This window comes from Oculina patagonica, chromosome 5 (assembly GCF_052425735.1).
Source record: "Oculina patagonica isolate OP01 chromosome 5, crgOcupat, whole genome shotgun sequence".
NCBI lineage: Eukaryota > Metazoa > Cnidaria > Anthozoa > Scleractinia > Oculinidae > Oculina > Oculina patagonica.
In genome coordinates, this window is record NC_135762.1 from 12049289 (window position 1) to 12193037 (window position 143749).

The window sequence follows — 143749 nt, forward strand, 5'->3', positions numbered from 1 at the left end:
GTGCTAATAGTTCAAAGATGAGCTCCGTGACTCCCCCCTTTTATTATTGAATCAGGCATGACAAGCACGTTAAGACAGAACTTTTTTCAAAGTTGAAAAATTCCGTCACCTAGTATGTGTCACATCAGTAGATGGCTGGAGTCAGCTTAGCACAGTTGAACCTTGCTTTCTTGATCTTCATCTTCTTGAACTCCCAACTCTCTCAAACGCACCCACCCCGAAGAATTAAATAACAAGTAGCAATTGTGTTTTTTGCTGCCATCAGTCCTAGCTGACAACAATCAACAAAATAAATTAATGTTGAAAAAAAGAAACAAGGAAATTAAACAAAATCCACCAATCACCATCCACTGATGTAACTTTTGAACCCACAGAAGTGAGCTTTTGTACCGCTAAGGTGATTGACAGCAGCAAAAAATGCCACCATTTATAAGGCAGAGTTTGTGTTAACAAACAGCACATTAAAAACAAAATTTTATTTTCATTGTTTTGTGGAACATAAAAAACTATAGCTCTGTTTTGCAAAATGCCAGGACTTCTAGAGAACCCTTGCTCCAACCAAGTAATATAAAGTATATAAAATTATATGTCTGTTCAACTGCATAATGAGGCTTCTTGCAATCTCGGCTTTATTTAATAAATGATTTCTCACTGATAATATGATGGAATAAAAAATCGACCTGTACCCATTCCCAAGGGGGGGGGGGGTACTAGGGATTTCAAGTGACGGGGATGATCGACGGATTTTTGGGGGTTTGAAATTTCTTGGGGTTGGCTTGATTTAAGTGGGGATTTTTTTGTAGTGCCTTGGCTGCATAGTTCTGCGAATAAAGTACAACCAAACATGTTTCTAGTGTCTTCTTTGTGTTTTATCACCCCCCTTTCTGGAAATTTAAGGGTCAGAAATTCCGCATGGGATTTTTTGGGGGTTAATTTTTGGTCCAGGGATTTTTTTGGGTTTTGTTGGAAGCCTTAGGGAGTTTTTGGGTCTTGATTTTGCCTCCATTCAATCATCCCTGTCACTTGAAATCCCATCAAATCCCCCCCCCCCCCCACTTAGCCACAAAAACAATTCTTTAAGTTGATTGTATGAAGACACCCTGTTAGGGAGGGGAGGTATGCATGGCCCCTCTCCAAAATCTGAACCCTTTCAGACAAAATTTTTCAATGCATTGTCATTTTAGCAGCCTAGATATTTCTGTTTCAATGCAGTGTCACTTGTGACAATTTACCCAAGCAGAGCCTCTACATGTGTGTAATATACTGCTAGTTAGTAGCAGATAAACTAAAAATCCAAAGACAATTTTTTTTTTCTTTTTCAACTTCTAGCACAGTGTTAACTTGGCTGATCAGTAGCATAACAGCCCAAATCAAAGTCTTTATTTGGAACAGTTCTTTTGCTCTGGCCTCTTAAAATTTTAAATTTATCATGTTTTACATTTTCAACTGTCTTGCGATATCCCGAAATTTGGTTTTGCATTAATACCTGGTAAAAAAAACACTGCTTGTATCACTAATAAATTACTATTACTAAGAGCCCTTCCAAAAACCTGTGATTTTGCTCAAAGTAACAATAATATTGCAAACGCCTGGTACCAGTACTTATGGCTGCTTATCATAAACTAAAAAATCTTTTAGTATCCTTAGTCTAGAAATAGTGAAATGTTCACCTGGAAAAAATTTGACATCATCTGAGCAAGGTGACCATTTGTTCTTATCAATATCAAAACACTGCAGCCTAACTCGCTCCGTATCATTTTCCCTAAACTTTCCAAACACATATATTTTCTCTTTAAAACTTACAGCACTGGCAAAACCTTGCAGAGCAACCGTACTTGTGATAGCACTCCATAGGTTGGTAGCTGGGTCGTACATTTCACATGCCTTTGAAGCTGGTGCTTCATTACTAAGGCCTCCGAACACATACACTTTCTGATTGACAGCTGCCCCACCAGCTCCTTCACGCTTTTCTAGAGTTGACGAAATCCTGCTCCAAGCTTGTTCTTTTGGATCAAATCTTTCCACAACATCCACAGGTTCACTCTCTGATTTACCGCCAATAGTGTACAGGTGATTTTCATTAGCCACTGCACATACACTTGATCTGGGGGTACCTAGCGAGGGCATTACTTGCCACAAGTTTGTATCAGGATTGTATCTCTGCACAGTACTCAGTGGAATGCCGTCTTCCTGATCCAATCCACCAATGACATAAACAAAACCCTGGAATGTTACAACAGTACAAAACATGGTTGTTTCTTGGATGGACACCTGAGTGAGAGGAGACCAAGTGTTTACTGATGGATCATAACATTCGGCACAGTAACCAACTCCCCAGCTCCCTCTAAAAGAAAACAACTTCCCATCATAAGAGCAGATTTGACAAGAATCAGCCCTGCTTTGGACACACATGTCAGCCAATTCACACCATGCATTCTTAGAAGGTACATAACAAAATGTATCAATGCCATGTCCACAAGCAACAATGGTATCCTCGTGACTTTTCAGGCAATCTCTCGGTGACTGGGCAAAATAGCAGTCATCTGATCCACTGAATACCATTTTCATCGCGTCTACAGCAGAATTAGAGCACTCTAAATTGTCCTTTACAAAAGGATTTGATAACATAACATTTATAAGGTAGGCGCGTGGCACATAAATGCAGCGGATGTGACAAAACAAGTCGTAAAAGCTTTGTTTCTGACTCTCATTTCTATCAATCCACTTCATTATAGCTTCGAAAACTTCTTCTTCTCCTTGTACAATAATTTCATTGCTTGAAATCCACTCTTGCATTTGTGCAATGCTCAAATTCAGAAAGTCTTCAGTTTCAGCTACTGCAACAAAGTATGCCAGAATGAAAGCCCGTGCTTTTTTCTGTAGTTCTTCACACCGATACTTCACGGCAAAATAATATGCTGCGATGCAGTTGTACAAAGACAGTGTCTGTAGAATAACTTTACTGCACAAAGATTTCAGACTTGGAATAAGAAAATAGTCGGCCACAGCCAGCAAATCAAATTCATTGTGTTCATTGATATCAACATGTCCTGTGTACAGATACTCCAACACTTCTTCCATCACAGCTTTGCTCGTCTCTTCCAATCGGATAACTCCTTCTTTCTTTTCTTTCATGTCACTGTTAAGAGCGTTGTAAAAGAATGGACTTGCTGCACATAACACGATTCTGTGAGCTTTCAAACGAGCTTGATCGTCACCGGAGCCAACTTCTAGAATCACATCACAGAACTGTTCGTTCCTTCGCTGAATATCGAGGCGTTTCATCATTTCCACGCAAAACTGTTGCTCTTCAGCCTCGGTGATAGGTTGTGACAATAAATCCAACGACATGATGACCATCTACAGAGAAGGAACCCAAAGAATGACCCTAAGAAAGACCTTTAGAAGAAAATACAGTAGAAAATACTGAATTTGTGAGGGTTACGCGCATGTCACATGTGTGTTCCGCTGACAAAAATTCACTACCATTGACGGCGGAATGGTGGAATGACGGAACGGCACGGCGGAATGGCGGAATTCTAATTCTAAAACGCGGAATTGTAAAACATTAAAAAAAGAGACAACGACCACAACAAAAACAAACAAGTCAACTCCCAGTTGGCTTGATAGCTCAGTTGGTTAGAGCGCCGCACTAGTATCGCAGAGGTCACGGGTTCGATTCCCGTTCAAGCCTGAATTTTTTCAGGATTGCTTTTCTCGACTGCTTAAGTTGAGTACAATACTGCGATGATCCTTCTTTTGCTTAAAATGTATATCCGCAGTACAAATATATATGAATTTCAAATATAAAAAATTTCAAATATAAAGAATGTCGCTGAGAATGATTCAGGTACTTTTACTTGTGGATATTCGTTGCCGTGAAAAAAAAAAAAAAAAACAACTTGTTTACAGCGGCTGCTAGCCGTAGAAAACCAGTTAACAGTAAATGTATCCCATAAACATAGGGTTCTTCTTAATCCTTCGAGAAAGTCGATCTCGAGCCGGAATCATTTTCGAGGTAGGATACTCGAGTGATCGAGTGAGGATTTCGTTAAAATACAGAGTTCTCGTCCCGCTCGAGACAATGAAACGTATAAAGCGAAGTACGTTAACGAAGTCGTTAGAGAAAAAACGAAAGGGCCTGAAATTTATCGAGTTCGTACTGAGAAATTAAAAAAGGAAACCCACAACAAGGGGTTTCCAGATGGTAACCCATCCAAGTACTTACCCCGCCCAACAGCTTTATTATACAACGCCGTCTGATTAAGGTAGCAGTTATAATTTTACTTTTGTTTTGTTTGTTTTTTCGTTGTTGTTGCCTCTTTTTTAATGTTTCACAATTCCGCGTTTTAGAATATTCCGTCATTCCGCGTTTTAGGATACGTCAAGACATACACCGTCGGGATCGGCCTCAACTGTCCGTCTAGCCTGTTCCAGGCGTTCGGTTAGTTGGGAAGCGCGAAAAACGGCGAGCGAAAAAAAATAAGGGGAGGGGGGGGGGGGGAGGGGCGGGGAGGAGAGCGAGCGAAGGAACGCCTGTGAGCATTCATAACAAAAGGTCTTTCCGCCCACTTCTAGACCTCCGACAGGGCCCGGGTAACATGAGCGCAGACATTTGAAGCTTGTGGTTTTCCGTTGTCAGTTGCAATCAGATTTCTGACAGATTTCCCGAGAAATATGATTTCTCAAGTTCTTTCACGTTGAGAAATGCATTTTATCGTCTGCGTTTAAATGTCTGTGCACTCGGAGTCTTCTGCAAGCGAATTCGCCGAATTGTAATTCCGCCCTTCAACGTACTGCAGGTTTTGTCAAAAAAATGTGAAGTGCCAGGGAAACAAGGTATCGAGAGTTTCTTTATTTAATTCGGTTTCAAACAAAGATTAAGTTGGGTTTTCTGGAGCCGAGAGTTTGGTGTTGGCCGACCTCGCAAGTTCTTTTGGACATGAACTGAATCCCGACTCACGTTTTCCTGAAATTTGCTGTTTAACCTGCGCAAGAACACTTGCAAGAACTCATGCCAGCGTTCAAAAATTATTCTCGGGGATTGTCGAAAGAGTAACGTCTTCAATAAAAGCGGCAAGTGAATGCAAGCTCGCCGACGGGAGAAACTCCCTCCGCGAAGCGTTCACACACTTCTCAATATGAATCTACAGATACATCAACCACACAAAGTAGATCGCGGCGCTGCTTGGCTCTGGGTGAAAGCTATTTTGGACCAGATTGATTCAGCAATGAATATTGACGTGGAGCAAACTGTTATCAAGGTGAGTTTTACCGCTACTGTTTACAAATATTCTCGAGGCCGTTTGAATTCGCCCGGAATTTTCTCGTTGCTGTTTTACGCTTTTCAGTTACTGCCGAATGTTTTAGCTTATGTTGTTTTGATTGTCTGCTGGCTGAAGCCAGTTTGAATTCCTGGCTGAGAGTTTCGAGGAATAAATAGCAATATGTCAATAATACAAGCATTTACAAATTTATCTTTTTGACGGACCGCGTTCGACTTTTTTAAAACTAGAAAGTGCTTTATCACATATATATTTATTTTAGCGAAGCTTAGGTTATTGTATTTACTGAAGAGCAATTATCGTTGAAACTGTGTCATTTTGATTAAGCGTCGACATAACACGCGGAAACAGTTAAAATATCAGACTCTTTCCAAAACCGGTTGGAAGTATACCGAAAAACTTCTCCTTCATAGACCAAATTCCTTAAACAGTCTTCCTGTTCTTTGCGAAGACTTTCAACCAGAAAATCCTTCAGTGCGTTGTTTACTGCTGAGTTGAACTCTGCGTGACCGTCACTCGCCGCAGCCATATCTCATTTCACGTCAAGATGAAGGACGCTTGAGTGTTGACAAAAGGTGTCAAAATTGACCAATCAGAGGGTATACCAGAATCTGGTATACCGGAACTAGCTTTTGTTAAAAATGCTCACACCCTCGCCTTAGTCCCCTCCCCATTTTTTCGCTCGCCGTTTCTTGCGCCCTTTCTCAACTAACCGAACGCCTGGAACAGGCTACTGTCCGTCTTAGAGAGATGTCCGCCTTACAGTGAGTCGAGGTAACGTGACACCAGAAATTTAAAGCTAAACGGCTATGCACAGCGAATACACGTCTGTTTCAAGTCGCTTACTTTAGCAAAACGTATAAAGTGGAACAAAAATAATATCAAAAATTCAACTCATTTGTTCATTACAAGCGGTAATACTGTAAGTAGAAAACTACCTCTTTGGTGCCCATACACTTACGCAGAGGAGTAATGCGCTAAAGCGGATTTGTTTTTGGTACGTTTAGTATTCTAAAGTCGCTGACCTTCTATGCTATATGTCGATACCAAGTTTTGAAGTATTATTCACTAAAAAAAATTTTTGTGCCTGTCCGTTGGCGGTTTCAAAGTGTCCGTTGTCCGTCTTATATGCAGCTACATGAACTGCGTTGCCTCTACATCCTATTTAAAAAGAAGAGTTTTGGTTTTTATGGTCGGCACTGACCATTTCAAAGACGCTTTTATGAAAGCTTCTTTTTTTAGGGGGGGGGGGAGGTAATTATTTATGGTTGGTCAGGTGGCGGAAGTCGATCATTCGATCATTCGAAGGAGATGATTATTTAATGGAACTGAAGGGTTAATAAATCAAGGGACAGCTATTACATCTTCTTTTCCACAAGTTTTCTCACCTTTACAACTAGCGACCTAGCAAATAATACCTACCTTAAGTGTGTACCATCATTCACTCCTCTTCAGCAAAGTGTACTGCATGTAAAAATGGTTACCGTACCGGGAGGAAGGGGTTATCCTACGGGCTAGGATTATTTTAGCCTGCGTCGCAGCCTGACGAGTCACAAAGTCACAAGAAGAATTATATTAGGAAACGACAATCTAAACCACAGGTTTTGAAAAATAAAGTTTTGCCTAGCCTGATTTCAGACGTCTTCCTCTGGTCGCTTACTCCCGAGAAGAGACGTCGTCTCTCTGAAATTTGGGCTACCGTATTTACTCGAATAAGCGCCGCCTCCGAATACGCGCCGCCCTCGAATAAGCGCCGCATTTGGGACAAAAAAGTAAATAAGCGCTGCCCCCGAATAAGCGCCGCAGTCCCGATGCGGCGCTTATTTGATGAATTCCGTTTACCTTTAAAAACACTACTAGTCCTACAAAGCAACTCAAAAACATACTTTGACATGTCTTTCCAGCCAAAGCGATGTTTTGCAGTTCAAAGTGATTGTTTTACCGCTTACCCATTAGTTTTTCTATCCACCATTCTTACAGTACGTAGTTCTATAAATGCTGTGAAGGCCGCGAACTTTGCCAAGGCACTTAACGCCACTTCTCTCTTCAGCAAGAGACGAATACTGACAACCAAAAGATGCTATTTTCAATTACTGTAAAATATAAGATTCTTTTCGGCGGGCAAATTTTAAATAGGCGCCGCCCTCAAAAAAGCGCCGCCCTCGAATAAGCGCCGCACTTGAGGCGCGAAAAATTAAATAAGCGCCGCGGCGCTTATTCCAGTAAATACGGTACGTTTTGCCCAGACCGAACTAGTTTCGGACCGATAAGCCTTTAATCCCCATTCCGTCGAAATAATCTTGGCATTGATGCAAATATATCGCCTAAGAAACCATTGGATACTTCATTCGAGGTGACTCCGATTCCAAGCCGACTATATTTAAACTGTTTCCAACAGCGAATCACTTCAACATTTTGTCAAAAGTTCACCACGACTTAGGTACTGGTAGAACTCATTTGAGCCTGCTCTGGTACAGATGATAAGTGATTATTTCCTCGAAGTTTTTATGTTGTGGCGATGTACCGCTGCACCTGTAATGCAGAATAGGTCGGGAGTTCGAGGTTGTGGATTCAAATCCTAGCCGGGGTACCGGTTTCCTTTCATTTTTCTTCTTTTAAATGCATGTGTTCATATCATTACGCTGTGAACATTATTTTGCCCTGTGCTACATTCGCAGCAAATGACTCATTTGTAATAACCACCGACCCAGTTTCGACAATTAAAATTAGACAGCAACTCACTTATGATCCGTGTTTGGCACCCCGGAGAAATTGTATGGCCTTTCTGTCGCATGTATATATAGGGTTACTTCCAATAAAATGTATAATATAATGCAAACAAACCCTGCAAAAGGGTAGCTTGGAGAACCATCCAGATAAAATATTCACAGAAATGCTCGCATTTATTGAATAATGTTTTAATCGCCCATCAAAATTTTTTAAAGGGCTTAGAACGTACAGACGGACACCGTCGGGACCGGCCCCAACTGTCCGTCTTAGAGAGGTGTCCGACTTATAGAGAGTCGGGGTAATATGACACCAGAAATTTTGAGACGATAAAGCTAAACGGCTATGCACAACGAATACACGTCTGTTTTTAGGCGCTTACGTTAGCAAAACCTATAAAGTGGAACAAAAATAATATCAAAAATTCGACTTGTTTGTTAATAACAAACGGTAATACTGTAACTAGAAAACTAAATCTTTGGTAAGCAGAGAAGTGATGCGTTTTAGTGGATTGTTTTTGGTAAGTTTGGTATTCTAAAGGCGCTGAACTACTATGCTATATGTCGATAACAAGTTTTGAAGTATTATTCACTAAAAAATAACTTTTTGTGCGTGTCCGCTGGCAGTTTCAAAGTGTCCGTTGTCCGTATTAGAGAGGTGTCCGTCTTACAGAGAGTTTTCTTACAGTAAAGTGACTGAAAAACGGCAGGGACCATCACCAGGTGTCCGTCTTATAGAGGTGTCCGTTAAGAGAGAGTTGACTGTATTTAAAAAAAACAACAGCTTGGTAACCAGGCAATTAAGAAACGTATTCCATGAATCAAGAGAGGCTTGGACTGGGCACCCATCAGGAATTGATTAATTAGTCCTAACCTTCATGTGTACAAAATCTTTGCATTGATTTGGAGTCATTTCACCCTTCAAGTCCTTCAAAACTGTCGCCAAAACTAATTTATGAAAAAAGCCTGGTTACCAACTCAATTAGCTAATCAGGATAGAGTTCTAATAATGCCTTTTGTTTTCTTAACCAATCAGAAAAAAGTCCAGATTCTGGACTTTTTACAGACGACTCGTCAAGTAATTGTATCAGGCGTTCATTTTTCCGTTGACCCCTCCGCCGCAAGAAAAATAACGCCTGGTTAAGTTTCCAGTTACGTCTATTCTGTCAACTCCTCTTGAGCACGTAGTAAGGTTACCAGTTGTTCAATGGCGCAGTTATTACTTTTCTGCACGGTGTACATCAAGACCTGATAAACATGTTGAGCTCATATGAAAAGCGCGAGGAGCAGAGGGCTGAGCACCGGCTCCTCCCCCTCCGCCCCCCCCCCTCCCCCCGAAGAAAAAAATGTAAAGGACGGACACGAAAGCCTTAAAAAAGCGCGGGGGGACAAAGGGCGTGATTCCTAATATATAGAGGCGGGTACGGAGAGACGAGAAAAAAATTCGCCACAAAGAGGATCACTTTTCAAAAGAAAAGGTACAGGTTCAGACCCCGTATCCACCCCCCCCCCCCCCCCCCTATAAATTTTCAGTGTTGTCCTTTGCGCGGAGGCCGAGGAGTGACAACTAAGCAATCTCCTAAAACACACAAACTACAAACTTAACATTTGGAACGAAATGTTTCATGGTTTCGCATAATCAAAAAGTTGTCAGCGCGGATTGCTTCACCAATGGCACGACAGAATTGAGTTGTTTTCTTTTTTAATCAAAGAAATCCATTTTGCGCACTACAGACAACAATAAAACAACAACTTATTAGCATATTTCCAATACACAAACTGAATTGCTAAGAAATAATTCTAGTGCAGATATATGGGGTAACACACCATATACAAATGTCCGTTCGATGCTATACCTATATATTCATGTTCTCTGCGTACGTTTTGACCTATCAGCCCACAATAAAGTTTACATGTCACCATTCACACGTGACCTGTGAACAGCCCCAGGCTTCCGCGCGCTTATAGATACTTTTCTACTCAAGCTAAAGTGAGAAACAAAATACCGTTCTCATCAAATAACGTATTCTTTCTACTAACTAAGATGTCTAATTACTTTGTGATCTCACCTTCCAACAAAGGAAAGTATTTAACAGTTCATCCCTAATAAGCCTAGAAAAACATTCAAGAAAAAAAAAGAGTTAAACACCGCTGGACATCTCCTCGTGGTAGATATCACATAACTTTAACACAACAAAACCAGAACTGAGGCTGACAAAAATTAATGCCTTGTCAGCATTCTTAATGAGATATAACAAAAACATGCAACTGTAACCGAACAGAAGTGAAGACCTGTTGTGCTTTGCGATTCCCATTTTGGGTGCAATGGCAGCCATAAAAGAGCGACGTCACATTTAATCAGTTTCAATCGTCAATTAGCATGCAAATATTACAGTCAGTCAGTCAGTCAGTCATTTCCATATTTTATACGACCATCCCGTTGGTTGGATTAACAAGGTATCGCTGCACTAAAGGGCAAGAAAGCTCAATTTGCTAAAATATATTTTTCATATGATTATCGTAGTGTTCAAGAAGTAGGGCTCGACTTGCTAACTCCTCCAAACAAATCCAACATTCAAAGTGGCCTTGCTTGAGTTCTTGCATGTTGGCTACTGCTGTAGCACCCTTACGGACTGATTGAGTGTTACACTTTGTACTGACATGAGGCTTGTCCCCTGAGTGGACTCTTTCATGTCTCCGTAAAGCTCCTGTTGTGCTAAAACTCTTGCCACACTGTTTGCATTCATGAGGCTTGTCCCCTGAGTGGACTCTTTCATGTGTCCGTAAATCTCCTGGTGTACTAAAACACTTGCCGCACTGTTTGCATACGTAAGGCTTCTCGCCACTGTGGAGTCTCTCATGAGTCCGCAAACTGCCTGCTTGGCTAAAACTCTTGCCACACTCTTTGCATTCATAAGGCTTGTCCCCTGAGTGGACTCTTTCATGTCTCCGTAAATCTCCTGTTGTGCTAAAACACTTGGCACACTGTTTGCATTCATGAGGCTTTTCCCCTGAGTGGACTCTTTCGTGTCTCCGTAAATCCCCTGCTGTGCTAAAACACTTGCCGCACTGTTTGCATACATAAGGCTTCTCGCCACTGTGGAGTCTCTCATGAGCCTGCAAATTGCTTAATTGGCTAAAACTCTTGCCACACTGCTTGCATTCAAAAGGCTTCTCACCACTGTGGAGTCGTTCATGAACCCGCAAATGGCCGTTTTGGCTAAAACACTTGCCACACTGTCTACATTGATGAGGCTTGTCCCCTGAGTGGACTCTTTCATGTCTCCGTAAAGCTCCTGTTGTGCTAAAACACTTGTCACACTGTCTACATTCATGAGGCTTGTCCCCTGAGTGGACTCTTTCATGTCTCCGTAGATCTCTTGTTGTGCTAAAACACTTGTCACACTGTTTGCATACATGAGGCTTGTCCCCTGAGTGGACTCTTTCATGTCTCCGTAAAGCTCCTGTAGTGCTAAAACACTTGTCACACTGTTTGCATTCACGAGGCTTGTCCCCTGAGTGGACTCTTTCATGTGCCCGTAAAGCTCCTGTTGTGCTAAAACACTTAACACACTGTTTGCATTCATAAAGCATCTTGCCATTGTGGAGTCTTTCATGAGTTCTCAAATTTGTTGCTAGGCTAAAACACTTGCCGCACTGTTTGCATTTGTAGGATGTATTACTTGTGTGCAGTCTTTCATGTGTCCTTAGCTTTTGCTGTTGCATCTTCATGTGTCCGTCTGAAAATAAACCGAAACGTGAAATCGTTTCAAAAAACAATTCATCAGCTTGCCACAAAGGCACTTTCGTCTTAATACGTGTACTACTTGGCTATGGGTATATAGTGTCCATATTGGGAGCAATGATTTGTTTTATTTTTCCCACTCACTAATGAAATGTTAATATTTTAGGTGCCTTAGTAAAACATTGTAGTAGGGTGATGCGTGTAAGGTACAATTCATATTCTATGAGCATGGGGGACTGGGAGTGGGTAAGGATGTTGGGATTTGAGAGTGGAGCATGCAAAAGATAAGGCTTCGAAGGGGAGGGGAACTTAAAAAATTGCCCCTTAGTGTTGTTGTTGCGGCATCTATATGTTCAGTGCAAAAATTTGGCCAGAATTCCTCAAAAAAGGTTCTGGCAATATAATTAACGCCCTTACTACTCACGAGCATTAACTCAACCCCACTACTATTCTTTGTACTAAAAAAGGGCAAAACTGGCTTATAACTGGCATTTGTAATTTGTTCAGTGTCAAAGACTCTATCCTGAGGGAGCTCCATTCGTGGGTTATTAACAAATTTCTTCGGGCTAACTATAATGTTAGCTACATTGGGACTACTATTTTTTCCATGCATGTGCACGAGCATCTGTATACTGACAAGAGCTCTCATGTCTACAAACATCTACATGCCTCAGAAGAATGTAAGAACTCATGTTATGCAGAGTCATTCACCATTTTGGACCGCGCTGCCGCCAAAATCAAGGAAGCTTTATAAATATATCAACTAGGAGAAACATGCTTTAAATCAACAACTTCATCATGTTTTTTTGTCCCTTTCTTTACGATTTTCTTTCTCTGCACATGCTCTTGTGGTGTCAATCAATCAGAATTCAAGTCACTCAATATTAAACCAACGATGCTACTTGCACATTTTGATGTTTGGTGTTTGGAATGAGTGAATCAAGGGAGGCAAAAAGGGCCTCCTCCTGGCCTCCGCCCTCTTCCTTTGCTTTTTTTTTAATTGCAACCAACCATCTTTTTGAGCAAACAAGCTCCAGAGGAGGAGTACCACAAAAGTGGCGAATTCGACGAAAACGACGCATTTGACGAAAATGACAAATTTGGCGAAATTTCGCCAAAGTCGAAGATTTGAGCGAACGAGCTCGAGAGGAGGGGTACCACGAAAGCGGTGAATTCGACGAAAACGACGAATTCAACGAAAATGATGAATTTGGCGAAATTTCGCCAAAGTCGCAGATTTGAGCGAACGAGCTGGAGAGGAGGGGTACCACGAAAGCGGCGAATTCGACGAAAACGACGAATTCGACGAAAATAACGAATTTGGCGAAATTTCGCCAGAGTCAAAGATTTGAGCGAACGAGCTGGAGAATAAGGGTAACACGAAAGCGGCGATTTTGACGAAAACGACGAATTCAACGAAAATGACGAATTTGGCGACATTTTGAGAGGAGGGGTACCACGAAAGCGGTGAATTCGACGAAAATGACGAATTCAACGAAAATGACGAATTTGGCGAAATTTCGTCAAAGTCGAGAATTGAGCGAACGAGCTCGAGAGGAGGGGTACAAAGAAAGCGGCGAATTTGACGAAAACGACGAAAACGACGAATTCGACGAAAATGACGAATTTGGCAAAATTTCGCCAAAGTCGAAGATTTGAGCGAACGAGCTCGAGAGGAGGGGTACCACGAGCACATGCTCTTGTGGTGTTAATCAATCAGAATTCAAGTCACTCAATATTAAACCAACGATGCTACCCGTACGAAACATAAGCCGTTTATGCAACGCTGTTTTAGCCACTCATGAGCGCTGCAACGAGCGCTGCATGTAGGTTGCGCGAACGCTGTTTTCGTAGCGCTTCAGCAGTTTCGAAAAATGACTGCGTGAGTGCTGCAGGAGCGACGGGCAGCGCTGCTCGAGAGCTGCTGATCATAGCCCAGAGGAGGGGTACCACAAAAGTGGCGAATTCAACGAAAACGACGAATTTGACGAAATTTCGCCAACGTCGAAGATTTGAGCGAACGAGCTCGAGAGGAGGGGTACCACGAGCACATGCTCTTGTGGTGTTAATCAATCAGAATTCAAGTCACTCAATATTAAACCAACGATGCTACCCGTACGAAACATAAGCCGTTTATGCAACGCTGTTTTAGCCACTCATGAGCGCTGCAACGAGCGCTGCATGTAGGTTGCGCGAACGCTGTTTTCGTAGCGCTTCAGCAGTTTCGAAAAATGACTGCGTGAGTGCTGCAGGAGCGACGGGCAGCGCTGCTCGAGAGCTGCTGATCATAGCCCACACGAAGCCATGGGGTCGATAAAGCAGCTGTAAAGCAGCGCTTTGCAGCGTTACTTTAGGCTGCAAATACGACCGACGCGCACGGCGCTTCCCTGATACACCCAGTGAGATACAAAATACATCACGCTAATATAAGCATGCAAAATTTGCTAGCGCTAGAAAGACTACAAAGTTTTCTAACTAAAAGAAACGTACACAACAATCTATCTTAGTAAATCAACAAATCAAAACTTTATTTTCATTATCTTGAAGTCCAGCAATCGCACAGTCTATGATCTAGAGTCATCGCAAACGAAATTATGAGCTGAAACCTACCGCGATTGACGTTCAAATTAATTTTTTATATGCTCATGAGTTTTAATTATGAAATCAGACATACAAGGTTAAGTATAAACTATAACATCCATGTGATTTGGCGAAACTTTGAAATTTAACTTGCTTATTATTGCAGTCAGTGGAGTTGAAGATAATTAAAATTGAGCAAGAAAATTTTACTGAGCTACGGAATTTTTAAAAAATATATCCAAATAAACAGGCAAATTCGTTTCTGTTTTTGTAAGTATGCAGGCTCACCTCATTTTCTTGTTCTTTTCTTCGGTAAATTGCCTTTCATATTAACCCAACGGTCTTGCAACCCTTTCATTTTCACAACAGATTGGAGAAAATCCTGAAATATCCGAGCCGACAAAACTGCAATCACACATGTTTCTTCTTTGAGCGATACTGGTTTGTTGCACAAAATCACTGCTTACGAAGAATTGGCTGTAGCGAAAATCAGTTTTCTGGGAAAATCAACGAATAATTTCCCAGATTGTGCATATATAAATAAGAAAGTTCTACAATCCGCCTGCTTCCAGAGCTTCGTTCCCGCTTCAATTCAACGGTTGAAATTGTAACACGAGCATGAAACACTGAAACAAAACATGTTGTTAAAACCAACCAATCAGCTTATAGTACATATCTCTGAGATCGCATTCCGGCAATTCCATCACGTATCGTATGGTTAGATACAGTAATTTTTGCACATGAAAAGATTGAAAATTTTCTCTTATGAGAGAGGATATAAGTACAAAATGGTCTAGGCAAAATACCATTGGGAAGGTATTTATTTGAAATGGCAACATACACTCGAAAATTTAGCAAAAAAGAATGGTAGATCAAGCTGTAACGTAAGTACATTCTCGAGTATCAATTGTAGTACATAGTTTTGTTCACGAACTCACTGGTCACCGTCAACATGCAGCTGAAAATGTTTTAGTTTTGTTCCACAGAGCACTCTAAAATAACGATATCTCGAGATGTAGACTCTAGTATTAATTTTATTCTTAATAAACTTATATTTCAATCGATAGGCCGGCCGTTTGCTTTTGTTGTTTTACCTGCACGCGTGACCTTCCAACCTCCAAGTACGCAAGACTAATTATAAGTGTTTAAAACGATATTTTCAGCAGTTTTAATGATTTCTTTCAATGTGTTGCTGCTGTAGCTTTTAAGCATAGCTGTGCAACGTTGCTTTATGAATGTTTTATCGCCGGAAGACAATGTTTACATCTGATACACATGCAGGTTTTACGCAGCGTCTTGCAGCACTGCTTTACCGCTGCTTTACCGCTGTTTTTAGTTTGTACAATTTTGCAGCGCTTCTGCAGTGCATGATATTCTGGGTTGGCAGCTTGAGCGACTCACAAGTATTGCTTTAACGACGCTTAAGCGCTGTGCAACCAAAAAAGTGAACTAACGCAGCGCTGCAGCAGCGTTACGTCGTTCGTACGGGTACTTGCACATTTTGATGTTTGGTGTTTGGAATGAGTGAATCAAGGGAGGCAAAAAGGGCCTCCTCCTGGCCTCCGCCCTCTTCCTTTGCTTTTTTTTTAATTGCAACCAACCATCTTTTTGAGCAAACAAGCTCCAGAGGAGGGGTACCACAAAAGTGGCGAATTCGACGAAAACGACGAATTTGACGAAAATGACAAATTTGGCGAAATTTCGCCAAAGTCGAAGATTTGAGCGAACGAGCTCGAGAGGAGGGGTACCACGAAAGCGGTGAATTCGACAAAAACGACGAATTCAACGAAAATGATGAATTTGGCGAAATTTCGCCAAAGTCGCAGATTTGAGCGAACGAGCTGGAGAGGAGGGGTACCACGAAAGCGGCGAATTCGACGAAAATGACGAATTTGGCGAAAATGACAAATTTGGCGAAATTTTGCCAAAGTCGAAGATTTGAGCGAACGAGCTTGAGAGGAGGGGTACCACGAAAGCGGTGAATTCGACGAAAATGACGAATTCAACGAAAATGACAAATTTGGCTAAATTTCGTCAAAGTCGAGAATTGAGCGAACGAGCTCGAGAGGAGAGGTACAAAGAAAGCGGCGAATTTGACAAAAACGACGAATTCGACGAAAATGACGAATTTGGCGAAATTTCGCCAAAGTCGAAGATTTGAGCGAACAAGCTCCAGAGGAGGGGTACCACAAAAGTGACGAATTCGACGAAAACGACGAATTTGACGAAAATGACAAATTTGGCGAAATTTCGCCAACATCGAAACATCGAGATTTGAGAAAATCGTGATATTTTGTATAAACCGCAATGACATGATTATTAGCCAACAAGTTTATAGCATGAGTTGGCATGCAGTAAAAAAATATAATAACGAAAAGGAAACTTACATGCCTAAGTGTTCTTATGGCTTTTGCCATTTCCATCTGCAGGTAACGTAGCATCTCGTAATGCTATCTTGTTACTAATATTCTTATAATTGGAGGAGTAGAATCATTGAAGCCATCACTGCGGTCAATTCACTGACTGATGTCTAAAATATTTGCCACAGGTTGTTGATGTGAAACTATTAAAAGTGAGTCCATCACACATAGGTTTTATCACACTCTTGACTGTTGTGAATTGAGTACATGTACTCAATCTATATACAGGTGGCTCTTCAAGCTTTCTTTGTCCAACTGCGAAGAAATTTGCTGGCATATTAATGCAGAATTGAGTCTTATTTTAAGATGAAGAAATTCTGAATTCACAACAGAGAAAGCAGTGAAAGCTCGAGAACACAAAAAATTACAATGTTTTTAGTCAACGCCGCCATCTTGGAGGCGAATACCTTACATGACATACCTACCCATGGCGTGGGGGAAACCGCTGTGTGAAACACATTGTAGTCTCAGATTGCTCAGACTACGATCTTTATAAACAGCGGATTTTTTCTAGAACACAAAATGCGTCATGTAAGCTTTCTAATTCCAAGATGGCGGCAAACCATCGATTTCTTGGCGATTTCTGGTAGTGAAATGGCCCTGGACTTTACTGGATTCCTTCGTTCTACACGCCTTATTTTGGAATTAAGGTTAAAAGCAGTAAAACAAAAGGAAAAGGGTGATTCTTTCGTACAGTCAACTGCAGCCTTGTTACAATTCCATCACAAACACAATCTGGAATTCCCTAGAGCTACATTATATCAATGACACTCAGCTCAGGACAGCAGGAAACGCTGCATGGATACAAAAGATTCCTTTTACTTTCTTCTCCATGTTTACCTGACCTATTTGAAGAACGAGGCATACATACATGTACTCTTTTTAGCTGTTTACTTTTTCAATGTGTCAACATGGCAAGCCTGTGCAACTGGCATTCCTGATTGCGATAGAGCTTCAGTACTATATCAATGTCTACTGAAGGAAAGATGCCTAAACCAAATGGGGTTAATTGTTTTCACTGGGACATAGATCTCATGAAGTTGGTAAGATTGCATAATTGAGTTGATTCTCATAAGTTTGCTGTTTGCAAATAGCATAACAGACCACAACAAAATTGTTGTGCAATGTTTTAACCTGTGTCATGTCTAGAGAACGAGGCATTCATGTATGTATGCACTTTTACAGTTGTTGAGTTAAATGACATAACTTTGCTGGCATGACGATAATTTCGTCAAATTTGTCATTTTTGCCAATTTCGTCAAATGCGTCAGCACTGCATGAGTTGAGTTAAATGACATAACTTTGCTGGCTTGATGAATTTGACGAAATTTCGTCAAATTCATCATTTTCGCCAATTTCGTCAAATTCGTCAAACTCATCAGCACTGCATGGGTTGTGTTAAATGACATAACTTTGCTGGCTTGACGAATTTGACAAAATTTCGTCATTTTCGCCAATTTCGTCAAATTCGTCAGCACTGCATGGGCTGAGTTAAATGACATAACTTTGCTGGCTTGATGAATTTGACGAAATTTCGTCAAATTCATCATTTTCGCCAATTTCGTCAAATTCGTCAAACTCGTCAGCACTGCATGGGTTGAGTTAAATGACATAACTTTGCTGGCTTGACGAATTTGACAAAATTTCGTCAAATTCATCATTTTCGCCAATTTCGTCAAATTCATCAGCACTGCATGGGTTGAGTTAAATGACACAACTTTGCTGGCCTGACAAATTTGATGAAATTTCGTCAAATTCATCATTTTCGCCAATTTCGTCAATTTCGTCAAATCCGTCAGCACTGTATGAGTTGAGTTAAGAGAATGTCTCCTTTAGATCCACAAACTTAATTTGGCTCAGTAAATAGAATTCGCTCAAAATCCCTCCAGTAATTTCTTATTATAAGTAAGTAACAAATATGGAATTAGACTGGAGAAAAATTGTTTTCTTTATGAAATCTGGATGAAAACCTTTTACACCTTCTGGTGGCCTCGATGGCCATTGGCCGGATCGTGAAATTTGGTAAAGTCCAACCATTCGCTCTAATACAAATATTGCAGCTACATCGCTTAAATACCGATATTTGTAAACAACAAGCCTTGGCCTTTTAAACTGGATGAACCGCATTGAACAACTTTGCTTATAAAGGAAGAGACGAGGATCTAAAGTTTGGCTATTTTGGATGTTAAAGGCCAGCTCAAATTTCCCTTAACTTTATGTAGTAAAATATCAAAAGTGGCTCGTACTCACAAGTTAAACTGCATATCAGCGGCAAGCTCCATCCTTCCGATCTGAGAATATGTAAAAATATTTGGCCGTTCTCTACTCCTTCGGTTGTTGACAAGGGGCGAAACAAGTGCTACTCGGCGGATTTCGCCATGTTGTCATCTTAACAATTCGAACCAACTTCAGTACCAAAAAGAGGAGAATTTTGTTCGATCACTAGTACATTTATCTCGCAGTGAACGAAGAAATCACCTTGCAATCCGCTTTTATCTGAACGGAAATTATCACGTCGAGATAGTCCATTTTACAGCAACTTTTACAGCAACATATCCATCTTCTACTGTCAGCCATCTTGGTTTTAACATCCGCTGACCAGTTTAGTCGGTCAGTATAAAACACGGACTGCGGACTACGGACTACGGACTGGGTATAAAACACGGACTACGGTATAAAATGCAGACTAAAAATGCAAAATGCTACCAAACGTGACCTGATGTTAAAAATAACTAGAAGCAAGGCTGAATAAACTGAGCATCAAAGTTGTCTGACCTTCTCGCCTAGCTCGATAAAGTTAGCCTTTTTTCCTACAGAAAGCCTGCTCGTAGATTACAGCAAAGTACTGTCAAAACACATTTAAATCCCTCCAATTGTGAGGAACTTAAAATTTGTGTTTGTTTCATTCGCTTTAGTCTTTGATTCTTGGATCGGAGTTGCAGTGGAGACTCGACTCAAAACTTAATATAATGTTGTCAATTTCATTACAGATAACTCGAACCTCCTGCTAAACTCGAACTTTCTCCGATCCTCCAGGTGTTTTTTCCCTAATAATTTAGTACCCTTGCTAACTCGAACTCCCGATATCTCAAACGTTTTTCGATCTGTTTTGAAGGTTCGAGTTTGTTATCGTTATTCAACTGCATATCTGGCCAGCCTCAAGCGGCAGGCACGTGGGAATTTGACAAACAACCCTAATTTGCATGACAATGAAAACCGGGTCAGACGTTTTTCCCCGTATGTTTCAGTCTCTTCTGCCAGTAGAATTTTTTAACTTCTTCAGTACTTGAAATTTCGTACCTCTTTTTTGGTATTACAGGAGTCCGAGGGGTGTTGAATAAGCGAATGGCGAAACGTTAAAACAAACCGTGTGTTAGTGTAGCGAAAACAAGCAAAATTCGGCAAAATTCGTACGTGTCTGCCACGTGAAGCCAGACGATAATCCTCTCAACATTCGAGTTTGGAACCGGAGTTTTGAATCGCAAAATCGAGCTGCCGTTTTCAGTCTGTGTCCGAGCCAAGTGGCTCATACAGCCGACGCTTATCCCGGTTTCCGTAGCATTAAGCGACTAGGAGTATTGCTACTCCCCCTGGATGGGATACTAGTCCACCGCAGGGTTACCCCCTAGCAGTAAATTCGCCGGTACCCATTTATACACCTGGGTGGAGAGAGGCACTTTGAGAGTATTGCATGCAGCCTCTTTTCGATTCTTGTTTCAAGTTTATCCGTGGCTCCACCCGATTTTTTTTATTTTCCTTGAAATTTAAAACTAAACGTTTTGAGCTCATTTGCATAAATTCATAAAAGTTGTTCTGCAATGTTCCCTTTCGTAAGCGGTCAACTAGATTTTTCAGGGGCTGTCCGTCGCTATTTTGTGCAGGCCTTTATCAAATATTTATTACCCATAAGGCAAATTGAAGAAGAAGTCACGCGAATTCCAGGTTCCCTATAACTAGCATCCCACGCAAACCTTTTTTACTGACAAAAGAAAAAATGCGGCGGTTTAAGGCTTGAAAAAATTAATTGTAATATCCTAGACATGGGTGGATCTAGTGGCGTTAGATTGGGTGGCTAGCCACCCCCTTGATCCAAAAATTAACAGAAAAACATGAAAAATATAAAGAGAGTGAAACTCGATAAGGTGTTTATAAGGTGAAGGGATATTTTGCTCAGTATCAGTACAAGTGTCCTAGGTTGAACGCCCGTCTATTGTGAGTTAAAGCAAAGCATTGTCCGTCGGTGGCATCTTCTCAATGAACGTTCTTAAGACAGAAAAGTTCAAGCTTAGTTTGGTTAAGGAACAAGGACGAACTCTCTTTGTCATAAACGATAATAACCAGCCGTTCAGTTTTTCAGAAGTGCTCACAGTCGGCATCAAAAGACTAAATCGCATGGGAGGCGTAATAGGGAAGTGTTTCTGTTTCCTCTTTAAATGCCTGTCAAGTCTGCCCTTTCCCCTAAATCTGGATGTGATGTTACAACCAGACAGACTTTCTAGGTACAGATGGAGAAATCGTAACTGGTTGTGTACTTATACCTGGTTGGTTCTCAGTTGGAAACTGGAGGAGACTGATGCCGGTAACAAGAAAAGAGCCGCTTTTTGAAGGCTGTCTAAGGCACCAACAGTGAACAGACCTTTCGCAGGCAAGGGATACAACTCCATCCTCGTCAAAGTGCTCGCACTCTTTAAGCTGTGTGACCCTGACATAGGAAATAGAAATTTCCAGCTGGTGTAAATGCTGGATGATCCGCTTGCATCTCGTCAATCTATGCATGTTCAGGTCAATGTAGACAGGCAGAGGCGGTTCACGCTCCTATGAGTGCCTTGTTTCTGTATTGGATTCCCTTGATTTTTTTCTTTGTGTTGTAGACAATAGGCTGATCAACGGTAAGGCATGCTTAGGACTCGTGCTTATCTTTCTATTTCAAACCGTCTCCATTGAAAATTAAAAACATTAAGGTTTTGAGGCTAGATGGTAACGACGCTTCTTGACTATTTTATGGAAACGATCCATAAATTTATATGCCTCGTTGCTGAAAATGTATTTTCTTATTATTGAAGCCGCCTTAGCTTGACCAAAACCTTATGCGACCTCTGTGTAATCTCGTTTCTTCAAGGCTTCTTTAAGCATGTTCCGCTTCCCTGGGCGGCCACAAACTACAAGCGCATAATTACCATAATAATCATTTTAGATTACTGCATCTAAAAATTGAAATTTTTGCGAAACCTTCAACAATGTCTTCAATTTATATTTATTTTTACAACATTTAAGCATAGAACTGCAAATTACTTACGGAGTAGAGGAATATTTGCTTCTGTCCAACTGTCATTGCATCAATTCAAAATGGCGTGGTAGCGGTGCTTGAGAGTTTGTTCGTGGTAAAAAACGTTTAGCAAATTTTGCAAATTGCAAGAAAAAATTCAGGTGGATCCACGGATACAATTATTTAACAGTCATTAAAGAATCATTCTGCAAATTTGGTGCTTTAATCAACCATGTAACGATTTCTCCAAAAATTTGCGCTAAGCGTTCTGACTATACGTTTTCGACAGTACAGTAAAAGGTAGCTTTTCACGTTGGTGATTTCCCTCAAGGTTTCTTCTCTTTTATTTTTTTTTTTTTTTTTAGTTATCTCACGTATTGACGCTTTAGATATCCGAAGTAGTTACTTGTCTAGACGCAGAGAAAAAATTCAAGTTGAAAGTGTGCAGATTGAGCATTGCGTCTTCTTTTGAAAACCAAGCACTTGTATATGTCGCAAATCCAATATGGCGGCGGAAAGCTCGCAAATAAATTCTCGGAATCTCACCGTATATTTCCAGGAAAACACCCAGTGGAACGGACGAATGTTTTGAAGGCGAACCAGTCAAATTTCAAGAACGATGAGAGCGTTCATTAAGGTAAGCCTCTTCTTTCACAGATACCGAGCAGAGCATTTTTGAGAGAATTCAGTGCCGTAGCAAGGGTAAAATAACTGGGTGGCATGCGAGCGGCGGAGGCGCGAGCCGCTAGGGGGGTGTGGGGGAATGCACCCCCCCCCCCCCCAGAAAATTTTGAAATCTAGAGGCTTGGAAATGCTATTTCCAGCGTTCTCCAAGAGCTATTTGTGATTTACGCAAATCGCGAATTATTTTCTTCCTACACTGTCTCAGCAAACCAATGCACATTGAAGAGAGTATAACACTTGCAACGTCAATTACAAAATAGAAAACCGAGTGTCTCTGTATCTTGAAACCAGCAAATGTTTCACTTTTCAGAGTCATCATAGTGAGTTCGTAGTTATTAAACTGTCCGAGTTGCCTTAGAAGCAAACGTAGACTTCATCGGCAGGTCGTTTTTTGAAAACTTCCCAAAGTTTAGTTCGTTTAGTTTATTTTTTAGCTGTTTAATATTGTTGTGCCTCACCCTACATACGTTAAAAAATGAAAAGAAGTACAAATGTTATTGTTTCAAACCTTTTGGGAGATAAAATTTTATTTTCAACATTTCATACGGGTCTGTTTTTACTTTTTGGGAAAAAAACTGGGGGGACGAACCCCCCCCCCCCCCTGGCCCCTCCCCTTGCTACGGCACTGGAATTGTATTTATCGTGAAAGAAATAATAAATTTTGATTTCGCTGTGAATCTTGACGAGCAGTTTGTGTGCTTTTCTTCGTGCCGCCTTCAACAACCGTCGATAAAAAGGTCGTTGTTTCTAGCCGTGGTTTGCATTTAAACGTATTTTATATGCTCAGTCTGCATTTTATACCGTAGTCCGTATTCTATACCCAGTCCGCAGTTTGAGTCCGCATTTGTGTTTATACCCAGTCCGTAGTCCGCAGTCCGCAGTCCGCAGTCCGTGGAAAAGTGGTGTTTTATACTGACCGACTAAACTGGTCAGCGGATGTTAAAACCAAGATGGCTGACAGTAGAAGATCGATATGTTGCTGTAAAAGTTGCTGTAAAATGGACTATCTCGACGTGATAATTTCCGTTCAGATAAAAGCGGATTGCTAGGTGATTTCTTCCTTCGCTGCGAGATAACTGTACTAGTGATCTAACAAAATTCTCCTCTTTTTGGTACTGAAGTTGGTTCGAATTGTTAAGATGACAACATGGCGAAATCCGCCGAGTAGCACTTGTTTCGCCCCTTGTCAACAACCGAAGGAGTAGAGAACGGCCAAATATTTTTACATATTCTCAGAGCGGAAGGATGGAGCTTGCCGCTGATATGCAGTTTAACTTGTGAGTACGAGCCACTTTTGATATTTTACTACATAAAGTTAAGGAAAATTTGAGCTGGCCTTTAACGTCCAAAATAGCCAAACTTTAGATCCTCGTCTCTTTCTTGATAATCAAAGTTTTTCAATGCGGTTCATCCAGTTTAAAAGGCCAAGGCTTGTTGTTTACAAATATCGGTATTTAAGCGATGTAGCTGCAATATTTGTATTAGAGCGAATGGTTGGACTTTACCAAATTTCACGATCCGGCCAATGGCCATCGAGGCCACCAGAAGGTGTAAAAGGTTTTCATCCAGATTTCATAAAGAAAACAATTTTTCTCCAGTCTAATTCCATATTTGTTACTTACTTATAATAAGAAATTACTGGAGGGATTTTGAGCGAATTCTATTTACTGAGCCAAATTAAGTTTGTGGATCTAAAGGAGACATTCTCTTAAATGACATAACTTTGCTGGCTTGACGAATTTGACGAAATTTCGTCACCTTTGTCATTTGACGAAATTTTGCCAAATTTGTCATTTTCGTCGTTGCGTGCATTTCTGGACATAAGTGAGAATGTAAGAACTCATGTTATGCAGAGTCATTCACCATTTTGAACCGCGCTGCCATCAAAATCAAGGAAGGTTTATAAATATATCAACTAGGAGAAACATGCTTTAAATCAACAACTTCATCATGTTTTTTTGTCCCTTTCTTTACGATTTTCTTTCTCTGCACATGCTCTTGTGGTGTCAATCAATCAGAATTCAAGTCACTCAATATTAAACCAACGATGCTTTTGCACATTTTGATGTTTGGTGTTTGGAATGAGTGAATCAAGGGAGGCAAAAAGGGCCTCCTCCTGGCCCCCGCCCTCTTCCTTTGCTTTTTTTTTTAATTGCAACCAACCATCTTTTAAGGTATAATTATTGTGGTTTTAGGGTTGTGCTGTGAGTATAGTTCAAACTTGCACTCTTTTCAATATTTTTTGTATCATTCTCCCTTAGTATCCAAAAAGAACTGTTGAATCCCAATAAAAAACTAGTTGCCATTTAAAGGGACTATGTCACGGCTGAGTTAAGTTTATTTTAATAATCTTTTGCCAAATACTTGCTATGAAACTTAATGTTTGCAAAGAAACTATTTCTATGGATCTTAATGATAAAACCATAACTTCATTGCAACCCAATGTGTCTCCGGGGCGTTATAATGTATTAAAGTATTAAATAAACGAGACTAACTTTAAAAACTGTTAGTCCACTTTTAGTTTAGTTAACTTTGAAAACTATATATATATATTTTTAGCGAGACTAACTTTGAAAACTGTTAAGTCCAACCATATTTTAAAAACCCAGTATTGTATTCCATTTTAATCTTCATCACTTTTGGCCATCTGTACTTGCTGTGTTATTAAAATGTTCCTTCACTGTTTTAAGAGGTTATTTTCATTTTTCACCGAATTTGATGGTCATTTCCTAGGACTAATCGGTTAACGCACTTGACTCGGAGTCGAACAGCCCAGGTTTGAGGCCTGGCCTGGGTGCTGCATTGTGTTCTTGGGCAAGACACTTTACTCTCACAGTGCCTCTCTCCACCCAGGTGTATAAATGGGTACCGGCGAATTTACTGCTGGGGGGTGACCCTGCAATGGACTAGCATCCCATCCAGGGGGGAGTAGCAATACTCCTAGTCGCTTAATGCTATGGAAACCGGGATAAGCTCCGGCTGTATGGGCCACTTGGCTTGGCAGCAGACTTTACCCTTTAAAATCTGTGACACAGTCCCTTATAACAATACCACATTATAGGAGATGATGGAATTACATCATGATTGCCATTTTAATCTCATCATCTTTATCCTATGTTCTCCTCTGGGAGCATAGGACCATTTTAATAGCAGATCACCATTTACAGTGAGTTTTCAAGCTCTTAATGTTAAACTGTAGAGAATGCAATTTTGTGTCCAAGTTTAAGCTGGAATAGTGCACCAAATTTTAATTTCGTTACATGATTATACAGCTGTATATAACCACAGGCAGACCACCCTAAGTTAAGTCTCTGTTAACATTCGAGATCAATAAACTATAGAAATTAAAACAAGTCTATGGCGGATATGAATAAATCACTGAACAGTACATATTATTTTAAACTCATCTCAATTCGAATACTTAAGTTAAGTTAAATGAAATGTTAGTTGACTTGTGTGTGGTGTCACTGAATCCCTTTCGACCATTGGCTTTACCTTAATGTTACTATTGTTAGCGACTTCTAATTTTAGCGATTTTTTCTAAGGACGATTTAGCGACTATTTAATTTAGGGATTTTCCGAAAATTGTAAATAAAGAAAAAATTGTGATATCGTGTAAACCAGTTGAACCTATACCTAAGATGGAAATAAATGTTTAGTAAAAGAAAAATCTCACTTGAAATTTAACGAGCATTTGCGTTGCCAGAGTGAACAAAGTTACAGCATCCATTCTTTAAAGCATTGTTTAAGTCAACTATGTTTAATTTTGCTTTCCTTTGGGGTGGGAGGGGGGTATTAAATTTGATCGAGACAAATTTTAGTGAGTACTAAATTTAGCCATTTTCGCCCAACTTGCCAAAATTAGTAGCCGCTAAAAATAGTAACCTTAATGTATATGTAGGAGGAGAGACAAGCCAGGCACCTTGACAGCTGGCGGCTGGGACCTTGTCCAATTCAAGCTCAAACTGACGCCAAACCATCAAAATTCTAGCTTCAAAAACACACTTAATATGTATTGTTCAGTGCTATATTTAAATGCACCAGTCATTTGAAATCCCCGACCCCCCCCCCCCCCCCCGGGCATGAGCGGGGCAAAAGCGGGGCTTTCACTTCAGATTCACTCCATTTTGGTCCCCCACTATGCGGGGGATGCGCCAGAAATCACGGTCTTCGCATCCCGGACCGGGGGAGTAAGCGTGGCACTCACTCCATGGTCAGCGGTTTGCATTTTTCGCGCCGCATGGTAATTTCGCATACATTATTTATGTCCACTCGCTCAAGATGAATAAATTACTGATACTGAGTGAAATACAACTAAAAACTGTCCGCAAGATTTAAGAAATTCCTTTTACGTTAAATGTTAGTTTGACAATAATATAGCGCATTAAAGACGCTGGAGACATTCATTTATGATAGTTTAAGTTGAGTTAGAATACAATGTACCGGTAATAGGAAGTTTCTAGTTTTAGAGATCCATTTAATAACAAAGAGCCAGCTGTTCAAACAACACAGAGCATATTGTAATATCATCCTGCATTTCCATGTAGAGTTGGAAATTTGAAATAGTTGTCTTCTTCCCTGTCCTTCGGGGAGCCTTTGCAAATGTATTCCTAGCTGCTCTGAAATCAATGTGTTCATTTCACGGCTACCAACGTTTTTATCATCCCTTACTGTCATCCCTTGTTGTGCTTGGCTATAACGAGTTTTCTACATGAATTACCATGTGTGTGGATCATATAAAAGGGCGGGGGAGTTCACCATTCACTTTTCTCCCGGGGGCCGGGGACTTCACTTGCTTTCACTTGCCAAAAAAGTGAATGCCCCGCTCATGCCCGAGGGGGGGGGAGGCGGGGGTTTCAAATGACTGGTGCATAACCCCCATAGAGATTTAACACTAGGTTATACCACAGGTCTGCCTGTGGTATAACCTAGTGGTAAATTTGGTCCTTGAATTAAATTCTTTCGAATTAAATTCGACGTTTGTGCAACGTATAAACAGGGCCTAAGAGTTTGCTGTATTAAACGTTTACCACCGTCCACGTTAATAATAGCCCCAACGGCCAACCAGATGGCGTCGAAAACTTTGCAAGGTTTCAAAAAACGTGATTATTTCACTTCAAATTCCAAATGAAGTAAATGTTTATATGATTGTGAATCGACGAAGCACGCGATCTGTTTCACTTTTCAACAGAACAGTCATTCAGTTGAACTCAAGCAAAACAACGAGGAAAAATGCATAGCGACATCTGTCGATTGAAAGCGATCGACTATTAATGTCTGGGTCCTGTATCTTACACAAAGGAATCCCCTAAGTCCAAAACTGCAATTTTAACGATTTCTTACCTTCACAAGGAGAATCCTTTGCTATTTACTCGATCAAAACCAACACTTCTGCAAGCTTACAACTCACAAGCTCTTTCTTTGTTCTTGTCGCGCGCGATCATATTGATAACGCTGACCAAAAAGCATCGCGGGACAAGAACGCAAGGAATTAATTATTTGGATTGGACTCGGGGACTTGCAGGAGTGCAGAAAAACGCCTGATCTGAGGTTAAACCGAACGCCCAACCAGTGATCAGAGAGGTTTTATTTTTTTTCTTAATACAGGACTTTTCATGATATCTCTGTGATACAGTGTTTTCTTAAACACAGATTAGTAGCTGAGGCTAACGGTTTGTTTGGGGCATATCGTCCACTAAAACCCAGTGGTACAGTCAGTAGATTTTTTGTAAAAGCGATTTTGAAGCGCGAGACTGGAATGACAACTAAGCAATCTCCTAAAACACACATGCTACAAACTTTACATTTGGAACGAAATGTTTCATGGTTTCGCATAATTAAACAGTTATCAGCGCGGATTTAACATACGCGGATTTCTTCACCAATGGCACGATAGTATTGAGTTAAATTTTATTTTTAAATTAAAAAAAATCCGTTTTGTGCAGTACAGACAACAAAAAAACAACAATTTATTAGCATATTTCTAGTACACAAATTTAATTGCTAAGAAATAATTCTAGTGTAAATATATCGGTTAACACACCGTATACATAATGTCCGTTTGATGTTATAACTAATATTCATGTTCTCTGCGTACGCTTTAACCTATCAGCTCACAATAAAGCCTACTTGTCACCATTCACACGTGATCTGTGAACAGCCCCAGGCTTCCGCGTGCTTCTAGATACTCTTCTACTCAAACCAAAGTGAGAAACAAAATACCGTTCTCATAAAATAAGATATTCTCTCTTTCAACAAAGATGTCATTACTTTGTGATCTCACCTTCCAACAAAGGAAATTATTAAACAGTTCATCCCTAATAAGACTAGAAAAACATTCAAGACAAAAATAAAGTTAAACACCGCTGGACATATTCTTTTTTTTATTGCATGCTATTACATACACTTACACTTACTGTTAAATACTCTTCCTTACTTACAGTTCCACATATTTACTTTACTTACACATAAGTACTATATTTACACACTCATTTACATATACTTGTACTAACGCTACTATTACATGGAAAAATTAAATACTTCCTTACACTTAGTTACAGGGAAAAAAGATAAGAAAGATAATCACCTATTTACTTCTTAAACATTTTGTTTCATTCTTACAGCATACGTTATTTTTATTTCATTAATTTAGTTGTGGAAAGTTAATTGAAGAAAAAAAGATTTCTTTTTTCTTTTTTCATATTATTTGTTTTGAGAGCGGTAAGAACAAACTAGATGGCGGCTAATATAAGACAAAAAAGATATTAGAAATTTCGCTGTTCTCTCCACATCCAGGCGTAAAGGGAGACGACTAAAATAGATAAATCGTCCAAAATAAAGAAGAGCTATTGTTCTTTTTCAGCGAGGAAAGCTCCCCATTTTTTTGTTAAATTTTGCTAAAAGCCCATGTTTAAGTGAAAAGCGTCTTTCTACTTCCAAGCAAGTGAAAAAGTTCTTGACAAAAAGTTCACGTTAGGGGCAGTGGTGCATTGATTTTGCCCAAAAAATGTGATATCTGCTTATTAAAAGGGCGTGGTGGAAGAGGAGATCGGAAGCGTCTTCCACAAATCCCAAGCATGACTGGAGGGTGAAACGTTTTGTCGAAAAACAGGAGAAGGTACCCAGTCAGTCTTTAACTTCGTTCCAAAAAAGTTTGACTTGAGGACATTCCCAAAAGAGATGTAGTAGGGTTTCCGTTGAACTTTCACAGAAAGAACACAGCTCGCTTGATATCAGCCCAATTTTGAAAAGATATCTGTTTGTGGAAATTCGTCGATGGAGTAGTTTAAACTGAAAAATTTGCAGTTCGGATTCGCGAGTGCATAGAAAAGGCAGATTTGGCAGCAATTTTGTAATCACAATTTAGCAGGGTAATTGGTCTCCAGTTTTTCAAATACTGTCGAGGTTTGTTTTTCTTTGGTAACAGAGTTATTAATCCTCTTCTCTGCGAGATTGAAAGATAACCTTTGGAAAATGATAGATTTAAGGCATCTATTAAAAAAGTTGACACGTCTTCCCAAAAGAGTTTATAAAATTCTGCCGGTAGGCTATCAGTCCCAGGAGATTTACCTGAATCCATTGTTTTTAGGCTTTCTAAGCACTCTTCTGCGGATAGCATACCTTCGCAGGACAGTTTTTGGTTGCAATTTAGCTTTATCTCATTGTGCTCTGGGAAAAAAGTATCTTCTATGGTGTTGCAGACATTTTGAACTATTCTTAAAGAATAGAGGGACTCATAAATTTTTTTGGCTTCGTCGAGTATTTCTGTGTCTTTAGATACTCTCACGTTGCCTTCGGTTTTAAGATTTCTTATAGTTTTACAGTTGAAGTGCCGCTTTTCCAAGCTATGAAAGTATTTGGTATTTCTTTCACCCTCATTATACCATTTTACTTTGGATCGCAATATGGCCCCTTCAGTTTGGTAGCGGATTATATCTTCCATATATTGTCTCTTTATTCTTAATTTTGCGTGAAGGGATTTTTTATCTGCTTCTGAGAGATTTTGCTGATCAATTTCTTTTTCGAGTGCTGAAATTTCCTTTTCTAAATTACATTCTTTTTGTCGTGAGCGTGCTTTTTTCGCCTTGGCATATTTAATAGTAGCGGCTCTAATTTCCATCTTAATTACATCCCACAATAGAATTTTGTCAACTTCATGGTGACCTTTATATTCCTTCTGTTCCTTTGAAACATCTCCTATGGTTTTCTTTATTTAAAATTCTATGTACTCGTTTTCTGATAGAAAATGCGTATTACTTTCCAGAAGCCTGGTCCTCTGGGGTTGGTAGCGGCACTGATTCTAACAGTAATCATACAGTGGTCAGTTCGGTACCCGGGAAGGATCTCAGCTTCAAAAACGCCGTTTGTACAGAGAGAATCACTTATCAAAAAATAATCCAAGCGGCATTGAATTTCAGGATTTGTCCTTTTCCATGTATAGCGCATAATGTCCGGATTATGGATTCGCGAGATATCTGCAAGCTCGAATTTTTCTTTAAGGGTTAACATTTCATCTCTTGATTTCCAGTGCGTTGTGGGAGCACCGCCTTTTTTATCTTTTTGAATGTCGCAAACTAGATTGGAGTCACCACCAAAAACTATTAAGTCACATTCGAAAGAAGACATTTTTTCACCGACAACCCTGAAGAAAGAAGGGACGTCGTTGTTTGGCGCGTAGATGTTCACAAGTGTTACTGTTCTTTCTTCGGTTTCTACATCAGCGATAATGAATCCACCCCCAGGGTCCGTTAAGCATTTCTGTATTTTGAATTGAAAGCTGTTATTGAATAAGATGCCAACACCTGCCTTAGAGCTGGAAAATTTCGTAAATATGGTTGAGTACCCCCATTCGGAGCGCCAATAAATTCCGGGTTTTTTTGTGCTGTGCACTTCCTATAAGAAGTAGATAGAGAATTGCTTCTTCTTCAACCATAAGAAGGTTTCTCTTCGCTTCTTATCGTTGGACAAACCCCTTACATTCAGGGAGCAAATTATCATATCGTCACCTCGCATTAACGTTTGCATTATATACCCAAAAAGGAATGTCAGTCCCTTCGCAGGAGGTGTCGAGAGAACAGCTATTCAATAAACCGATTTGGTGATTATCATAAAAGGTACAGTTATGTAAATTTGGACGCAACAAGGGGAAAGGAAAACATTGAATCATACACGAATATATACACACACAAAAGCTTAAAATAATGAAAATCGGTCTGGGAAGCAGCACTGAAAGTCGATCTTTCAATCACAACCTATATATGCCGATGCTAATATCACCCTAGCTCCTTATCAATGGTAGCAAAATATATAAAGTTAAATATTAAATAAAGTTGTTGCAAAAGGATATAATTATGAGTATGAATAAAGTTAATAAAGTTAACTCTTGGTTACTCCAAAGGCCGTCCTGGGGCGATATATTTGCCGTTGACAAATAGCTTATCCGGATGTGCTTTGCTGAAATAAGCCGTGTGGCCTCTCTGTCGAGCTTCTTTAAATTTCTGCATTTGCTCTTTCCTGAGATCGTACAGTTCCTTCGGGATGTCGTCAAAAACATGGAGGATCTCGCTATCTTTGAGGTGTTTTCGAACCTGTTCCATGACGAATTCTCGGTCGGAGTATCAGAGAAACCTCGTGATGATTGGGCGAGACTTTGGAGGGTTTGGCTTTCTTAAACGGTGCACTCTCTGAAACTCGATTTTTTTCGCGTGGGCGATCAATTTTAAGCTGGTCTTCGAGGAATTTATAAATAATTTCCTTTGTGTTCTCTGGTGCATCGTTTATGTTTGCATCGATGTTTTCTGGGATGCCAAAAAATTTGAGATTCTCCCGCCTCGAGTAGTTCTCCATGTACATCAGTTGTTTCTTCAACTCGTATACGTCGTTCTTAAGTTTTTTGTTCTCGCGTTGTAAATCGCTTATATCATCCTCGGCATATTCCATAACTTCCTGTAGCTCCTCAAAATTCTTTTTCAGCTTCTTCTGTTGGTTATTTACGGTGGCTCAACTGGATTTTCCAGGGGTAACACCGCTCAAGTTTGAGAATTGACTACGTCGCCATTAACAATGCTATCGAAAAACGATCACCACAGTTGTATTAGATAAAGATGAAATTTTTTTATGACCAGTGTTATATTGACATCGGAGTTGCCATAGCGACGAAATGACGTCATTACGTTTTTTACTTTCGCTCGTATTGCTCGGCACCAGGAGATTTTTTCGAAAATCGCTTAAAGGAGCTTGTACCACACATAGCTGCCTCGATGTTGGCAAAGTTTGAACAAATTCTATGAGAGCGTTTTCGAAATATTTTCGGATGAAGTTTTTCGGGCCTATAAATACAGTCAAAAACATACTAACGAGAAAAAGGGGTAATATCTAAAGAAAACGACGCGCCTGTGGATTGAAATTTCATCTTATAGTAGTTTGATTCCATTTAAAATCGTGTGTGAAACAGTGGTGGGGATTGCTTTGGTCGATTGCAAGAAAAAAGAATTTTAAGAGCCTGCGTCCAGGTGCTCTTGTTGCCATTTTTGTATATAATTTGGTCTCTGCCTACAAAAAAGACAATAAATTAAAAAACACTCGATGAATTTTTTTAAAAATTTGACAAACTTGAGGTTTGTCATCAATTGATATAGCTTGCAAGTTTCAAGCTCATTGAAAACATTTAAGGAAGTAAAATTGGGCCTCCAATGTACTGATTTTTTCTCGAAGATTTCCTGTTTACAAGCGAGTGTCCTCATTATTCACGGGTATTGTTTTCAATTGTCATATCTACGTGCACCACTCCAGCAAAAAAAAGTATTTGCATTAAACAGGACGCTCGATTGCTTTCCGAAAATTTTTCCGAAGCATGCTAATCTGCCTTGGGGTGAGAATAGCAATGACAATATATGCAGAATAATAGCTTTCGTTTTCTGGACAGAGGTCCTTGACATCAATAGCCGGACAAATGCTGTTACAATTTTTTAAGCAATATAAGCATGTTTCGGAAAATTGTTCGGAAAGCAGTCGAGCGTCCTATTTAATGCACATGAATTTTTTTGCTGAAGTCGTGCACGTGGATATGAAACTTGAAAACAATACCCGTGAATAATGAGGACACTCGCTTGTAAACACGAAATCTGCGAGAAAAAAACAGTACATTGGAGGCCCAATTTTACTGCCTTAAATGTTTTCAATGAGCTTGAAACTTGCAAGCTATATCAATTGATGACAAACCTCAAGGTTGTCAAATTTTTAAAAAAATTCATCGAGTGGTTTTAAATTTATTATCACTTTTGTAGGCATAGAACAAATTATAAACAAAAATGGCAGCAAGAGCACCTGAACGCACGCTTATCAAATTCTTTTTTCTCGCAATCGACCAAAGCAATCCCCACCACTGTTTCACATACGATTTTAAATGGAATCAAACTACTATAAGATGAAATTGCAATTCACAGGCGCGTCGTTTTCTTTAGATATTACCCCATTTTCTCGTTAGTATATTTTTGACTGTATTTATAGGCCCGAAAACTTCATCCGAAAATATTTCGAAAACGCTCTCATAGAATTTGTTCAAACTTTGCCAACATCGAGGCGGCCATGTGTGGTACAAGCTCCTATGAGCGATTTTCGAAAAAATCTCCTGATGCCGAGTAATACGAGCGAAAGTAAAAAACGCAATGACGTCATTTCGTCGCTATGGCAACTCTGATGTCAATATAACACTGGTCATAAAAAAAATTCATCTTTATCTAATACAACTGTGGTGATCGTTTTTCGATAGCATTGTTATTGGCGACGTAGTTAATTCTCAAACTTGAGCGGTGTTACCCCTTGAAAATCCAGTTGAGCCACCTTACGACTTTAACCTCTGAGTCCAATCTACTTATTGTCTCTTCGATATTCGCCATTCGCGTATGGACCTCATTGAGTTGAGCTTCAATGACATCAAGCTTTTCTAGCTTCTTCAAAATTGCCTCAATTTTAACGCCTAGGGCGTCCACCATGTTGATTGCTTCGAATACTTCGTCAGCCCCGGATTTCGATCTTTTTTCGTCCGGGGAGTTATTAGACTCTGGAGATGATGACGAAGAAGTTATTGGTCTGTCCTTTCGCTTTGGAGGCATCAAAATTCTTCATTTAAGGATTTAAAACATGACCAAAGAGAAGGAGCTCGACGAAACACGTTTACTCCGCCGCCATGTTCGTTCCAGACCCTGGACATATTCCTTGCTTGTCCACTCGTGGTTTATATCACATAACTTTAACACAACAAAACCAGAACTGTGGCTGACAAAAATTAATGCCTAGTCAGCATTCTTAATGAGATATAAAAAAAGGAACTGTAACCAAACAGAAGTGATGACCTGCTGTGCTTTGCGATTTCCATTTTGGGTGCCATGGCAACCATAATTTAATCAGTTTCAATCGTCAATTATCATGCAAATATTACAGTCAGTCAGTCAATCATTTCCGTATTTTATACAACCATCCCGTTGGTTGGATTAACAAGGTATCGCTGTACTAACGGGCAAAAAACCTCAATTTGCTAAAATATCTTTTTTCATATGATTATCGTAGTGTTCAAGAAGTAGTGCTCGACTTGCTAACTCCTCCAAACAAATCCAACATTCAAAGTGGCCTTGCTCGAGTTCTTGCATGTTGGCTACTGCTGTAGCACCCTTACAGACTGATTGAGTGTTACAGTTTGTACTGACATCATCAAACGTAATAGACTCATTGGAACAATGTGCATAATTGAAAGTCATCTCTCTTGTGTGGGAGTTTTCATGTCTTTTTAAATGTTCCTTTTGGCTAAAACTCTTACCACACTGTTTGCAATCAAAAGGCCTCACCCCTGTTTGCAATCTTTGATGTCTTTGCATATTTCCTAGTCGACTGAAACACTTGCCACACTGTTTGCATACGTAAGGCTTTTTGCCTGTGTGAAGTCTTTCATGAGTCCTCAAATTTCCTACTGTGCTAAAACTCTTACCACACTGTTTGCATTCATAAGGTTTGTCCCCTGAGTGGACTCTTTCATGTCTCCGTAAATCTGCTGTTGTGCTAAAACACTTGGCACACTGTTTGCATTCATAAGGCTTTTCCCCTGAGTGGACTCTTTCATGTCTCCGTAAAGCTCCTGTTGTGCTTAAACACTTGCCACACTGTTTGCAATTATGAGGCTTTTCCCCTGAGTGGACTCTTTCATGTCTCCGTAAAGCTCCTGTTGTGCTTAAACACTTGCCGCACTGTTTGCACACATAAGGCTTCTCGCCACTGTGGAGTCTCTCATGAGTCCGCAAATTGCTTGCTTGGCTAAAACACTTGCCACACTGTTTGCATTCAAAAGGCTTCTCACCAGTATGAACCCTTTCATGAATTCTCAAATTTGTCAGGCTAAAACACTTGCCGCACTGTTTGCATTTGTAAGATGTATTCATTGTGTGCAGTCTTTCATGTGTCCTTAGCTTTTGCTTTTGCATCTTCGAATTCATGTGTCCGTCTGGAAATAAAAAAAAAAAACATGAAATCGTTCCAAAACAATTCATCTGCTTGCCACAAAGGCACTTACTTCTTAATACGTACATACTACTTGGCTATGGGTATCATACCCATATGGCCACAACATACTGTAGTAGTGCCAATATTGAGAGTGATGATCTGGTTTATTTCCCACTCACTAATGAGGTGTTAATATTTCAGGTGTCTTAGTAAAACATTGTAGTAGGGTCATATGTGTAAGGTACAATTCATATTTTATGAGCATGGGGGTGGGGTGGGGGCTGGGAAAGGATGTTGGGATTTGAGGGTGAAGCATGCAAAAGATATGGCTTCGAAAGGGGGGGGGGGGGGCTCAGGGCTTGAGACTAACGGTAGCCAACTAACCAAAGGCTAGTAATAATATTTAGATTTTGGCTAAAAGGTTTTTAGCCGTTTTGGCTGGTAAAATACTTGGAAAAGTCAACAGTTTTTGATAGAAATCAATATATCTGAATAGTGAAAAATTAATTTTGGCTAGAACAATCTGACATATCACTAGCCAATAAACCAGCGAGTTAAAAAGTAAGTCTCGAGCCCTGGAACTTAAAAAAACTGTCCCTAAATGCTGTAGTTGCAGTGTCTATATAACAGCACAAAAATGAATCAAAAAGAAATGAGTGAATAAAGGGAGGCAAAGGGGGCACCTCCTGGCCCCCGCCCTCTTTCCTTGTTTTTTTTTTAATTGCAACCAACCATCATTATTGTAGAGTCAGGGCTGTGTTGTGAGTATGGGTCAAACTTCCACTCTTGCCATTTTTTTTTTCTGCCCAACCATCCTAATTTTTTTTTGGATCAGCCTCTGTTCATGTACCACTCTTCACAAGTAAAAAGAATTTGAATTTTAGTTAACAACAGTATCATTCTCCCTTAGTTTTCAAAAAGAATTTTTAAATCCCAATTAAAAGCTAGTTGCCATTTAAACAATACCACATTACACCGGAGATGATGGAATTACATCATGTTTGTTATTTTAATAGCAAACCACCATCTACAGTGAGTTAATAAGCTCTTAAAGTTAAACTGTAGGTTATGCAATTTTGTGTCCAAGTTTTAAGCTAGAATAGTGCACCAAATTTTAATTTGGTTACATGATTATACAGCTGTATAACCACAGGCAGACCACCCTAAGTGTTACATCTCTGTTGACATACAAGATCGCCCAACTATAGAAATTAAAATAAATCTATGGCAGTATGAATAAATCACTGAACTATACATATTTAAACTCATCTCGATCCAAATGCTTCAGTTAAGTTAAATGAAATGACAGTGGACTCGTGTGTGGCGTTTTATCTGCCTTTCCATGCCTTTTAAAGCGTTATTTCACTGAATCTATGGCAGTTATGAATAAATCACTGAACAATACATATTTAAACTCATCTTAATCCGAATACTTCAGTTATTAATAAGTTAAATGAAAATGTTAGTCGACTCATGTGTGGCGTTTTATCTGCCTTTTAAAAGCGTTATTTCACTGAATCGCTTTCAACCATTGGCTTCTTCTTGCCTTGAAAACACACTAAATGTGTATTGTTCAGTGCCTTATTCATAACCGCCATGGAGATTTAATTGTGAACACTTAGGGTGGTCTCCCTGTGGTATAACCAAGTGACAAAACATACCGTATTTACATGTTTTCTTGGTCAGACAAAACAAAATTGTGGTCGGACGTCACCAAAAACAAAAAGGTTGCATTTTTTCATTGTTGCTGTAAAATGATTTACAATCAAAAAATTGTCTGGACATCATGTCCAACAACACTTAGGTTTTCGTCAGATGTGACCAAATTTTGGTCGGCCAATTTCCGTTGACCGACTATTATTTGCAGCTCTGCTCTCCCTCAAGAAATTTGGCTTATGAATTTATTAATGAGCAAGGGTCCTGCATAACCCTTGTGTTTGCACTGTCAAATTAATCAAAAGGGTTTCTTCAGGCTGTTCACTAGCACTTTTGACCTAGTGAAAATAAAAATCGGAGTTGTAGGCAGAGTCATAAGCTCGACGGAATCAAAGTCGAAAGAATCAGAACATTTCCACATTCTTCCAATCCCCCTTTGAAATACTATACAATTATATTTCCTCCACGACGACATAAATTGACTTTGACAGTGCAAAACACTGCCTGAAAGCAGAGCGAAAGAAGCGTGTGCACATGCAACATAAACAAAATTTACCACAGGCTCAATGGCATTTATTATATTCGTTTGCGATACACTATGCTTCTGTTGTGCGATGTCTAAACTGAAGATGCGCCCGCTATCGATATTTTATCCGTCCTACCAAGATAGATGCGACATGTGAGATAAATTTACAGCAGATTCAGGTCGAGCTTTTAGCAGTCTCAGTTGTCACGTTCGTTGTCACGGATGTTTGATTACGTTGCGAGGCAAAACAACAGAAGTTGCCAGGTGGGAATGACAACGTTCTGTCTGGGAAAAAGCACATTGTCACTCGTCCAGCGACAATTACTAGAAGGAATGTCAGACAACTCGCCCCCAATTTTGCCTACTACTTTTGCTAACGAACAGGTTGCCAAAGTTGTCTCTCTTTGCACAAGCTTTAAGAAAGAGAAATACTTAGGTTTTCACTATCTTTTATCAAAACACAAGTCGGGGACAAATAATATTGTCTTACGATTGGGGGCAAGTTGTCTGGGGCGAATTTTCTGGGGGGGGGGGGCGAGTCGTCCTGATACCACTAGAAGAGGTATTTGTGTCTTGGATCTTATTATAGCGATTGAAATCAAGATAGAATACACAAAGAATAACTCCAGTTTTAGTCACTGGACGAGTGACAACGTGCTTTTTCCCAGACTGAACGTTGTCATTCCCGCCTAGCAACGTCTGTCACTTTGCCTCGCAACGCAATCAATCAACCGTGACAACGAACGCCACAACTGAGACCTGAATCCTCTGTAATTCACCAGACGAATCTACTTCGATTTCTACGTCGCACAGTCGTCGAATTTAATTGCTAGATGGTCCTTGAATTAAATTCGTCGGAATTAAATTCAACGTTTGTGCGACGTATAATTAAACAGGGCCTAAGAGTTTGCTGTATAAAATTTTACGTTATAGTTCCAACCAGGATCGAAAACTTTACAAGGTTCCGAAAAAGCGTCACTATGTCACTTCAAATCCCAGATGAAGTAAATGTTTATATGATTGTGAATCGACGAAGCACACGATCTGTTTCACTTTTCAACAGAACAGTCATTCAGTTGAACTCAAGCAAAACAGCGAGCAAAAATGCATAGCAATATGGGGTGAGCGCTCTGTACGCGATTGAAAGCGATCGAGTATTAATGTCTGGGTCATGTATCTTAGCACAATGGAATCTGGCAATATGTCCATAAATGCATTTTAACGACTTCTTACCTTCACAAGGAGAATCCTTTGCTATTAACTCGATCAAAACCAACACTTCTGCAAGCTTACAACTTACAAGCTTTTTCTTTGTTCTTGTCGCGCGCGATCGTGTTGATAACGCTGACCAAAAGCATCGCGGGACAAGAACGTCAGGAAAAGTATGAATTACTTATTTGGATTGGACTCGGGGACTAATAGAAGCGCGGAAAAACGCCTGATCTGAGGTTAAACCTAACGCCCAATCAGGGGTCAGAGAGCTTTTAATTTTTAATACAGGACTTTTCATGATATTTCTGTGATACAGTGTTTTCTTAAACCCTCATAAGAAGCTAAGCTGAGGCTAGTGAATTCGAAAATGTATTCCTTGATCGTTACAATGCTAAATAGCAAAAATTTCAGAGTTTGCATGGGAATTAAGAGAACTTGTAATACCCCCAAACTGAAATGCAGTTTTCGACTGTGCGTAAGCCTATCATGTGATGCACGTCAGAACTGTATAACTCCCCAGGGTGAACAAAACTCACTAACTCCGTAGGGCGACGATAGCTTAAACTTTGGACTTGCATGTGATCAGGACGTGTGGCTTGAAACTAGGTTTTGACATGAAGTAATTCGAAGTTGTGGAAAAAAGCTTAGCTTTTATATTTCAATGACTTGTTTGTAGTCAGGAGGCTTTGGGAGTAACAATTGAAATAATTATAATTTGTTCATGCAAAAATTTGAATTGAGTCACAGAAGGATATATCTCAATGCAAATTCAAAAGTTCAAAGTGCCTTAATTTCTTTCTCCAGCATTCTGGTACATTTGTTTTAAATGAAACTTTTAGTCTTCTTAGCCTTGACCAATGATGTGTATTCAGTTAAACTCCTTTAATATCCACCTTCTAACCTCACAATAGTCATTCCGAATATTACTGGTAAGAGCAACCTTAATTTGATCAACATATAGCCGTGTTATGCGATAATAAACCTCTCTTATCCTTCAACTGGCCCTAAATTATTAATTAACGCACCCAAATTACACAGAATTCTTAAAGATTGCAGCCTCAGACACAGGTAACTGAAGTTTTTTTCACATTTCATTGTTAATGCAATTTTAAAACTGAGGTAAATAATTATTTCTCATAAATCAATGCACCATCTATAAATGTATGAGCTAGCAAGGCATGAACCCAAAGTTTAAATTGCAAGCGTGGGCTGCCTGAGGTTCCCTGCAACCAATTTTGTTAAGTCGTATGGATTAGAAAAACAGACTGTATATATCAGGCTATGAAACTACCTCACAAGTGTCCAAAACATCTCTAAGCATTCGTAGACTTGAAATAATGTATTTACCAGAACCAAGTGAAAAATCTGAAGAACATTTCCACTCATTTTTGTCAGTATCGTAAACCTGCAACATCATTTCTCGGGTGTCACCTTGTCCAAAGTCCCCGAACACAAACATTTTGCCTTTGAAACTGACAGCACTGGTGCAGCCTCTTGGAGCAACCATACTTGGGATAATAGTCCACATGTTGGTGGCTGGATCATACATTTCACAGGACTTTGAATACGGCACTCCAATTCTAAGACCTCCAAAAATGAACACCTTCCCCCTTACACTTGCACCACAAGCAGTTGACCTTTTCTCACAAGTTGACGCAATCTGACTCCAGGAGTTTGCTTCAGAATCAAACCTTTCAACAATATTCAGATGCCTACCTCCATTTATACGCATACCCCCAACTGCATACAGGTATCTTCCGTCAGCCACTGCACATACAGCACATCGGTTGTTACAGAGGGGAGGCATCTCCTGCCACTGATTGGTTTCTGGATTGTATCTCTGAACAGAGTTCAAGGGTTCATCATCGTGATTCACTCCACCAATGGTATACAGGTAACCTTGGAAGGTTACAACAGTCGTAAGCTTGATGGCCAGTGCTGGAGGCTTCATTGAAGACCATTTGTTAACCAAAGGATCATAGCGCAGAGCTGCGTGACCAATTCTGTTTCCTCCAATGTAATACAGTTTACCGTGACAGGCACTCATGGCGTGACAAAATTGGTCCCGTTCTGACAACATCCTCGCCAGTGAGTACCACTTGTTCTGTGCAGGAATGTAACACAACGTTTCCTCCCCTCCACAAGCAATAATGGCATCTTCATGAGTCTTCAGACAATTCCGAGGTGACTGGGCAAAATAACACTCTTCAGTGCCGTTAAACACGAGTTTCATGGTGTCTAACACTAAATTTGAGCAATCGAAATTTTCTTTCACCAAGGGATGAGAAAGAATGGTGTTGAAAACATAGTCACGCGACACGTAAACACAACGAACGTGACGGAACAAGTCGATAAAACAATGCCGTATTTTACTGCCATTTCTATCCATCCACTTCACAATTACCTGGAACACTTCCTCCTCGCTTTTCACAATGATTTCATCGCTTGAAATCCACTGCTCAACTTGTTTGATGCTCAAATTCTGGAAATCTTCCGTCTGCGTTACAATGAGAAAGTTGACAAGAATAAAATCTCTCGCTGTTTTCTGCAGTTCTTCACAACGATACTTCACGGCACAATAATAAGCTGCAATGCAGTTGTACAAAGACAGTGTCTGTAGAATAACGTTACTGCACAAAGCTTTCAGACTTGGAATAAGAAAATAGTCGGCCAAAGCCAGCAAATCAAATGCATTGTGTTCATTGATATCAACATGTCCTGTGTACAGATACTCCAACACTTCTTCCATCACAGCTTTGCTCGTCTCTTCCAATCGGATCACACCCTCTTTCTTTTCTTTCATGTCGCTGTTAAGAGCGTTGTAAAAGAACGGACTTGCTGCACATAACACGATTCTGTGAGCTTTCAAACGAGCTTGATCGCCACCGGAGCCAACATCCAGAAACACATCACAGAACTGTTCGTTCCTTCGCTGAATATCGAGGCGTTTCATCATTTCCACACAAAACTTAGGCATCTCCATTTCAGGGATCGTTTCTAGTAGAGAATCCATGATCAAGTTCTTGAACGTATTTCAATTTTGGAAATGGCGCGGTCGTGTGCGCGCGAAGTGTTTTTTAAACTGACCCGGGACCATTATGCATTGCGCACCGTAACCAATGTCACCCAACGCTTCTCGCTTGATAAGCGATGCGTGACGACCAGGGGGGAGGGGGGGGGGGGCGAAAACTCCTGAAATTTTCCTTCTGAATCATCCAACAACAAATGACGTCACATCCGGTCAAAAATCGGCGCGGCGCCCGTTTCTGCAAAGTTGAAAAGTGATCAAAAGTGAAGTATCGGTCGAGTGTGATTTTTCCGTATTTGTGAACCAAAACTTTCATGGTATTTTTATATTGTGAGAATATCAGCAAGCTGCAGAGACAATGTTTCGACTTCCTGATCAAAGATTTTGCCAAGAGAGAAACGTTTAGTATCTTTTTTTTTTTAATTAATTAATTTATTGCAACACAAAGAACACTACTTACAACACAAATACATACACTACTTACAATGCTACTTACATTACATTACTTATTACATTGTTTCTTCACTACTTTTATAAACATTTCTTTTTAAATAGTAATATCGCGATATCACGCATTACAATGCCTACTATAACAAATAACATTCTTACAAAGGTTAAGGTAACAGTGTTTTTACAAAATTCAGTTTTTACTATTACAATTAGATCTTAATACTAACTGTATATATTTTTAATTGTCTATTATTTATTCTTCTAGTAGTACTATATAAATATTATGCTTAATAATACAGTTCTAATTATCTAAAAGCTCACGGATGCTCGAACGCCGGACGGTTCCGTAGATAATTTGTTTTAGCACGATTTTAAATGCTAGTAAGCTAAAGGATTCACTTTCTTTGGCTGCTGTGTAGATGTAGTATCGAGCTACAATTAGGCAAAAATTGAGCACGTGGAAAGATCGTTCCTCGGGGTGATATGCATATATTTTATCTTTGTTGGTGAGAGCCACCTTGGGTGAGTTGCAAGAGTTCCACCAAGAGGTAAAGAGGTTCCAGAAAATTTGGACATGCTGACATTCTGCAAGCAAATGTTGTAGCGTTTGTCTTGTTCCACACAATTGACATTCATCATCGTCAGTAATTTTAGCTCTAAAAAGTTTATCACGAGTGTAAAGGATATGGTGGTTTATTTTGAATTGAAACATCGAGAGTTTTATATTTTTTGTGACTTTAAATGGAAGTAGATATACCGCAGAGATGTTCTGATTACTAAAACCGGCCTTGATTAGACGAGATTCTGCTGTAGGTTTTTGGAACGCTTTGGAGACGTAAAATAAACGTGCTTGTTGGCAAGTCCAGAATGAACTGTTGACTGTTGGTTGTGTCGACTGCTCCGTACAAACCAATTCATTTTCTGGATCGCAGTTAAACGCTTCGATTCCCTCCAATACTTTGGAATAGCATTGCACAACCCTTTATAGCATAGAAAATTTGTTTTAATTTTGTATTTTTTGGTAAATTCAGCAAAAGACAAGAACTTTCCTTCATCGTCCAGAATGTCCGCTAGGGTCTTTACGCCAGCGTCGTACCACTTTTTATAAAAGACAGATTCTCAGGCTCTATAGCCTATCATCCCTACGACATCATGGACGAAATACTGGTGGTCATAGTGTTTAGTAGCAGAAGTCATTAACCCTCGCCGTAAAGTTTTAGAAGTCGCTGTCACTAGAGTGTTATTGTTAATTCGTCGACGTGTGTTCAGTCGAAGAGAGAAGCTGAATCGCATGTAGCGAAGCAAGCGAAGCTCTCGGCTACTTGGTAGTTCCCGATGCCTTACGAGACGTTACGATTATTATACGGAGGTCACATTTGAAACCATTTGAGGTCTCGCGTCTCAAAATCACGCAGAATAAAGAAATCACGAATATCGGTTATTAATTCAAGCTCTTCACGTGTCACGCAAAACCTTCCGGTCACGGGTCACGAATAATAAATTTATTAAATTCACGTTTCGCGACACGAGATTGATGCAACAATCCTCGTGTCCAAAAGTTACTTGCATGCTGTACAAATCTTGCACGCAATGTTTGCACCCCACACGTGCCACAGTTTATAATTTAGAACCGCATCAGTCTCTCTGAACGATGCATACCGTCTACCTGATGGGGGTGAAGAGCTGTAAAGTTTTATTCGGGGAGGTTCCACTTGGGTATAAAGAAGACTGTTTTGACGGTACCCCTTTCGCTTATACATGAAGCAAAAATGTTCTCTCCGTTTCTTTTGCCTTAAACACAAAAATCTGCCAATTAGACATAGTCCATTCCCGGCGTTTTTGATCATCATCATCATCATCATCGATCCCTTCTGCAGCTTCTCTGGTCGCGGAGAATGGGGTCGCTGTTCTTTCTCCTCCTAGCCACCCTGTACACTGACCGTAACCTCTGCCTCCCTCCATACAGGACAACAATGAGTTTAGCGCTGTAATTTGTACTCACTGTTTTGTACTTACTACTAAGGCACTCCCTTTGTAGCCTTCTAAGCTCTCTTTCGAACACGTTCTTTGTGCTCGTCACGCGTTGAGGTGAATCTCGTGACGAGCGCAAAGAACATCTGCATAGGAGGCTACTCCTCTTGCGGTTCCAATTTTTTTTTCTCGCGCGTTTTTTTCGCAATTCTCTGAAATAATAAAATAAGAAAACTCGCTGCTCTCTCTCGTACGTGTATACCATGGAGGTGAAAAAGCCCCCCTTCCTAGGCCTTGGCGGATTGTGCTAGCATAATTTTTGGCATAATTGGAGCAAAAAGCATAATTTTTTAAATGAGCACTGCCACGGCATAATTAGCAAATGTTAGCATTTTTGGAGCATTAATTCATAAAATTGAGTAAATAATTATGGTGTATTTTCTACAGAAATAAATTAAATTTAGGTAGCATGTTCTTGCAATAAGGGGTTTTAGCTACGCTAATAGTGGTATTGACAGCTGACGGCCGAGACAAACTGCCATAAAACACAAATAAATTTACAACAGTATATTTGAAAAACGTCATAATTTGGTGTCGTTATTGCGCGCCTCTATGTACAGAATCTACGTCATTTTGTGAGCATAAGTTCGGAAATCAGGAGCATAATTTGGGAATTCTGGCATAATTTTGGCATAATTTGCCGGGCAAAATTTCGAGCACTGCTAGTAGCATAATATTCCTCTTTTAGGAGCACAATCCGCCAATGCCTAACCCTCCCTCCCCCCTTACGGCGGAGCCTCCCCGTATAGAAGAAAGGGGTGACATTCTCCTAGTATAGTCGCCATCTAGTGTGAGTTAATTCAAAATTTTATTATATGGCTCTCTTTTCTGCACTGTCGTACATGTTTTACAAGCCAACCGGGTATTGCGCCTGTCATAATACCCGTGGGCATTGGCGGTAAAATTCGTCGCCTACAGAAGTAAACGGGCCCTGTCCCCGAATACTAGCCAATCGTAGCGCGCGTTATATCTTAACAAGCCCTAAACATCGTCACATCATTCCTAACAATTGAGAAAGAAATTTGAAAGCGAGGCTGCTTACAATAAGTCATCTCCAAGAAAATGCAGGAAGCCAACCAAGCGCATGACAGAGGCCCCATTTTAGTCAGTGGTCACTGGACAGGTCAAGCAACTCAAATGGTGCCTGTGAATCCTTTGTGAAGTCAAAAAGAAATGTTGGAAGCCGGGTACAGCTGTAGTAGAACATAACACATCACTCATCTGATAATTGAAACTTAATAGAATTTAATAAACTGAAGAAAAGATCTGGGATTCCTGTAGACTGGGATCCATGGTGAGATATTTCACCGTGGTTACATAGCACTGCACGGATCCTCAGTGGTGACATTTGTGAAACAAAATAAAATACACTTAATAGATCTGGGTAAAGCTGCATTATCAGCATGCCATGTTTCCTGTTTTAGGCTGACTGCTACTTTCTCAAAAAGTAGTTTTTCCAAACTGGAGAAAAATGGTTGAACTTTATATACCTATAAATACTTTTAATTGGGATTAAAACAAAACAACCAGTACATGTACTTTTTTATAATCAAAGTTCAAATTTAATGATTCCTCGAGGCCTCACATACCTCTAAAAATAATTTTACAGTTAAATATTATTGTTCTAATGATTAGCCCAGTGGGTTCTTGACCAAGAAATCAAGAGACTTCAGTCAAGAAACAGCATTCTTACAATAACATTGTCATTACTCCAATACCACAGTACCAATATCATTGTTTTAAGCAGTTATTGTTTTGCATAGCCTGGCCTAACAAATTAACATATAGTTCGTGTACATAATTGCATGCTAATGAATTCCATAAAAAATCCACAAACTTAAATAACTATGAAAATTTGACAAGTTATTTAGTTTTCTATTTTCAACCTATAGCTACAAATGTGCCATTTTGCTGATGGTAAACAATTTCCTCGAAGTTAAATATTATACAAAAAAGCAACAATAAAAGTCTCAATTCTTTATTATTTTAATTTAACACAAACAAAGGTGAGAGTGAGCTAAGGTAGCTTCTATTTTTTTCTGACACATCAGTCACCCTGTTTCTTCACTAACATTCCTTACACAACAAAGCACCCCACCCACAGCAAAATGATAATTATCCCTAATATTTACAGTGGCCTTTGTCATTTTTTGGACAAAAATCTGTATTCTTATAACAGCATGCGCGCAAAGAGGTTAGTGTCCACTAGCTAGCCTGGGGATAGTGGATTTTGTGGTTGGGCTAGTGAATTCTTCACTTGCCCGATGGACAAGTGAAGGAACATAAGCATTTTGCTTAATATGGGAATATTTTTGGGGGGGCAAGCAAAAATGACTTTTGAGCTAGTACATCCTCAAATTCAATTTCTTTGCACCCTGTTAGAATTTCTTATGCCGAGCCTGTTCCAGGTGCTCATGCAGGGCCAAATATACTTAAAATATAGCTGCATTCAACGGAAATGAAATTTCATTTCCCTGTTCCCCAAAATACGATAGCGTGAAACAGGCTATAGGATGTCAGCACTGTAAGCTTATATTCTAATATTTCCTCAAGCCTTCTAGGCCATTCAACTATTTTAATTAATTTTTTTCCACAGAAAATGTCTTAATGAGAGGCAGGGGAGAGCCATAGGTAGTCATTTTCTCAGGCACAAGTACTTAAAAGTAACATAACAGCTGCAGTTAAACATAGTTTGAAGTGGTAAATTATACATCATGTAGCCTGCATATATTAGTGCCACATTATAGTCAGATGGAATATCTTTGCTGTTATTACTCATCTATGGATTGAACTGAAGACAAACAGAACACAAGTCACCCTGGGTGACCAAACTATACTGTTTTAGCCTGAATAGCTGGTGGGATCATGCATTCATGTACATGAAGAACTGCTTGCTGTCAATCCCTCACAGGTGAAGCCTTGCAAGGGAATTCTAACCAGTAGACAAAGCTGCAGGGGAAACTTGACTCCTCCCCATTCTCCCTGTGGCTTAATTGCCACTTGGGTTTGTCACTTCACCTCCAAAACAAAGGCCCTCACACTCAAAACCCCACCAGTTACATAGGCTATTGATGTCTGTAAGCCCAACAGACATCAAGTCTAGCTCAGACTTAGCGAAGTGACTTTTAATATTGTAATTGTTTGACTCTGCATAATTTTGCTACAGTTGTTTAGGGAGGCTCAATGTAGTTTTTTAGCCTTACAGTTGTAATGTTTTGAAAACGAAAATAGCCAACGTTCAATTTTAACAAAAATACACCATAATGATAAATATGACCAAAGTTTATTTTTTACTGCTCACTTAGTCACAAAGGTTACCATAGCAACAATTGTTGTTTTCTTTTGTTTGCAAACAAGCTTGATTTTCTCGAAATCTAGATTGACTCTTTGTACTCATTTTTTGATATGATAAAGTATAGTAGATTGACTACATGTAGACATAATTTTACAAAAATCTGTAAGAGAGTTTAAATAAACCAAGAATGAAGTTTTTTGTAACTTCTTGTAGTTTCCTACAATCAGCAGTCGATTTATTTTAACATTAAAGTAAAATTACTCCCTTGTTTTTAGTAAATGGTCTTTAAATTTTGTTTTGAAAAACTGCGCTCAAATACTACCAAAAAACTGAAAAGTGCCTATTTCACATTAAAACAGGATTTTTCTGAAAACTTCATCCTTGATTTACTTGAAAACGCTCTTACAGATTTTTTTAAAATTTCGTCAACAGTTAGTCAATTTTTTTCAGGCTTGAACGGGAATCTGCACTAGTATCGCAGAGGTCATGGGTTCGATTCCCGTTCAAGCCTGAATTTATTTCAGGCTTGCTTTTCTCAACTGCTTAAGTTGAGTACATTACTGCGATGATCTTTCATTTGCTTAAAATGTATATCCGCAATATGAATTTCATATTTTCATTTCATATTCTGAGTTTGTTGTAAACAAACAATGAGCAAAATCTTATGTCTAAATTTTCTGAGATTAAAAATGCTTTATCTTATTACATGCAGTTGTTTTAGAACAAGATTGGTTGCCATAGCAATGAGTAACATATCAAACCAATAGTGAATAGTGAACAGTCGCAAATAGCAAATAGTTTGAGTAGTGTGAATAGATTGCTTGCGCCGGGTTTGTGTTTATTTGTTACTGTTTTTTGTATCTGTGTTGCGGTCAGCGGTTTCCTTTTTCTTGAGGCTTCATGTAACACACGCAAGAAACACATGTTCGGTGCTCTCTGTAAGATTTCATCATGGCCGTCTTGTGAATAGTGGAAAATACTTATTCTTCTACGAATACACCTTGAACTTTACCGACTCTTAGTATTTATTCGTACAACTCTATCCGCAAGTAATCTGCTGTGAAGTTTTTGGCTTTGAAATCCTATGCTAGAATGAATTTGCAATGGAAAATATTGTTGAGAGATATCAGGTAAATCTGCATGCGCTAATTTTTATAAAGCCCTTTTCTACGGTAAACCTAAAACAGCAATTCTCAGTCGCTTAATTAGCCCAGCAACTATATGTACACTGTAAATGTAATAATTTCCATGACCAACATTCATTTATGACTCACATTTATTTTTACTTACTTATACTCGTAGATATCTTTCTGGTATATTTTGTCTGCAGAGCCGCTGATTATGGCTTCAGTAAATATTAAGCAATTCAGAGAAATGCTCAGTAGCATTGAATTTCAAAGCCAGAAACGCCAAAGTTGCTCTGTGAAAATTATTCTTTATAGATATTATTCTTGTAAATATTGATGAATACTGTTTGTCTGTTGTGCTGTTGTACATATAAACTCAATATTTCAAGAGTTTAGTTCAGTTTGTTTATGTCATTTGGCCACTAAATGAACTAACCTGAACTGCATTGAATACTTTAACTAGTTTCTGGGTTTTCTCAACGACCAAAAGCCCACCATAAAAAAATGCACAATAACACAATAGGAGTCAGTGTAAGTAAGTAAAAATAAATTTCAGTACAGTGAAAAGATGCCCGGCCGATCAACTGAGAATTGCTGTTTACATTTACCTTTAAAAGTCGTTAAGTCAATGCCAGTTTTCCCAATATCTTTTGAGAGTTGGAGTTGCAAATTTATTCTAGCATATTTATATCTGGGATATTCAATGCCAAAAATTAAGGTAACATGAACTGTCTGGTAAAGCCGTAAAAACAACAGGAACAGGTTGCTTGCAGTTTGTGTTGGTTCGCTAGAATCTGCTTCTTTTTAATTAACTCACATTCTTTCATGTACTCGATTATCCAATTAGAGGGAGAGGATAGGCTGTCCTCGCCTTCTGATTGGATACAACACTTACTGACATACATGCACTCTACTCAAAAGAATGTGAATGAATTAAACATGCTCACACTTCTGGGCTCCTTGCTTTTTACAATTAGTCCTTAAAATAACAAACATCTCAAATAATAATAACAATAATAATACTAATAGAGCATGACTAATCTTAGGAGTTAAAAGCAATGTCTAGCATAGGCGTATGGGCACCTTCGGTCCTAGGGGGGGTGGAGACCTTTTTGCTCGAAAAAAAAATTGCATGGGTTTAAAGCCGAATAAAGAGGCATGTAAAATAAAAAATAAAACATGCATTGAATTGGCTGTGTACAAACTTTGCTCGCTCGTGGCGTTATCCGAAGGTGTCAATACACTGAATCCTTTTTCGAATATCTTTTATTTATTCACTCTACTTCAGAAAAAAATTATGTTAATTTTGGGAAGCCAATTATACATTGTTTTTCCCCCATTTGTAAGTAATACAAAAGCGTGTTAAACATGTAGGGATGAATGGGTTTTAAAACATTTCGTTGAAGGTTTCAAGCTAGCCCTGAAACCTAAACATTTGAGTCGAAAGCATTAGCTTCATCACTAAAACAGCTTCAAGGTCTTACATTAAATCCGCTGTGCGCAAACGTTGAAGCTATAAAAAAGCTGATTGCAACTGATTAAAACTGAGGAGTCACGCAGAATTTGCGAGAAAAATCGAACATGTTTATAACAATTTGCGATAGGAAACGAACGCAGATGAACAAGATTTGGACTTTTGAACAACAAAGTTAGGTATATTTCCACTACTTTTCCTGTTGATGAAATTCGTTTTGAACGAAATGTTGACTAGACTTTTCAGCTTATTTGCTATTTTTTCTTTAGGCTTGTTGCCCGAATTCTAAGCATTTTGCCCGAATAATTTTGGCACTGGGGGGGCTGCAGCCCCCCTCGCCCCCCCCCCCCACCACCTCGTACGCCTATGATGTCTAGGGAATTAGCAATACACATGTATCCAAAACCTCTCTTGGAATTCTTAAACTTGAAATTTTCAATTTTCCAAGAGCCTGTAAACCATCTATTGTGAAAGGTGTCCACTCATTTGAAACAGTATCAAAGACCTGCAATAACAATTTTCCTCTGGATTCACCTTCTTTAAACTCTCCATACACAAATACTTTCCCCTTAAAACTTACAGCACTGGCAGAGCCTTGGAGAGCAACCACGCTTGTGATAACACTCCATGTGTTGGTAGTTGGGTCGTACATTTCACATGCCTTTGCATCCGGTGCTTCATCTTTAAGTCCTCCAAATACAAACACTTTCTGATTGACAGCTGCACCACCGGCACCTCTTCGTTTTTCTAGGGTTGATGCAATCCTGCTCCAAGATTTTTCTTTTGGATCAAATCTTTCAGCAATGTCTACAGATGCACCCTCTGATTTACCGCCAATAGCATACAAGTGATTTTCATCAGCCACTGCACAAACACTTGATCTGGGGCTAGATAGCGAGGGCATTGCTTGCCACAAGTTTGTATCAGGATTGTATCTCTGCACAGTACTCAGTGGAATGTCTTCTTCACTCACTCCACCAATGACATACACAAACCCTTGAAATGTTGTAACGGCACAAAACTTGATTGTTTGCTGGAAGGACTTCAGTGGAAACCAACTGTTCACTAATGGATCATAGCGTTCTGCAGTATAGCCATTAGTGTTTCCTCCAACACGATACAACTTCCCATGACAAGAGCTATAACACTGACCGGAAAACTTCACTGTAGACAGCATATCTGCCAACTGGTACCACTTGCTCTCTGAAGGTATGTAACACAGTGTAGTCTTTACTGCACAAGCAACAATGGCATCTTCGTGAGTTTTCAGACAATTTCTTGGTGATTGGGCAAAATAGCAGTCTTCTTCTCCACTGAACACCATTTTCATCGCATCTGATGCGAGTTTTGAACAATCTAGATCGTTCATTACTATGGGATCAGGCAGAATAACTTTCAACAAATAGTCACGTGGCACATAAATACAGCGAATGTGGCGAAACAAATCGTAAAAGTTTTGTTTCTGACTTTCATTTGTTTTGATCCACTTAATGAGAATTTCAAAAACTCCTCCCCCCTTATGATGATTTTATCACTTGAAATCCACTCCTCGACTTGTTTGCTGCTCAAATTCAGGAAGTCTTCAGTTTCAGCTACTGCAACAAAGTTTGCAAGAATAAAATCCCTTGCATGTTTCATAAGTTCTTTACACCCATACTTCACGGCCAAATAATAAGCCGTGATACAGTTAGAAAAAGACAGTGCCTGCAGAATAACTTCACTGCACAAAGCTTTCAAGCTTGGAATAATAAAATAATCTGCTGTAGCCAGCAAATCAAATGCGTTGTGTTCATTGATATCAACATGTCCTGTGTACAGATACTCCAACACTTCTTCCATCACAGCTTTGCTCGTCTCTTTCAATCTGATCACACCTTCTTTCTTTTCTTTCATGTCGCTGTTAAGAGCGTTGTAAAAGAACGGACTTGCTGCACATAACACGATTCTGTGAGCTTTCAAACGAGCTTGATCGTCACCGGAGCCAACTTCTAGAATCACATCACAGAAATGGTCGTTTCTTCGCTGAGCAGCGAGGCGCTTCATCATTTCCACACAAAATTTCTGCTCGTCAGTCTCTGTGATTGGTTCAAGAATAGAATCCATGTGCAGGCTGATCAGTTCACTTAAGAAGATAATATATAGATTTAGGCAAGCCTAAAAGCGGAGCTCCTCAGTTATTTCTCCTTGATAATTTTTTTAGACTGATTTTTTTATTCATGTTATTTTCTTTATATATGATATGTATCCCTTTCACCATGGACAACAGCACCAAATAAGAGTTAAAAAGTTGATCAATCAAAAATATCATTAGTAGTCTATGCATAACCTTCTAAAGATATACTCGCAACTCTCAAAGTTAAACAAAAACAAAGAAAGGGTTGCTCTAGAACATATCCATACCCCCATCATAACTGGTATGTTACAGCTGTACATAGCATACAATTGGAAAGTTTTGCATGTAGCTTCCCCCCCCCTCCCCCAAATGGGGCCCCTATATGATGGAATGGTGACGATGACAGTCTTTTATTATTGCCTAACACTAAAAATAACAGCTTCCCGTTAGCAAACTGGAGTAAAAGGTAGTGGCAAGCAAAATATTGACATTCTGTCATTCTGCAAAATAGGGTCCCCCAAAACGATAAGACCTTTTTCCTTTATATGAATCCCTTTCCCCTTTGCTTAATTACATGTAAACTTAGCAAAAATTCTGGAGAGGCATAAATACTGTTTGTTAGTTCTAAACTCAGGTATAGATTGCTTGGCAAAAATTTTACCATGCCATTTTACCATACATTAAGAGGTGATGAAATGTGTATCTCATTATCATAATTACTGTTCTTTGCAGCGTGCGCACTGGAAATTAAATGTTTAGGTAGCAAGATGATTTTTTATGTACATGATTGTACCTTATCTAGCTTTATTTCATTAACTTTAAAATTACAACTGTCCTTATAAATAAATTGTATTCTACACACAGTACATTTTTACATGCAATGAAGAAAATAATATAATAATCTGATTGTTCATTTATCTCTTGCTGTGTCTGCAACTCTGTGGAAATTCTGCTACTCGTGTAACCCCTGAAAAAGGCAAAAAGGACATAAGATTTGTTGATGATCATTGGCATCAAATGGATGTTTATAATTTTAAATTAGCTTAAATTGTTCAGAACAATCTGCAGATGCATAAAAAAGAGATGTATTTTTCCAATTTTTGCCTGGGCCAGGGACTGTGTTGGGGGATATGTTCAGAACCCAAAAAATCCTTTGACCTACTGAAGGCATAAATAGTGCTATCAATAAGACCTGGCACATGAATGAGCGTTGGTGGGTGTTTTGGGGTGAATCACTGGCTAAAATTCATGATTTCCCTATTAAATGAGGTGTCTTAACTTAAGACTTTTACATTGCTCTCCGACAGGTGCTGTTGAAAGCACTGTGATTAATTCCATGAAAGCTTACATATTCTCCCCTTTCTTAGCGTAGCTAAGAAAACACTAAGCTGGCTCATCAACAAGCCCAACTGGCTATTCTGGCCTAAGCAGCTCTAAAAGTTTATCAACTTTTTATTTTCATGTGAAATTCTGCTGTGTTAAAATTCTATTTCTATATTCGCCTAGTACCACAACAAGACAATTTATGTTAAGTTAGGGCTTAAGCTTACATGTAGATATTAAGGTTAGCTAATAACAAGCAGCATTTGAACAGGTCAATTTGCACTTCTCCCACAAAATCATTACAAGTATTCCAGTAATTTGTCGGGTCAGGTAGCAGATCTTGTTGGGTTTTTTGCCCTCCTACCCCTACCCCCAGGGGGGTATTCCGGCTTGTAAATGATGGGGATGATGATGGAGGCAAAACTCAGGACCCAAAAAAATCCCTAAGTCTTCTGACATACCCAAAAAAATCCCTGGGTCAAAAATATACCTAAAAAAAATCGCTTGTCAAATTACCCCTAAATTGCCAATTTAAATACTCAAAACTCATCGTTTCTTCGTAGTGGATTTTGTTTGTCAAAATGCCTATTTGTGCATCTCCATTTTGCTCAAACGGAGCTCCAAGAAATACAAAAAACAAGGAGTTTCGACTATTAAAATATTCCCGCCAAACTTCAGGCTGAGCTCTTTGACGTCACGCATACATTACCAGCTCCAAGATGGCGGCGTTTAGCTGTCGAGTTTTTAAGAAAGATTTTGTAGGGTTATAGCGAACGTTGGAAGCTGAAATTTTGGAGAATGACATATCTTGGTGTAAACTTTTTATTGGTGTAAACAAAACAAATGGCCATTCTAGAGTGAACTTCTCCTTTAAGGAAACATAAACTACCAAGCAGTTAAAACACCTATCATTTCTTAAACCCCAAAATTTACACTTAAAAAACAAGTTTCATGCACTAATGTAGATTCACATAAACTAAACTCTGTCACAGAGCATTTAGAGAAATACAGGTATAAATTGACACTAATGTAATACTTACCTTCATCATCACAGACATTAACTGCACCCCTTGAATTCCTGTTTTCCCTCACTATAAAAACAAAATGTTTGCATATCAAAAACCCATAAAAGGTATGGAAATCCTAATATAGCAAGTTTTAGAAATGCAACAGATTTGCCTATATAAAATTAATGATAAACTCAAACTGCCTCTTACAGCCTCCATAAATACCTGCCACTCAATTAACCTTATAAAGCTTAATGTACATTTGAATGTAGATGTATTTTAAATTTGCTTTAAATGATATTAATTCTCCTCATTGCAGACAAGCCCATTTTAAACTTTTTTTTTTTATTTCAGGATCAAAAACTAACCTGCTACTCTTGTAGAAAAAACTAATTCAGGCAAAAATATCTGATAAGTCATTGCTTTAGGCTGGAAAACTATGAAAGGCTTAAAATATTGTACCAATCACAACCGTCAAGATAGCAGCACTTGCTATAGCCACAATTCCCCTCTTGTCGTCCGGGGCAAGTAGATTTTCCTGTCAAACAATTAATTTTTTATGCCTGTTTGCATAATGGGTGAAGGCCCAGGCAAGTCATGATCATGTGACTACAAGTTAATTATACAGTCACAAGTTTACTAATACACAGTGTCACATGCACTGTCCTAGGCCAGCAAAATTTGAGAGCTGCTTGTTGACCACAGGGCAAACTGGAATTTTTTTCCAAGTCCTTATCATATATTATAAATGATCAATTTGGTTGTTATAACATAAAAAATGTTTATGATCTTACACATAACAAATTAGAATCTGTGCTTTTTTCTTTATTGTAATTTATAAGAATCCAGGCGGAGTCAATCAATAGAAATCTATATCGGAAATCAGTCGATACAATCGATATCTATTGATATCAATCACAAATTGATAAACGGTAATCCATAACAATAGAACTCACAGAAAAAAAATTATTATCGATTGTTATCGATTGAGAAAATCGATAAAAGTCGAAAGCAATCGACAGTTAAAAAAAAAAAGCAATCAACAGTTATCAATAACAATCACTAATCCCAAGGAGCCCCTGGAGGTGTATGTATATTCGTTTTAAACATATTTGATGGCGTTAGTATTAAGTAAAACAATACGAAGATTGATATCGATTGTTATGGATTGTTATCGATTACCGGTTTATCTATTGTCTACGCCTGGAAAAATATGAATAAAATAATCAATTTATTCCCAGAACGGCTGTTATCAGATTATAAATACAAAACTTTCACAAAACATTTTCACTCACTAAAATAAGGAAAACTTAGCAAAGTTCTCAGCAAAAATAGCATAGGTCATTGAGAAAACTATATTTCGCTAAGGCTGTCAGCTAGCAATGTTCGACCACATTCTTACAAATTTGCAAATGCACATGTAAATTTTGATCTTGTAGTGTAACTGGAAATTTGCTCTTTACAGCATAAACAAATTTATCGCAGTAGAAGCTATCTGCTTTGAATACAACTTGTGTTTAAGACAAAACAAATGTCACTTAGGTTGTATGCCTTGTCCTGACATACATTTACCGGTTACACGAAAGAGTTCTATTAGATGGAATGCTTGTTTATAAACTAAATAACAGAAACTTTTCTAATCTGTTAAAAAAGGAACACAAATAATAAGCTTAGCTTACCTTGGTTTCGAAAAGGGATTTTGTCTTTGACCGTCTTTGCTTTAAACTCAACAAGCAGCTTGGAAGATTTACGTCCATTTCGGTCGGTCAATATCCGCTTTTCTTTGGCTGCTATCCCGGGATAAACGAGGAATACATCCAGAAATAATTTATCTGTAATAAACTGTCGTGTGCTTTTCAATCGCGGAGTCCTCTCGGTGAACTCATTCGTAAATCGGCATGTTGTGAGTTTGTTTCCTGAGTTTCAACTCTGAACCATATTCAAAATTTTGCTGTTAACCTTGCCGTTTCACGAAGGTTTAGGTATAAACCAGAATCGCCATAAGTTCAAAATAAGCAGCTTATAAATATAAATTTTATCACAGTGACTGTGATTTTATTTAGCCGAGCCAACAGCAACCAGCGCATTTCCCCAATTTCACTTTCCGCTTCATGTAATTCCACACAGAAAAGTACATGCGCCCGCGATTCAATGGTGAAATGTCACTTGGTCAGCGGTCAACTTAAAAAAACATTCAACCTCGATGTGTTCTACATCTGAGCCCGCGATAAAGTCATGTGATACTGGTCAGCGGAAACCTTGTTTTGACAGCTGTCAATTGGCCATAACAAAGACGTCCAATCATGTCTAATAGTCTGTCTAATATATCAAAGATGAAAGCAGGCGTTGAGAAATGATAAGACGACATTCTCCTCCCCCCGGTCGGGTTGCCTTGTGACTCCCCTCCCCCTCCCCGAGAGTCTGTAGGCGCGCGCGGTCGGGCGTACGGACCAAATTTTTTCGGCCTCCTGGGTTTACAAAAATTCTCTCGTACCCGCATTACCCATGGTGCTCCGCTCCGCGCGCTGGCGCGCGCTGGGAAGCTCCGCTAAAAAAACGTACTATCTAAGCTCCAACTTCGATCGAACGAACATATGTGCGAGTCGCGTGACGTTCAATCTCAACCGCTGCCCGAGGAGACCGAGGACTCTGGTTAAGGAATTGCGTGACTTTTAATATATAAATTTAGGCAAGCCTAAAAGCGGAGCTCCCCAGTTAATTATTTTGCACTTTATTGAACTCTGAATTCTGGCCATTGTAAAACTTTAAGGCTAAGAATTTTATATTCGTTTTATTTTTTTAATAAATAATACCGTATTTTCTCGATTAAACGCCGGGCCCCGAATAAACGCCGGGTCTCCAAGTTGTATTTGAAAATAAACCCCTTACACAATTATTAACGGTTTAATATGCTTTAAAAATAATGTCTAATTATATAGCTGTCAAAAAGAATGAATAAAAATCATTTCTTAGAAACATAGGGCTTAACAAAACTCCTAAATTCAAATAAACGCCGGCCCTATCGGGCCAAGTTTGAAATAAACGCCGGGGCGTTTAATCGAGAAAATACGGTAATTAATATTTTTCCTTATTTCTTTTTTACCGTGTCCGGGGTGGGGGGGGGGGGGTACTCCCTTAAATTTACTATGGGGGTGTGCCGTTGCGTTGCTGAGACTCTGGACCTGTTCCAGAGACAAAAGGTTCAATTTGCGACCCTGTTCCAGACAAACACTGCAAAGTAGGTACCAGCAATGTTCCAGCAATATCCACAATATCCACAATGGAAATATATGAAGATAGATATAAAAACACTACCGTACATCACAAAGCTCTCACTTGACTTCGTCTGTGGCTTGGAGATAAAGCGATGAAAGGAGCGGAGTTTCATAGCTATATACTTGATAGTGTTTAATCAGGATTCTGGGAAAACAATCAACCCTGTTCCAGAGTCAAAAGGGTGATTTGTATACCCTGTTTCAGAGTCAGAGAGACAAAAAGCATACCATGTTGAGCGGCACATACCCGTATAGCTCTTATATGGGAGTACCATCCCCCCCTCCGGGTACCGTGTACAGCAACACCAAATAAGAGAACAAACAAAATCAATCAAAATGTTATAATTCCACTGAAAGCATTATCATAAAGAAGTCTGGATGGGAAATTATGTTGCAAAACGGGCAATTATGTTACCTTCATGTAGAAAAAAGGAGGGAGGAGTAGGGCTGCATGTCGGGGTAGATAGGCATATCACATGGCAAATTAGGCATTTTTGTTGTTGCTTTACCAGCTTTAAAAGAAAGAAAAAATCACTTTACATTTAGAGTATAAAGGAAATAACAAACATCTACATTTATAATAAGGTTGATTTTAATTTTTTTCATTCACTCATTTATTCATTTTCATTTTCACTATTTGCCTATATTTTAATTTTGAATGGAAATGGCAGAGGTTATAGCTAATGGTTTACAGCATGTTGCCCAAACCAAGCTAACTCCAAGCAAACCGGAGTGAAAGCTAACCACAAGCAAACTAGAGTGAAAGCTAACCGCAAGCAAACCAGATGAATAAAGCTAACTGCGAGCAAACAGGGGTGAACCTAACTCCGGAAACAAAGAAGTGACATTCTGTCATTCCACCGAACAGGGTCACCCCATCCCCAACCCCCCCCCCCCCAAAAAAAAAAAAAAAGAAAAGAAGAAGATAGCACCTTGTTCACTTTTACATGTCTTTTGACTCCCCTTCCTCTTAAGGGGTTTCACTTCACTTACAGAAAAAAAGCAAAAATTCTGGGAAGCTAGAATATTGTTTGTGAGTCTCAAACTCAGTTTTGTTATTTGATTACCCAGAAAAAAAATAGAATCATGTCTGCTTGTGTATAAAACTATGCAAGAAAAAATATAACATCAATACTTTGACTACTCTTTTAAAAATTTGTTTGTATTATTGTCCACATCTTTATGGAGTCATGTTGCCCATTTGTCATGGAGTTCACAAAGTAAGCAAGTGAGTCACAATTTGGTTGCTACATGGTACCTTATGGATACTGCAAATTTTATCTGGCTTTAGAATATTTCACTTATTTTAAAAATATAGCTGTTCTTATAAATTGTACACAGCATACAATACATAAGAATGAAATTGGTAATGTATATTGCTTGCAATAACGGTTTTAAACTCACCTATACTTTAGAATTACAGTACCACCAGTTTCAGCATAACTAATCCAAATTCAAATAATTACATTGCTTTGTAACTCCACTACCTCCCCCAAAGTCAACCAAAGATCTTATCATATAATTAGACAACTACATGTAAGTCCTGTGTAGTTGAGGGCTCAAAACATTTGGACACTTGCAGGTCATGTTAACTTGCCAAACAGATTTTAGCTTGGTCACATGTGGTTTCTTACCAGTCAAAACATTGAAAATAGCAATTTTAAACTACCACCATTTCTGCTGTTACTGTTTTCGCTGCATATTTTTGAAAAGATCACTTCATAATGCCCTTGTTACATCTAACAAGATGTGAAAGTGACAGGTCAATCAAGAAGTCGTTTTCTGAAGTACACTGTAAATAGGTTAACATTTAAAATCTAAATTTTGCTTATTTGCAGCTTTTCTTGATTTTAATTTACATGTAATTTACTAGTCTCTTAAAAATAGCATCACGACGACACCCAAACATCGAGCTGGATTTAATCTTTCCTGTTTTCTATTTATGTCCTTGTCCTTGTCTGTTTTTGTGTCTGTGGCACTGCAAACTCTGCAACTCATGTTAACCCTGAAAAAAGTCAAATGCCACATATTAAATTAAAATTGATTAATTGTCATCAATATCAATAATTTATAAAACAAAACACTTAACTTGAGCTTGTTTAACTGAAGCCAAACCACTGGATGCAAAAGGATCCATTAGATATTTAACAGAGATGGATCAGCACAGACTATTTTTTTTACTGATAACTGCAAAGTCAACTAAATATTTTAATAAACTCAAAGCATCACTGCAAACCCTAACACCCCCTCTTACCGGTAATTAAAAGGTTTGGCCTTTAATCAACCCCCCTCCCCCTCCCGCTAGCCCTTTTGGAACTTCCATTGACCTTACATGGAATGGATCTGAATATTTGGGTTTTCCTTGGTATAAGAACCTGTGAAAAATGACTGTTTTGAAGCTATTGTTTTCCTGCTCCATGTTGTTTTGAGGCTCTTTGATGCCTTGTTTCACTGGTTCATACACTGAGGATGAGCTGGCCATGGATTTCTGCCATAACCACAAATTGGAATTTGTGAGGAGTTTGTGAGGGGAGGTGACATTCAAACCATTTAACCTTCCACAGTGAGGATAGGGTATAGATATTTTCTGGTACAAGATCTAGGCATTTCATGAAAACATACTTTTAGTGAAATATCAATTATTTAAATTGTCTACTAATACATTGTAGTTGTTTTTAATGTCATTGAAGAGAGACAAACTAACTCCCGAGTTAGGATTTCGAGTTAGGATTTCAAGTTGGATTTTTGAGTTGGATTTTCGAGTTGGATTTTTGAGTTAGGATTACAAGTTGGATTTGCGAGTTGGATTTTCGAGTTGGATTTTTGAGTTAGGATTACTAGTTGGATTTTCGAGTTGGATTTCGAGTAAGGATTTCGAGTTGGATTTTCGAGGCTAAACAGGCTAACTGGAGTGCATAGTAGGCTAACCAAAGTGAATAGTAGGCTAACAGGAGTGTGTAGTAGGCTAACCGGAGTGCATAGTAAGCTAACTGGCGTGTATAGTAGGCTAACCGGAGTGCTTAGTACGGTAAGCAACTTGAAAATCCAACTCGAAATCCTAACTCGAAATCTAACTCGAAATCCAACTCCAAAATCCAACTCCAAAATCCAACTCGAAATCCTAACTTGAAATCCAACTCGAAATCTTAACTCGAAATCCAACTAGAAAACCAACTGGAAAATCGAACTTGTAAATCCAACTCAAAATCCTAACTCGAAATCCAACTCGAAATCCTAACTCGGTGAATAGGCAACCTCCATTGAGGAGTTGAACAATGAATGCAAATATTTCACAAAGTAAGAAGATCAGCAGCAACCAAATGCAGATTAAAGCAGCTGGGTAAAAAAAGAACGAAACTGAATAAAAACATATTTCAATTATAACTAATATAAACTAGATACCTGATTTACTTTGCTGTTGTCCACTTTGCACAGAGCATTCTATACCAAGTTCAACAAAACTTGACTGTAGCCAGTAGGTATTGTTCATTCATTGCGGCTTAATGGCAGAATGTAACACTACCTAAAAGAAGGATTGACATAATAATCTATTAAAAACCACCACACTAGCTCTAATTAATGGCCCTGTTTATAAAAAGAATTTATAAAAAATTCTGTCTTATTTAATGGATCTCATCAAATATAATAATATTAGCCTCTTTCGTTTATACACTCAGTGTAGTGACCCTTCCTTCCTACAATGGGATATTTAGTTTTTTTCTTGGAGATTTCTTGTTAACTTACTTGTATAGAAAAAACATTGCCATTGCAAAGATACACATTCAACACTGTCATGGTGATAGTCAATGTAAGTTTGCATACACAGCTGCATACAGTGTCTAAAATGGCATGAATTACAAGTAGAGCGAACAATTGTGTTTTATAAAATTACTCAAAATAATTAACTAGGATAGCTTTATGTGGAAATAAACTGAGTTTTTTTTTTGTTTCTGCTAAGGTGTGGTAAAAACGTGTCAACGCAAGAAATTCGCAACGTAACGATCTCTTAGCGTATTCGTCCACGACCCTAAAATAGTTCGTTCAAACGAATTCCAACAGCGAGTAAATAGATGAATTAAAAAAACTAAAACACTAAGTTTAGCTGGGAGTTTAAATAAAAACATTAAGTCATTAACAGCTCATGAATTAATCGGAGGCGAAGCGGCCGCAGTTTTTCGTATTATCCAACCGCGTAGTACATGTGTAAGCATATAATTACAGATTTTCACAAAAAACATGGACTTAGTGTATTCAGTAAGTCAAAGTTTGTTACCTCATATTTGAAGTCGGAGAATGCTTGTCAATTCACAGCAATTCAGCAGGGCAAAGCTTTCAACCAGCTCATGAATTAATCGGAGGCGAAGCGGCCGCAGTTTTTCGTATTATTATCCAACCGCGTAGTACATGATATGTGTAAGCTATAAATTATAACTTACTCCAGCACCACCGACCTTTGAATTATCTGCGAAGGTCTATTTCAGCCTTTTCCATCCGTGTAGCTATTGACACTTCTTTTTTCCTTCACTTCAGTTAATTGCGTTTAGCTCAATTACTAGAGCTGGTCAGCCGCCGAAACGGTAGAAACTCGCTCGCTCTCCACCTGTGCCATTTTTTCGGATCTCCCCGTAAGCCCTTATCGTTTGCCATAACTTCCATGATGTGTAAAGCCTTTAGACGGGGTAGACCGAGAAATATTTACGTAGACATTTCTTTTTCCTGCTCGGTTTCTCCTTGTGCTTCGTTCAGCTTTCAAACTGATCGGGTTGTTCACTTTGTCCTTCATGTAAATCTAAATGGACTGACCATGGAAAAGTACTTGCGCCCGCGGACCAATAGCAATGCTATCACTTGGTCAGCGGTCAACTTCAAAAAAACACGCGTCCTTGACTAGTTCTAAACCTGAGCCCGCGATATGGTCATGTGATACTGGTCAGCTGATACGTTGTTTTGACAGCTGTCAATTGACCATAAAATGGATGTCCAATATCAAAGATCTTAGTCGATTACCTCACTCATTTCTGGTTAACGAAGGAGGCAGAAAATTTACTCCCCCTCCCCCCTCTGCTTGGGTTGCCTTGGGACTCCCCTCCCCCTCCCCGAGAGTCTGTACGCGCGCGCGGTCGGGCGTACGCACCAAATTTTTTCGGCCTCCTGGGTTAACAAAAATTCTCTCGTACCCGCATTACCCATGGTGCTCCGCTCCGCGCGCTGGCGCGCGCTGAGGAGCTCCGCTAAAAATGGCGTGAAAGGGCTTCCGCCGTACAACAATCCCCGCGCGTGGTCTATACCCGGCCTTACCAATCGATGAAACCGATAATCGATGATAATCGATACCAATCAATTACAATCGATGCCAATTAATCGATTGATATTGGAAGTCGATGACCAATCGATGACAGAAAATTTTGTGACTTTTAATTTCATCGATTTTCATCGACTTTCATCGATTTTCATCGATTATTATCGATTACAATCGATTTTTATTAGGTCTGTAGTGATTTCTGTACGAAGATGCCGTTGTTCAAAGCCTGTGACGTTTAATGATATAAGAAAGTGAAAATCCATCATTGTTGAATCACTGCGGTTCTGTTGGATTTAAAGTTGTCATTTGCCTTTGCATGCGCGAGTTTATAAAATGCTTCAGTTAGCTGTATGTAGTTGTGGCTAATTATGCCAGTTCTTTTTTATTTATTTGTTCTCTTGTTCTAATAAATCTTTAGCGAAGAGAAAACTTGATAGAAATTAGTGAAGAGGCGACGATGATGCTCTATACAGAAGAGAATGGAACAGATAAAGAACCATTAGCTGCGTTTGGTGCAGAAAGAACATTTGTTTGCGCTATAAGAGACATAACATACCAGTTGCCAAGATTATCCACGGAGACCAGAGGCAAGACAATCCAGACAACAACTTAACGCTGCAGTCGCTTCTTTCAGAAGCACCGCAACAGTAAAACTTACAGTGATCAGTCACAGGTCGCTTAACTTAGTGCCAAGAGAGCGAAAAAATAGACACAATTATCTGTTTTTATTGTAAATAAAGGTATTTTGTCTTCGTCTCATCCCCCGGGTAGGGGGGATGGTGTGTGAAATATGTCCCATACCCCAGGGATTTGGTAGGTTTTTGTTTGAGGTTGAAAACAATCCTCGGGGGTTTCCCCGGGGTCAACTCCCTTGAAAGCCAATGATAAGTGCATTATACTCGATCTCGTACTCGTACTTCGATCTGAAGGACGCTTGGTAATCCGGGTTAAACGTAATAATAAAGGCTTTAATTTTTGTCGTTTCAAAGAGTTTTATGCAGTTTGACATTGTCCGAAGTTGATGAAAACGGTTGGATCGAGTAAGACAAATAAAATAAGAAATGATAAAACTTATAACATTGATGATACGACACATCGCGTCTCTAAACTCGATTCGATGTTGGTGGTAGTCCTGAAATCGCTTATCGAATGGTGAACATCACAGTGCGAAAATGACAACGGAAGACAAGCTGGGTACCTTGGGAAATTGGTTAAGCAAACACTTTAAACTGCACGGCATTCGTGAAAAGCACTTATTTTTTTAAAAATTTTATGCTATATTTCAGAATTTTGTATTTTTTGGTAAGTAGCTGATGAATTTTTAGGGGATTGACTCGTAAACAAACCGACCTTACGGGACCTCCAGTAGGTTGAAGGCTGGGCGGAGCGCAGGCAACCTATTTTTATGTGAAAATCAGGCTTAAAGCCACGCCGGAGCCAAGTTCCTCAAAGTAAGGAGTATTAAATTATATATTTGAAATTAGTTGTCTACAATTTCTCTCAACTTTCTTATCCAGCGCTAGCATTTAAAACTCTGAAGAATGTCACATCATATCTAGTAGTGACAACCAATTAAAATCTTGGATAACTTTTAATCCCGGGAAAGCCGAGAGTTCCGGATGGACTGATACTGCGAACACACTCGAATCATGCGGAGTACATGGAAACGATCCGCCGGAATGAAACTGCCCCCTGGGAGGGACAGGGGGGCTGTAGCCCCCCAAAACGAAAATTTGGGGGGAGAGGCTTAGCGCCCCCCCCCCCCCCCCCACCCCAACGTTTTGGTGCCGAAAATGAGCGCAGCGTGAATGAGTTCAAACGTCTTCGAAACTTCCTTGGAAACTTCGTTTCTCTACGGAAAAGTTCGAAAAATGATCGGAAACTTTCGTATGGCCTTCGAACAACAATTGGATAATCTTTGGAAATCTTCGGTCTACAAACTGCCCAGAAAACAAAAAGTTGCTAGAACGGAAAAAAGTTGCCCCAAATATGGAAACCTGCCGAGAATTTTTGGATCAGTCTTAGCAATCAAGCAACCAGGTATTATTTTGTTTATGTCAAAAAATACTTATTACGAAGTTTTTGACGATTTTCCGAAGATTTCCAACCATTTTCCGAAAATTTTCCCAGGAAGATCCGAGGATGATTAGACTATACACCAACAACTTTAACTAAAATAAAAGGCCCAAACATGGTAACATTGTCATTTTACGTGTGTTCAATAGAACCTTTGCATAAATGACATCCTCATTTGAATAACAATTCAGAAACATCTTTATCCTCACATTCACATACGAAATCCTTTGTCTGTAAACATCCACACGAGGCTAAAGATGTACTAAGTTTTGTTATGCAAATTTGGGTGCCATTTATGCAAAGAGCCTATTACGGTTTTCTCAAGGCTGGAAATCCTTGTAAAACACCGCAGTTTATATAATAAAATGAAATGTTACTGACTCACAAAACAGCAGCTGTTAATTCAGTTAAACTAAAGGTGCTTTTATTAGAAAACAACAAAACAGCCAGTCTTCATCAGAAAAACTATAATTACGGTACAGAATTAAAAACATCTATGACAATGGTTACTGGAGGCCATTTGCAGTTTATGGTTCTAACGACTTTCAACACTGAACCCAATATAATATTATTATTGCTATTATTTCTAACTCAATTACAGTCAACTCTTGATAAGCGGACACGCTTGGGGCATCGTTTAGTGTCCGTTATAGCGAGAGTCCGTACTAGCGGGAGTCATTTCCAGTCAAAGCTCTTTCACTGGGGATATGGATTTTGTCTGTAATAGCAGGGTGTCCGCAAGGCGAGAGTTGACTTTAACTCTTTTGCAATCGACTAACCCCACTTCATTATGTTATTATTATTGTTTTGAAAACAAATGACTTATCAAGCGTTTTTTTTTCTATAAAAATTTAACAAAACCTAACAAGTTTGCAATGTAAAATCTAAAATCATCTACAAGATATTTGCCGCTAGTAAATAGAATACCATTTATACATGTACTACTTTGTGGATGTTGAACAATTCCCAAGAACACAATTCAATATTTTAGGTGCAAGCACTGCACTTGTACATCACAAGCTGAGTCAAATTCAAAGTTAGGATCACGAAATAAATTTTAAATTTAATTTTAATTTTAAATTTAGACCAGCCAAATTGATTAAGACATAATATTGCTTATAAACACAGTTTCAGTTGAATCATTTCAGGAAAAGTTGCACTTTTGCCTTCTACAAAAAATTAATATATTGGTATTTATTCAGTAGTAGTTTGAAAATAAATTTTAATAATAATTATTAAAATTATTTTAATACATTTGATTCAGCTCGTGTGAAGTTCAGGGTCTCAATCAAAGCCAGTGGACGGTGGTATTTAACTAGCCGAGCCAGGTGAGAGCAATGGCCGAGCCAATTTGAATACAATCAGCTTTAACAAGCTCATTAAGACATTCATACATCACACAAACTTTATTTATCTTATTTGATTTGGCTCACGTTAATGAAATTGCCTGAACCAGGTCTTAGAAACAACAATTGAAATCCTATTTCTACAGTAAGCAAAAACAAAGGTGTTTGGTCAGTCAAGTATAACTTAACACTTATCAACATCCTTATCCATTGGCCATTCCGAAGTTGCACAGGAGACTGGGACGAGTTTCAAATTTTAAGCAATCGATAATCTGACACCAACACATGAAAGGTCACTGTGAGATTGGTTATTTGACCAAGTTTAATGATTTTAAGTAGGAACAGAGACGATGTTATGGACCTTGAAACATGGTTCAAAATCCATACAAATTCTCTTGAGATAGCATCCCCCAAAACCATATAAACTCTTAAAATGTTTGATCAGTTTTGACTTTTGTGACAGCTGTAAAATCCTGCCATGGGCCTACTATTTGAAAGAAACTAAGATGAAAATAACTATGTTTGCCCATTTATATGAGCATCACAGAAATCATAAGAATTTCAAGAGCTAGTGTGGTTTTGGGGGGCACTATCTCAAAATTAGAGACATTTATATGGATTTTGAGCCATGTTCCAAGGTACATAACTTCGTCTCTCTTCATCATAAAAGCACCAAACTTAGTCAATTGACCAATCTCACCCTGATCTTAAAATGTGAGACTCGCCCCAGTCCCCTGCCCAACTTTGGAATGGCCAATAGCATTGAGTGAACTCAGCAGTAATAGGTGTTACGGGTTACAGCCCTTAATAACATCCCTGAAGGAATGAGTTTGTCCACCACGAGAACGATACGCATGTGCCACTCATCCCAGGTCTGCGGTTTCATCTTGGACCAGGTTTGTTTACAGTTTACATACCAGAATAAGATGTCATACCAAAAGGAAAATTTCATTCAGAATGAAAACCAGAATGAACTCAACCTGGAATGACTTTTGTGGGAACAAAATTTCATCTTGCTATTATGTAAACAGATCTGGAGAAATGTATGGAGATGGAATGAACTGGTTCTGGAATGAAAGATGCTCCAGTATTATATAAACAACCCCACAAGTCTGCCTGAACTACAAATTAAAATTTATGACTGAGGCAATGTCCATGGTTAAATTCTTTACTTCCCCCCTTAAAAAACAGCAACAAAAACAATGACTGAGTGCCGTGGTTTGCGTTAAAGCGATGTCTTAACAGATAAAGTCATTAAGCCCCCAAGGGGGGTACTCGGGATTTCAAGGGACGGGGATGTTCGAATGAAGGCAAAAATCAAGACCCAAAAAAATCCCTAGGGCTTCCAACATAACCCAAAAAATCCCTAGACTGACAATTAACCCCCCAAAAATCAACAGGAAAACACGTTTGTTTGTACTTTTTCTCAGAACTACACAGCCAAGGCACGACCACGAATCTTTAGATTGTTTTTATACCCAAAAAATCCCTACTTATATCAAAAAATACTTGCCAAATTTTGCTACCCAAAATAATCCCCGCATCGAACATTTCAAGCCCAAAAAATCCTTCGATCATCCCTGTCACTTGAAATTCTGAGTACCCCCCTGGGATTAAGCCTAGCTTACTTAACTGAACAAAACTGCTATTGTTGACACAATCCTGCTCCAAGCTCTTTCCCTTGGATCAAATCTTTCGACAATGGCCTCTACTGCTATTATGAAATTGTATTGGTTTGGTAAATCTGCTAGAGAGTTAATTAAGCAGAATAAGCACCATACACATCTAAGATAGTACCTCACATGTATCCAAAACCTCCCTTGGCATCCTTAAGCTTGCAATTTTGAAACTCTCAGCAGGCAGAGGGAAACTAGTGCAATATGTCCACTCACTTGTAACAGTATCATAAGCCTACAATGAAAAAGCTTGTCGTGGATCATCTGCTTTAAATTCACCACACACAAATATCTTCCCCTTGAAACTCACAGCACTAATATATATAAAGTCACCCCTTGGAGCAAGTGTTGTGCTTGCAATGTTGCTCCAGACATCAGTTACTGGGTCATACATTTCACAGAGGCCTGAACCTGAGTAATCTTCACTCTTAAGGCCTCCAAACACAAACACTTTCTGATTTAAGGCTGCACCACCAGCTCCCACTCGATCTTTTTGAGTTGACGCAATCCTGCTCCAAGCTCTTTCCCTTGGATCGAATCTTTCGGCAATGGCCTCTATTCTGCTAGGTGATCTACCTCCAATAGCATACAGGTGATTCCCATCAGCCACTGCACATACATGTACACTTGATCTGGGGCAACTTAAAGAGGGCATCAGTTGCCACTCGTTTGTGTCAGGATTGTATCTCTGCACAGTGCTCAACCGGTTGTTGTCTTTATCCAATCCACCAATGACATACAGTAAACCCTGGAATGTCACTACACTACAAAATCTGATCGTTTCATGGAAGGACTTCAGTGGAAACCAAGTGTTTCCTAACGGATAATAATGTTCTGCTGGACAGCCAGCTATTCCTCCAATGCGAAACAACTTTCCACGACATGAGGCAAAGACTTGACAAGGATAATTCCAATGTACTATAGACTGCATATCACTCAGCTTGTACCACTTGTGCTCAGAAGGTATGTAACACAATGTACTTAATGTTCCAACAGCAACAATGGCATCTTCGTGGGTTTTCAAACAATCTCTTGGTGGCTGGGTAAAATAGCATTCTTCTTGTCCACTGAACACCATTTTCATCGCATCTAAAGCTAAATTAGAGCAATCTAGATTGTTCTTTACAAAGGAAACTGGAAGAATGACGTTTGAGAGGTAGTCACGTGGCACATAAATACAGCGAATGTGACGAAACAAGTCATAAAAGCTCTGTTCCTCATTCTCATTTCTCTTGATCCACTTCCTGAGAATTTCGAAAACTTCTTCCTCACCCTTTACGACGATTTCATCGTTTGCAATCCACTCCTCGACTTGTTTGCTGCTCAAATTCAGAAAGTCTTCAGTTTCAGCTACAGCAACAAAGTTTGCCAGAATGAAATCATTCGCATTTTTCTGAATTTCTTCACACCGATACTTCACGGCAAAATAATAAGCCGTCATACAGTTAGTAACACACAGTGTTTGTACAATAAATTTGCTACACAAAGCTTTCAAACTTGGAATGAAAAAAAAGTCAGCTGCTGCTATGAAATCAAATACATTGTGTTCATTGATATCAACATGTCCTGTGTACAGATATTCCAACACTTCTTCCATCACAGCTTTGCTCGTCTCTTCCAATCGGATCACTCCTTCTTTCTTTTCTTTCATGTCGCTGTTAAGAGCGTTGTAAAAGAACGGACTTGCTGCACATAACACGATTCTGTGAGCTTTCAAACGAGCTTGATCGTCACCGGAGCCAACTTCTAGAATCACATCACAGAACTGTTCGTTCATTCGCTGAGTATCGAGGCGCTTCATCATTTCCACGCAAAAATTATGCTCGTCAGTCTCTGTGATTGGTTCAAGAATAGAATCCATGAGCACACTGATCAGTTAACTGGAAAATAAAGCTGTTGAATTAGAATAGAGAAGGTTGTCCCTGAAAGAACACACTCCAAAAATCGCGCGAACAATCTCCACCGCTGACCGAAGAGCCAAGATTTCGTGACGTTCTGCGTGACGCATAACATAAGGCCGCTGTACAACACAGCCCGCGGGACGCAATCGGAGGAGGTTATGGGCCAGCAGGAGAGGAGTAGGGGAATTGTTGATAGGAGAGAGAAATGACCCCGAAAATTTAATAGACACCACGGGCGTTTATTAAATCATTTACGGTAGTCAGTGTAAAACAGAGAAAGCTTATATAAAGGCGGTAGGAGCGGGAGTGTGAAGCAGCATACCTTCCGCTGCAGAAAGTCTGCAAAGAAATTTCGATGGAAAGGAGCGTGCTTGCGAGCAGTGTTACTATGAACAACTTCTCTTGACAAACATTACTTGCAGACGCATGGAACTGCTATGGGAGCAAGGATGGCTTTTTGCGGGCCCAAGAGAGGCCCGCAACCCTAATCCATTCTCGTCCCCAGAGGCCGCGATCCTTCTGGTCAGCACCCGGGATGCTGACCAGAAGGATCGCGGCCTCTGGGGACGAGAATGCCCTAATCTTGACAGTGACCAGCGGATTGCGTATTACGCGTGCGCGCCACGTTTATAAAGACCAGCTGCAAAGCGGAAGTTGAAAATTTTGTTCTTCCACTAAGAACGATCAGAATGCGAAAAATGTGTCAATCACAACAGATTGTCGAAACACCGGAAGTTGAAAATCTGTTCTTCAAGAACAATGTGTCAATCTTAACAGTGTGTCACATAAGATCGAGGCTTCTGCCACGTGGAAGATTTAAAACATTACGTTTTGCAGGCGTTGTTTCGGCGTTGGTTTTGAGAAGATTTACTGTGATTGCATTACAGATAAACCACGGCAAAACGAATGATTCCAACAACGATTGATCTCGAAAAATCCCTTACAACATAGCGAGTTCACCGAGCGAGGAAAATCGCGTCTCAATTACACCGTATGTTCGATAAAATCATGCATTCCTTGCGTCACGCGCTACTCGGAATAACTGTCTCTTGTCCAGTGATTTTATCGACGCCGTCTGAGAAATTTTCGCGACCTGTTGGAATAATTGCTGTGAATTGAGGTGACTTAAGTTATTTGTTCTTCCACCATGAACGCCTACAATGCAAAAGGATCCGAAATTGTGTCGTTCAATTAGGAAGTTGAGAATTTTTTCTCCACAAAGAACGATTAGAATGCGAAGAAATGCGAAGTGTAAATCACAAAAGTTTGTCTAATGAGATCGACGCTTCCGTCACATGGAAGGTGAAGGTGACAGTGAAGGATCTTTAAGTGCATCTAGGCCCGCACTTTCTAACCTGTGGTTACCACTAGTTTATAGCTAATCTTTCTTGTCCAGTTACGAAACAGACGCCTTAGCACGTGTTCCTTACCGACTTACCGTATGGTGCTCTACATAGACGATATAATTTGGACGCCCTCTGTCGAGGAACTAAACACCTACCACTATACACACTACCGTATTTATTCGATTTAGCGCCCAACCTCGAATAAGCGCCCACCTCGAATAAGCGCCCACCCTGAAGGAAGAAAAAAGTTAATAAGCGCTCAGCCTCGAATAACCGCCCACCCCCACCCCTCTAAATTGAGGGCACAAGAGGAATTCTAACTATTGTTGAAGTTGAGATTAAAATTGACTAACTACTATTTAAGTGACTATCCCGAAAAATTATTTTTTTTAGCTTTTTTACTGAAACTTTTAATGAATATTTAATTTCAGCTTTCGTACACCTTCACATTTAGTTATTATAATTGTTGTTTTCTTGCACAGCCTCGAATAACCGCCCACCCCCACCCCTCTAAATTGAGGGCACAAGAGGAATTTTAATTATTGTTGAAGTTGAGATTAAAATTGACTAACTACTATTTAAGTGACTATCCCGAAAAATTAGTTTTTTTAGCTTTTTTACTGAAACTTTTAATGAATATTTAATTTCAGCTTTCGTACACCTTCACATTTAGTTATTATAATTGTTGTTTTCTTGCAAAAAAAAAACGTGCTACTTGCTTAAAATGGTGAAAATTTAATAAGCGCCCAGCCTCGAATAAGCGCCCACCCTCAAGGTCCAAAAATTTAATAAGCGCCCAAGGCGGTAAATCGAATAAATACGGTTTTCCTTTAAGCTCAGCTCTAAGACTCCGCCGCAATTGTTCAATCAACGACATATATATATTAACGCTTCGCACTAAATCACCTCACTAAATATCTGAATAAAGGTGGTTACAACATACGTGGTGGTATTTCAACATATGGGCCCAAAATCGTCATTTCACTGCCTCACGTACAACTTTCTTATTCGATTCTTTTGGACCTGGAGTGAAAACTAGATGAATCCACTTGATGACGTTTTTTCAAACAGATCCAAAATGTATAATTAAAGTCTTAAACTGGCCGGTTTTGCTGGATTTAAACACAAGGGCCCAAAATCGTAATTTTCAGTACCTTATGTAGCAATTCCTTAATCGATTCTTTTGAACCTGTAGTGAAAATTAGGATGAATCCACGTGATACCATTTTTTTTCAAAAAGATCCAAACCATAAATCGCAATTCCCAAACTGGCCAGTTTAGTTGGATCTGGAGTCAAAATAAGCTTCAGTTTAATCGACGTGGTAGAATTTCAACACAAGGGCCCAAAATCGTCATTTTCATTGGCTATGGTAGCGCTATGATAATCGATTTTTTTGGGCCTGCAGTGAAAATTAAGTTGAATCCACGTGATGGCGGTTTTCCAAAAAAGATACAAACTGTACATTTCAAGTCTCAAATCGGCTGGTTTTGCTGGATCGGGAGCTAAAATAGGCCTTAATCTACGTGGTGGTATTTCAACACAAGGGCTCAAAATCGTCATTTTCAGTGGCTCATGTAGCACTTACTTATTCGTTGTTTTGGACCTGGAGTGAAAATTAGGATGAAACCACCTGATGGCGGTTTTCCAAAAAAGACCCAAACTCTACATTTCAAGTCTCAAACTGGCAGGTTTTGCTGAATCTGGAGTTAAAATAAACCTTAATCTACTTGGTGGTATTTTAACACAAGGGTCCGAAATCGTCATTTTCATTGGCTATGGTAGAACTATGTTAATCGATTCTTTTGGACTTGGAGTGAAAATTAGGACGAATCCACGTGATGGCGGTTTTCCCAAAAGACCCAAACTGTTCATTTCAAGTCTCAAACTGGCAGATTTTGCTGAATCTGGAGTTAAAATAAACCTTAATCTACTTGGTGGTATTTTAACACAAGGGTCCGAAATCGTCATTTTCATTGGCTATGGTAGCACTATGTTAATCGATTCTTTTGGACCTGGAGTGAAAATTAGGACGAATCCACGTGATAACGGTTTTCCCAAAAGACCCAAACTGTACATTTCAAGTCTCAAACCGGCTGGTTTTGCTGAATCCATGTGAAAGCAGTTTTCCAAAAAGACACAAACTGTACATTTCATGTTTCAAACTGGCTGGTCTTGCTGGATCTGGAGTTAAAATAAGCTTTTATCTACGTGGTGGTATTTTAACACAAGGGCACAAAATTGTCATTTTCAGTGGCTCATGTAGTACTTTGTTATTCGTTTTTTTGGACCTGGAATAAAAATCACGATAAATCCACGTGATGACGGTTTTCCAAAAAGACTCAAACTGTACATTGCAAGTCTTAAAGCGGCAGGTTTTGCTGCATCTGGAGTCAAACTAAGTCTTAATCCACTTGGCGTATTTTAACACAAGGGTCCAAAATCGTCATTTTTATTGGCTACGGTAGCACTATGTTAATCCATTCTTTCGGACCTGGAGTGAAAATTAATATGAATCCACGTGATGTCGGTTTTCCAAAAAAACCCCAAACTGAACATTTCATTTTCAGTGGCTCATGTAGGACTTTATTATTCGTTTTTATGGACCTGGAGTAAAAATTAGGATGAATCCACGTGATGAGGGTTTTCCAAAAAGTCCCAAACTGTACATTTCAAGTCTCAAACTGGCTTGTGTTGCCTAATCTGGAGTTAAAATAAGCCTTAATCCACTTGGGGTATTTTAACACAAGGGTCCAAAATCGTCATTTTTATTGGCTATGGTAGCACTATGTTAATCGATTCGTTTGGACCTGGAATGAAAATTAATATGAATCCACGTGATGAAGGTTTTTCAAAACGACCCAAACTCTACATTTCAAGTCTCAAACCGGCTGGTTTTGCTGTATCTTGAGTTAAAATAAGCTTTAATCTACTTGGTGGTATTAATTAATTTCACCAAAAGGGCTCTAAGTCGACATTTTCAGTGGCTCATGTAGCACTTTGTTATTCGTTTTGTGGACCTGGAAATAAAATTTGGTTGAATCCACGTGATGGCGGATTTCCTAAAAGACCCAAATGGTACATTACAAGTCTCAAACCGGCAGGTTTTGCTGAATCTGGAGTTAAAATAAACCTAAATCTACTTGGTGGTATTTTAACACAAGGGTCCAAAATCATCATTTTCATTGGCTATGGTAGCACTATGTTAATCGATTCTTTAGTACCTGGATTAAAACATAATATGAATCCACGTGATAGCAGTTTTCCAGAAAAAAATTCAAACTGTACATTTCAAGTCTCAAACCGGCAGGTTTTGCTGAAACTGGAGTCAAAATAAGCCTTAATCCACTTGGGTTATTTTAACACAAGGGTCCAAAATCGTCATTTTTATTGGCTATGGTAGCACTATGTTAATCGATTCTTTTGGACCTGGAATGAAAATTATTATAAATCCACGTGAAGGTGGTTTTCCAAAAAGACCCAAACTGTACATTACAAGTCTCAAACTGGTATGTTTTGCTGAATCTGGAGTTAAATTATGCCTTAATCTACTTGGTGGTGTTTTAACACAAGGGCCCAAAAATCGTCATTTTCATTGGCTATGGTAACACTATGTTGATCGCTTCTTTTGGACCTGGAATGAAAATTAATATGAATCCACGTGATGACGGTTTTTCAAAACGACCCAAACTGTGCATTTCAAGTGTCAAACCGGCAGGTTTTGCTGAATCTGGAGTTAAACAAAGTCTTAATCCAATTGGTGGTATTTCAACACAAGGGTCCAAAATCGACATTTTCATTGGCTACGGTAGCACTATGTTAATCGATTCTTTTGGACCTGAAGTGAAAATTAATATGAATCCACGTGATGGCGGTTTTCCAAAAAAGACCCAAACTCTACATTTCAGGTCTCAAACCGGCTGGTTTTGCTGTATCTTGAGTTAAAATAAGCTTTAATCTACTTGGTGGTATTAATTAATTTCAACAAAAGGGCTCTAAGTCGACATTTTCAGTGGCTCATGTAGCACTTTGTTATTCGTTTTGTGGACCTGGAAATAAAATTTGGTTGAATCCACGTGATGGCGGATTTCCTAAAAGACCCAAATGGTACATTACAAGTCTCAAACCGGCAGGTTTTGTTGAATCTGCAGTTAAAATAAACCTTAATCTACTTGGTGGTATTTTAAAACAAGGGTCCAAAATCATCATTTTCATTGGTTATGGTAGCACTATGTTAATCGATTCTTTAGTACCTGGATTATAACATAATATGAATCCACGAGATGGCAGTTTTCCAGAAAAAAATCCAAACTGTACATTTCAAGTCTCAAACCGGCAGGTTTTGCTGAAACTGGCGTTAAAATAAGCCTTAATCCACTTGGGTTATTTTAACACAAGGGTCCAAAATCGTCATTTTTATTGGCTATGGTAGCACTATGTTAATCGATTATTTTGGACCTGGAATGAAAATTATTATAAATCCACGTGAAGGTGGTTTTCCAAAAAGACCCAAACTGTACATTACAAGTCTAAAACTGGTATGTTTTGCTGAATCTGGAGTTAAATTATGCCATAATCTACTTGGTGGTGTTTTAACACAAGGGCCCAAAAATCGTCATTTTCATTGGCTATGGTAACACTATGTTGATCGATTCTTTTGGACCTGGAATGAAAATTAATATGAATCTACGCGATGACGGTTTTTCAAAACGACCCAAACTGTACATTTCAAGTCTCAAACCGGCAGGTTTTGCTGAATCTGGAGTTAAACAAAGTCTTAATCCAATTGGTGGTATTTCAACACAAGGGTCCAAAATCGACATTTTCATTGGCTATGGTAGCACTATGTTAATCGATTCTTTTGGACCTGAAGTGAAAATTAATATGAATCCACGTGATGGCGGTTTTCCAAAAAAGACCCAAACTCTACATTTCAGGTCTCAAACCGGCTGGTTTTGCTGTATCTTGAGTTAAAATAAGCTTTAATCTACTTGGTGGTATTAATTAATTTCACCAAAAGGGCTCTAAGTCGACATTTTCAGTGGCTCATGTAGCACTTTGTTATTCGTTTTGTGGACCTGGAAATAAAATTTGGTTGAATCCACGTGATGGCGGATTTCCTAAAAGACCCAAATGGTACATTACAAGTCGCAAACCGGCAGGTTTTGCTGAATCTGGAGTTAAAATAAACCTTAATCTACTTGGTGGTATTTTAACACAAGGGTCCAAAATCATCATTTTCATTGGCTATGGTAGCACAATGTTAATCGATTCTTTAGTACCTGGATTATAACATAATATGAATCCACGAGATGGCAGTTTTCCAGAAAAAAATCCAAACTGTACATTTCAAGTCTCAAACCGGCAGGTTTTGCGAAAACTGGTGTTAAAATAAGCCTTAATCCACTTGGGTTATTTTAACACAAGGGTCCAAAATCGTCATTTTTATTGGCTATGGTAGCACTATGTTAATCGATTCTTTTGGACCTGGAATGAAAATTATTATAAATCCACGTGAAGGTGGTTTTCCAAAAAGACCCAAACTGTACATTACAAGTCTCAAGCTGGTATGTTTTGCTGAATCTGGAGTTAAATTATGCCTAAATCTACTTGGTGGTATTTTAACAACAAGGGTCCAAAATCGTCATTTTCATTGGCTATGGTGGCATTATGTTGATCGATTCTTTTGGACCTGGAATGAAAACTGATTATTATGAATCCACGTGATGGCGGATTTCCAAAAAGACCCAAACGGTACATTACAAGTCTCAAACTGGTATGTTTTGCTGAATCTGGAGTTAAATTATGTCTTAATCTACTTGGTGGTGTTTTAACACAAGGGCCCAAAAATCGTCATTTTCATTGGCTATGGTAACACTATGTTGATCGATTCTTTTGGACCTGGAATGAAAATTAATATGAATCTACGCGATGACGGTTTTTCAAAACGACCCAAACTGTACATTTCAGGTGTCAAACCGGCATGTCTTGCTGAATCTGGAGTTAAATTATGTCTTAATCTACTTGGTGGTGTTTTAACACAAGGGCCCAAAAATCGTCATTTTCATTGGCTATGGTAGCACTATGTTAATTGATTCTTTTGTACCTGGAGTGAAAATTAATATGAATCCACGTGATGACGGTTTTTCAAAACGACCCAAACTGTACATTTCAAGTCTCAAACCGGCTGGTTTTGCTGTATCTTGAGTTAAAATAAGCTTTAATCTACTTGGTGGTAATAATTAATTTCACCAAAAGGGCTCTAAGTCGACATTTTCAGTGGCTCATGTAGCACTTTGTTATTCGTTTTGTGGACCTGGAAATAAAATTTGGTTGAATCCACGTGATGGCGGATTTCCTAAAGGACCCAAATGGTACATTACAAGTCTCAAACCGGCAGGTTTTGCTGAATCTGGAGTTAAAATAAACCTTAATCTACTTGGTGGTATTTTAACACAAGGGTCCAAAATCATCATTTTCATTGGCTATGGTAGCACAATGTTAATCGATTCTTTAGTACCTGGATTATAACATAATATGAATCCACGAGATGGCAGTTTTCCAGAAAAAAATCCAAACTGTACATTTCAAGTCTCAAACCGGCAGGTTTTGCTGAAACTGGAGTTAAAATAAGCCTTAATCCACTTGGGTTATTTTAACACAAGGGTCCAAAATCGTCATTTTTATTGGCTATAGTAGCACTATGTTAATCGATTCTTTTGGACCTGGAATGAAAATTATTATAAATCCACGTGAAGGCGGTTTTCCAAAAAGACCCAAACTGTACATTACAGGTCTCAAGCTGGTATGTTCTGCTGAATCTGGAGTTAAATTATGCCTAAATCTACTTGGTGGTATTTAACAACAAGGGTCCAAAATCGTCATTTTCATTGGCTATGGTGGCATTATGTTGATCGATTCTTTTGGACCTGGAATGAAAACTGATTATTATGAATCCACGTGATGGCGGATTTCCAAAAAGACCCAAACGGTACATTCCAAGTCTCAAACTGGCTTGTGTTGCCTAATCTGGAGTTAAAATAAGTCTTAATCTACTTGGTGGTGTTTTAACACAAAATCGTAATTTTCATTATGCTATGGTAACACTATGTTGATCGATTCTTTTGGACCTGGAGTGAAAATTAATATGAATCCACGTGATGGCAGTTTTCCAAAAAAGACCCAAACTGTACATTTCAAGTCTCAAACTGGCAGGTTTTGCTTAATCTGGAGTTAAAATAAGCATTAATCCACTTGGGGAGTTTTAACACAAGGGTCCAAAATCGTCATTTGTATTGGCTATGGTAGCACTATGTTAATCGATTCGTTTGGACCTGGACTGAAAACTAATATGAATCCACGTGATTGCGGTTTTCCAAAAAAGATACAAACTGTACATTTCAACTCTCAAACCGGCTAGTTTTGCTGTATCTGGAGTTAAAATAAGTCTTAATCTACTTGGTGGTATTTTAACACAAGGGTCCAAAATCGTCATTTTCATTGGCAATTGGCATTATGTTAATGGATTCTTTTGGACCTGGAATGAAAATTAATATGAATCCATGTGATGACGGTTTTTTAAAACGACCCACACTGTACATTTCAAGTCTCAAACCAACAGGTTTTGCTGAATCTGGAGTTAAAATAAGACTTAATCCACTTTGGGTTTTTAACACAAGACTCCAAAATCGTCATTTTTATTGGCTATGGTAGCATTATATTAATCGTTTCTTTTTGGCCTGGAGTGAAAATTAGCATGAATCCACGTGATGACGGTTTTCCAAAAAGACCCAAACTGTACATTTCAAGTCCCAAACCGGCTGGTTTTGCTGAATCTGGAGTTAAAATAAGCCTTAATCTACTTGGTGGTATTTTGACACAAGCGTCCAAAATCGTCATTATTTATTGGTTATGGTCGCACTATGTTAATCGATTCTTTTGTACCTGGAGTGAAAATTAGGTTGAATCCACGTGATGGCAGTTTTCCAAAAAGACCCAAACTGTATATTTCAAGTCTCAAACCGGCTGGTTTTGCTGGATCTGGAGGTACAATAAGCTTTAATAGACGTAATTGTATTTCAATACTACGGCCTAAAATCGTCAGTTCTAGAGGCTCATGTAGCACTTTCTTATTCGATTCTTTTGTACCTGAAGTGAAAATTAGTATAAATCCACGTGATGGCGGATTTCCAAAAAGACCCAAACTGTACATTTCAAGTCTCAAACTGGCAGGTTTTGCTGAATCTGGAGTTTAAGTAAGCCTTAATGTACTCCGTGGTATTTTAACACAAGGGTCCAAAATCGTCATTATTTATTGGCTATGGTAGCACTATGTTAATCGATTCCTTAGAACCTGGAGTGAAAATTAATATGTATCCACCTGATGGCGGTTTTCCAACAAGACCTAGACTGTACATTTCAAGTCTCAAACCGGCTGATTTTGCTGGATCTGGAGTTAAAATAAGCCTTTATCTACTTAGGGTATTTTAACACAACGGTCCAAAAACATCATTTTTATTAGCTATGGTAGCACTATCTTATAGATTCTTTTGGACCTGGAGTGAAAATTAGGTTGACTCCGCGTGATGGCGGTTTTTCCAAAAAAAAAACCTAACTGTACATTTCAAGTCTCAAACTGGCCTGTTTTACCGGATCTGGAGTGAAAATAAGCTTTAATCTACCTGGTGGTATTTTAACACAAGGGCCTAAAATCGTCTTTTTCAGTGGCTCATGTAGCACTTTCCTATTCGATTCTTCTGGACGTGGAACGAAACTTAATACGAATCCACGTGATGGCGGTTTTCCAGAAAGACCCATACTGTACATTTCAAGTCTCAAAGTGGCCGTTTTTGCTGGATCTGGGGTGAAAGTAAGCTTCCATCTACGTGGTGGTATTTCAACACTAGGGCTCAAAATCATCATTTTCAGTGGCTCATGTAGCACTTTCTTATTTGCTGTTTTTGGACCTGGAGTGAAAATAAGGATGAATCCACGTCATGGCGGTTTTCCAAAAAGACAAAAACTGTACCTTTCAAGTCTGAAACTGACCGGTTTTGCTGGATCTCTAGTGATAAGAAGTTTTAATCTACATGGTTGATATTTCAACACAAGGTCCTAAAATAGTCATTTTCGGTGGTTCATGTGGCACTTTCTTATTCGGGTTTTTTGGACCTGGAGTGAGAATTAGGATGAATCCACGTGATGGCGGTTTTCCAAAACGACCCAAACTGCATTTCAAGTCTCAAACTGGCAGGTTTTGATGGATCTCTAGTGATAATAAGTTTTAATCTACTTGGTGGTATTTCAACACAAGGGCCTAAAATTTTAATTTTCAGTGACTCATGTAGCACTTTCTAATTCGATTTTTTTGGACTTGGAGTGAAAATTAATATAAATCCACGTGGTGGTGGTTTTCGAAAAAGACCTAAACTGTACATTTCATGTCTCAAAGTGGCCGTTTTTGTGGATCTGGGGTGGAAGAGCTTTCATCTACGCAGTGGTATTTCGCCACAAGGGCACAAAATCGTCATTGTCAGTGGCTCATGTAGTACTTTCTTATTCGGATTTTTGGACCTGGAGCCAGTGAAAATTAGGATGAATCCACGTGATGAAGGTTTTTCAAAACGACCCAAACTGTACATTTCAAGTCTCAAACCGGCTGGTTTTGCTGAATCTGGAGTCAAAGTAAGCCTTAATCTACTTGGTGGTATTTTAACACAAGGGTCCAAAATCGTCATTTTCATTGGCTATGGTAGCACTATGTTAATCGATTCTTTTGGACCTGGAGTGAAAATTAATATGAATCCACGTGATGGCGGTTTTCCAAAAGAGACCCAAACTCTACATTTCAAGTCTCAAACCGGCTGGTTTTGCTGTATCTTGAGTTAAAATAAGCTTTAATCTACTTGGTGGTATTAATTAATTTCACCAAAAGGGCTCTAAGTCGACATTTTCAGTGGTTCATGTAGCACTTTGTTATTCGTTTTGTGGACCTGGAAATAAAATTTGGTTGAATCCATGTGATGGCGGATTTCCTAAAAGACCCAAATGGTACATTACAAGTCTCAAACCGGCAGGTTTTGCTGAATCTGAAGTTAAAATAGACCTTAATCTACTTGGTGGTATTTTAACACAAGGGTCCAAAATCATCATTTTCATTGGCTATGGTAGCACTATGTTAATCGATTGTTTAGTACCTGGATTAAAACATAATATGAATCCACGTGAAGGCGGTTTTCCAAAAAGACCCAAACTGTACATTACAAGTCTCAAGCTGGTATGTTTTGCTGAATCTGGAGTTAAATTATGCCTAAATCTACTTGGTGGTATTTTAACAACAAGGGTCCAAAATCGTCATTTTCATTGGCTATGGTGGCATTATGTTGATCGATTCTTTTGGACCTGGAACGAAAACTTATTATTATGAATCCACGTGATGGCGGATTTCCAAAAAGACTCAAACGGTACATTTCAAGTCTCAAACCGGCTAGTTTTGCTGTATCTGGAGTTAAAATAAGTCTTAATCTACTTGGTGGTATTTTAACACAAGGGTCCAAAATCGTTATTTTCATTGGCTATTGGCATTATGGTAATCGATTCTTTTGGACCTGGAATGAAAATTAATATGAATCCATGTGATGACGGTTTTTCAAAACGACCCAAACTGTACATTTCAAGTCTCAAACCAACAGGTTTTACTGAATCTGGAGTTAAAATAAGACTTAATCCACTTTGGGTTTTTTAACACAAGACTCCAAAATCGTCATTTTTATTGGCTAGGGTAGCATTATATTAATCGATTCTTTTTTGCCTGGTGTGAAAATTAATATGAATCCACGTGATGGCGGTTTTCCAAAAAAGACTCAAACTGTACATTTCTAGTCTCAAACCGGCTGGTTTTGCTGTATCTGGAGTTAAAATAATCTTTAATCTACTTGGTGGTATTTCAACACAAGGGCTCTAAATCGTCATTTTCAGTGGCTCATGTAGCACTTACTTATTTTTTTTTTTAGACTGGAGTGAAAATTAGGATGTATCCACGTGGTGGCGGATTTCCAAAAAGACCTAAACTGTACATTTCAAGTCTCAAACCGGCTAGATTTGCTGAATCTGGAGTTAAAATAAGCTTTAATCTACTTGGTGGTATTTCAACACAAGGGCTCTAAATCGTCATTTTCAGTGGCTCATGTAGCACTTACTTATTTTTTTTTTAGACTGGAGTGAAAATTAGCATGAATCCACGTGATGGCGGTTTTCCAAAAAGACCCAAACTGTACATTTCAAGTCCCAAACCGGCTGGTTTTGCTGAATCTGGAGTTAAAATAAGCCTTAATCTACTTGATGGTATTTTGGCACAAGCGTCCAAAATCGTCATTATTTATTGGTTATGGTAGCACTATGTTAATCGATTCTTTTGTACCTGGAGTGAAAATTAGGTTGAATCCACGTGATGGCAGTTTTCCAAAAAGATAAGTCTGTTTTGGAAAAAAGATTGATTCGATTTTTAATCATTTCACACTGAGTCCTTTTTACTTACAAAAAATAAAGGGAATGGTTTACTTGCGACCCAAACTCACCGGATCGCCCTCTGGCCGACAGCTACATAAAAAAGTGTTCCTGATATGAAATAAATACCATAGCTCAAAAACAATTAATTGAATAGTTTCAGTTTTATACATATAGTTAAGTGTAATTTTTATCAAAATATCCGTCTGCCTCCTTAACTGAAAAACTGAAACTGATATTTAAACTATATAATAAGCAAATGTGTTTTCTCAAAAGTTAAATGCTAAGGACAGTGTGTCATTATTACCAACAGAAAGTGGTAGCGCTAAAGAAAGGAGACGTTTTTTAATAAGAAATTTTACTGTGGAAACATGACGGTCTTTCTTTGATTCAAAACCCTCGCGAGGTGGACAATTTATTTATTTTCGCCGTTCGTAAGTGTCAGCATTTCATTGTAGCGGCAGAACATCAATAATTGTATAGTTTTAGTTGTATACTTACAGTTAAGTATAATTTTATCAAAATACTGGTCTGCCTAATAGACTGAAAAATTGAAACTGATATTTAAATTATATTACAAGCAAATATGTTTTCTGAGACAGTAAATGCTTAGGGCAGTGTACCATCGTGTCCAATAGAAAGTCAGTATGCTGCATATTTTACATCTCACTTGGCTTTAATCACAGTCGTCATTTTCAGTTGAGCTGTATGTTTACCAGAGAAAGCCAGGTACGATGGGTTTGTCACGAAACAAATTCTCCAATTAAATGCAATACTGACAGTTACATTTATTTTTGCAGGTTTCGATCACTTGAGTAAAGGCGTTAAGCAGAAGAACCAAGGTAGGAAGAAATAATTCACTGATCCCACCGGCAATACTGTTGAGAGCGTTTTAATTCATGCTTATATTTTCTTATTTTCACGTTCAGCGAAAATAAGCCTGCTGCGGGTTCTTCGTTAAAAGTATGTTGATCTTAGTAAACTTTAATGCTTTTCATTCAAATTGCTTATTAAACGGACATGTTGTGTATTTGAGGATAGGGCGCAGCTTTAGTGTTACAGAATATCGGTCAGAGTCCTATTTTGCCTATTTCGTTCAGCGTTCAGTTCGCAGTTTTTGTTTATTATTTGTTCAATATTCCCGACACTCAAAGAAACAAAAATAACAACAGACATACCTTCACCGATCTCAGTTACGTGATTCATAAACATTTCTTAAGACCTGCACGAGAAAAGTCACCAGACATAAGCAACACCAATCTTCCCAATAATGTGTTTATGAGAAATGTGGAATTAACACGGATGCAGGGATCAGTTCTAAAAACTCAGTTATATGGACAAGAAAAGTCAAAAGGAACTTGAGTTTCATTTTTTTATTTTCAAACGAGTTGATTTCCAGACTAAAGTTAGACTACATTTAAAAACAAAGTGTTATCGTGTTTGATATTTATTAAACTGCATAGCGCAAATCCGCAACGCGTTGAAAATAAGCAGAATTTGCATATTGACGGGAAGATCGAAAAGAAGTTTATGACATTTTTTAGCGGTTTTTATTTATACAACCTTAAAAAAGGCTAAATTGGCAACAAATGTTTGTTATTCGGACGATGCATAGCACGATTCTGGACTATTGAAAAAATATATCTATCTAATTATATGCGTTGGGCATAAACCGACAAACGGGATATTTAGTTCAGTCTTTTAAAATATTGCCGAAAGGGGTTCTTTAAAACGTTTGTCCGAGAACAACGCAGAACAAAACCCGCTCGTTTTACTTTATTCCCTGTCAGAATAAGATAAGATCTTTGCTTTGAAAGTTATTTTACCTGTGATTTTTGTACCGCTTAGGAGATTTAAGCTTTTACTTTGAAGGAATTTGTCAAGCACGAAAACATACCGCAAAGTGGGTTGTCTTTGATCAATTGCAGCAAAATGCAATGTCTATGTAGTATTGAGCGATGTTGATCCGTTTCAAAGAAGCGCGGTTTTTTAAAGTTCCGAATTTCTGTTATTTCAAAAGGTAGGAAACCGCTCTCAGACAGGAAAACGAGTTTTGTCCTCCAGCCAAGCACAGAAAAAAGGTTTTAGAAAAAATTACTTCGATTTTAATCATTTCATATTAAGTCCTTTCCACTCACAAAAAAATAAAGGGAAAGGTTTACTCGCGACCCCAAAATGAAATCGTCGAGCCTCTCTTAGGTGAACAGCCACTCCTTAAAAAAGGTTTCTAATTTGCAATATATACAATAGCTCGAACAAAATTAATGTATAGTTTCAGTTGTATACTTTTAGTTAAGTATAATTTTATCAAAATACCGGACTGCCTCTTTAACTGAAAAATTGAAACTGATATTTAAGTTATATTACGACCTAATGTGTTTTCTTAAACAGTAAATGCTTAGGGTAGTGTGTCATCGTGTCCAATAGAAAGTCAGTATGCTGCATATTTTACATCTCACTTGGCTTTTATCACAATCGTCATTTTCAGTTGAGCTGTATGTTTACCAGAGAAAGCCAGGTACGATGGGTTTGTCACGAAACAAATTCTCCAATTAAATGCAATACTGACAGTTACATTTATTTTTGCAGGTTTCGATCACTTGAGTAAAGGCGTTAAGCAGAAGAACCAAGGTAGGAAGAAATAATTCACTGATCCCACCGGCAATACTGTTGAGAGCGTTTTAATTCATGCTTATATTTTCTTATTTTCACGTTCAGCGAAAATAAGCCTGCTGCGGGTTCTTCGTTAAAAGTATGTTGATCTTATCAAACGTTAATGCTTTTTATTCAAATTGCTTATTTAAAGGACATGTTGTGTATTTGAGGATAGGGCGCAGCTTTAGTGTTACAGAATATCGGTCAGAGTCCTATTTTGCCTATTTCGTTCAGCGTTGTTTATTATTTGTTCAATATTCCCGACACTCAAAGAAACAAAAATAACAACAGACATACCTTCACCGATCTCAGTTACGTGATTCATAAACATTTCTTAAGACCTGCACGAGAAAAGTCACCAGACATAAGCAACACCAATCTTCCCAAAGATGTGTTTATGAGAAATGTGGAATTAACACGGATGCAGGGATCAGTTCTAAAAACTCAGTTATATGGACAAGAAAAGTCAAAAGGAACTTGAGTTTCATTTTTTTATTTTCAAACGAGTTGATTTCCAGGCTAAAGTTAGACTACATTTAAAAACGAAGTGTTATCGTGTTTGATATTTATTAAACTGCATAGCGCAAATCCACAACGCGTTGAAAATAAGCAGAATTTGCATATTTGCGGGTAGATCGAAAAGAAGTTTATGACATTTTTTAGCGGTTTTTATTTATACAAACTTAAAAAAGGCTAAATTGGCAACAAATGTTTGTTATTCGGAGGATGCATAGCACGATTCTGGACTATTGAAAAAATATATCTATCTAATTAAATGCGTTGGGCATAAACCGACAAACGGGATATTTAGTTCAGTCTTTTAAAATATTGCCGAAAGGGGATTCTTTAAAACGTTTGTTCGAGAACAACGCAAAACAAAACCCGCTCGTTTCACTTCATTCGCTGTCAGAATAAGATAAGATCTTTGCTTTGAAAGGTATTTTACCTGTGATTTTTGTACCGCTTAGGAGATTTAAGCTTTTACTTTGAAGGAATTTGTCAAGCACGAAAACATACCGCAAAGCGGGTTGTCTTTGATCAATTGCAGCAAAATGCAATGTCTATGTAGTATTTAGCGATGTTGATCCGTTTCGAAGAAGCGCGGCTGTTAAAAGTACCGAATTACGGCCATTACAAAAGGCTGGAAACCGCTCTCAGACAAGAAAACAAGTTTTGTGAAAAAGGTTTTTGGTCAAAATTAGTTCGCTTTCAATCATTTCACATTAAATACTTTTCGCTCATAAAACAATAAAAAGAAGGTTTACTCGCGACCCCAAACTCGCCAGACCGCTCTTAGGTGGACAGCTCAGCGAATTTCAACTCCAAGGAATAAATCAACAAAAGCCTCCTCCCTAACCATACATAGGTTTTTAATACATATTCACCTGTTAAAAAGTTTCCATGTGCAAGTATTCTAAAATGTAAGCATACTGAATTAAAAAAGGAATATTATAAGGAAAATGTCGCTAAAGTAAACGAAATATAAGTTTGGATTGATTTTATCAAAAAAGGTTGAGTAAAAATAAATGAGAATGCGGCCATTTGTATCCTCCGCTAACCAGCGCTTGAGTTTCATATCATAATTATGCCAAAATGCGGTCAGGTGTTTAAACTTAAAGATGATTTCCAGTCCGTACTGCGCAGACTCAGGGTTTGTTTTCATTTTTGTTTTGAATTCGTTGAAACGTTACACTTCGGTGATAGCGTACATGAAGTTTTTTAGTTCGCCATTACGGATCGTTTCGTTCAAGAATTCACGATGAGCTAAAACGTCCGTTCGACATACCGTCGAGCTTCTTTTACTCCTTATTATTGTTTTGCAAGGATATCTGGCGTTAATAATGAAGAAAAAGGTAAGTTTTGTCCCGGAATTTTTATTTTTGCTAGTAAACATTCTTCTGTTTGTGAGGCTCACAAACATTGCAGGCGGAGATTGCGCAGTACGGACTGGAAATCATCTTTAATGTTACACGGGTCGATTTTAGAAAGCTATTTTAACGGCGATTCAGTTTATAATCCATAATGGGTTAGACGAGATAACCTTAAACAAAACTTTCTTTGCGGTAACGATGGGATACAGCGCATTGAATAGTAAGCAAGTCGTGCAAGTTTAAACAGGATTAGGCCAATAATTCGTGTCTAAGTGAACATGACGTCGAGTATAAGAAGAGTTTAGTTATTATAATCTAAGTCAAGGACTGGATGTCGACTTTCTACAGATGTAGATAAAACCATGACAGGAAAAGATATTAGAAAATAGGTTTTGTTTTCATTTCACTGCCACAACATCCAGAAACAATTATTATTCAAAGTTCCAGCCTTTGTTTCAGAACAGCTTTCGCGAAAAGGCTCTTCTGTAAAGTAAAAAACAAAATGTGTGAAAAGAATAAACAGAAGAACGTTATACTGCCCCGAATAACATCTCGCAAATTTCGTGATCCACTTTTTAATTGTAAGTCCCTGTCCACACTACTGACCCGGATAAATTTGAAAACGCATCTTTTTTTCACCGGATAGACCAACCGTCCACACTGAAACGGCGTTTTCGGTCACCGAAAATGGTACTTTTCAAAAACGCTCTCCAAAGTGGGTAAATTTAAAAATGCCAGCTAGGTGGTGTAGTGTGGACGGTGAGATTAGGCGAAACCGGGACTTTTTGACGTCAAATAGTCATGTGATCTCTGTCAAAACAAAAGGTTAAATGAGGTTAACAATAGCTCTGTGCATGCGTTTTACTTAACGTGCGATGAAGCGTATCGTTTTCAAATTTACCCGGGTTAAGGTGGACGGAAACATATTATACGGCATTTTCAAATTTCTCCGTTTTCAAATTTACCTAGGTAAAAGTGCACATCGCCTACACCTGGCAGAGACAAAAAATAAACAAGCTAGCCAGCGAATTTTCTTAATGAAAAGCAACGTTTTGGATTTTTTTGGACCAACTTTCGACTGAGCAACGTTTATAACAAAAAGCAACTTTTTGGAATTTTGCAGCAATATTCTAGCAGCTTTTTGAGAAATTTCGTGCAACATTTTAGGAAATTTCGTGCAACGTTTTGGGAAATTTCGTTCAACGTTTTGGGAAAGCGAGTATTTTATTTGCTTAATGCCTGTTCTGTATAATATCGATAAAACTGAATATTGTTGTGAAGGTTCCGGCGAAGTTTCTGAGTCCTGAAAGTAAGGAATAGAGATGCAGATATCAAAGTTTAATTTCTTTACATGTGATGAATTTACAGATGTTTGCGAAGATATGAAATTTATCTTCGACTGTTCAACTCAATATAAAATTTTCCTAAATGTTGTCCGAAGCTCAAACGTACGTTTCCGAAAATTTCCTTAAAATTTCCAATTACAAAAGATTAAAGGAGATCAACGAAGATTTCCGAGGTTTCCCGAAAACTTTTGAGGAAGATCCGAAGATCTTTCGACTAAACACCAGCAAATTAATCTCGTTCCCAGATCTCGCGGGTGGGCGAGCCGGAAGGCGAGATCTGGTCAACTGAGAAAATTCAATTTTTTGATTGGCTGTTTCAAAACATGGCTGTCACAGCGTTAAATTTAAACGTGCGATGCGAGACTTGTAAGGGCCTCAAGGGAATTCAATGTCTGCTTTTTATGCAAATCGTGCACGCAATCATATTAAATATAGCCATTCTTGGGACGTTTCGTTGTTTACAGTCGGCCTCAAAAGTCAAGAAGATTCTCAGTTCTTCCTAGCATTATAAAGCTTTTTCCAACGAATAACGATGTTTAACAAAGCATTCGCTTATCATTCTTTCATTGAGATTTGATGTCAGAATATGAGTGGAAGCTGTTTTTGTGGGCGAAATTCGAACCAATTTCGACACATGTCGAACGCTAGAAGCGACCAAGGTTTCCTACCTTGTCATATTATTATGTACGATAAATATGTTACAGTAAATAGACGTAAAATAGCTCTAAATTGCTTAAAATCACGCTGTAACAAAAACAAACGACACCATTTCATGTTCCGTCAACTTTATTTAGAATTTACGCTTTTATTTATCGCTCAAAAGTTTCCGTTTAAAACCCATATAAACTCTTATATTTCAAAAGGCCGCCATTTTGCTTTGATATATGCAAATTTCATGCTTTGGCTACCTGTGATCTCGCCTTCCGGCTCGCCCACCTGCGAGATCTGGGAACGAGATTACCAGCAAATTAAAGTTAAAGGGTTACACATGGTAATATTATAAGTCATCGATATCACCACAGTAAATTTATCGTAATTGTACTTGTGTTCAATTGCGGTTTTCTCAAGGCTGGAAATTCGTGTAAAACACTGCAGATTGGGCAATTGAAATTTGTATTTTTTTTTTCTATCAGCTCCATAGATATTGACGAGAAATGAAGTTCATCTGGACTACTTTCTTGCTCGTGCTGTTGCGCGTTTCTGGAAGCGCCGCCGAATCACTCTGCACTCCTTGTAAGGGTAAGCTAACAAAACGCACATTACACTGTAATCCATTTCAACGCATGACTTTTTCAACTTCAACAATTTATTTTTAAAGGGCTTTAAAGGTTATTATCATTATCAATAATTTCTGACCAAGCGAAAAACAATTTGCGCCAAGCAGTAATGTAAATGCTTATTCATTTTTTTCTCCAAAACTGACATCAAACTAAACTGTGTTCATGTATAGTGCAGTTTAAAATCTACACATTGGATTTATTTTTTTTGTCAAAAACAATGTCTATCTGTTCTCATAATTTTAATAATGGCCAACGAAACAGTTTAAGTCTCATTGTAATTTTATCGCGCATAATGGCGTAGGTAAGGGGCTTAAGTGAAAAATTAACCGGGCTGAAATATATTTTAAACCGCTTCCCTCATCCAATCAGAAAAGAGACCATGGCCAGCCAATCATGACCAGAACTGGAATTCATTCAACTGTTCGTTTCGTTTCCCTCAAAATTCCCTAGTGTTCCGTTGTTCCCTGAAGTATTTCGTCGATGTTTTTGATCTAAGTTACCTAAAATATCAGAAACACAGCTTTTGTATCCATGTTCCCAGCTTTATTTTTCTTATCTTGTTCCCAATCATTTTATGTCCGAGGGTAAAAATGAGCCTTTGTCCGGTTGAAAACATATTTACACCAAAAACCATCAACTCTATTGTTATATTACTTCGATACGTTTCCTTGCAGAGTACCGAATGATTTTTCAAGAGCATACCACCACAGATTACGCGAAGATAGAAAACTCTATCACGAATGATCTGAATGCAGTGTCTGTGTGCTTTTTTGCGAGGGACAATGATGCAAACAAACCAGATACAGAGCAGTGCCTCTTCAGCTACACCGTTAATGGAGCAGACAATTCGTTGCTTATTATAACATCTCCCACTCTTCGAGTTATTATCAATGACAAAAAAAGGTAGTTAACTTTGTATTACTACATTACTTAGAAAGCAGCTAGAAAAAACATCGTAAGTTTTCGAACAAAAATACAATTATCGTTGTATAAAAAAATTTCAGATCATCCTCAGTCAGATTACAAATAAACGAAATGAATCACTGTGGATCCTGGCCACTGAAAAAAAAAAATCAGTGGTTCAGGTGAGACTCGAACCCAAGACCTTCGGGTTGCATGACCACTGCTCAACCATCTGAGTTACAAAGGCACAGATGGGAACAGCGCGCGAGTGAATGCCATATGAACTTACATGTGGACAGGAGTTTCCTGCAACGAACATGTGGAACATGTATTACATGTGAAGAACAAATAAATGCGGATGAACAGTGTTTCGATTCTAGTTTATAATCATCCTTAGTCATATTAAAAATAAATGAAATGAGACACTGTGAATCCTGGCCACTGAAAAATTTCATTTATTTGTAAAATGACTGAGGCTAAGACGACACCAGAAATAATGAGGCTATAAATAAATGCTGAAAAATACTAACAATTACAAACAAATTATTTCGTTGTATATGTTATCTCCCCATAGTAATCACTTAACCTTACTTTTTCTGTCACATTATGATGTTAATTAAAATATATTTCCTCTTTCGAAAGGGATTCTGGTGCGAGTCTTGAGTACGGAAAATGGAACCACATATGCTTTACATGGACCAACACCAACGGAGAATATTGGTTCTACAAGGATGGTGTGGCCGTAGCCACTGACACAGGTCTGAATACGGGCGGCACGATACGTTCCGGAGGTACCACCGTCATCGGACAGGAGCAAGATGCCGTTGGAGGAGGCTTCCAAGCAGACCAATCTTTTGTTGGCGACGTCACACAGGTGAATATATGGGACCGTGTTCTCTCGGACAATGAGCTTTTCTACCACTCCAGCACCTGCAACACCGCCCACGGATCAGTGAACTCGTGGTCTCAGTTTAAGGATGGCGTTCATGGCGGAGTTGTGGTGGAGAAACCATGATCCAATCCGTTTTCCACAAGAGGATCCAGTAAGGTGTTGGGTAATAAATGGGCTTAAACAGATTCAACAACGACTTTCCGATTGTTGTTTTGTATTATCTTCAAAGCGCGCATTGATGTTTTGGTGTAATACTTGCTGTAGCACAATTAGCATGAGATGCACTCATGCTTTGTGGTTGATGACGAAAGAAGATTATTGTATTGAATTAAGATGAAATATTTAAAATAAAGGATCCTTATGCAACTGATGATGTGTATTAAGTGTAAACAAAATATGAAAACTTAAAAGTCAGTTTCCTTCGGGTTCTTTTTAATTTATCCGCACTGCCCTAAACCGTTGTAGCTTATAAGAGAGCATCCCGTCGCTAGAAAAACGAAATCAAAATGGGCACTCTCAGGCTCTCTCGCCTTTTTCTAATCGCACAAAATATACGAAGAACAACTTTTAAAAGGTTTGTTCGTTCAAGGATTGTAAACCCCCAAGTTACCTTGTATCTATTCTTGATCAGACTCTCTTAGTCTGTTTTAAATCCAGTAATGACGTCAACAATCCTGCAAATTTTGGCTCGGTTCCTTGTACTTTAGTAAACGTCTACCATAAGACTCCATATTAAGTGCCAACGAGTCAAAGAGCTCGAGCAGACGACTATACTAGATTTTCTGTTTGTGTCGTAAAATGAGCATAACCAATTAACCTAACCACGCATCTAGTTTTCAAGTACATTTATCCTTACGTTTCACTTCAAAGAGTCTTGTTTTTCCCTTTTCGTTTAACGGACACAAAAAGCTCAAACAGCTTGGGAGCTCAAATATTGCAATTCTTTGGGCGTTTTTAATAAAACAATTATTCCACTCGCGCTTGTTGAATATGAGATTGTTATAGCCAACTTGGCGCTACGCGCCTCGTTGACTATCTACCGTCTCATATCCAACGCGCGCTCGTGGAATAATTGTTAAGTATACCACTCGAAAGCGTTGTATAACTAGTATGTATTTTATCCAGTGATAAAAGTGCGAGGCCGCAAAAGAAGAGGTATAATCACTCTTAAAATCAGTCATAACTTCAGTTTTACTGGGAGTCCAAATCCTCGCGGAGAGGGGGGAAGGGGTAGGAAAGGGGTGTCCACCGGCGAGCTTTTATCAAAACCTGTCAAAGTGCTAAAGGATAACCCGCCACAGAATAGTCAGCGGCTTTTCAACCATGTCCAATACTGTCTGCTAGATCCGACCCGACAAGACAAATTTGATTCGTTGTCGATCCCAAAAATTGCATCTCATTACACTTTCTTTTTTTAAATAAAATACAAAAAATCTCTTTTTAACATAAAAATTTCTTTAAAAATTTTATAAGAATACCGAGGCTGAAATTTGCAAAATTTTATTAAAGTATAGCTTAAGAATAGGCCCGAGGCTGAGACTTTGAAAACAATATAATTTTCTGTGTAGAAAATTGTTAATACGATACAATTATATGTTTTTAACTAAACCGTATAAAATTCTTCCTTTTTCTAAACGGCAAAAGAAGGTATTGATGTTTGTCGGTGGGCTTGGTATGTAGATCTGTTTGAATGTGGTTGTTGCTAAGGTGGACTTGAACATCTAGGAAAGGGAGTGCCTGATGTGAGGAAATCGAATATTCATGGATGAATTTGATGCTCGGGTGAATGGAGTTTAAGTAACTTATGAAGTTTTTGAGGAGTTCTTCTGTGTGTGTGTGTGTGTGTGTGTGTGTGTGTGTGTGTGTGTGTGTGTGTGTGTGTGTGTGTGTGTGTGTGTGTGTGTGTGTGTGTTCAGCATATCTTGCCGCTCTAAAAACCTTATCTATCTAATCGATTGCAAAAAATGCCACCATCAATACATTGGGGAGACCAAACGTCAACTTAACGAACGCTTCGGACAACACCGCAGATCCATTCTCAACCACCATGAACTTGATGACCCTACACCAGTATCTATTCATTTCAACCAACCCGGCCATTCCATAAACGACGTTCACCTCATCCCGCTTGAACTTATACGCAGCCAACGAGACTCAGTCAGGAAGGCTCGTGAAGCCCATTTAATTAACAAGGCAAAAACTTTACATCCTCTGGGAATTAACAGACGTGACGAAACACGTCATTGACACTTGTTAGAACCAATCATTGTTTAGTATTTTATTTTAAATTTTTCTATTTGTAACTGTCCTTTTATTTTTCTCATCATTTTTTTTCTCCGCCCAGCCCCTGAGGAAGGTTTGTTTTGCAAACCGAAATATAGGGCAAAGTTTTTTCTATATATTCTAGTTTTTTCTTTTTATCCACTTTGTTTATTTTTGACCGCTTTAGCCGTCAGGATCAGTTTGCCGTCTATATTTTCCGTTTTAATATTTTGGAAGATCGCACCAAGAATAGAAAAACAAAGGCAATGGTATTAAGCGTCGTACTCGAGAAGCCAGCTCCTTTTTAAATTAATTTGTACATTAGGATAATAATATATACTGATGTACAAATTACAAAACAGTGTGTATAAACTGATTGATTGCTCTGATACAATAACCCTTTACGAATTTCCAATCAATCAATCTTTATATTTCGGCCAATGTCAAATTGCGCGTACTTTCTAATTGAACTGCCGACGTTTCTGCAATACGTCTTCGTCAGCAGGTGCCGGAGAATCGCGTGTACTTTCTTTCCCTTGTAAAAAACCAACCGGGATCCCGGCGAGAATCCCGGTGGGATTCTTGGCAAAAAAAAACCCGGCGGCCATAATCCAGGCAGGATCCTGGCGGGATCGTGCTGTGAAAAATTTGCCGGGAATTTTATTTTATTTTTTTTGGCGGGATCTTGGCAAGAATATAATTCCCGGCAAGGTTCTTGCAGGATCCGTGGAGGGAAATTTTACCCAAGTTTTATTCCTGGCGGAAGGTCTGCTAACTTGCCGGGATCCCGGTCCCGGCAAGGTTCTTGGCGGGATCCCTACGTGCCGGGAATTTTTTCCCGGTCGGGATCCCGGCGGGATCTTGACGGGATCCTGGTCTCTTTTTTACACGGGTTGTAGTTTCGTGTTCAGAGCGACAACGGAAGGGGCATTTGCACGCTATATATTACAGCTTACACACACTTTAAACCAGAATATCAGTTGCATAAACTGCGGAAATGGGGCACTTTCTGGTGGCTAGTATTCGTGTGTGGGGGGAGGGTGGCTTAATCCTTATAGTGAAATGTGCTTCGATCACGGGGTAAGTCGATTTCTCGTTAGTTACCGCAACAATATGTCATAGTATATATATACACACTTTAAACCAGAATATCAGTTGCATAAACTGCGGAAATGGGGCACTTTCTGGTGGCTAGTATTCGTGTGTGGGGGGAGGGTGGCTTAATCCTTATAGTGAAATGTGCTTCGATCACGGGGTAAGTCGATTTCTCGTTAGTTACCGCAACAATATGTCATAGTATATATATACACACTTTAAACCAGAATATCAGTTGCATAAACTGCGGAAATGGGGCACTTTCTGGTGGCTAGTATTCGTGTGTGGGGGGAGGGTGGCTTAATCCTTATAGTGAAATGTGCTTCGATCACGGGGTAAGTCGATTTCTCGTTAGTTACCGCAACAATATGTCATAGTATATATAGTATGGGTAATCTAGCAAATGACTTAGAACCTGTATACCTTTATAACCTGCATATGCTAATACCTTCCCTCATAGGCGTACGGGCGGGGGGGCTGGGGGGGCTGCAGCCCCCCCCCCAATTTTTGGGCAACTCAGATTTTTTGGGCAGCAAGAGAAATTTGGGCAAAGCCAGTTCTTAAAGAAGTTCCATGTCAGATATATATTTTCTATTTAAAGTCGGCGTGGTAAAGCCAGTTATATTCACCCGAGACAGTGAAGGGGATCATATGTTGATATATACTTATTTGTAATTTTTTTGTTTCGGCATAACTTTCTTGAATTGAATCAGTGATATCGTAGATTATCAACTGGAGACTCTCGAAGATTTGCCGGATTCACGTGCTAAGCAACCACTGTCTCATTACCACGGGCTTGACGTGCCGAGAGCCAGTGAAATTAACGCCCGTAGTTTCGTAAAAATGTACGCGACAGTGGAAACAAATCCGCATCTTACATGCGTTTTTTTGTTTAGAACTCGACTTGTCCCATATGCATATTAGCCAGCGGTACAAAATCGTAAGCGGGCCTATTGCCACCGTATTAAGAGCTACTACGCGTCTACGACAAGGTGCTGTCCGGGCTTGAGCTCAGGTTTAGCGGAAATAACCAGGAAACACTCTGTGCTTTGGGAAATAACTGATACAGTGAAACACCTGATAAAGAAAGCTTCTCTCGCGTTGTTAAATTTTACAAAACTGACGTCGAGATTCTGGAAGACGAGCGGAAAATTTACGCGAGTTTTCGTCATGTGCGCGAATAAGGCTACGTGACTGTTTCAGAAATGAATGAATGAATGAATGAATGAATGAATGAATGAATGAATGAATGAATGAATGAATCACTTTATTTAAACACGATAAATTAATCAGCAGAGCTGGTGGGGTCGTGTACTTAAATTAGTTAATTACAGAATAAAATTTATATACATCCTTAAAATATCTAAACTATAAACTTCGTTTATGTATGTATATATTTACATTATATGCATGCTGGAGATAAAGCACGAGAATGATGTATTTGATATGTTTCCAGAGTTTTTTAATGTGGTACATATCCTTGCAGTGATACTTGCTACATCGTGTTCTGAAGAACGATCATTCAGTGCGTTGCGCAGATTCAAAACCTACCTTGGCAGCACCATGGGGCAACAAAGTGTCAGTAACATGGCACTTATTAACATTGGAAGGGCATATGCCAACTCTATAGTCAACAATGAAATGGATCGTATCATTCAGTGATATCTTCGGCCGTCGTAATGGCAGAGACAGCTATTTCTTTTAACGTGTTTTATGAGCTCATATGGTAGATTCATTTTAAAGAATATTTTCACTTCATATGTAGTCCTATGTTAGTGCATCATATGTCCCTCGTTTCTTTTCGACTGTTTAGTAAAAATTTGGGCAACTTGCGAAAAATTTTTGGGCAAACGGTTCACCGCCCCCCCCCCCCCCCCCTGACAAAAATTGCCCGTACGCCTATGCCTTCCCCGGGGCGGTGTTCAAGCTGATTCCAGAATCTTTCTATAAGAATATCGAGGCTGAAATTGGCGAAATGAATTATGTTAAGAATATACCCAAGGCTTAATTGTGATGATAAAAAAATTAAAATGCAACAAAATCACACAATGTTTTTTTTTTTTTATTGAAGAGAATTAGACTTTACAATATTAATTATTAAAAAAGAAACGAACAAAAAAAATACAATATTGATAGTATAAAGAAAAATTACACAATTTCACTACATATAAGTACAAGTACACTGAACTTTCACTATTGAAAACTATAGCAGATTCTTGGCAATTGTAACAAAACTGGGCAACAAAACTATAAAAACTACATTACAACTTCAATGATCATTGTTTATAACGCTTTTTCTGTAAATTATAGTTGGTGTCACAACCAACGACATTTTGCTGTAAGCTGCAGCAATGCGTGACAATAACAGCCGTTGTGATATATGACTCTCAATGTTATATTTTGAGAAGAATCAAAATAAAACTGTCATACCTTTTGTGTCTTTTTAATTTTCAGCATTCGAGTGAAGCTAGTTTATGAAGCCAAATTTCAGACAAGTTACGTTGCCACCCCAGGGCTAGGGTACTCATTTATATATGCTATATAAGTATGTGCTACACTCAAGGTTACCGTAGAATTCCGGTTATAAGCCCTGGGCTTATACAACTTCGTAAGGGGTTTTGGGTGGGCTTTTAAACGGAGGGGCTTATATCCGGGAGGACTTATAAGTAGAATGAAAAAAACGTTTCGAAAAGAGCCACGGGAGTGTTGATCGAAATACGTTTTTAAGTTAAAAACGCATAACTGAAGCAACATTTAGCTCTATTCAGTACTGCCATCCGGTAGAGGGGGGCTTATATCCGGGAGGGGGGGCTTATAATCGGATGTATTTTTTTGTTTCCAAGCAGATGGGCCTATAACCGGAGGGGCTTATAAGCGGGGGGGGGGGGGGGGGGGGCTTATAACCGGAATTTTACGGTATGTGGTTTTTGAGCCTTTTTGGTCTAAAATTGGGCATAGTTTTTGACCATTTTGGTCTAAAAATGGTTAGGGTTTTTAGCACTCTGGTCTGAATTTGGGGTATGGTTTTTTGACAAACCTTTTTGTTATTTTTATTTGTTTTTTTTAAAATTTCAGTTTGATTGGCAAATTGAAGCCCCTGCCTTCTCAAATGTTGATGCAAGCCAAAGTAGTAAACATTACCATAAAGATTGATTTAAACTATAAGCTATGATTTTATAAAACATGTCTAAAATAGGACCAGATCAAACTGTTGGTCAGGTCTGAAATGGGGTAGCGAAAATCACATAATTTGGTCTGAGATAGGGTAAGGTTTACCTGAAGCATGCCGTGCTCTCTACCGAACATTTTGGAGTAACCCTGGCAGCAATTGTCACACACTAATCAGCCTACAGCAGAATGTCGTATAGACTTAAAACAAACTGGATCGAGAAATCTATATCAGGGCCATGGAGTGCCTGTAGTACAGTTACTTCTAATGTCCCAGACACACAGTTGGCAAATTTTCTTAATGCCTCTAAGAAGGGTCTTTTATATTCTGGTGGTTCGGAAGTTGAAGCCAATTTTGAGTGTCGGTTTGCAGGTACATAATCCTTTTTATCTGGCGGTTTACGAGCACAAAATTATTATTGGCAATTTTGGTCTTTAGGAGAAAACAAAGGCTCTTTGCAGTCTTACCATCTAGGAAGATCAACATATGACAGTTTGCACATTTTGCCCGTGCAAAAATTGGGGCAAGAGGCGCCTCAATTTTATTTTAATTTTATTTTAATTAATTATAATACATAATGATCATTTTTTAACACAATATACATTATGAAGAAGAAATGTCCAGACTTTTTACTGGTCAATCAATTTTCACTGAATGTCACTTAAGAACAAATCAATAATTCTTTTCGCTGAATTACTTCTTTTCTCATCAAGCATGCAACTTCATGAACTTATTATTTTCAGTGAGTGACTAAGGCCTAGTTCAGACATCGTGCTCCTGCCGTGCCGAACTAAATTCAGGAATTAAGTTCGACAAAAGCACGGCAGAAGCACGGCGTCTGAATCAAACTTTTGAATTGAGTTCGGCAAAGCAATTTAGTTCGACACGGCATGTCGTGCCGCACGACTCTGGCACGGCAGCGGTTCAAACGTCGTGCTTTTGCCGCACCAAACCAAATTCATAAATTATATTAATGTATTTTGGCGGGATTACGTTCCCGCGAGGAGTTACGAGGAGACCCGAGAATAATTCTCCATTACGGACCATGCGCACAACCTCGTTCCCAGGGTCTTCTCCGTTTTTAGCCGCCATTTTGAAAACGGGGAAGACCCTGGTGACGATGTTTTACATCGTCACCAGTTGCATACTTAAAAGTATGCAAATTGAATTATATTCTTGCCAGACGGCAAAAACCATGGCGGCCAGCCAAAGGAATACAATGAATATTTTTCTGCTAAAAAGCACGTCGAGGATGTTTCATTCAACGAAGTACATGACACTAATGACAGGGAGCAGGGCGAAGAAGAACTAGCGGGTCTAAACCCAAAATAAGCAAGTTTTCGGAAACTAGTCGGGCATACAAACAAACATTCGCCGTACTTGCAAAAGGAAAAGTTTTTTCTGTTGCTTTTCTTTGAGTTTTTGCTGCAATTTGGAAAACGGCGCCATTTTTGTTGGATCACCGCTGACTAATTGTTACGTAGATTCAGTACTCCTGTATTTGGTACGACTCTGGCACGACGTCTGAATCAGAGTCGTGCTTCTGCCGTGCTACAGTCGAACCTAATTGCAATTTAGTTCGGCATGGCAGGAGCACGATGTCTGAACTAGGCCTAAACAAAGCATGCTTGCCTAAATCATAATAAATGACTAACATCTTTACATTTCTAATTGAGCATGGATCATAAATCAACTTCATTACATTTCTAGCATGCATCATTATATCAATAAGTACGTGTCATAATTATTTTGTATAATTTGCTATTTTCAGACTGTAAACAAATAATCACCAAGTACATGGCACTAATGAAGCACAAATCACTTAACATGACTGAGTGACTTATTGTGATATAAATGTGTCAAATAAGACTCTACCCTCCCTAGCTAGTCATTATGTGCTGCTGTATGTCACGTGACGAAGCACGAGGAATAAACACATTTCACTTGTCAGCCATCTTGACTGTTCTGTTATTTTACATGGTGTCAGAAAGAGCAGCGAAATCCCATGCCGAATCAAGCCATCTGGCTGTCAGTTGGCCGAATTTAGTACGCAGGATTCCAGTCGATTGTGTTTGTTCTACGACAGACGTGAAATACAACGACAATGGCGAAATACAAGAGTCCGGAGATGTCGTGGACCGTGCAAGACTTGCATCAAGAATGGCGTCGTTTCAGTAGACAAGCCAAGTGCATCTTCGAAGGTCCGTTGCACGACAAAGACGAAAGCGTCAAAGTCAGCTACCTCAAGCTGTGGGTCGGCGATAAAGGGTTGGATGTATTCGAAGGATTTGCGTTCGCTAAACCCGAAGACGCGGCAAAATTGGCCGTGGTAGTGAAGAAATTTGAAGAGTACTGCGCGCCACGAAAAAACCACGTCATGGCTGCCTTGAAGTTCAGTGAAAGACGCCAGGGAGACAATGAGAGTTTCGAATCGTTTGTGACAGATCTTAAAATTCTAGTAAAGGATTGTGGCTACCAAGAAGAGGAGCGAATGGTGCGAGATGCGATCGTTTTCCGTTGTAAACATCCCAAAGTGCGAGAGAAGTGCCTCGACTTAGCCGACGAGTTGACATGCGAGAAAGCCATTGAAATCGGTCGAAATCACGAAACGAATCTTAGCAGTCTGAAAAAGCTCGCCAGCGACGAAGATCCAACCGTAAATGCACTTCGTAAAGATAAACGCCCACCGTGGAATCGTCGACAGCGCTCCGACAAAAACAAAAGGAAGCCACCTACAGAGGAGATCGATGACACGAAGGACTGTGAATCGAAACCCAGGAAACCGACAGATAAATGCGGACGTTGTGGTTATGACAAAGCTCACAAGAAATGTCCAGCAATGGGACAGCAGTGCGGATATTGCAAGAAGATGAATCATTATGCAAAATTCTGTATGACAAAACAAGTGCACAAGCTACAAGAAGCAGTGGATTCTGAGCAAGAAACGGAAGAGGACTCGGACCAAGAAGAAAGCGAAGAGGATCCATCTCTGTTTGTGTACTCGGTTGAGTCAAGCTGTGTTACTGAAGATGAGCAATTTTACGAAGAAGTTGAAGTAGAGGGTACTCGAGTTCGCTTCCAGCTGGATAGCGGTGCAAAAGCCAATGTCATGTCACTGAAGACTTTCAACAGCCTCAAGTTTAAACCCCCTCCACGTCTGAAGAAAACAAACACTGTGTTAATCTCCTTTTCCAAACACAAGCTGAAACCTTGTGGAGAAGTGGTGTTAAACACAAGATACAAGGATAGGGTCGTAGATGTCAAGTTCTTTATTGTGGACCCTGAAGTGGAGTCAGTCCTTAGCGGAAACACCTGCGTCAATCTTGGCCTGCTGAAGAGAGTTTATCACTTGACCACCCCAAAACCACCAGAGAGGAGAGTGGAGTTAGATGACTACCCAGAATTGTTCAAAGGCTTAGGATGCTTGCCTGGCACGTATCACATCCAGCTGGCTGAAGGTGCTACCCCTGTTGTACATGCTCCGAGAAAGGTTCCAGTGCCTCAGAGAGAGAAAGTTATTGAAGAACTAAAAAGGATGGAAAAGCTGGGAGTTATTGTGCGACAAGAGGAACCAACTGAATGGGTCAACTCGCTTGTTGTAGTTCAGAAGCCCAACGGTGCAGTGAGACTGTGTATTGATCCTAGAGATCTAAATGCTGCCATGAAGAGGTCCCACTACCCAATGAAGACCGTTGATGAAGTAGCCACCCGCCTTCAAGGTGCCAATACTTTCAGCATTCTAGATGCAAAAAGTGGCTTTTGGCAGTTGAAGTTAGATGAAGAGTCTTCATGTCTTTGTACCTTTAACACCCCAATTGGTCGATACAGGTTCACAAGACTACCCTTTGGTGTGAAATGTGCCCCAGAGATCTTCCAAAGGACCATGGACCAAATGGTCGAAGACCTGGATGGTGTCGAAGTCATTATGGATGATGTGATCATCGCCGGAGATGAGTCTACACACGATGAGCGATTACAGAAATTTCTAGAAAGAGCATCAAGAAAGGGTTTAAAGCTCAACAAAGAGAAATGCAAGATTCGTCAGAAAGAAGTACCATATGTAGGACATCTCCTTACTGCAGAGGGCCTGAAGATTGATCCCCAGAAGATAAAAGCAATCCAGGAAATGCCAGAACCAGAAAGCAAGGAAGATGTGAAACGGCTTCTTGGCTTTATACAGTTTCTGAGCCGGTATCTACCCGGGTTATCCACCGTGGATGCTCCTTTGAGAGAGCTCGAGAAGTCAGATGTATTGTTCCACTGGGATCATCCGCAGAAAGAGAGCTTTAAGAAGATCAAGGAACTTGTGTCACAAGCTCCGGTGCTACAATATTACGATGTCACAAAGCCAGTGACCATTCAGTGTGATGCAAGCGGAAAGGGGCTTGGAGCAGTGTTGTTACAAGACAACAAACCCGTGTGTTATGCATCCCGTGCACTAACTGACACAGAAACGAGGTATGCACCAATTGAATCTGAAATGTTAGCAGTTGTCTTTGCCTGTCGCAAGTTCCATCAGTACATCTATGGCAGAAGTGTGGTAGTTGAGACGGATCACAAGCCACTGCAGGCGATAAGTTCCAAACCATTGTCACAAGTACCGCTGAGACTTCAGAAAATGATCCTCAATGTGCGTGGGTATGATGTGGAGATACGATACATCCCTGGTTGTAGACAAGTCCTGGCTGACACCTTGAGTCGAGCATCTGTGCAGGATGATGACTGCAAAGCTTATGAAGAATTCCAAGAAATAAATGTGGTTCTGTCAGTCTCGGATGAAAGATGTGAAGAGTTCCAGAATGAGACCAAGAGAGACCCAGAGCTACTGTCAGTTCTTACCATGGTGAAAAATGGATGGCCAGACACGAAAACCGAAGTCCCCACAGAGGCAAGACCCTACTGGACATTCCGAGATGAACTTGCCGCAGCAGACGGACTGCTTTTCAAAGGGACACGCCTTATTGTACCAAAGGTACTAAGACCTGAAATGCTCCGCCAGATCCACAAGAGTCATCTTGGAATAGCCAAATGCAGACAGCGAGCCAGAGAAGTACTATTTTGGCCGGGAATGTCAGTGGAAATTGAGCAAATGGTCACCAATTGTAGTGTGTGTGCTGACTATGCCAAGAAACAGCCCTCAGAACCATTAAAGCCCTCCGTGCCACCATCACTTCCTTGGAAGAAGATAGGAACCGACCTATTTGAATTTCGTGGAGAACATTATTTACTTTCTGTGTGCTACCGTAGCAAATTCCTTGAAGTTGCAAAACTGGAATCTTTAAGAAGTGGTGCTGTGATAGAGGAGTTGAAAAGGCAGTTTGGAGTCCATGGGATCCCAGCAGAAGTTGTCTCGGATAATGGCTCCCAGTTCAGCAGTATGGAGTTCCAGGATTTTGCCAAAGATTATGGCTTTAAGCATACTACCACCTCACCGCATTACCCACAGGCTAATGGGGAAGTAGAGAGAGCAGTTCAAACTGTTAAGAAGTTGTGGCGAAAGAATGATGACAAGCATCTGGCTTTGTTGGATTATCGAACAACACCATTACCAGACATTGAGCTGTCTCCAGCACAACTACTCATGGGTCGTCGGCTGAGGAATAAGTTGCCCATGAAAGAAAGTTTACTCCAGCCTGCAAGCAACGACCAGTACAAAGTCTCCAGGTATCTAGAGAAGACCAAAGAAATTCAGAAAAAGTACCATGACCGTCACGCAAGCAAGGACCTGAAGGAACTTCAGCCCGGAACCAAAGTGCGCATGCAGCCTTGGACAGCTGCCAAGGAATGGAAGCCAGCTACTGTAGTCCAACATCACCACACACCAAGATCCTATGTAGTTCAAGGTGAAAATGGCAGGAAGTATCGCCGCAACAGGCAGCATTTAAGAGTTTGCCCAGCTCCAGGACATGCTAGCTTGGATGCAGAACTATCTTTGGCAGCAGACCATACTGTAGTCCAGAATAAGGAGCTACCCAGAGAGGAACCAGACCAAACCACAATTGCACCTGCACCGCCAGATATTACATCCCCTGAGCCGCATCCAGAACCAACAAAGGAGAACAGTGCAGGTCCATATGTCACCCGCAGTGGCAGACCAGTAGTAAAACCCAACCGGCTTGATCTATAGACTGGTCTGAGATAGGAAAGACTCTGTTTAGTTGTTCATTTATTTTACTTTAAGCCAAGGACAGTGACATTATTTTCTTTTTCGTATTTTCTTTATTGTTTTTTCATTTTGTAACTATTTTTATTTACAACAGTTATATTTCTTTCATTTAAAGGGAAGGATGTGATATAAATGTGTCAAATAAGACTCTACCCTCCCTAGCTAGTCATTATGTGCTGCTGTATGTCACGTGACGAAGCACGAGGAATAAACACATTTCACTTGTCAGCCATCTTGACTGTTCTGTTATTTTACACTTATTTATGAATCCAATTAAGCATGCAACATAAATATGTCAATTATTGATCATTACTTTGTGTTATTGGCTTGTGCAGTTTAACTCTCACTACTAAAGATCACTTTACTGAAATTAACTGACCTAGGTTCTTTATTTCTTGGACATCATTTAACCACCACTCTAGCCTGCGAGCAGGCTCTCTATTCGGGGGCAACGTGAATCTCCTTCTTCGCTCGCGCCTTCGGCACTCGCGGGATCGCGCCTTTGGCGCTCTTGAAGAAGGAGATTCATGTTGCCCCCGAATAGAGAGCCTGCTCGCAGGCTACCACGACTCAAAAACAAAAACTTCCATTCCAGCTTGCCCATCGGACAAGTAGATCTCGATTCTTGCTTGCCGTGGGCAGTTGCATGCTTGTTGCAGTTAACCTTGTTTACGATTTAATTGGCAGATGATTTGCCTGGACCCTTGCCCACTGGGTAAGCAAGAATGAGGGGAAAGTTTCTTGCCCGGCAGAAAAAACAAGTTACTATGTACATGTAGCACTTTTATCTAGCACTGCATTAACACTCAGCAATAAACAATAATGGCTTAATTACCTTATTGTTACTTATTTTCGCGGGACTTTATTTTCACGATTTTTGAGATTTTCAAAAAAACGCGAAAGTATTGTATTTTTTTATGTTAATTGCGTATTTTTAGCCAAATCACGAAAATTAAGTCCCGCGAGATATGCCCGTTCCATTTTCGCCAAATTCAGCTGTTCCCGTGAAAATAAGTAACATCAACAGCTGAAGAGTTCCACTCAAAAATGCTTATTTGATTCAAGTTTTGATTGTTCAACTGAATAATGAAATCATTGAACCATAACCTCCACAGAGTTGTATGGATTTAAAGCCAATATGAAGTGAAACAATTAGCCACTGTAGACTAGCTTTCAGAAGGCTTCAGCCGATTTGACTGTAGTTTTTCTTTGCTTGCCCCATTTGTGAAGAGAAAAAACTGTATAGAAACTTATGATGTGGTTTAAAAAGAACTGTCCAAAAACAGGTATCATCAATTAGCTCTTAAAAGACTTTCTAATTAAACAACAATATTTGTTAAGTATAGCCTTTGTCAGGGTTTTTCTTTTCTGCAGGTGAATTTGGCCAGAATCTACTGTAAATCACCACATTCCTACCAGTAACTTTCAAATTTTGCAATGCATGAATGTTTTTCTAAACGAATTTACCTGTTCTTGTTTCTTGTGCACTAACTCTGTCTGAAAAGGAAAACCCCTTTGACACATGGGTTGGTATAACCTTAGCAGACAATTCAAGCATGTCTTTATCGGTGTCTGACATTTGCAGACTGCAGATGTCACACACTCGTGTCTTTATGCATTCTATCCATCCCTACAAAATAAGGGGTGTTTAATAGTAAATTTGAGGCTTTGCAAGAGTAGGCGGCTCCAAGCCCGGGACTTTCTTAGCCTTGCAAAAGAAATAGACACTTTGAGGTGTCCAAGGAAAAATTGGAGATGATGGGAGCACTGAAATTTGGATGAAATGCTGCCAGGCATTAATTTTTTTGAAGGACCATTTACCACCTCTAAGACTGATGTCTGATAGTTAAAGTGGCTACGTCACAGGGATTTCGCAGATTTTTGGTCTAAACTGTTCTGAAATTTGTGGTGGGCAACTTAACCCGTGAAAAACATTTTCTTTGAACATTTAAGAAATATATAACCTTAATTTGCAGAATAAAATCAAGCTACGGATATAAATATCAATTTTTTGAAGATGCGTGGAAACAACTTGGAATGTTTAGCCTTGATTTTTTTTTTTCAAATTGCAATCCATTTCCATCCAAGCCATCCGCAGCCAAAGACGCTTGTTAACAGCTTCAGTGCTTTAATATAGCAATTTTTAATAAAAATAGACCATTATTTTTAAGTTTTCTACGACACAATGTAAATTTTAGCTGTACAAAAATCTGGGAAAATCCATGACAAAGCCCCTTACAGTAACCTGAAAAATGTCATCAAAGTGTAGCACTACTGATTGGTGATTACTGTACTTGCAAAATAAAAAACCAATAAGACACTATGTTGAGTTACATCATAAGGATGGTATTTTCAGGTAAAACCACAGATGTCCTCAAGAAAGAGGATCAGTTGTGGTTGTGGGTGTTTAGTCAAGGTGAGTACGATCTAAGACTTGCCCCTTAAAGAAACCTATTCAGATGATACTACCTTACATCTGTCCAAAATGTTCCTCTGTATTCTCAGTGGAGCCAAATTGAACACTTGACCACCACTGGGAATGCTTGAAAGATATGTCCATTCATTTTTGTCTACATCATAAACTTTGATGGCAAATTTGTGAGACCCATCTCTTTCCCACGTACCAAGCACAAATATTTTTCCTTTAAAATTCACAGCACTCAGAGACATTTTGGGTGCATCCATCCACTCAATGGAACTCCATGTGTTGGTAGCTGGGCCATACATTTCCATAGCACATAGTGTTTGACGGGGCACATTTTCAAACACAAACACTTTGCCTCTGACAACAGCACCACAACACAACTTCTTTTTCTTTGTAAGGGTTGAAGCAAGTTTTCTCCAAGAATTTTTTTCTGGGTCGAACACTTCCACGTCGTCTGAGTCACCATTAACAGATAATCCTCCTATTGCATACAGTGAGTTTTTATCAGCGACAGCACATACCGCACACCTTGCGACATTAAGGGGAGCTACCTCCTGCCACAGGTTTGTATCAGGATTGTATTTATGAACCCTGCCAGACACTTGATTTGTTACATCCACTACACCAACCACAAACAGAAATCCTTGAAAATTTACAACACCTGGGGGGGTTCATTGCTCCAGTAAAGGTTTTCACAGTTCCCCAAGAGTTTATTGATGGGTCATATTGATGCAGGATACATTCATCCGCTCTGTTTTCTCCAGTGATGTATAATCTGCCATGACAAGAGGTTAATGATGAACCAATTTCTTTGATGGACGGAGGCATGTGAGCAGTCTTGTACCACTTGTTTTCTGAGGGAAGATAACACAATGTTTCCTTCCAACCTCCACAGACAACAATGGCATCTTCATGTGTCTTAAGACATCGTCTTGGCAGCTGAGAAAAGAAGCACTCCTCTGAGCCATATGTGAGCTCTTTCATGGCGTCTAGTGCAAGCGCTGTACATGTTGCACTATCTTTTACCAAGGAATGCGGAAGAATGACATTGAAAACATAGTTGCGTGACATGTAAACAAGACGAACGTGACAAAACAACTTGGAAAAACTTTCATGTTTTCTGCTCTCATCCCTTTCCATCCACTTCACAATCACTTGGAAAACTTCTTCCTCTCCTTTGACGACGATGTCATCACTTGAAACCCACTTCTCTACTTGTGTCACGTTCAAATCCAGAAAATCATCGGATTGCGTGACGTCCATGAAATTTCTGAAAGAAAATTTCCTCGCTCTCTTCTCCAATTCTGGGCACTGATACCTCATCGCATAACAGTAGGCCTTTATACAGTTTGAAGAAGTTAATGTCCGTAAAATGACCTTACTTGAAAGCTCTTTTAAACTTGGAAGGACCAGAAAATCAGCAATTTGTAGCAAATCGAATGCATTGTGTTCGTTGATATCAACATGTCCTGTGTACAGATACTCCAACACTTCTTCCATCACAGCTTTGCTCGTCTCTTCCAATCGGATCACTCCTTCTTTCTTTTCTTTCATGTCACTGTTAAGAGCGTTGTAAAAGAACGGACTTGCTGCACATAAGACGATTCTGTGAGCTTTCAAACGAGTTTGATCGTCACCGGAGCCAACGTCTAGAATCACATCACAGAACTGTTCGTTCCTTCGCTGAATATCGAGGCGTTTCATCATTTCCACGCAAAATTGAAGTTCACAAGTATCTGTGATGGGTTGCGATGATAAATCCAACGACATGATGAAAAAATATTCGAATCAAACACGGTGATTTCAGTATTCAAGAGCGACTTATCCAAGCGCTTCCCGCCTCTTCCCGCCAATAGTGCAACTCGGTCATTTGTGCGCATACTCGGGATGGCACCCCGCGCTATAACTCCGCTACAGAAGCGAAGGCTCAAGAAAGGGTTTACATTGATGGCAGATATGTCAAGAGTAAACAAGAATTTATTTTTTGGATACATTTTTCCCGGCAATTTGTATTTACTTGCACCTTCCTTCTACTTTTAAGCTAACCATAACTTCTTCCGTTTGCAAAAAACCATAAGTATTTTTCCAGGTTATATTTGAAGGCATTGTGCCTCCATGGATCTGTGGTATTTAGATTACCCTGGAGGTAGATATATTCCTTTTGATCATCAGACTTGAAGCTAGAGTGTAGTAATTTTAAATGCACGGCTAGTACGACGACACTTGCGTTGGACAATTTATTTGGCCGATATTTCGACTAGTCAACTAGTCTTCTACAGGGCCAGAGCTGGAGTGAGATAAAACTTAACGGCTCCTAAAATTTAAATAAAAGTATATAAGTGGATAATACGTAACACGATAGCCATATAAGGAAAAAGCATAAAATACAGCGTCGAGGGTGTAATATATACGTATAAAGAAAATACACGCACTAATAATATATAAAAGATGAAAAAAATATAAAAAATAAAAATAAAAATAAAAAATAATAATAAACTAAAGCTAACTTTCATATAACGATCTAAAGATATAACATATCACTGTTCAGAGCGTCTATTGAGGCCATTAGGTTCAAGAGTTTTGCCTCGGTCTATGAGATATGCTTCTCTTGCTTTGCGACGAGAAGTACTTTTAGTGGGTAGCAATTCAAGAGGAACTAGAGACATGTCTGATGTGCAGTGCCCTGGCATGTTGAAATGAGTAGGGACTGCAGTGGCTGCTTTCTTGTGCCTTGGATTATTGCTGGCCTGCCTGTGTTCAGTGAAACGTTCCCGAAGAGTTCGTTTTGTTTCTCCTACATATTGTTTATTACATCTTTTACATTGTATCATATATACAAGGTTAGTTGAGTTGCATGTTATGTGATGTTTAATCTGTCTGACTTCGTTAGTACTGCTGAAGGTATATGTTGTTTTGCCATCTTCGATGTGGGGGCAAGTGAGGCATCGATGATTTGAGTTACAGCGGAAGGTGCCGGGTGGCGGCTGACTGCATTGGTTAGGGCCTTTAAGTTTCGCTCGGACGAGTAAATCTCGAAGGTTGGGAGAGCGCCGGTAAGATACCACGGGTGTTTCTTTGAAGATTTCTTTACAGTTGGAAGAGGAGTTAAGAAGAGGTTGTTTGTTGTGAAGTATTTTCTGAATGTTACGAAGTGCTGGATTGTATGTGATTACTAAAGGAACTCTATCAGATCGTGTTTCGCGAGTGTGTTCTTGCAAAGACTCTGCCCGTGATACCAGGCGTGCTCTGTCGATTTGCTCTGAAATAAAGCGTTGTTTGTAGCCTCTTTTAACTAGATATTGCTGAAGTTCTTTTACGCGATGTTCAAAAAAGTTTTCAGTGGAACAGATTCGGCGTAGACGTAGAGCAAGACTGTAAGGGATTGACCGTTTTGTATGATATGGATGACTTGAAGTGTTCAGTAAGTACTGATGCTTATCTGTAGGTTTAGAGTATAGGTCGGTTTCTATTTTTCCATTGTTGAGGTGAATGTCGACGTCGAGAAACGGAATGGAGGTGGTCGAGCGTTCACTGGTGAACTTTATAGTGTGGTGGATATTGTTAAGATATTTTATGAAATCATCAAGCTTGTCTTCTCCTAATGTCCAGATCATAAAAATATCGTCAATATACCTCCACCAAATAAAAGGTTTGTCCGGGTACGAATCAAGTGCCTTTGTTTCAAAATCGCCCATGAATAAGTTGGCAAATGCTGGGGCCATTCTTGTTCCCATCGCTGTACCGTGCAGCTGCATGAAATGTTCGTTGTTAAACTCGAAGTTGTTCATATTCAGAATAATGCGTATCAGGTCATTCATTAGTAGGGATGTTTGTGTAAAGCGAGGAGACATCTAAGGTAACAAGGAGAGCGTTCGGAGGGAGATCAGTGATTTGTTTGAGTTTGTTAAGAAGATGTGTAGTATTTTTGATATACGATGGTAGTGTCTGCACCAGAGGATTGAGATGATAACTGACGAATTCAGAGATTTTTTCAGTAGGATGTCCGTTTGCTGAAACGATAGGTCTTCCAGGATGCCCTTGTTTATGTAGTTTAGGTAATATATAGAAGCGGCCAGGTCTGGGATTGACGGGAGAAAGATATTTATAAGTGTTCTTATCTATAGCTTTATCTTTAAGTAGTCCGTCAAGATATTTCTGGACTCTTTTATTTACATCTGGGGTCGGATCCTTGGTGACCTTTTTGTAGAACTTTGCGTCGTTTAGCTGTCTGTGACATTCTTTTAGGTAGTCTTGTCTGTTCATAACCACAGTTCCCGATCCCTTGTCGGCTGGTTTGATTACGATGTCTGTTCGATGTTGTAGTTTTTTAAGTGCTTGTCGTTCTCGTCGGGTTAGATTGTCACGAATTTTTGTTGGCTTGGCTGTCATGATGTCTCTTTCTATTGTGTCAATGTATATCTCGAGGACTGGGTCACGGTTGGATGGAGGTCTCCAGGAACTCTTCAGACGGAAAGGATTGGGATCTAAGTTGTTGTCGTTATCACCTTCATGGTAGAAAAACTCTTTCAGTCGTAAACGTCTTGAAAATTCCATGATGTCCGCTTTTACCTCTGTCCAATCGATATGTTTTGGGGAGGGACAGAAGGTTAAACCTCTGGAAAGAAGCAGTGTTTCTTCTTCTGTCAATGGGACGTTTGATAGGTTAACCACGTTGGAAACCTCTAATCTGATAGGTGCCCTCCTTTTGGTGTAGGTTTTCGATTTTCGTAACCTTCGATTTATTCTGCGCCTTTGGTTTTGTCCATTACTTGTAACGTTGTGTTGGTCTGTGGGGTTTTCTGATTGATGCGAGTCAGTAGAGTCTTCAGTAAGTTGGGGTGTGTGAAGGTGAATAAGAGTAGGGCTTTCAGTTTGTCTCTGTATTTGGTCGCCAGGTTGGTTATCTTGAGGCCGGTCGGTAGGTTTATCGGTGTGATTAGGTATATTTTGGTCAGTAGGGATGTCTGTTTGTTGAGTAGAATGGTCAGAGTTTGTGGGTTGATTTGTTTGTTTAGGCGTTTTGTCATCTGTTATGTTTTGTGGTGGTGAAGTTGTGCTGTCGTCCGTCTCGTTTTCTGTTATTTTAGAGGAACTTGGTCAGATGAGCTTTCTTTTGCTGTTGCGTAGTGATGACCTCTGAAGTTTCTGTTTCTCGAGGTGCGTCTCTGTGAAATTTCTTGGAGAACTTCTTTTGTAGTTCTGAGCGTGAGTGAGAAGTAACGTCGGAAACAAAAGACAAGAGGCTCTTGAATGTATTTTGATCACATAAATCACGTAGTTCATAGTGCAGGTCAGACTTTGTTTTGTCTAAGTATTTGAGAATCTCACAACATTCTTCTTCTAAAAGCTTTAGTTGGGTTCTGGCAAGTAAGTCGATGTTTGAGTTCCATTTTATGTAAAAATCATCTCGTACAGGCAAAATAGCTGGAGTCAGTTTAGGTTTAAGTCCTTTAGGAACAAGTCCCGACGTTATATAAAACTGATATGTTTGAAGGTGATGCTCATATCGTATAACTTTATTTGAAGTGCGTTTGAATTGATTGAATCGTTGCTTGATAGTTGCTGGAAGAGAGGAAAAATCTTCTCTACATAAAGGATTAGGACCAGGATTGGGGTTGACGTCCATGGCGAGCAGAAGTAGCTGTTGTGGGATGAGCGTGACGGAAGTGCTATGTAATACCTCAGATGTTGATTTAATCCGTGGAGTGAATTCATGGGTTGACCTTTCTGTTATAAGAAAGCAAAATGTTCCATTGTGTGTTAATTGTGGGATTTTTCCAGACGGACCTTGGGAATTTGATAGGACGATGACACATGCGAAAGTAGATAGTAATAGGAATGTAAGGATAATAAATGATTTTGGGAATTGTTTTTCGCTGTCGATATGTATACCAACAGTAGTAGTGTCAGTGGAAATAAGATCATGTCCTCTATTTTTGGACTTTTTGCAAGAATTTCACTATGTGGTGACTGGTGACTGGGCGGGGTGGGGGCCGGGGGGGGGGGGGGAGGGGTACTCCCTTAAGTGGACTATATGTGGAGGCTGTGCCCAAAAGGGGTACAATTTTCACGCTCTAGGTACATAAAAGGGCACTGATTTCATGAGCTGGAGTATACAAAGGGATAGGAAAAACTGTCATTACGGTATTTTGAAAATAGAGAAAAAGGCTAATTTTATTGCCCAATATTTCGGTTAGACAAAACTAAGCTTCTTCAGGGGCTGTAAACTGAAAACTAAGTAAAAATGGAAATAATAACAAAAATTGAAATATGATCTGTTGACAATTACAGAAAAAAGAAATGTGACTACAAAGGCTTACTATAAAAATAGAAATAAAAAATAGTACATATGTTTATTCCATAGGGTTCAAGAGTCTTGCAAATAGACCTACAGAACAGTCGAATTGTTTATGCATTTTAACTCATTGACTCCCGGCGATTCTTTAAAAAGCGTATTTTTTGGACAGTTTTGACATTTTCAGGTCAGATATGAGCAAAATCTTCTCCAAGATACTCGAAGTGGTATTTATAACATAAATGTATGCCTTTCCTTCCACTAACATCGCATTTTACAGCTTTTTTGCTCAGGCATGCGCATAAGTCAAAGTTTGGAGAAAGTGCCTAATCACTTTAGGCTTTTCGTTTTTCTTTTTTTTTTCTCGCTTTTCCTTTTTCTCCGTTTCTTTTCTTTTTGCTGCATTTGTTGGCCTTCCACTGGGCTTGCTTGCAGTTCAAGAATTCCCGAGAAAGCATACATTTATCGTGTATAAATAAAAACTTTTATTATTATATTTTATTATTATTATTATTATTATTATTATTATTATTATCCCTTTCTAAGCGTTTTCAGTTGTGAATATTTCAAGCTCAATTGACCCAATCACTCTAATCTAAGAATTATTGGAAAGATGTTTTCCTCCTGCAGAGATTGGGTATAAATGATGCCTCTTTTGGTCAACAATGATATCACGTCAGAAGTGGTACAAAGGGCAACGTTCGTCGTGGCCAGTTTTGGCCGGCACGGAAACCAATGGGTTAAGGGGTAATTCAAGTGAAAAATAAAGAAAAAAGATGTAATGAGCCTTCTGTTTGTGAAAGGCAGTACCATTACGGTATATGAAAAGAGTACCTTTTCTGTCAAAAATGCATGTGAAAGAGGGGTAAGAGTTTGGACCTTGGGGCAAAGCCTCCCTGTAAACCCCCCCCCCCTCCCAGGGTTTCAAGTAGGAAGGCAGAGATCATATACCGTAAAATTCCGATTATAAGCCCTGGGCTAATACAACTTCGTAAGGGGTTTTTGGTGGGCTTATAAGCGGAGGGGCTTATATCCGGGAGGGCTTATAAGCGGAATAAAAAAGAAAACGTTTGGAGACGAGCCACGGGAGTGTTGATTGAAATACGTTTTTAGGTTAAAAACACATAATAAAGCAACATTTAGCCCTGTCCAGTACTGCCATTCAGCAGAGGGGGGCTTATATCCGGGGGGGGGGGTTTATAACCGGATGTATTTTTTTTTTGTTTCCAGGTAGATGGGCCTATAACCGGGGGGGCTTATAAGCAGGGGGGGCTTATAACCGGAATTTTACGGTACTTTGGTCTGAAATAGGGACGGTGATCAAAATGTTCGTACAGTATTACCCTAACCCTCACTGCACCTACCGATATTTCAAAATTATTCACTGGATCTGTAGGAGGGGGGTGAATAGGGGTACGCAAATCCGCCGATCCTTGTTTTTTTTGCTAATCCGTCATCCGCCGCTTTTTTTCGTTCAAACCTGCATCCGCATTACTTGAAAACTTACTGTGGTGTATTTTCACCTCAACGGACGGTAAATGTTGTTTTTTATGCCAACTGTTTAAGGAGTTTCGTTTCAATGTTTGTTTCTGTAACAATTCCGCTAGCATTTATATACGGACGAAGACTGACTAAAGTGATCCGAACTTCTAGTCGTTGAGTATCCACGATCCGAACTTCCTGTCACAAAGAGTCCAGAATCCGCGCCAAAATTCTCAGCTTATCCGCAATCCATTGTATTTTCGAAATCCGCAAATCCGCTCGATTTACGTGAAAATCCACAATCCGTGCGCCTTTAAGGCCAAATCCGTTGATCTGCGAAACAATTCACCCCCCCCCCCTCCTGTAGGGTTATCCATTATCTAAGCTAAGTTTTTTTTATAAACGGGCGATATCACAATCTGAGAGCATTGAAGAATATTTTTTCTTTTTTTGTTTTATCATTATTTTATACTAGATTTTAACTGCTTTACTTGTATAATTGGTAATGACACTGTTAATAACGAAAACATAAAACAAATGGAATCAAGTAAATTACCGGGTACACAGTAGTTCCAGATTTTGAAAGGCACTACTTATGCTTAAAAGGCATTCTTTCCCAGTTTTTGTTTTTTGTGATTCTGACTGTTCTTGCAATTCTTATCTCCAATCTTGTAAGAATTGAAAGAACAGTCAGAATTACAAAAAACACAACGAAAACCTACAGCTACACAAGATTCCATCCAGGCGCGTAGCTGAGGTTTTTGGAAGGGTGTTCGTATTGACAGGAGTATTTATTAGGGGGTTATTAAATACGAGCGCCGAAGGCGCGAGCCACTAGGGTGTCTGGGGGCATGTCCCCCAGAATATTTTGAAATCTAGAGGCCCGGAAATGCTCTTTTCAGCATTGTGCACGTCAATATTTCAAACTCGATGGAGTGTAAAATAACAGGTATTTTTAATCATATTAACAATATTTGCGGCGTTTTGTTAACTTGATACATTCATACATACATACCGGCTTAGTACACTAAACGTTTTACAAAAGCTTGACGTGTGCTGCAAAGGTATCTCAGGGTAAAAGCTTAAGCCCCCCAACCCCCGGCTCCACCGTCAATGTACTAAAAGCAGCGTAAAAGCGTCAATGTGCACTAAATACACGTATCACCTGGGTCCCCAAAAATTGTATTCTTCGCCTTTCGTCTATTGATACTCCATTTATCAAATCCCGAACGCCTGTTAAGGAAATATTTTTCACCGATGGGATTATTTTGACTACATATAATACTAGGTCACTAGGATATTTTGAGGCCACTTACTTACTAATTCACTACAGGACAATTAGTCACTTACCTTTGGGAAAGTAACTTAAAATATCGTAATAAAAGTAACTTAAAACGATCGTCCGGCTGATCGTCTAGACGCCATTTTTTAAACTCTATACTTCATGTAAGGTTCTCGAATTTCACTTTAGCGTTTTCTTGCAGGGTGATTTAAAAGCTGCAACACTCAAAGTTTGTTTTCCATTCCCCCACTATTTGCTAAAAGCTGAAAATCAACAGTTTGTGTTTTCAGTCCTCCATTATTGACCTCCAAAGGGGGTTCGTTCGAACCCCTCGAACCCCCCTCCTACGTGCCTGCCATCATGCTCAGTAGTTAATTTTCTGAGAAAAATGAGCAGTAATTACAAAAATTCAGAAACCAATTAAAACTTCTCTTATCATTGTTTCAGCAACTGCAATTTGATAAATCACTTTCCTTGTAAAAAAATTCAGTTCTTTAAAGGTAAGTTTTTTGTTGAGTAACCACATGACTGGTTTTTAATAAAAAAAAGAACATACTCTATAGACTTCTACAACCATTAAATGTAAGTCCCTACATCTTTATGTGATCATCATCAGGAAAATGCCATTGGGAAGCTAACTATGCTCATTAACACAATGTTACTGGTTAGTTAAAGGGAAATAAGGAAACAACAATGTATGACGCAAAAATTGAAAATTTATGTCCTTCGGGTGACTGACAAGTACTGGTAAATGAATTTTATATAGAAACTGTAACCAAATGCCAAAAGGCAATAGGTTATAGATTAGAACAGACTGGCACCCTGTGGTTATTTTGTTTCTCACTGTCTGCCATACACAAAACAAAAAGCTTCTGGGGTCAAGAAAGAGTGCATAATTCACCTGACATTGGAAGAATAGTTTTGTTCTTATTTAAAAGTACTTACCTGTTAGTTTATCAAACTAACAGGGAATCATTCAAGCTAGCATATAAAAAGTACCGGGGAAGTTCTAATCAATAACCTCCAAAAACGGAGGCAGGAGTCCCCTAAGGCAGACAGCTCTTGTAAACAGAAATGGACCCAGCCACATATAAACATTTCATTCTTAACCTATTAAGGGCAGACACCTCTTCAAAATGGAAAATTTTCTGATCCCAGGAATGTCTGCTTACGTGATTAAGGCCCAGTACTTAAATCTTAAAAAAAGTCCACAGTCTGCATTGTTGCTTGTACACTAAATACCATAACTATTAGATTTACAGTGTATAATGCAATGATGACATCAGCTTTTCAAAGATGTAGGTAACAGTCAGGCTAACAGTACAAAATCAGCCATGCTCAAGGGAAAGCTCTGCTCTGGGACATTAAAAAAGAAAGCCAAGCAAGGCAGTTTGAAGTTGCTCTGTTTTGGATGCTCCAACATGTTGCTTGCCCTGCCGAGATGCCACTTTATACCGTGTGATCGCCAGTTGCAAAGGGCCCATTATGTCGTTCCTGAATGAGTACTAACAAGATGAAGAAGCTTATTCCTGTGTTACCACATTACATGAATTCAAAATGTCACTTGGTATTCTCAGGGGGGCCAATGTGAACAACTCATAAGTATCAATAATTGTATTACTTGGAACAGCTGGTTCCCATTCATTCTTGTCAACATCATAAACCAGAATGGATGATTTCCTGACCCTACCTTGCACCGACAAGGCAAGGACAAACACCTTTCCTTTAAAATTCACAGCACTATAGCAACGTTTAGGTGCATTCATCCATTCAATAGTACTCCACATGTCTACAGCTGGGTCGTATATCTCAATAACATTTCCTTGTGCTGTTCCGGGACTGAAATACCCTCCAAATACAAAAACTTTGCCCTTGACCACTATACCACAGGCCAGTGTCTTTTTTCCAGGCATTGAAGCAATTCTGCTCCAAGAGTTTCTTTTAGAGTCGAATCTTTCCACAATATCTGATTCTCCATCTGCAGAATAGCCTCCAATTGCAAACAAAGAGTTTTTGTCGGCAACTGCGCATACACCACATCTTGCAATGTTCAGGGCTGCTACTTCCTGCCACAGGTTTGTATCAGGATTGTATTTATGCACACTGCCGAGTACTCCATCATTTTTATCAATTCCACCAATCGTGAACAGAAATCCTTGGAAACTAGTAACCCCTGGATAGCTACATCTGATTGTTGTTTCATTGTAAGACTTAACAGGGCCACAAGAGTTCACAACTGGATCATAAAGTTGCAGTGTACCACAATCAGTTGTGCTGTTTTCTCCAGTGACGTACAATTTGCCATGACAAGCACTTGAGGTGAATCCAGATGTTTTGGCGGACTTTCTGCTTGCAAGCTCAAACCACTTCTTTTTCAAAGAAAGGTAACATAATATTTTCTTCTTTCCACAAGCAACAATAGCATCTTCATGTGTCTTCAGACAACTTCTTGGCGGCTGTGTAAAATAGCATTCTTCTGTGCCATACGTGAGCTCTTTCATGGCATCTAGTACAAGCCCGGTACATGTTGCACTGTCTTTTACCAAGGGATGCGGTAGGATAACGTTGAAAACATAGTTGCGTGACACATAAACAAGACGAATATGGCGAAACAACTCCAAAAAACTTCGATGTTTTCTACTCTCATCTCTTTCCGTCCACTTCAAAATCACTTGGAAAACTTCTTCCTCTCCTTTCACGATGATGTCATCACTTGATACCCACTTCTCGACTTGTGTCACGCTCAGATTAAGAAAATCATCGGATTGCGTGACGTCCATGAAATTTTCGAAGACAAAATTCCTTGCTCTTTTCTCCAATTCAGGACATTGATACCTCCCAGCGCAATGATAAGCCATTATGCAGTTTGAAGAAGTTAATGTCTGTAGAATGAACTTACTTGAAAGCTCTTTCAAACTTGAAAGAACCAAAAATTCAGCCATTTGCAGCAAATCAAACGCATTGTGTTCATTGATATCAACATGTCCTCTGTACAGATACTCCAACACTTCTTCCATCACAGCTTTGCTCGTCTCTTCCAATCGGATCATTCCTTCTTTCTTTTCTTTCATGTCGCTGTTAAGAGCGTTGTAAAAGAACGGACTTGCTGCACATAACACGATTCTGTGAGCTTTCAAACGAGCTTGATCGTCACCGGAGCCAACTTCTAGAATCACATCACAGAACTGTTCGTTCCTTCGCTGACTATCGAGGCGCTTCATCATTTCCACACAAAATTTGTCGTTGTCAGTCTCCGTTATAGGTTTCGATGATAAATCCAACGACATTATGTACGAATTTCGAATAAACTCGAAGAGATTCTTATAGCAGACTACGGATTACAGATGGCTGCGTGACTTCCCGCCAAAATAGCCAGATGAGATTAGCGCATAATTCAAGAGGCAATCCGCTGAGAAGTGAAGGCTCTTTAATAAAGCCGGAAACCCCAAATAACAGTCAATCAAACAAACAAACAAAACAAGAGTAAAAAAAGAATCATTGGTGTATATGTGTAATTTTTTTCTAGGTAAGAATGACACGTAAGTTCTTTGACTTTGCACTATATTTCAATTTCATCCCCAGCGACTGCTGGGCAGGATGGAAGCGTCTTTTTTGTTAGGGGTGGGGGCATGGATAGGGTGTGTCGTAGGCTCTGGTCGTTTTGAACACTTTTAAAATTTCTTTTATATGTATCTCAACTGATATATGATTTAAAATAAGTCTTGTCTCAGAAAAAGAAAGATGGTACAAGATGGCTCATACTGTGATATAACCATGGCAACATTCTTGTTTCCAGTCTATTGGCAGTATAACTTTTGCCATGGCAATGGCACAATGGGTGTTCTTTATTTAAAGCCATTTAAATAAACAGCGATTATTTTTTACTTTACAGGTACTTTAACAAATACTTTGTTTTCTTAATATTTGGCCCAGGTTTTTTTTATGGGGAGAGCGGGGTACATGTTAGAAATTATGTGAACTTTATTTTTGCTAAAATTATCAACACATTTTACACCTTAGCCAGTGTCACTGTCCATACTTTCTATTTTAATGTGTTTATTTTCAATTTCCTGGTGGATTAAGGGGTGGTGGGGGGCTAACCACTCAATTCACCCCTCTGGATCTGGTGCTGGGGGGTCCCACCCAGGCTGAATGGGTGAAGATTGTGGGTAAGATCATCACATGTGGCAGGCCCATGACCAAAAGTGGGGGGGGGGGGGCAGGGGTTGGGTGTGTCATTTCAACACCCCCTCCCCCATTCTTAGTGTTGTATTCCCAGATATAATCACCAATTTAGAACTATTTAATGGTTAATATATTTTTTTTACTCATGCCTGTGATCAGGCCCTCCGGTCGAGGATGGGGCGCAAAGAAAGCCGGAAGAAAAAGGAGGGAGAGGGTCCCCAGTCCCTTCTCGGCTCGCTTTGCTCCCCCGATCAGATCAGGAGCTAGCCTGAATCTCAGACATCCCGCTGTGCTCGCCTACTCGCCAGAAGGGACGTCTGAACACATCTGGCTCTAATGCCATCCGGTGACGTCACTACACTTTGGTTTTAATTCATGCGGAAAAGTTTCTGTCGAGGCCATGAAATTGTGAAAGAAAAATCGCTTCAATAAAGGACTACAGGGTATAAAATTGTTTTAATAGTAAACTATTGAAAACTTGAGACAAATGAATGAGATTTTAATCGACTACAGGCTATATTCTTTTACGGAACCGATTTAATCTGAACTGATTTGCTTTATCTAGCGATCAAAATATAATATGTTACGCAGGGGACAAATACAACACACTCGTGAGTACTTAAATGAATCAATTTAGACGGTTACAGAGGCATCAAGAAACGGAATTCAATAGAAAAATATCCTACTTGACCGTGGGCAATGAGTTCAGAAATCACTGGCTCATCGAGGCTGCAGGACATAAACGTCGAGCGGCTTTGTTGACAAAACAAGAATACATATAAATTTGGCAAAACACTGCATGTCGAAGCGACGACTGCCGCCAACTTTAATCCTACCGGTTTCCATTACTATTCTTCATCCGTAGGTAAACTAATAAAGTAATAAACTCAAGGTAAATGACTAATAAATTCATTTCTTTGAAGGTGAACTCTTTCGAAAACTCTTCGCAAACATTTTCAAATTACAATCCTCGCGTCCTTATATTATTGATAAGATGAATCCATTATTGAAATTGACTAACAGATTCAAATTTCAAATAATCAATTCCTTAATGTACTCTAGGGGGGTACGCTTCTCTTGGCACGACTGTAAGTGAAAACTTCTCTAAAGGTAAAATTATTTATCTGTCATTGGAATTTGGAACAGCTAATGTTTTGAGCATTAGCTCTTTACACTAACTAAATGTTTCATTTGCTCACTGATGCAGCACCAAAACTACTGAAAATACATGACAAACAGTTTCTTTAGAAACCAATCATTTTGCCGATTTTCTTTTTTTTTTCTTGCTGGTTTTGGGAACCTCAGCAGTCTGAAAGTCATTGTCTCTCCTCTCATAACATCAACCTCTTGAAATCTAATGACTAAGTGTTCTTTCAGGAAAGGTTTTGGAATAATTTTCTTCCATTGAATTCATCTGCTCTAGTGACCGACCAATGTCTCTTGGTATTCTTAAGGGAGCAATCATGAACACATGAATACCACTTGGGACACTTGAACAAGATTGCCATTCATTTTTATCAATATCAAAAGCCTGTAAGGATGATCTGTGGGATCCACCTTCCTCTAACGAGCCCAGCACACAAATCTTGCCTTTAAACCTCACAGCACTATAAATGTATTTTGGTGCACCCATTCACTGAATGCTACTCCACACGTTTGTAGCTGGGTGATCATACACTTCAATAAGATTTCCATAAGATGTTCCGCTACTAGTCAGGCCTCCACACACAAACACTTTACCATTGACAACACAACCACAAGCAAGAGCTCTTTTTCCAAGAGTTGGAGCAATTCTACTCCAAGAGTTTTTCTCCGGGTCAAACTTTTCCACAACATCCAAGGCTGTAGTTTCTATTCGGCCTCCTATTGCATACAAAGAGTTTCTGTCAGCTACAGCACATAAACCATATCTTGCAATACTCATTGGTGCTACCTCTTTCCACAAGTTTGTATCTGGATTGTATTTGCGCACAGTGTTAGTTACTTCAAGTTCATCGTTGAAATTGGACACCCCAATTATGTACAAAGATCCTTGAAAATTAACGACAGCTGCAAAATCATGTAAAATTGCCCCAGCAAAAGACTTTACAGGGGCCCAACAGTTAACTGAAGGATCATATCTCTCTGCTATGCGAATATCATCATCATTAAAACCAGTACAGTACAATTTACCATAACAAGCATTGACGGCAGACTGAATGGCAAGATTTCTGTATGGTTTCAACAAAGTTTCTGTCATATCTGCCAACTTGTACCACTTGTTCTCTGAAGGAATGTAACACAAAGTTTTCTTTTTTCCACATGCCACAATGACATCCTCATGTGTCTTGAGGCAGCTTCTCGGTGGCTGTGCAAAATAACATTCTTCTGTGCCATATGAAAGTTCTTTCAGGGCATCAAGTGCAAACTCTGTACATGCTTCACTGCCTTTCACCAATGGATGCTTTAAAATGAAATTAAAAACATCATTGCGTGACACATAAAGAAGACAGATGTGACAAAACAACTTAATAAAATGATGTTTTCTGCTCTCGTCTCTTTCCGTCCACTTCACAATTAGTTGGAAAATTTCTTCCTCTGCTGTCACTGTGATGTCATCACTTGAAATCCACTCCTCCACTTGTGTCACGCTCAAATTCAGAAAATCGTTAGATTGCGTGGCAACCATGGAATTTGCGAAAATAAAATCCCTCGCTCTTTTCTCCAATTCAGAGCATTGATACTTCACGGCGGTATAATATGCACTGATGCAGTTTGAAGAAGACAATTTTCTTGAAACCAATTCAAATGCCAGTTCTTTTAGACTTGGAAGAACCAAAAAATCAGCTATTTGCAGCAAATCAAATGCATTTTGTTCATTGATATCAACATGTCCTGTGTTCAGATACTCCAACACTTCTTCCATCACAGCTTTGCTCGTCTCTTCCAATCGGATCACTCCTTCTTTCTTTTCTTTCATGTCACTGTTAAGAGCGTTGTAAAAGAACGGACTTGCTGCACATAACACGATTCTGTGAGCTTTCAAACGAGCTTGATCGTCACCGGAGCCAACTTCTAGAATCACATCACAGAACTGTTCGTTCCTTCGCTGAATATCGAGGCGTTTCATCATTTCCACACAAAATTGATCCTCATCAGTGTCCATGATGGGTTCCAATGATAAATCTAACGACATTATGTACAAACTTCGAATTAACTGAGAGGGATCAGGGGCACCCAACGGAATATTTCGTTAAAATATCTGTTCGGAAGACGATTTGAGATCTAGAATTTTCGGAACATTCATTGTAAATTGTTTTGCTTGCCTGCCTTTCCTAGAATTTTCGAATATTTAAAAGATGGTATAATTGTTCATTTTTAACGGATTTTTACTCTAAAAAGGTCACCTAGAATTTTCGGTAGACCTTCTCTGGCTGGAATTTTTTCGAAAAGGTAAGTTTTGATCCCTATAACTTTCGGATCGCTAGACTTTCAGCTAAGAAATCCGAACAGATAAAAAAATTTTAGGGGATAAAAATATGCCTATATCTACCGTTTAAAAACTAAAATACGTTCAACGGTGCTATCTTTAAGTGGTTTTGAACTATATTCTCGATGGGTGCCCCTGAGGGATTTCACCGAACAAAAGATAGCTACGCACAGTGATGCCTACGTAATCTTCCCGCCAACATAAACGAGATAAGCTCTGCGCATACTCTGAAAGTCACTCCGCTGAGAAATAAACGCTATTGAAAACATTCAAAAGCTCTTTTGTGTGTAAATGTAGTTTTTCCAGGCTTTTACTGTGAAATGCCGGGTGATATTTAGACAGTTCAGTTTCTTTTAGTTGACCACCACCATCAACATGTAACAGAATGTAACAGTTCCCCTCACAGGGGGGCACCCTGTGTATTTTTGGGTGGGGGTGTGCCAAGCGCTGGGACTCTGAAACCCTTACTCTATGCCAGACCATCAGATACCGAAAATCCCTATCCTATCCCAGATTTGCTTCTTTTTAGAACTGCATCACCATCAGTGTTTTTAATGGAAAACCATCTGTCACAAACATTGATTTTATTCACATGTTGGGAAAGCCTCTTTCTCTTCCGGGTTTGTATTCTGGACTTAATTCTTCATACCACTGATCAGTTTTTCGGCAAATGATACCCTATTTCTAGACCAAAACTCTTTGATTTCTATACCCTATCCCAGACTAAACTCCTTGAAAATCATACCTTTCACAGCGGAACATACCTATATAGCTCATATATGGGAGTGCCTCCCCCTCAAGGGTTGCCATCCAGCAGGACAAAAGCCGTGTTAGAGGGGAGCAGGGTGGGGGTGGAAGGGCTGTTAAGGCTATATCCTGGCTGGCTACGGCTGTTAATTTTGAAATAATGAGGACCTCTAGGGAGAGGGGGAGGTCCATGTTTCCCTGTTCGCAACAAAATTTTCCTCTGTTCCCAAAAATATTATGCTTTTGTTCCTGTGTTTCCTGAGTTTTATATTCCTTTTGTGTAAAATAATTATTAAATAATTTGGCAAATTATTATTATTATTATTATGTCAGTGTCAAGTTGCAGGTCGAAAGTTTCTGTCAGCTTTCCTCCTTTGAATGCAGCTTTAGCACATTTGTCCAGCCCGAATTCCATCTTGATGTCATCGCTGAATGTCTTTACAATATTGAGTAGGCCGGTTTGCTGGCTGTCACTTTTTGCATAGGTTTTTAGGTCGTCCATGTAGAAAAGGTGACTGATTGTTTTACCTTGGACTTCATAACCATAAGTGGATGCCTTTAGTAATGAACTCAGTGGAGCGAGGGCAAGACAGAATAGGAGTGGAGAGAGAGAGTCTCCTTGAAAGATTCCACTTTTGATATTGATAGGCCTTGGTGTTATTGACCCTTCAGCATGGTTGAGGTGTAAAGTTGTCTTCCAACATTTCATGCTTTCTGTGATAAAGTTGACAGTCACAGGGCAGATCTTATAGATTTCCATGCACTTTATTATCCACGTGTGAGGCACACTATCAAAAGCTTTCTTATAGTCTATCCAGGCTGTGGATAGGTTCTTTTTCTTGGTCTTACAGTCCTCCAGAATCATCTTGTTTATCAGGAGTTGTAGACTTGCACCAAGTCGCCCTCTATTGGCGAGCGAAGCGAGCCGAAAAGCGTCGCGAAGCGACGACCGCGAGTGACGAAGTCGTGAGAGAACGACATACCTAAACCGCGCGTCGAAGGACTTTGAGAAAGTCTACAGGAGTTGGTCTTTGCATCCGTAGCTCCCTCTCTTGCAGCCCTTCTGCTCTGATGGTAGGAGCTGGTGTTCACTCAAGAAAGTGTATGTTCGTTCTGCTATGATGGATGTCAGAATCTTATACATCGTGGGATTATTATTATTATTATTATTATTATTATTATTATTATTATTATTATTATTATTATTATTATTATTATTAAAGATAATGGCCATGCCCAGAAGGGGTCTCCTATATGAAAGGGGCAGGGATGCGTGTGGCCGTTTTCTCCGGAACACCCTATGAGAGACCAAATATCCAAAATTTACATCCCTAAGTAAGACAACAAGTATCCCCGCCCCTTTCATATGGGAGACCCCCGGGTGGCCATGTTCCCTGAAACAGCTGGGGGAGCCTCTTTATGTGGGAAGAACGTTTTTTGAGTTGATAATGATGTACACTCCATACCACCTTGTATTATACTGCAGAATCTTAGATACTGTTTTGTCAGATAAAATCTAACTTGCACACCTATCTGGGCACACGCCAAAAAATGTCTCTGTGGGCCGTGCCTTGCACACACCTGATTAAATTAATTACGTAATTGAACGTTGAATGACAAGTGAGCAGGAGCTATTACCTCCTTCAATCTCTGTTTTCACTGCCAGCAACTTTAGATACCAACTTTCTGGTCTAAAATTTCAGCTGGCTACGTCATTCAGATGTATCTGCAGGGAATCAAGGAGAAGGATGGGCCAATGCATTGTTTTTTCAAATCAAGTGTGATTTTTCTTTAATATCGATTCCACAGCGTCATTGACTCAGCTGTATGTTATGTCACATGATTTGCAAAAAATGACCAGTCTGGCACAGTGACTTAGAATGTTGATCATTGCTGAGTTTTTTCCTAGTTACTTTAACAACATATCTACACGTCAAAAAATTCGAAGATTTATATTAATTGACAAGAACATCGTTAATTGTGACTCAAGCGTTGCTCAGTAGCAAATTTATAAACATCAGTTGCTGACCAGAAGACTGCAGGCTCAGGTAATGTGTAGTGTCAAAAGCATATCAACATGCAGAATCAATAGTTTTCACAAGTATCGCTATAATAAACACTCCGGGGGGAGGGGGGGACTCCCATATGAAAGGGACGGGGATGCTCGTCGTCTCGCTTAGGGGTGTAAATTTCGGATTTTAGTCTCGCTTAGGGTGTTCTGGGCAAACTGTCGTTATTTTTAGCTGTCAAGGTCTTGTTTAGGGTTGCAAGCGACGAAAGAACCAAAAAGAAAGAATTTTCATTCGTTATATTTGCTCAATTCATATACACAAAGTCTCTTTTAGGGGTCTTCATAAGCTTCGGCCACACCCAGATTGGTCTCTTTTAGGGGTAAAATTCAAAATTTCCGACGAGCATCCCCGTCCCTTCAATATGGGAGTCCCTCCCCCCCCCCCCCGAGAATAAACAATAGCCTCCATTTGGCACAAAAATATGCACTGATATTTGTCAGTGGGCTTTATCTGTTCTAAGAATTGAACGGTTTTCCCAGAGCTAAGCCAAGGAAAACTGTGATCTTCAAGGTCTAGGAACAGATAATGTCTAAGGACAAAATAATATTAGTGCATAATTTTGAAGACAAATGGAGGCTATTGTGTCTAATTATAACCCACCCATTAATTTTTGCTCGCGCTCATTGGACAAAATGCATTACATGGTACAAAATCAGACGACAGGTATCATACCCCGTCTAATTTGATATCCGTTGCCCAATTTTCTAGGCAAGCACAAATGAAGTCACCTTGTTCAATTCTTATAACCTTTAATGAAATCAGAGTCAAAAAATCATGTAAACCAATCAACTTACATTTTTTTTCAACCAGTCTCTGGCAATATCCTCCAATATACCAGCTGCCTGAAGGGATTTATTTACTATTAAATTACCCTTCAAATTAATATGTTTACATAACACTACTCATTTCGAGTGATCATTCTAAGCTGTTAAATGTCAAAGTAATTCCAATGGTATCCAAACATATCGCAGGTCACTTCAAACTGTTTAGTTGTATTAAATTTAACAATTCATTTTGAGATGAAAACTAAACATGCTGATGTTAACACAAAGTTTGAAAACTGGGGAACATCACTTGCCAGATATCAAAATATGATCAGACATAACTATATAATTTCGGCAGTTTCAACTGTGTCACATGACCAATCAAATACAAGAAAAAATATTTGATGGATAACAATTTTTGATATTCACAGTATCAAATACCGTAAAATTCCGGTTATAAGCCCCCCCGCTTATAAGCCCCTCCGGTTATAGGCCCATCATCCTGGAAACAAAAAAATTCATCCGATTATAAGCCCCCCCGGATATAAGTCACCCTCTACCGGACGACAGTTCTGAATAGGGCTAAATGTTGCTTTATTATGCGTTTTTAACTAAAAAAACGTATTTCCATCAACACTCCCGTGGCTCGTTTCGAAACGTTTTTTTCATTCCGCTTATAAGCCCTCCCGGATATAAGCCCCTCCGCTTATAAGCCCATCCAAAACCCCTTACGAAGTTGTATAAGCCCAGGGCTTATAACCGGAATTCTACGGTATCCACTTACAGTAATATGGGTCCCAATAATATGTATTTTTCGAAGAAAATCTATTGGAAGAGTGCTGAAAATGGCATTTCAGGGCACTTATATTTTAGATTATCTAAAACCCTTTCCCCTCCCCACCACAAAAAAGGGATTCCACACCAACTGCACCACCAATTAATTACCTGCTTCAAAACTTGCGATAACACTGACAATAGTTTTCTACCAAAAAAAAATCAACCTATTTCTACTCCTGTGATATCACGTCGTCACACAAATCTAAAATGTCTCTTGGTATTCTTAAGGAAGCAATTGTGAACACTTGTGTACCAACTGGAACACTTGAACAAGGCTCCCATTCATTTTTATCGACATCATAAGCTTGTAAGGATGATCTATGGGATCTACCTTGCTCTAACAAGCCCATCACAAAAATCTTGCCTTTGAAACTCACAGCATTGTAAATGTATTTTGGTGCACCAATCCATTCAGTTCTACTCCAAATGTTTGTAGCTGGGTCATAGACTTCAATAAGATTCAGATGTGATGTTTCGGTACCAGTGAAGCCGCCAAACACAAACACTTTCCCGCAAGCAAAAGCTCTTTTTTCATGAGTTGAAGCAATTCTTGTCCAAGAGTTTTTTTCTGGGTCAAACCTTTCCACAATGTCCAAGGCTTCACCTTTTGACAAGCCTCCTATTGCATACAAAGAGTTTCTGTCAGCTACAGCACATAAACCATATCTTGCAACATCCATGGGTGCTACCTCTTGCACCAGGTTTGTATCGGGATTGTATTTCCGCACAGTGTTGGTTCCTTCACTTTCATCTTCATCAGTTGTCCCCCCAATTATGTACAAAACTCCTTGAAAATTAGTGACAGCTGCTAAACCATGCAAAATTGCCCCAGCCAAAGACTTAACAGGGGCCCAACAGTTAACAGATGGGTCATATCTCCCTGCTACAAGAAAATCATCACTATTAACAGCAGTGCTATACAATTTGCTATGACAAGCACTTAGGGCAGAGACATTGACAAGATTTTGATATGGTTTTGACATAGTTTCTGTCATATCTGCCAACTTGTACCACTTGTTCTCTAAAGGAAGGTAACACAATGTTTTCTTTTTTCCACATGTCACAATGACATCTTCATGTGTCTTGAGGCAGCTTCTCGGGGGCTGTGCAAAGTAGCACTCTTCTGTGCCATACGAAAGTTCTTTCAAAGCATTAAGTGCAAACTCTGTGCATGTTTCACTGCCTTTCACCAAGGGATGCTTTAAAATGAAATTAAAAACATTATTGCGTGACACGTAAAGAAGACGGACGTGACGAAACAACTCAAAAAAATGACATTTTCTGCTCTCCTCTCTTTCCATCCACTTCACAATCACTTGGAAAACTTCTTCTTCAGCTTTCACCGTGATGTCATCACTTGAAATCCACTCTTCCACTTGTGTCACGCACAAATTCAGAAAATCGTTAGATTGCGTGACATCCATAAAATTTGCGAAAGTAAAATCCCTCGCTCTTTTCTCCAATTCAGGGCATTGATACTTTACGGCGGTATAATACGCATTGATGCAGTTTGAAGAAGACAGTTTTCTTAAAACCAATTCGCACGCTTGTTCTTTTAGACTTGGAACAACCAAGAAGTCAGCCGTATGCAACAGATCAAATGCGTTGTGTTCATTGATGTCAACATGTCCTGTGTACAGATACTCCAACACTTTTTCCATCACAGCTTTGCTCGTCTCTTCCAATCGGATCACACCTTCTTTCTTTTCTTTCATGTCGCTGTTAAGAGCGTTGTAAAAGAACGGACTTGCTGCACATAACACGATTCTGTGAGCTTTCAAACGAGCTTGATCGTCACCGGAGCCAACTTCTAGAATCACATCACAGAACTGTTCGTTCCTTCGCTGAATATCGAGGCGTTTCATCATTTCCACACAAAATTGATCCTCATCAGTGTCCATGATGGGTTCCAATGATAAATCTAACGACATCATGTACAAATTTCGAATTAACTGAGAGGGATTTCACCGAACAAAAAATAGCTACGCACAGTGATGGCTACGTAATCTTCCCGCCAAAATGACTGGATAAGTTCTGCGCATACTCTGAAAGTCACTCCGCTGAGAAATGAACGCTATTGAAAACATGCAAAAGCTCTTTTATGTGTAAATGTAGTTTTCCCAGGCTTTTACTGTGAAATACCGGGTGATATTTAGACAATTCAGTTTCTTTTAGTTGAACACCACCATACAACATGTAACAGAATATAACAGCCCGCGGGATGGGGGGGGGGGGGGACTCGCATATGAAAGTGACGGGGATGCTCGTCGTCTTACTTTTTTTTTTGGTATCTTAAAGGGCTCAAGAAAAGCTTGAGCCACACCCAGATTGGTCTCTTTTAGAGGTTCTTTTCAAAATTTCCGACGAGCATCCCTGTCCGTTTGATATAAGAGTCCCCCCCCGGATATAACAGTTCCCCTAAGTGGCCATCCAGCAGGACAAAAGCTGTGTTAGAGGGGCAGTGTGGGGGTGGAATGGCTGTTTAGGCAATACCCTGGGTGGCTAGGGCTGGTAATTTTGACCCCTTTTGAGTGGGGTCATAAGTTTTCAGTTTAATGAGGGCCTCTAGGGAGAGAGGGAGGTCCATGTTTCCTTGTTTCCAACAAAAGTTTCCTCTGTTCCCTAAAATATTATGCTTCTGTTCCTGCGTTTTATATTCCCTTTGCATACCTGCCAACCCCCAGAGTACAAAGAATTGGAGACGTCGAGAAATATTTGCATTATAAAGATATCATTTAAGGCAATGTATGAATTCCACTCTCTGAAAATCAAACCGAGAAACTTGAAGAAAAATTTGGAGACTCATGGGAAAATCTGGAGAGTTGGCAGGTATGCTTTGTGTAAAATTATTTTTAAATTGGCAAATTATTATATTTTAGATAATGGCCATGCCCAGAAGGAGGTCTCCTATATGAAAGTGGCAGGGATGTGTATGACCGTTTTCTCCGGAACACCCTAAGAGAGACCAAAGGTCTAAATTTTACATCCCCAAGTGAGACGACAAGCATACCCGCCCCTTTCATATGCGAGTCCCCCCCCCCCAGGTGGCCATGTTCCCTTGTTCCCTGAAACCGCTGGGGTAGCCTCTTTATGTGAGAAGAACTTTTTTTGAGTTGACAATGATCTATACTTAACATACTGCCTTGAATTATTCTGCATAACCTTAAATACTTGGCCATTCCGAGGTTTGCATGCAGAGAACTGGGGCAAGTTTTTAATTTTAAGCAATCGATCATTGCTGAGTTTTTTCCTAGTTACTTTAACAACATATCTAGGAGTCATAAAATTCAAAGATTTATATATATTGACAAGAACATTGTTAACCCTCGGACGTACAAGCAAACTCACACCCCCACCATCGTACAAGGGGGGGGGGGGGTGGATGGAACCCCTCCCCGGAGTTTTCGTTATATTAAGGCATAGCGAAAATATTTTGCATTGAGGAGAAAGCCCTTAGCTTACTCTACAAGAAGACATAACTTTAATTGGCTGTGACGTCACGTGACGTCATAAGGGCCGCCATCTTGGATCCGCCATCTTGGATTTCAACATTTTCTTAGAAAGTCACAAAATAACGGAAATTGATGCAAAATCAAGCCAGAATGCTTAGGAAATGTAAAAATAAACAAATTTTGCACTTCTGTTTAAAAAAACTGGAAAAAATCAAGAAAAATGTTAAAAATGACGATTTTTGGCAAGACCTGCCTGTATTTATGACGTTGCCATGGCAACGTCAAATACCATGGAGACATAGTTGACATATCAAAAATTCCGCAAAGGATGAATGAACAGCTACTGAAAGTTTCAGCATTGTAGAGTAAATCGTTTTTTCAAAATTTGGGAAAACCCCCCCCCCCCCCCCTTGTACGTCCGAGGGTTAATTGTGACTCGGGTGTTGCTCAATAGCAAATTTATAAACATCAGTTGCTGACCAGAAGACTGCAGGCTCAGGTCATGTGTAGTGTCAAAAGCATATCAACAGAATCAATAGTTTTCGCAAGTATCACTATTATAAGCAATAGCTTCCATTTGGCACAAAAATATGCGCTAATATTTGTCAGTGGTCTTTATCTGTTCTAAGAAGTTAACAGTTTTTCCAGAGCAAAGCTCAAGGAAAACTGTGATATTCGAGGAATAGATCATGTCTAAGAGTAAGGACAAAACAATACCAGTGCATATTTTTAAAGACAAATGGAGGCTATTGTGTTTAATTATCCTTCAATTATGTTTACATAACACCACTCATTTCGGGTGATTATTCTAAGCTGTTAAACATCAAAGTAATTTTGTTGGCATCCAAACATAATTTTCACCAGTTACTTTAAAATGGTTAGTTCCATTTAATTTAACAATTCACTTGAGATGAAAACTAAACATGCTGACGTTAACACAAAGTTTGAAAAATGATGAACATCACTTGCCGGATATCAAAATATGATTACACATAACTACATAATTTCCCCAGTTTCGACTTCGTCATATGACTTATCATATGCAAGAAAAAATATTTGATGGATTTTACAATTTCTGATAGAGCCATTTTCAATTGAGTGTCGTAAAACCAAAAACAAAGTAATCACTCACGCCAATCACAAAGGACACAGACAAATCCATTAAACCAATCAAAACTCCAAGCAATACATGTAGCCGGCACTAAGCGCGGAAAAACTGTGCACAACCGAGTCATGATTGGTTTTGGTTTTACTTCTGATTGGATGAGAAAGTTGTGCGAGAGTTTTAAACCAATCACTAAGTATAGTAATGCAAAACCAATGCAAACGCGAAAACCGCGAAAACCGCGAAAACCGCTCTATTCACAGAATCAAATATCACCTTACAATAACATGAATCCAAATCATGTTGATTTTTGGAAGAAAAACTATGGGAAGAGTGCTGAAAATGGCATTTCAGGGCACTTATATTTTAGATTATCTTAAACCCTTTCCTCTCTCCACCACAAAAAAGGGATTCCACACCAACTGCACCACTAATAATTACCTACTTCAAAACTTGTGAGAACTGTCACTAACAATAGTAAATAAAAAAATGTTTTGTACCAAAAATAAATCAACCTATATCTACTCCTGTGAATCATATCACGTCACACAAAATCTAAAATGTCTCTTGGTATTCTTAGGGAAGCAATTGTGAACACTTGTGTACCAACTGGAACACTTGAACAAGGCTCCCATTCATTTTTATCAACATCATAAGCTTGTAAGGATGATCTGTGGGATCTTCCATGCTCTAACAAAACCATCACAAAAATCTTGCCTTTGAAACTCACAGCATTGTAAATATATTTTGGTGCACCAATCCATTCAGTGCTGCTCCAAATGTTTGTAGCCGGGTCAAAGACTTCAATAAGATTCAGATGCGATGTTCCGGTACCAGTGAAGCCGCCAAACACAAACACTTTTCCATTGACAACAGCACCACAAGCAAGTGCTCTTTTTTCAAGAGTTGAAGCAATTCTTGTCCAAGAGTTTGTTTCAGGGTCAAACCTTTCTGCAACACCCAGTGGTTCACCTTGTGAGCGCCCTCCTATTGCATACAAAGAGTTTTGGTCAGCCACAGCGCACACACCATGTCTAGCTATGCTCATTGGAGCTACCTCCTGACACAGGTTGGTATCAGGATTGTATTTGTGCACATTAGCAGTTACTCCCTCTTCATTCCATCCTCCAATTATGTACAAAAATCCTTGAAAATTAACAAAAGCTGAAAACTTATGTGAAATCGCCCCAGTGAAAGACTTGGTTGGGGTCCAGCAGTTTACTGATGGATCATATCTCTCTGCTACATGATCATGAATATCCATCCGTGCAGTGATGTACAATTTACCATGACAAGCACTCATGGCAGACTGAACGACAATATTTTGGTATGGTGGCAAAAGGCTTTTCGTCACATCTGCCAACTTGTACCACTTTTTCTCTGAAGGAATGTAACACAATGTTTTCTTTTTTCCACAGGCAACAATAGCATCTTCATGTGTCTTGAGGCAGGTTCTTGGTGGCTGTGCAAAATAGCACTCTTCTGTGCCATAGGAGAGCTCTTTCATGACATCTAGTACAAGCCCTGTACATGTTGCACTGTCTTTCACCAGGGGATGTGGTAGAATGACATTGAAAACAAAGCTGCGTAATACATAAGCAAGACGAACGTGGTGAAACAACTCGACAAAACTTTGATGTTTTCTATTCTCATCTCGTACCATCCACTTCACAATCACTTGGAAAACTTCTTCCTCTCCTTTCACGATGATGTCATCACTTGAAATCCACTCCTCCACTTGTGTCACGCTCAAATTCAGAAAATCGGGGGATTGCGTGACATCCATGAAATTTGCGAAAATAAAATCTCTCGCTCTTTTCTCCAATTCAGAGCATTGATACTTTACGGCGGTATAATACGCATTGATGCAGTTTGAAGGAGACAATTTGCTTGAAACGAATCCGCACGCTAGCTCTTTTAGACTTGGAGCAACCAAAAAATCAGCTATTTGCAGCAAATCAAATGCATTGTGTTCATTGATATCAACATGTCCTGTGTACAGATACTCCAACACTTCTTCCATCACAGCTTTGCTCGTCTCTTTCAATCGGATCACTCCTTCTTTCTTTTCTTTCATTTCACTATTAAAAGCGTTGAAAAAGAACGGACTTGCTGCACATAACACGATTCTGTGAGCTTTCAAACGAGCTTGATCGTCACCGGAGCCAACTTCTAGAATCACATCACAGAACTGTTCGTTCCTTCGCTGACTATCGAGGCGTTTCATCATTTTCACACAAAATTGATCCTCATCAGTGTCCGTGATAGGTTCCGATGATAAATCTAACGACATTATAAACGATTTCAGCACACAAGAGATGGCTGCGCGCTTCTATGAGATACGCAATCTTCCCGTCTTCCCGCCAAAATGACTAGATAAGTTCGGCGCATAATCCGAAGGGCACTCCGCTGAGAAGCGAAGTCTCCAGTCGAATGTTGAATGAAAACTGGGAGAATAAGGAGGGTCCTGAAGGGGTAAAATGAGAACTGGGATTGACCTGTTTTTGTCCTGGGAAAATGAGATTTAGGTCACTGGGACTGGGAGAAAAAATGTCAAAAATTTAATGGGATCAATATTTTGTAACAATGTCTAGTCAAGACAACGCTTATCCCCTGGGGGAGGGGGGTACTCCCTATAACGGCCTATATAAAAGGGTTGGGATTTCACAAGTTTAGGTATACGAAAGGGTATGAAAATCTGTCATTTAGGTTTTTGAAAGGGCCTTTAATTAAAATATTTCGAACAGATGCGCAATTTATGGCTGTATTATTTCAATTTATGAAGCGCTACTTGAAAGTGACAAGAAAACGTCATGTTTTAAGTCTATACCATGACTTTTAGAAATATGAAAGGGATACCTTTTTTCATTAAAAGGTATACGAAAGGGGTACAATTTCTGGCAAAATGGTATATAAAAGGGTAAGGGGTGAAGAACTCGGGGAGGAGCCTCACCGTACAAAAATTTTTTGGGGTACCCCCCCTCCCCCCCCCCCCCCCACAAGCACCTTGTTGCTGTCAATTTTTAGACTATTTAGACCTGTTTAAGGTGGCCTAATACAGTTTTGAGAGGGCAAATCAGTGCAATCTTCAACTCTCTTGTACAATCTCCAGAAAAGTTGTTTCTTTCTCTTATTACTGTTTGTTACATCCTAAAACCATCTAATGCGATATTTGGAAAATAAAAATGCTAATAAACAGCTTAAATGAACGGCCGAGTGCTTGAGAGGAGACTGGCACTAGTAGTTTAAACGGCGTTTTTCTCAAAATCTACCCGTACGACCCTACCTCAAAATTTCAGAAAAAAGAAACTGGCTTTGAATTATCATTCATGCAAAATAATATAAAAATCTGTAAGACAGATTTTTCGCAAAATAGGAAAATGTGATATTTTGCCGATTTTCAAAATAGCTCAAAATCTGTCTTACAGATTTTTTCAAAATTTTTTCTGTCGACGTGGTTCACCCCTTAAATTTAATTGTGAAAGTTTCATAATTGGTTGTACGGTAGGTTTTCGAGAAAATCTGGATCAAAATCTGGCTTTTACGACCTCCGAAGCGAATCAAATTGCGCGTGCGAGCGCGCGCTAATATGACGCCATGCATCGCGAGCATAATGAAAGACAGATTTAGAACTTCTCTGTCGGTTGTTTATCCACCATTTTGTCGTGTTGTTTTTTCGTCCCAGGTTTCATGACCTATCTGAAAGTATTTTTTTAATTTTCTTTCGTATACAAATTTGGTAAAGCGCGGTAAAACAGATGGAACTCTTTTTCGTTTCTGTTCAGAGTTGCTAGCGCCATTTTAGTCCGCGCGAGCAATAATGACGTCAAGCAGAAAATCGTAGCGCGCGCTATTGAGCCACGTAAAAACTGTATTCAGCCACCTTAACCATCATGATATATTTTCCTTCGAATGGTCTCGATTTTTTTCTATTCAAAATGTTGTCATCGGGTTGTCAATTTAGGCTTTGGTAGATTGTGCCCGAAGAAAAGCATATTATGCTTTTAGCAGTGCTCATATTTTTTAGAAATTATGCCACAATTATGCTACTTTCTGAAAATTATGCTCGCTGTCACCGTAATTACGCTACTTAGATTTTAAGGAAAATAAAGATCACCAGTTGCTAAACTCTATCAATTTTAACTTTAATGAACATTCATATAGTCCACCTTCTAGTCTTACAGTCTTTAGCATCGCAAATACGCATGTGCGCACCTTGAAAAGCCAAATGATTAACAAATGATATCCAAATCAACCGTTTCTGGGTTCTGAATCCGGTACATTCCGGGTCAGAAAGTTACTTGTTTATACTTGTTTTAGACGCCATCCAGGCAAAGCCCTCAGTTCAGTATAAATACAACTATGCCTTAACAAAATTAAAAAATTAAAAAAAAATTAAAAATCAAAAATTAAAAAAAAAATTAAAAAATTAAAAATAAAAAAACTCTCAGACCATATTTGATCATGGGCTTTAGCACAGACCTCAATATTTTACAGACCGCAATACAGAAATAAAATACAAACTGAATTATTCTAAAACTATGATGGTTTTTTTTGTTTTCAATGCAGAAAAGCTTAGATTATGCTAGCAGTGCTAAACTGAAATAAAAGCTTAAAATAATGCTCGTTTTGCTAAATTATGCTTAAAATTATGCTAGCACAATCTACCAAAGCCTAGCTAGGGACCGGTCATTATTTATCAGGGGGGGGAGGGCCACTAAATCTACGAAGAAGCGAGCTCAAAAATTGTGACCCTCCCCCAAATTGGAGCCCAAAAAATTGTGACCCTCCCCAAATTGGAGTCTAAAAAATTGTGACCCTCCCCTTTGAATGTACAGAGACAAAAACAGCTTCTTGACTTTGTAAAAACCGTTGGTTTGCAGTTCAATTTATTTTGCTGGTTGTCTTTTGTTTGATTTCTATGTTTTTGCTATTAGTGATTGCAACCCCAGATCTTTCTAATTTAAATCAGAATGCGTGCCTTCTATGGTGGCCTTGTATTCTCCCCCAGGAAATTTTGCAAAATATCGATTCCTCCTAGATATCGATCTGTTTTTCGCGATTCTGAGAAACAATATGGCCCTTCCACAATGCCATTTAGATCGCTGTTGTTTCGAGCTATTAAAAGTAGGTAACGAAAGGAAACTAAAAAGAAGCGATATACTATGTTTTGGGACGATCATTGATTAGGTGCACTTTAAAATGAAGTGTTTTATAAAAAATTATTTCATGCTGGAAATAATTGCTTCAATGTAGATTGCATCTGATTGCATGAGTTTCAAGCTTAATGCGTAAGGCCCAAGAAGCCTTGACTCAAAGAGCTGTTTCACATTACACAAAAAGGTTTAGGGGGGTCCGGGGGCATGCTCCCCCGGGAAATTCTTTTTATTTTACCTCTTCTAAAATCACACGAAACTTACTCAAAACTGTCAAAAATTATGAAAAGTTATCACTTTATACCAGTGAAAAACACCTGTTATTTAAAGGTACAAATTCAATACCTATTGCAACTTACTAGTAATATAAAAGCACTATTGACTGTTAAAGGCAAAGAGGTAAAGCAAAGTCTAAATACAGACTTTGAAAAGAGAAAAGCTTATTGCTGGCCATACTTGAATATTGACTTGAACCTTTTGTCAACACCATTGTTCTGACATCACGAGAAAGGGTGAACATCAGTTTCAAAATTTAGAATTTAATATAAAAATCATTTGAGACACTTGGTAGAGTTTTACGCTTAAAAAAGTCGTAGCCCTCCCCTAAATACAGTTTACAAAATAATGGCCCTCCCCAAACTGGCGCTCAAAAAGTAGTGACCCTCCCCCCAAAAATAGTGGCCCTCCCCCCCAATAAATAATGACAGGTCCCCTAGGGAGGGCTGAAGAATTTTCAGCCCTTTTGCCTTATATTTTTCAGTAATAAGGAAAGTGAGGCGGAAAATATTTGGCTCTTACATTTTTTCAGCATCAAAGAGAAGGTTGAAGGGTCCCTCCTGTAGATCTGTGAATGCTAATCAAGCAATAAGCATTCAAGTATAAAATTTGCTACAGACTAGGGGCCATCAAAGTATTATAAATAACTACAACAACTATTGACAAAAATCTTTATTTTTGATTTTGAGTAATTGCAAACTAAATAATAACCCTCATATAACATCAACTCATTTCTCTTCATGACAATATTTAGTTATAAAAACAAGCCAGTATATACTGGTATGTTTAATGTTATAAACTGAAGTGAACCAACTCAAATTTAAAATCAAATGGAGCTTTGCCTTTGAAGTTCAAGGTGGAATTCAGTTCAATAAACAGTCAGATCTGTTCAAGTAATTAAGCTCGTAACATGCCTGTAAACAGCCCCTTGTATTCTGAGTTAGGAATGGGCTGATGACCCGACACAAGAAGGGGTCAGTGGACCAATGGTCCAATTTTTCTACCTCCAAATGTAGTGCACTACACTAAGATTGCACTAGCCAATTTGATCATACAGTTGGATTAAACATAGACTTGCCACAAGTCAACCTCACGAGTTTTCACAGTAAATAGGCAAGCGAAGCGAGCCTAATTAAATTTAGGTCGCGAAGCGGCCGTGCGAGCGGCGAAGTCGCGAGATCGAGTGACAAAGTCGCGAGAGGTCCGACGCGCCATAATAAACAAGACGAAGGACTTAATTGAAAGTCTAGATTAAACCTTTAAGAAGAATAAAAAAAGCTCTGAGTTTTCTATGTCTTCTATGGTAAAATTACTAACAAAATGGCCTGATGGGGAATTGAGTAAGCAGGGGGTTCAAGGTATTGAGGGTTCAATTCATTGAAATTTAACTGTATTTTCTTGCCATAAATTCAAGTGTTTCTTACATTATGTCCAAGGAAAACACTTCTGAATACAAAATAAATGTTTACATTATTCAGATGCCACTAACAACTAAAAGTCATTGTCTTTTTACTGACTAAAGCTTTCTTAGAAATGCATAGTGTCCCTAATGTGAGATCATGCCCTTCCCACCCTACTCACTATCCGGAGGAAGGGGCATGATGCATTTACTTTTGGTTTAAATCCAGTTTTTGTATTATTTTTTTTTTCTGATTGCTTGAGCCCAGGGGGGGGGGGGGGGGGGGGTACTCTAGATTTCAAGTGATGGGGATGATCGAATGGGGGAAAAAATCAAGACCCAAAAAAAATCCCTAGGGCTTCCAACATAACCCAAAAAAATCCCTAGATCAAAAATTGACCTCTCAAAAATCAACAAGACATGTTTGTTTGTGCTTTAATACCCAAAAACATCCCTACTTAAATAAAAAAAAAATACTTGCCAAATTTTCCTACCCAAAAAAATCCCGGAATCGAAAATCTCAAACCCCAAAAAATCCTTTGATCATCCCTGTCACTCGAAGTCCCGAGTACCCCCTGGGTGCTTGAGAAACAACACTGTTTTATGAATTAATGTGTTCTGATCGGCTGGCGTACTAGACTTCGTAGCCAGAAGCTGGTCAGAATGAAACAAAATAGTGGAGACAAAGCAAGTTTATAGCAAGGACAAGTTTTCTCTGCTAGCTGAGAAGGTGGTTGGCACCTGCTACGCACCTGAAATGTATCAGGCATTCTTTTTTATCCTTCTTCCTTTCAATAAACAAGACGCCTGATCACAGGTAATAACATCCCTGTCTGTATGTTTTTGACGTATAGCAAAATCAACAAAGCTTCTCTTAAGGAAACAACAACCAAACTAAATGGTAAGTAAGGATGGTTAAAATTATATAAACATACTCCTATGATACCACTGTACACAAATCTAAAATGTCTCTTGGTATTCTTAAGGGGGCAATTGTGAACACTTCAGTACCAACTGGAACACTTGAACAAGATTGCCATTCATTTTTATCAACATCATAAACCTGTAAGGAGGTTTTGGGAGAGCTACCTTCCTCTAACAAACCCATCAAAAAAATCTTGCCTTTAAAGCTTGCGACATTAAAAACATATTTTGGTGCACCCACCCAGTCAATGCTACTCCATTTGTTTGTAGCTGGGTCATACACTTCAATGACTTTTGCATATGATGTTCGACTGTCTATTCCTCCAAACACAAACACTTTACCATTGACAACAGTGCCACAACCAAGCACTCTTTTTACATGAGTTGAAGCAAGTCTACTCCAACAGTTTTTTCCTGGGTCAAATCTTTCCACAATATCTGAGTACCCATCTGCAGAATAGCCTCCAATTGCATATAAAGAGTTTCTGTCTGCAGCAGTATATCTTGCAACATTCAGGGATGCTACTTTCTGCCACAAGTTTGTATCAGGATTGTATTTGTGCACAATGCTTTCTTTATTGGATCCTCCAATAATGTAAAGTAATCCTTGAAAATTAACCACAGATACAGAATTGTGTGGAATTGCCGCAGTGAAAGACCTAGCAGGAGCCCAGCAGTTTACTGATGGATCATATCTCTCTGCTACACAATAGCCACGAGTATTAACACCAGTGATGTACCATTTGCCATGACAAGCACTCATGGCAGACTGAATAACCAAATTACTGTATCGTGGCAACAGTGTTTCCGTCATATCTGCCATCTTGTACCATTTGTTCTCTAAAGGAATGTAACACAATGTTTCCTTTTTTCCACCCGCAACAATTGTATCTTCATGTGTCTTGAGGCAACTCCTTGGTGGCTGGGCAAAATAACATTCTTCTGTACCATACGAAAGCTCTTTCATGACATCCTGTACAAGCTCTGTACATGTTGTACTGTCTTTCACCAAGGGATGCGGTAGAATGACATTGAAAACAAAGTTGCGTGACACGTAAACAACACGAACGTGGCGGAACAACTCATAAAAACTTTGAAGTTTTTTACTTTCATCTCTCTCCATCCACTTCACAATCACTTGGAAAACTCCTTCCTCTGCTTTCACCGTGATGTCATCACTTGAAATCCACTCTTCGACTTGTGTCACGCTCAAATTCAGAAAATCGTCGGAATGCGTGACGTCTATGAAATTTGCGAAAATAAAATCCCTCGCTCTTTTCTGCAATGCATAACATTGATACTTCACGGCGGTATAATACGCATTGATGCAGTTTGAAGGAGACAATTCTGATGAAACGAATTCGCACGCTAGTTCTTTTAGACTTGGAACAACCAAAAAATCAGCTATTTGCAGCAAATCAAATGCGTTGCGTTCATTGATATCAACATGTCCTGTGTACAGATACTCCAACACTTCTTCCATCACAGCTTTGCTCGTCTCTTCCAATCGGATCACTCCTTCTTTCTTTTCTTTCATTTCACTGTTAAGAGCGTTGTAAAAGAACGGACTTGCTGCACATAACACGATTCTGTGAGCTTTCAAACGAGCTTGATCGTCACCGGAGCCAACTTCTAGATTCACATCACAGAACTGTTTGTTCCTTCGCTGACTATCGAGGCGTTTCATCATTTCCACACAAAATTGATTCTCATCAGTGTGCATGATGTACGATTTCGGCACACAACAGATGGCTGCGCACTGTGAGCTACTTCCCGCCAAAATGACTAGATGAGTTCGGCGCATAATCTGAAGGGCACTCCGCTGCATGGGAAGTGAAGTCTCCAGTTGAATGTTGGATGAAAAGGGGGCGGTAGAATAGAGGGCGGGAAGGGTGCAGGGGGCAAGAAAAGGGAGGACAGGAAAGAGGATTCCCAAGGTTGCATGCTTATGATGTTGATAAGAATGAATGGGAGCCTTCACCGGGAGTAATTGAGAACAATTTTTTTCTGCAACAAATAGAAATAGCAGGAACCACTTTGGAGCAGGAACCCCGAGTGAGGAAGGCAACAATTACTTATTTCTACAATATAATTAATATGGAAGAATTCTCAGACAATCGTTGGTCCAAAGTCACTTCGTTCCACGTCAGGTCGTTCCACAAAATAGTCAGGTCGTTTCACATAACATACAGGGTGCGTTTCTTTGGGAAAATCCAAAATTGGATCATTGATCTCAGATCACACGGATACTTTGCTCCCAAAGAAACGAAGAATCCGAAAACGGATTTTTTGCCATGACAACCCCGTAAACACATTTCGCACAGAACATAAAATATCAGCACAAATTTATTTTTCGTCGAATGTATCCTAGCTAAA

At 39.3% G+C, this 143749-nt stretch overlaps 11 protein-coding genes, 1 long non-coding RNA gene and 4 pseudogenes across 17 annotated transcripts; 1 reads left to right on the top strand and 15 right to left on the bottom strand.

Moving 5' to 3' along the window:
* Positions 1 to 980: 980 nt before the first annotated feature.
* On the bottom strand, positions 981 to 3387 carry LOC144654235 (kelch-like protein 11). Its single transcript, XM_078514322.1, has one exon. The coding sequence runs from the start codon at positions 3358 to 3360 to the stop codon at positions 1603 to 1605; it is 1758 nt and encodes a 585-aa protein (XP_078370448.1). The 5' UTR covers positions 3361 to 3387; the 3' UTR covers positions 981 to 1602.
* Positions 3388 to 9706: 6319 nt separating this feature from the next.
* LOC144655539 (uncharacterized) lies at positions 9707 to 28143 on the bottom strand. 3 transcript variants are annotated; one of them, XM_078515786.1, is made up of 3 exons: positions 28050 to 28143; positions 10885 to 11751; positions 9707 to 10800 (listed from the first exon to the last, which is right to left on the bottom strand). In XM_078515786.1, the coding sequence occupies exons 2-3, from the start codon at positions 11741 to 11743 to the stop codon at positions 10505 to 10507; spliced, it is 1155 nt and encodes a 384-aa protein (XP_078371912.1). In that variant the 5' UTR covers positions 11744 to 11751; positions 28050 to 28143; the 3' UTR covers positions 9707 to 10504. The 3 variants fall into 3 exon arrangements, with proteins under 3 accessions (XP_078371912.1, XP_078371910.1, XP_078371911.1); XM_078515784.1 differs by having other exon boundaries at positions 9707 to 11751; XM_078515785.1 differs by having other exon boundaries at positions 9707 to 11751; positions 28056 to 28118.
* A 508-nt stretch (positions 28144 to 28651) lies between these two features.
* On the bottom strand, positions 28652 to 39683 carry LOC144655549 (uncharacterized). The gene is made up of 3 exons (XM_078515800.1): positions 39613 to 39683; positions 34909 to 36198; positions 28652 to 29071 (listed from the first exon to the last, which is right to left on the bottom strand). The coding sequence occupies exon 2, from the start codon at positions 36188 to 36190 to the stop codon at positions 35234 to 35236; it is 957 nt and encodes a 318-aa protein (XP_078371926.1). The 5' UTR covers positions 36191 to 36198; positions 39613 to 39683; the 3' UTR covers positions 28652 to 29071; positions 34909 to 35233.
* Positions 39684 to 39896: 213 nt separating this feature from the next.
* On the bottom strand, positions 39897 to 42657 carry LOC144655524 (kelch-like protein 11). The gene has a single exon (XM_078515766.1). The coding sequence runs from the start codon at positions 42602 to 42604 to the stop codon at positions 40871 to 40873; it is 1734 nt and encodes a 577-aa protein (XP_078371892.1). The 5' UTR covers positions 42605 to 42657; the 3' UTR covers positions 39897 to 40870.
* Positions 42658 to 51347: 8690 nt separating this feature from the next.
* On the bottom strand, positions 51348 to 57258 carry LOC144655526 (kelch-like protein 11; annotated as a pseudogene). Its single transcript, XR_013571138.1, has 3 exons — positions 57119 to 57258; positions 55473 to 55523; positions 51348 to 54076 (listed from the first exon to the last, which is right to left on the bottom strand). The product of XR_013571138.1 is annotated as a kelch-like protein 11 (transcript).
* Positions 57259 to 59284: 2026 nt separating this feature from the next.
* On the bottom strand, positions 59285 to 62400 carry LOC144655565 (uncharacterized). The gene is made up of 2 exons (XR_013571143.1): positions 62117 to 62400; positions 59285 to 60719 (listed from the first exon to the last, which is right to left on the bottom strand). It is a non-coding gene; the product is annotated as an uncharacterized LOC144655565 (long non-coding RNA).
* A 6602-nt stretch (positions 62401 to 69002) lies between these two features.
* Positions 69003 to 70975, bottom strand: LOC144655522 (kelch-like protein 7; annotated as a pseudogene).
* A 13547-nt stretch (positions 70976 to 84522) lies between these two features.
* On the top strand, positions 84523 to 93179 carry LOC144655558 (neuronal pentraxin-1-like). 2 transcript variants are annotated; one of them, XM_078515809.1, is made up of 6 exons: positions 84523 to 84593; positions 84665 to 84706; positions 86454 to 86495; positions 90870 to 90975; positions 91691 to 91919; positions 92562 to 93179. In XM_078515809.1, exons 4-6 carry the CDS (start codon positions 90891 to 90893, stop codon positions 92932 to 92934), a joined length of 687 nt encoding a protein of 228 aa, XP_078371935.1. In that variant the 5' UTR covers positions 84523 to 84593; positions 84665 to 84706; positions 86454 to 86495; positions 90870 to 90890; the 3' UTR covers positions 92935 to 93179. The 2 variants fall into 2 exon arrangements, with proteins under 2 accessions (XP_078371935.1, XP_078371936.1); XM_078515810.1 differs by lacking the exons at positions 84523 to 84593; positions 84665 to 84706 and adding an exon at positions 85951 to 86382.
* A 14387-nt stretch (positions 93180 to 107566) lies between these two features.
* Positions 107567 to 109769, bottom strand: LOC144655523 (kelch-like protein 38; annotated as a pseudogene).
* Positions 109770 to 110465: 696 nt separating this feature from the next.
* LOC144655006 (uncharacterized) lies at positions 110466 to 111716 on the bottom strand. Its single transcript, XM_078515227.1, has one exon. It carries the CDS (start codon positions 111714 to 111716, stop codon positions 110466 to 110468), a length of 1251 nt encoding a protein of 416 aa, XP_078371353.1.
* Positions 111717 to 111738: 22 nt separating this feature from the next.
* Positions 111739 to 112482, bottom strand: LOC144655007 (uncharacterized). The gene has a single exon (XM_078515229.1). It carries the CDS (start codon positions 112480 to 112482, stop codon positions 111739 to 111741), a length of 744 nt encoding a protein of 247 aa, XP_078371355.1.
* Positions 112483 to 117348: 4866 nt separating this feature from the next.
* LOC144655520 (kelch-like protein 7) lies at positions 117349 to 120330 on the bottom strand. Its single transcript, XM_078515765.1, has one exon. It carries the CDS (start codon positions 120272 to 120274, stop codon positions 118511 to 118513), a length of 1764 nt encoding a protein of 587 aa, XP_078371891.1. The 5' UTR covers positions 120275 to 120330; the 3' UTR covers positions 117349 to 118510.
* Positions 120331 to 121247: 917 nt separating this feature from the next.
* LOC144655518 (kelch-like protein 40) lies at positions 121248 to 131071 on the bottom strand. Of its 2 annotated transcripts, XM_078515763.1 has the most exons (2): positions 129258 to 131071; positions 121248 to 122611 (listed from the first exon to the last, which is right to left on the bottom strand). In XM_078515763.1, coding segments are annotated over exons 1-2 (1740 nt in total). In that variant the 5' UTR covers positions 130996 to 131071; the 3' UTR covers positions 121248 to 122609. The 2 variants fall into 2 exon arrangements, with proteins under 2 accessions (XP_078371889.1, XP_078371888.1); XM_078515762.1 differs by lacking the exon at positions 121248 to 122611 and having other exon boundaries at positions 129070 to 131071.
* Positions 122617 to 124369, bottom strand: LOC144654056 (kelch-like protein 40; annotated as a pseudogene).
* Positions 131072 to 132943: 1872 nt separating the features above from the next.
* Positions 132944 to 135853, bottom strand: LOC144655527 (kelch-like protein 2). The gene has a single exon (XM_078515767.1). The coding sequence runs from the start codon at positions 135846 to 135848 to the stop codon at positions 134163 to 134165; it is 1686 nt and encodes a 561-aa protein (XP_078371893.1). The 5' UTR covers positions 135849 to 135853; the 3' UTR covers positions 132944 to 134162.
* Positions 135854 to 141024: 5171 nt separating this feature from the next.
* Positions 141025 to 143077, bottom strand: LOC144655528 (kelch-like protein 11). Its single transcript, XM_078515768.1, has one exon. The coding sequence runs from the start codon at positions 143061 to 143063 to the stop codon at positions 141387 to 141389; it is 1677 nt and encodes a 558-aa protein (XP_078371894.1). The 5' UTR covers positions 143064 to 143077; the 3' UTR covers positions 141025 to 141386.
* Positions 143078 to 143749: the final 672 nt, after the last annotated feature.

What these genes read in the sequence shown, in the direction of transcription:
- LOC144654235 (XM_078514322.1), bottom strand. Translation starts at nt 3,360, where the DNA reads ATGGTCATCATGTCGTTGGATTTATTGTCACAACCTATCACCGAGGCT.
- LOC144655539 (XM_078515784.1), bottom strand. Translation starts at nt 11,743, where the DNA reads ATGAAGATGCAACAGCAAAAGCTAAGGACACATGAAAGACTGCACACA.
- LOC144655549 (XM_078515800.1), bottom strand. Translation starts at nt 36,190, where the DNA reads ATGAATTCGAAGATGCAAAAGCAAAAGCTAAGGACACATGAAAGACTG.
- LOC144655524 (XM_078515766.1), bottom strand. Translation starts at nt 42,604, where the DNA reads ATGGATTCTCTACTAGAAACGATCCCTGAAATGGAGATGCCTAAGTTT.
- LOC144655558 (XM_078515809.1), top strand. Translation starts at nt 90,891, where the DNA reads ATGAAGTTCATCTGGACTACTTTCTTGCTCGTGCTGTTGCGCGTTTCT. An exon ending in ACTCTGCACTCCTTGTAAGG is followed by an intron (nt 90,976 to 91,690) that starts GTAAGCTAACAA and finishes GTTTCCTTGCAG; the next exon opens with AGTACCGAATGATTTTTCAA. An exon ending in ATTATCAATGACAAAAAAAG is followed by an intron (nt 91,920 to 92,561) that starts GTAGTTAACTTT and finishes CTCTTTCGAAAG; the next exon opens with GGATTCTGGTGCGAGTCTTG.
- LOC144655006 (XM_078515227.1), bottom strand. Translation starts at nt 111,716, where the DNA reads ATGAACAACTTCGAGTTTAACAACGAACATTTCATGCAGCTGCACGGT.
- LOC144655007 (XM_078515229.1), bottom strand. Translation starts at nt 112,482, where the DNA reads ATGGAATTTTCAAGACGTTTACGACTGAAAGAGTTTTTCTACCATGAA.
- LOC144655520 (XM_078515765.1), bottom strand. Translation starts at nt 120,274, where the DNA reads ATGTCGTTGGATTTATCATCGAAACCTATAACGGAGACTGACAACGAC.
- LOC144655518 (XM_078515762.1), bottom strand. Translation starts at nt 130,995, where the DNA reads ATGATGTCGTTAGATTTATCATTGGAACCCATCATGGACACTGATGAG.
- LOC144655527 (XM_078515767.1), bottom strand. Translation starts at nt 135,848, where the DNA reads ATGATGAAACGCCTCGATAGTCAGCGAAGGAACGAACAGTTCTGTGAT.
- LOC144655528 (XM_078515768.1), bottom strand. Translation starts at nt 143,063, where the DNA reads ATGATGAAACGCCTCGATAGTCAGCGAAGGAACAAACAGTTCTGTGAT.